The sequence below is a fragment of the Hylobates moloch genome, unplaced genomic scaffold (genome assembly GCF_009828535.3).
Source record: "Hylobates moloch isolate HMO894 unplaced genomic scaffold, HMol_V3 SCAFFOLD_11, whole genome shotgun sequence".
NCBI lineage: Eukaryota > Metazoa > Chordata > Mammalia > Primates > Hylobatidae > Hylobates > Hylobates moloch.
Window position 1 is genome coordinate 42,358,066 of NW_026652286.1, and position 144,179 is coordinate 42,502,244.

The 144,179-nt window shown below is 39.0% G+C and overlaps 10 protein-coding genes and 1 pseudogene across 11 annotated transcripts in view; 4 read left to right on the forward strand and 7 right to left on the reverse strand.

The window, feature by feature from the left end:
* Nucleotides 1-2,234: 2,234 nt before the first annotated feature.
* On the reverse strand, nt 2,235-3,299 carry LOC116477443 (olfactory receptor 52D1). Its single transcript, XM_032168128.2, has one exon. The coding sequence runs from the start codon at nt 3,275-3,277 to the stop codon at nt 2,321-2,323; it is 957 nt and encodes a 318-aa protein (XP_032024019.1). The 5' UTR covers nt 3,278-3,299; the 3' UTR covers nt 2,235-2,320.
* Nucleotides 3,300-17,790: 14,491 nt separating this feature from the next.
* LOC116476241 (olfactory receptor 51I1-like) lies at nt 17,791-18,731 on the forward strand. The gene is given in 2 exon segments (XM_032165916.1): nt 17,791-18,625; nt 18,628-18,731. Coding segments are annotated over 2 exon segments (939 nt in total).
* A 10,794-nt stretch (nt 18,732-29,525) lies between these two features.
* Nucleotides 29,526-30,473, forward strand: LOC116476148 (olfactory receptor 51I2-like). Its single transcript, XM_032165867.1, has one exon. It carries the CDS (start codon nt 29,526-29,528, stop codon nt 30,471-30,473), a length of 948 nt encoding a protein of 315 aa, XP_032021758.1.
* A 10,107-nt stretch (nt 30,474-40,580) lies between these two features.
* LOC116477342 (olfactory receptor 51I2) lies at nt 40,581-48,834 on the reverse strand. Its single transcript, XM_032168058.2, has 3 exons — nt 48,793-48,834; nt 43,683-45,269; nt 40,581-42,306 (listed from the first exon to the last, which is right to left on the reverse strand). The coding sequence occupies exon 2, from the start codon at nt 45,039-45,041 to the stop codon at nt 44,103-44,105; it is 939 nt and encodes a 312-aa protein (XP_032023949.1). The 5' UTR covers nt 45,042-45,269; nt 48,793-48,834; the 3' UTR covers nt 40,581-42,306; nt 43,683-44,102.
* Nucleotides 48,835-58,560: 9,726 nt separating this feature from the next.
* LOC116476235 (olfactory receptor 51I1) lies at nt 58,561-59,505 on the forward strand. The gene has a single exon (XM_032165912.2). It carries the CDS (start codon nt 58,561-58,563, stop codon nt 59,503-59,505), a length of 945 nt encoding a protein of 314 aa, XP_032021803.1.
* Nucleotides 59,506-68,579: 9,074 nt separating this feature from the next.
* LOC116477344 (olfactory receptor 51I2-like) lies at nt 68,580-69,530 on the forward strand. Its single transcript, XM_032168060.1, has one exon. It carries the CDS (start codon nt 68,580-68,582, stop codon nt 69,528-69,530), a length of 951 nt encoding a protein of 316 aa, XP_032023951.1.
* Nucleotides 69,531-76,992: 7,462 nt separating this feature from the next.
* On the reverse strand, nt 76,993-77,950 carry LOC116477347 (olfactory receptor 51Q1). The gene is given in 2 exon segments (XM_032168064.1): nt 76,993-77,263; nt 77,265-77,950. Coding segments are annotated over 2 exon segments (951 nt in total). The 5' UTR covers nt 77,945-77,950.
* An 18,567-nt stretch (nt 77,951-96,517) lies between these two features.
* On the reverse strand, nt 96,518-97,458 carry LOC116477345 (olfactory receptor 51J1). Its single transcript, XM_032168061.2, is given in 3 exon segments — nt 96,518-96,655; nt 96,657-96,981; nt 96,983-97,458. Coding segments are annotated over 3 exon segments (939 nt in total).
* A 12,420-nt stretch (nt 97,459-109,878) lies between these two features.
* Nucleotides 109,879-110,871, reverse strand: LOC116477343 (olfactory receptor 51M1). Its single transcript, XM_032168059.2, has one exon. The coding sequence runs from the start codon at nt 110,869-110,871 to the stop codon at nt 109,879-109,881; it is 993 nt and encodes a 330-aa protein (XP_032023950.1).
* Nucleotides 110,872-130,122: 19,251 nt separating this feature from the next.
* Nucleotides 130,123-130,664, reverse strand: LOC116477349 (transmembrane protein 258-like; annotated as a pseudogene).
* Nucleotides 130,665-141,113: 10,449 nt separating this feature from the next.
* Nucleotides 141,114-144,179, reverse strand: part of LOC116477346 (olfactory receptor 51B6) — a 7,077-nt gene continuing 4,011 nt past the window's right edge. The window contains exon 2 of one of the 2 annotated variants that reach the window (XM_032168063.1): nt 141,114-142,037. In XM_032168063.1, the coding sequence (XP_032023954.1) occupies nt 141,114-142,037 (924 nt within the window). Of the gene's footprint in view, nt 142,053-144,179 lie in introns of those variants that run through there. The other variant, XM_032168062.1, reaches the window with a different exon arrangement.

Below are 144,179 nucleotides of genomic sequence, written 5' to 3' on the forward strand. Positions count from 1 at the left end.
GGCAATTGCACTGATTTATGTGCCAAACTGTGAACTCATTTCTCAAAGTGGTCCAGGAGGACTGTTAAAGGCTCTAGCAGGATCAGGTTCATGCAGCAGTCTATATGAATTGCACATGCTCTAGGGCTGGTGACATCTGTCTATACTCAAAAGCTGAATTTCTTTTTAGTGCATAGGTAAAACCATATTTTATGCCTTTTTAGGGAAAGATGATGCTGTACACTGGGATTGGTAATCAGGGAAGTTTCACCTTGGGAAATCCTGTCTTTCCGTGTTAGTCATTTGCATTGCTTTACTTCAAACTTCAGTAACAACTGATTGAGATTGATTCATCACTATTTCAGTGGAGACTGACTTATAAAATTTGTAAGGGCTGCCCGTGTCTTCTCATCTGGGCCTGGCTTTTGAGGCCCCATCGAAATGTAATCACCCCCAGCTTCCTCAAGCTCTTTCAGTAATCCTCTTTGCTGTCTCCTTCCTGCACCATTGTCTGGTACCTCCTCCTCTTCCAATCTGTTCCACCCCTCTGATCATTCTGGGCCAAGACGTGACTCTCCCTGACCCGTGGCAGCTCCTTGTGCATGAATTTACCTCTACAGCTGAACTAGGAGCTCTCCATGGCCACAGCTGACACTTACCCTCTTGTCTTACCCATGAACTTGTGATACTTTTTCCTGTAATTGCTTTTCTAGGTAAAAATACTCTTTGTCGTGATTCTTGTGGATGTGACTATATCTGAACAGCCTCAGTGTAATATAAATAAACAAGAATCAAATTACTGGATACCTACTGTGCTAGACATACATTTTCATTACCCAACACATTAGCATAATTAAGACATTATTTATTCATTAAATCAACTAAGACTATGATACGTACCAGTATAATCTAACACTTTTCCCATAATATTTTATTGAGTGCTTATTAATTATGTGCAAGGCACAGATGAAATGCCTAGTCTGATGAAGTATTAAAATGGTTATCAATTCAAAAGCAAATAAATGAACACTGCAGATTAAGCCACGCAGCTATAAAACCTAGCATACCTTTATAAATTTAAGAATTATTAGCTGAATACTACCAACTGCCAGCAATCGGAATTGAATGCTTGCTTTGTTTCTCAGATTATAATAAACACTTTACTAATGCTGAGGGCAGTAAAGTGGGATGCCCTAATTCATGCAGCTAGTAGATAAGGAAGTCCATGCTCATCTGGACACAGATCTCATAATCTTACCGTAATAAAATACTGGACAATGTATGAGATATTGTCAATAAATGCCATAACCTTAGGCTATTAGTCTCCCTGAATGACAGGCTTTTAATTTATAATGCAAATAACAATGATCATCTCTTTGAACAGTTGGAAGGAGATGGGTGGACTTATTTATTTCAGAACTGAGATTACTAAAGCATTATTATTAAGAAAGGAACTTGGATTTGGGGCTGGCTCCCCTGAATTCTTAATAAGGGATAACTTTATGACTAAAAGGAAGGAGACCTCAAAATGGATGAGTGTGGGAGGAGTGAAAGAATATACAGTTGTATTAAGTACCAGTCATATATCTAGCACTTTAAAAATATTATAGAATTGTTATCACAATAACCCTGTGATGTGAGGTAATGTAAAAAAAGTTTTATATAAGTTAAATATCTTTACTAGTAATGTTTACAGAGGTTACATAACTTTCTCATTTTATATTCATTTATTGAGTACTTTACATGTTAGTCACTGTCTTAATTTTTCTAACTTACTTATTTCTCACTACAACATTCAAAGTTAGATGTTATTTTTATCCCCATTTAACAGTTGGCCAAACTGAGGCACAGAAACATTTCAAACATGCTCAAGGTCACAAGTAGAGGAGCCAGGATTCAAACGCAGGCACACTCTGACTTTATACTTTGTGCTTTTAACCAATACATCAATACTCAAACTGGTGGAATTCAGACTCAAATTCACTCCAAACCTTCTCTTTCTATTTCACTTGGACTCACAGGAGAATATTCCTACCCTTAAATCCAGATGCCTCTGAAGACCAGGAATTCACTTTCTCCTTAGTAAGTCACAGACACTTTTGAGACAAGTGTGAGAATATTGTCAGCTTTCTGGGGTATTCAGAGTTCCCCAAGGAGCCTCAGGAAAATAGTGTGTTCAATGTGATAATTGATAACTCTGATTCATCTGGCTATTCCTCTTCCTTCCAGAGCTTCCTGCCATGTCAAACCATTCCTTTCACATCATCAGTGTGTGTCCATGTAAATGTATCTAGACAGCTATCCTACATTTTTTTTTAAATCTCCAACTTCTGCTCAGAATTCATATTGAAGTCTTCCCCAGGTGAAGCAGTTTTAGAAGTCGACTCCGAATCTCCTTGGTTCTAGCTCCATAGATAATAGGATTGAGTACAGGAGGCACCAGCACATAGAGATTAGCCAGAAAGATGTGCACATGCTTGGGGACTTGGTGGTGACCAAAGCGGTGGGTGAGGAAGGAGAAGAAGGCAGGGATGTAGAAAACCAGGATGATGCCAATGTGGGAGCCACAGGTACTCAGAGCTTTGTGCTGGGCATCACGAGAGGGAAGATGAAAGACTGCATGGAGGATAAAGCCATAGGAAATGGCAATGAGAATGGAATCCAGTCCCATGGCCAGCAGAGCCACAGTTAGCCCATAGACAATATTGACAGTGATGTTGGCACAGGCCAGTCGGGCAATGCCCATATGCTCACAGTATGTGTGTGTCATGACACGGTGACCACAGTAGGGGAGTCGCCTCAGCAAGAAGATGAAGGGGGAGACAATAGCCACACTACGGAATAGCCCAACAAAGCCAATTCTGCCTATGACAGCATGGTTGAGAATGGTTGTGTACCTTAATGGGTTACAGATAGCCACATATCTATCAAAGGCCATGGCAAGTAGAATCGAGGACTCCAGAGCATAGATAGAATGGACACAAAACATCTGGGCCAGGCATCCACCAAAGGAAATCTCACCAGCATGGAGCCACAAAATGGCCAGCATCTTGGGCACAGTGGTAGAACTGAGAGCCAGGTCTGTGAGTGAGAGAAGGCAGAGGAAGAGGTACATAGGTGCATGAAGAGCATTGTCCATGGCAATGACCAGGATGAGGGCGGCATTTCCAGCCAGTGCTACAAGATACATGGCACAGAAAGGGATGGCAATCCAGAAGTGGGCAGCCTCCAGCCCTGGGATCCCTGTTAAGAAGAAGGTGTCTGGAAGACGGTTATCACTGAGGTTGGAATCTGACATTCTTCCTGGCAAATGAAGGGCTCTTTCTGAGTAGTAGTGTTATGCTTGCCCTGTAACATCAGAAATTTGGTTGATTTATGTAAAACAAAGATCTTTCTGTGAAATAATCTTCTTTAGCCTCAGAAAAAATTTATTGTTTTTCACTTGTACAAGCATCTGAAATGACTACCACATATAATTCATTTTAAAAGCTTCTGCTAATTTCTATATTGAACAATGATGTTTTGAGTTCTATATCCAAAGCACCAAGCTAAGTATTTATTAATCTTCTCAAACTGACCCTTCCAGACTTGTCTCCCTCCATATCCTGCACATCATTTATTGATCTCTAGTCCATCCACATCATGGGATATTTCTTACCTCTCATTCATGCCTTTTCTCTTACCTAGGGAGTCTCATTCCTTTATTTTCCTCCTCTCTATTAAGTTTTAATACAAGTTTCCCTGCTTCCCAGAGACCTTCCCTTTCTAAACCGGTCTTGGTAATCTCTAATTTTGTATTTTTCCTACATCCACTATCTTACAAAATTCTGTTGGGTTAGAACTATGTCTTTATGCAACCGTAACCTCTATGCTGCCCATGACTGTGTCTGTACCTAGACGTTTTGACAACTTCAAAAGACTAAATTCTGATCATTCTTAGTAACATCCCACTGATGTTTTAAATTAATGATATAATGATGCATTAACTTTTTTCTGCGTTTGTTATGTGCCAAATATACACCAAATCACTTTTGCATATATATATATATCATCTGAAGTGCCTATGAAGAGGCCTGGCAACCTGAATATACTTTCATATCGTGATTGACTATATACCGCAATTTGAGCATTCACATGGGTATACCAAAAGGAAGTGTGAGATAAATCAGATATGCTTGTTGAGAATACTGCACTCAACTATGGCAAAGCCAGTGTATAGTCCTCCAGTCCACCAGTATAATAGCTGGATGTGAGGTCAGATCAAGATGGCAAGTGCTATTAGAGACAGATATAAAAAGTGAGGTATTCTGGATTTGCCACCCATAAAGGGGATTCTGTTCTTGCTGTAGAGGGATAGCTAGTATTATATACATTGTCTTAGTAACATGTATCCCTGAAAGAATTCTGAGTAGAAATGCCAGGAAATCTGAATTTTAGCCCCGATTCTGTAACGTTATTGATTTGTGACTTTGAACAAATCTCTTCTCTGGGCAGTCTCAATTTAGAAAGGGCAATGAATGTAGTCATTCTCTGATTTTCTGTCTGCTCACTATGTGGCATTGAAAAAAATTCCAAAGCCTTTTTGTGCCTTAGTTTTTATCTTTAAATTGGGAATGACACCATCTGACCTAACTTCACAAAATTTTGTGGTTGACTAAAGATGACTATTCATGGAATTAAACATTTGTGTACCCAGAATAAATCCCCTATTTTTTCCTAAAAAAAAAAGATATTTATATTTTAACAACATAATACTCTGGATAAAAGAGAGTACAGTTATCATTCACATCCCTAGCCAATGAAAAGACCAATCCCAGAGAAGTGAACTGATATAATTTAGATCATGAGGCATTTTATCTGCAGAACTATGATTAGGTCTCATGTCTCCTGATTCAGTTTGGTGTTTTTGCCTCACCCTACTGTCCATTAATATGTCCAATACTTGAATTCCTATCTTTCAAACGAGGCTGATATCTTTTTTGTCTAATATCAATTCCTAGTGCTGAAGTATCTTTACTCATTATCTGAGCTCCAAAGAGGTGGAATTAGGGAGTCCCCTTTATTTGCAATGAGATTTTTTTTTTTTGTAAGAACAGGAGACATCTTATTGATTCCTACCATAACAGAGCACCTAGGACTGTAATACAAAGAAACACATGCATATTTTACTGCAGTAAAGATAAATGATGACTGATGGTGTTTAGGAAGTTATGAGAAAAAAGATACAGAGCAAACAAAAAGTCATGGGCATCAGCCAGTGCAGGGCTGTGCTAGAGGTTCCTATCTAGCCCAGACGCTCAGCTCATTTGCCTTCCTACCCTCTGCTCTGGTTTAAAATGCAGAGGAGAGAGGGAAACAATGATGAATGCAGGGGAGGGGTTGCCCATTGTGTGCTCTGTAGCCATCTTAGGCAAACTTAGAAGATAAAGAGCTGCTTGTGGCTGCTCAATCTCAGAAGTGAGTCAAGAAGTTTCCAGAGAAGCTTTCCCAAAGCAGAGTCTTAATCATTTTCATGTCAAATGCCCCCACATTTCTTCCCTCTCCTCCTCCTCTTCGGGTCTCCAGAAACCCAACAGTACTTAGTGGGCACGTACCATGGACCAGTCACTGTGTGGAACTGGGGTAACAGCAATGAATAAGCAGACAAAAATCCCAGCTATGAAAGAGCTTAGATTTTAGCAAAGGCAGATAAATAGCAAACAAAATGCAGAAGTAAAATCTATGTTAGATAATGATAAGGACTTTGAAAAAATAAAACAGAAAAAAAGAGAGGTAGTGGGAGTGGGGTAAATTCTAATTAGGGCATTGTATTAGTTTGCTAGGGCTGCCACCACAAAGCGCCACAGACTGAGAGGCTTAAACAACAGAAACGGATTCTCTCACAGTTCTGGAGGCTAGACCTCTGATATCACGATGTTGGCAGGTTTGGTTCTTTCTGAGTCCTTTCTCCTTGCCTTGTAGATGGCCCCCCGTTGTGTCTTCAGTTGGTCTTCCCTCTCTGCCTGTGCCCTCATCTCCCCTTTTTAAAAGGTCAACAGCCATATTGGATTAGGGCACATCCTAGTGACCACATTTTTTTAAAAAACTTTATCACATCTTTAAAGATCTTATCTTTAAATATAGTCACATTCTGAGATGCTAAGGGTTAATTAAGACCTTGACATATGAATTTGGGGATGTGGAGGCCAACACAATTCAGCCTGTAACAGACATCCAGGGAAGTCTTTGCTGGGAAGGTAGTATTTGAGCAAAGCCTTGAGTCAAAAGAGCTGGCCATGCAGATATCAGAAGAGGGACAGCAAGTGCAAAGGCTGTGAGACACAGGCCTGCTTCATGGGTTTGGAAGTAGCAAAGAGGCTACTGTGCTGGAGGACTAGAAGTGGGGGTGCAAGGAACATAGGCAAGATAGTCTAGACCCTTAGGCCACAGAAGGGACTTTGGCTTTCACTCTGAGTTGGAGGGGGATCCTTAAGGGAGAAATCACATTGCTGGTGATCTGCAAGTTCAGGCTCAAATTCATTGCTCAGCCCAAGCAGAATCCATCAGGTGCTTATGCTGATGGCACCAGGGATGCAAGGCTGAAGGGCTGGAGAAACAATTAACATATTTTTATGGGAAAGATACATCTATTTCTAGAGCTGTTGCTATTATAAATTCTAAACGTTGCCTCAATTCTTGATATTATTACTGTGAACCTTCTTTTTGATGCACTTAGAAAATGTGAGAGGAAGGTTATTTTTATGTCATATGTGCTTTGGTAAAATTTTGTAGGATTTGTGTACTGTGCATTCTTTTATCCTTTTGCTGGGCTAAGAGTGAAGGGGAGAACAGCAGAGATCTGCCTTCCATCGCCTTTGGTGGAGGGGGGGCTATGATGGGAAATCTGCTTCTGACTTCTTTTTTTGAAATCATAGTTAGGGTACCATATTTGCAGGTTATGTAGACGATGTACTTTTCGTTGCCAGAGAAAGAGTGGCCAATCTGTATAATGCCAGTTTGTCAAATCTGAAAATGCTAAAATCAACCAAAACCTATAAAGCTATGAAGAATATTGATACTGTATAACATGTATTGGAGCATAAAAACTTTTTTAAAAGGCAGGTTTATTCTCACATTGCCCATAATAATATTTTGAAATAATACATACGTAATGTTTGTCTATTTAGCCAGAAGCAAGATGGTACTGTGGTAACACCATCGGGTTTGTCGTTCAAAGACAAGGGCCAAGGCCCAGGTTTGCTACATCCTGGCTCTGTGTCCTCGGGCAGGTCATTTAACCTCTCCCACCGGTAAACCGAAGAAAACAAGTCCTCCTCTACTTCCGACAGAAGTATTGGGAAGATCAAGTAAACACATGTCTTCGTGAAGTACTAGATAAAATTAGATATTATCATAATGCATTGCATTGATATTTTTTAGTGATGACACGAGATGGTTTTGGGCTCAGCATTGGCACTGACCTGTGATAATAGGGGAAAGAAGCTTGGATGATAGAGTTTAGAGAGCTGGAGTCACTACCATCTTTTTTTCTCCTTTCTTCCTGGCCTATTCTTGCCGTCTAAGGAAGCTTTAAAATAACTGTTGGAAGATAACTGCTACTCTGTGATTATCTAAGGATGTGTGGACCAGAAAGATTGAGGCAGGAGCAGGTCCCATTTATTTCCCTTTAGAAAACAGTGGGAAAAGGATATTGAACTTGAGTATCATTTAGGTTCACAATACAGGCACCCTTCCTAACTTGTTGCAGGATCCTGTGTCTGGGTCCCCATCTTAGAGCTAGATGTCAATAACTTAGCTGTGAGTTCATTCACTGAACATATTGTTGAGGAATCTGATTTCAAGAACTTACCTGTGTAAGAGACATGCGTTTGCAGGTGGAGCATGCAGAAGTTGGACCTCGGTGTAAAGGTGTGTGTATAAGGGTGAAATTGTGTGGGGGAGTGAGTGTGGTGGTGCAGTGGCTTTGGCAGGAGGTGTGTATCTGGATGCAAAATTTTGTTTAGGGAAGTGAAGGCTGTGTTTCTCTGCAGGTTCAAGGGAGTGTGGTATGAGAGAGTGGAGGGTCTGAATGTGTAATTCATGTTGAAATGTCTTGTCCTTTTTCAGTTTTCTGGGCTAACTAAATGTCTTCAGTTCAGCTCTGTATTTCTGTCTCCTCTAGTCAAGGGGATTGGTAGATGGGGTTATTTATTGACTTTCTGTGATGTGCAGGTGTGAAAACCCAGGTGGCATCCCCTAAGGATTTGATCTGTGGTCAATCTATTGAGGGACAGAGAAGCAGCAGTTGATAATTGAGAAAAAAATGAGCAAGGGAAATTTTCCAGTGAGTTTTCAAGGAAATTTGAAATTAAACACTTAGCCTGTCTTTTCCTCTATTCTGATCTCTTGCTTTTTCACTTCTTTCCTTGTCTTCTTTTTACTTTTTTACTTCTTTTTACTTCTGTGAATCTCTTTAAATTTCCAGTCATTGTTTTTCCACCACAATTCTGTGCTCATGGGATGTTGGGAAAGAGTTATCTGAATGGTGCAGCAAATAATGGTATAACTATACCATTGCACTTCACTTACAAACTCATGTTCCAAGAGAAAAAGAAGAATTTTGTGACGATGATAGCAGAGTACTAAGCAAAGCTTAGGACCCTTCTGAGCATGGCCTACTGCAACTGCCCTGGTGTGTACCACTGAAGGCAGTCCTTTTAGAGAATGACATCAGTGCTCTAGCCAGATCCCCTCATATCCTATGAGTTACCTATTCATCAAGTCCTTGCACCAAGGGTCACATCCAGAAAAGTTTCCTCTCAGGATTAATTACTTCTCTTTCTTGACTTAAGAGTACTGTACTGTCTTCTCAAATTAATTTAAAACCAGCAGACTTCAAAATTTTTATGTGGAAATTCCCTAAAGAATTTTCAAAACACTACATGCTGCTTTAAAAATTTTGGGTTGGAATATAAAAATTATGGTTAAAAGTTTAAATGTAGAACAGGATGTAATTTCCAGTATATTGTAAATATTGACATTTTAAAATGAAACTCATATCTATTTTAAACGTCTCCTATAAAAACTTTCTACTCTAGCAATTTCTAACTTGCCATTGTTCATTAAAAATACATGAACAACTATTGCAAGGACAAAAAACCAAACACCGCATGTTCTCACTCATAGGTGGGAACTGAACAATGAGAACGCATGGACACAGGAAGGGGAACATCACACCGGGGCCTGTTGTGGGGTGGGGAAAGGGGGGGAGGGATAGCATTAGGAGATATACCTAATGTTAAATGACGAGTTGATGGGTGCAGCACACCAACATGGCACATGTATACATATGTAACTAACCTGCACGTTGTGCACATGTACCCTAAAACTTAAAGTATAATAAAAAAAATACATGAACAAGTTTTTCTTAACTGTCAGCAATTTAATATTATTACTTTATCTCATAGTTGGTTCATTACCCCAGATATTTCTTTTTTTTCCTTAAATATATCATTGTAGTCACTCTCTCTTACTTATAAATAATATGTATATAAATTGGGATTAGTTTTATTTCCTGTAACTATAGGCTCAAAATGTTAAAATGTTTTGTTATTGAAATTATTATGAGGATTCATTAATGAAAGCCATATTAAAAATCTTTACATTTTGTAAATTGTTAAACATAGGCCTAAGGTTTTTGGAAATACATATCTTAATGACATTGAGAGAATTTTCTGTTTTCTCCCAAATTACTTCATGTATCCATAAGACAATATTGATGGGACGAGATAGGTTTTACAATCAGTCATTCTTAATTTTACCTATAAACATTTAAACTCTGAGAACACTTATTTACGTAAATAACTTAGTTGAGAATGGGAAACTTTCATTTATGCAATGTAGGAATTAAAGCATAACTGAGAGTAACTGCTGTAATCAGCAACAGTCTTAAGAAAGGAGGTTCTGGTCATATGAAATGCAGAGAAGGATACTCCCACAGCTGGGACCCAGACCTTTGGTGAGAGGTCTTAGCCAGGTGGTGCTAGTATATGTCAGGGACATGATGAAGTTGGTTAAAAGTAGGAGAGATAGAAAATGCAAACTGGAACCAACTATTAGATCAATGGCTGTTGCTGAGGACAAAACAGGTACTTGCATGACACTAACAGAAATAAAATGTGAACAGGAAAAGCAAATCTTTTTTTTTCATAATTGAGATTTTATTGGTTGAGGATCAGTACAGACATTTCAATTTGTACACAGTTCTTAACATACGTACCGAAAATCTAAAAAGCCATGTATTGTAATTCTTTTTTTAAAGTTGTTCCAGTGACTTTCCAGCTTAAAATTTGGAAGCAAATTGTCCTTAAGAGGCTATCAAGTACTGGTATCTTCACATGTTGATAAAGCTGTTACATACGTCCCACCAATTCACAACTGAATAGCATGTATACTACATATTCAAATTTTTAATCTTTCACAGCACAGTAACCAAGTGATTAGGAAAACGGGACTACCACAACCAAAGATGTTACAGAGTACACACAATTCTGACAGGGAGAGCCATGATCAAGGAGTGGTTTTCTTTAGGAAACAATTCTACTAAAAAATAACATGGGAATAGAAGTAATTTAAAATGTTCAAGACATTAAATGCAGGACTGACTCCATATTGTCATTTAATATGCATTGTATTATAGGATATAAAAACTAACCCCCATCTATGGGGTGTTAAGCTGACACCAAAGACAGTCAAAACCTCCCGTAATTCAATAACCCACACTGTTTTCTGGTCGTACCAAAAAATAAACAACCAGCGAATGATTTCACCTCTTAAATAAAGCATTTACAATTAAAAGATGGGATGAGGTGGGATTCCCTCTTTCTTAAAAATGTTTCTAGAGCTACTAAAAAACTTGCATTTACAAAATAGTTGATAATAATATACCTCTGGATTGTACAAGAAGGGAGACAGGGACCACTGATAAGACATGGTGTGTGGTATTAATCAGACTTGACTTCTTTCTCTCCTGCTTCATCAGAGGCTGGACTCTCCTCAGTTTTCACTTCCCTGTTTTCTGCAGGTAAATGTTCTTTAGTTTCTTGGTTAGCCACTTCGGCCTGTTTTCCCTTTGCTCCCCTTTTCCCTGAATATCCTGAAGAATGTTTTCCAACTTGGTTCCATTCTCCCCGTCACTTTCAGGTATACCAATCAAACGTTAAGTTTGGTTCTTTTCACATGTCCCATATTTCTTGGTGGCTTTGCTTATGAGTTTTCATTCTTTTTACTCTAATCTTGTCTTCACCACTTTATTTCATTAAGTTGATTTTCAATCTCTGATATCCTTTCTTCTGCTTGATTGATTTGGCTGTTGATACTTGTGTATGCTTCACAAAGTTCTCGTGCTGTGTTTTTCAGCTCCATCAGGTCATTTATTTTCTTCTCTAAACTGGTTATTCTAGTTAGCAATTCCTCTAACGTTTTTTCAAGGTTCTTAGCTTCCTTACATTGGGTTAGAACATGCTCCTTTAGCTCGTAGGAGTTTGTTATTTCCCACCTTCTGAAGCCTACTTCTGTCAATTTGTCAAACTCATTCTCCGTCCAGTTTTGTTCCCTTGCTGGAGAGGAGTTGTGATCCTTTGGAGGAGAAGAGGCATTCTGGTTTTTGGAATTTGTAGCCTTTTTGTGCTGGTTTTTCCTCATCTTCATGGATTTATCTACCTTTGGTCTTTGATGTTGGTGACCTTCAAATGGGGTTACTGAATGGACGTCCTTTTTGTTGATGTTGGTGCTATTCCTTTCTGTTAGTTTTCCTTCTAACTGGCTCCTCTGCAGCAGGTCTGCTGGAGTTTGCTGGAGGTCCACTCCAGACCCTTTTTGCCTGGGTATCAGAACAGCAAAGATGGCTGCCTTTTCCTTCCTCTGGAAGCTTCGTCCCAGAGGGGCACCCTCCAGATGCCAGCTGGAGCTCTTCTGTATGTATGAGGTGTCTGTTGATCCCTGCTGGAGGTGTCTCCCAGTCAGGAGGCCTGGAGGTCAGGGACCCATGTGAGGAGGCAGCCTATCCCTTAGCAGAGCTCGAATGCTGTGCTGGGAGATTCGCTGCTCTCTTCAGAGCCGGTAGGCAGGGACGTTTAAGTCTGCTAAAGCTGTGCCCACAGGCACCCCTTCCCCCAGGTGCTCTGCCCCAGGGAGATGGGGGTTTTATCTATAAGCCCCTAACTGGGGCTGCTGGCTTTCTTTCAGAGATGCCCTGCTCAGAGAGGAGGAATCTAGAGAGGCAGTCTGGCTACAGCAGCTTTGCAGAGCTGCTGTGGGCTCCACCCAGTTCCAGTTTCCCTGCAGCTTTGTTTACACTGTGAGAGGAAAAGCCCTACTCAAGCCTCAGTAATGGCGGACACCCCTCCCCCAACCAAGCTTGAGCATCCTAGGTCAACTTCAGACTGCTGTGGTGGCAGCAAGAATTTCAATCCAGTGGATTTTAGCTTGCTGGGGTCTGTGGGGCTGGGATCCACTGAGTAGTGGCTCCCTGGCTTCAGCCCTCTTTCCAGGGGAATGAATGGTTCTGTCTCGCTGGCCTTCCAGAAGCCACGGGGGTATGAAAAAAAAAAAACTCCTGCAGCTAGCTCAGTGTCTGCCCAAACAGCCACCCAGTTTTGTGCTTGAAACCCAGGTGGCCTAGGCACCCGAGGGAATCTCAGGTCTGTGGGTTGTGAAGACAGTGGGAAAAGCATAGTATGTGGGGTGGAGTGCACCATTCTTCGGGGCATGGTCCCTCATGGCTTCCCTTGGCTAGGGGAGGGAATTCCCTGACCCCTTGTGCTTCCTAGGTGAGGCGATGCCCCACCCTGCTTTGGCTTGCCCTCTGTGGGCTGTACCCACTGTCTAACCAGTGCCAATGAGATGAGCCAGGTACCTCAGTTGGAAATGCAGAAATCACCTGCCTTCTGCACTGGTCTCACTGGGAGCTGCAGACTGCAGCTATTCCTATTTGGCCATCTTGCCAGCCACTTGCTTCCACTTTTGCAGGAGCAGGTTTAGCAGACAACCACATTGATCTACTCTTGGGCTCTTCTTGAGGCCATCTTCGGTGGAGCTGACCTTCCTTTTGGGCATCCTGGTGGCCAGGAGGGAGCGTGTTGGGTGCCTGTGGCCCAGGTGCACCAAGAGCCTTCGTGAAGTTGGGCTGCTTGGTTGCTGCCATTCCTCCTGCCACTGAGACCCACATCACGGGTGGTGGGAGAACCGGCAGGAAAAGCAAGTCTCTTATCCTTCATTCAGCTTTCCAGTCTCCCTCACTGCCTCCTACTGGCAGAGCCCAACAGGCCGACAGCCCAACTGGCAGAGAAAAAAAATGTAGTCCCAGCCGGGCGTGGTGGCTCACGCCTATAATCCCAGCACTTTGGGAGACCGAGGCAGGCAGATCACGAGGTCAGGAGATCGAGACCAGCCAGACCAACATGGTGAAACCCGGCCTTTACCAAAAATACAAAAAATTAGCTGGGCGTGGTGGCGGGCACCCATAGTCCCAGCTACTTGGGAGGCTGAGGCTGGAGAATGGCGTGAACCTGGGAGGTGGAACTTGCAGTGAGCTGAGATCACGCCACTGCACTCCAGCCTGGGCGACAGAGTGAGACTCTGTCTCAAAAAAAAAAAAAAAAAAAAAAAAAAAAAAAAAAAAAAAAAAAATACAGTCCCAGCCTAAGCATTGTAAAAGCAGCGCATAGAAGGGTGGTTTTAGAACAGAGAGGCAATAGCGTAAAATTCAGCATGTAATCCTTTGGTACATATGTATACAAGTGCGCACTATAACTTGTATCACATTATAGGATTGAGTAATATGAATTATGTATAAAAATCAGAAACCAATTCATTTTTAGACCTCACAACAAATTTTTTCTTTATTAATGTAAGAGAAAATTATATATTGCTAAGAAAATAGAAAGCATTTTTATAAGATTAAATAATATTAAAATTAACTACAATTTGAAAATATTTTATGAAAACACTTGATAGAAATAACTTTTAATTGACTAATTCATAGCTTTTCTAATGCTTATCCTCTCTAAAAAGCATACACACATGCATATGACATAAATTTTTTGTTTGTAAGAGTCATCTGGTAAATTTTGAAAAATATGATACTCTTTTGAAACATTTCAACTATATAATTACTAAATATAACCTTTCAACTGTTTGGAAGTATGTTTCTTTCTAGTAACAACCTATCCTAATGATAAATATTAAATTATAACTTCAAGAAAAACCCAAAATCTTCTTAAGCTGATAGGCAACTTCAGCAAAGTCTCAGGATACAAAATCAATGTGCAACAATCACAAGCATTCTTATACACCAATAACAGACAGCCAAATCATGAGTGAACTCCCATTCCCAACTGCCTCAAAGAGAATAAAATACCTAGGAATCCCACTTACAAGGGATGTGAAGGACCTCTTCAAGGAGAACTACAAACCACTGCTCAATGAAATAAGAGGATACAAACAAATGGAAGAACATTCCATGCTCATGGGTAGGAAGAATCAATGTTGTGAAAATGGCCATACTGCCCAAGGTAATTTATAGATTCAACGCCATCCCCATCAAGCTACCAATGACTTTCTTCACAGAATTGGAAAAAACGACTTTAAAGTTCATATGGAACCAAAAAAGAGCCTGCATTGCCAAGTCAATCCTAAGCCAAAAGAACAAAGCTGGAGGCATCACGCTACCTGACTTCAAACTATACTACAAGGCTACGGTAACCAAAACAGCATGGTACTGGTACCAAAACAGAGATATAGACCAATGGAACAGAACAGAGCCCTCAGAAATAATGCCGCATATCTACAACCATCTGATCTTTGACAAACCTGACAAAAAGAAGAAATGGGGAAAGGATTCCCTATTTAATAAATGGTGCTGGGAAAACTGGCTAGCCATATGTAGAAAGCTGAAACTGGACCCCTTCCTTACACCTTATACAAAAATTAATTCAAGATGGATTAAAGACTTAAATGTTAGACCTAAAACCATAAAAACCCTAGAAGAAAACCTAGGCAATACCATCCAGTGCTATACTTTCTATCTGTTGCTCTTGGTTTCTGAAATTCCACCATGCTTTCTGCTTCAGAAAAGATACCCTGTCAGGCTATACTTTGTACGTAGATGCTTTGGTGTGAATAAGCACCACATATATTTTTCAGAAAACTCTCATATCAAGGGGTCTATACATGCACCCATTCTGTTTTGGAAGGCACTTGGCAGGACCCTATTTAGTGTTCAAAGACTTCAAATCAGAGGTATCCTTATATTGCATACAGAGGCCAAAAAAAAAAAAAAATGTGGAAGACTTTGCAGGTAGGCCAAACAAAGAGGTCCTAAGAATCTGGAATAAAGAAAAAAATATATTCTGAGAAAGAAGGGTAGCGGAGTTCTGAGTGCAGATGGAGAAGCAAAGGCAGATAGAAGGTTGCCTTAGAATATTGCAAATTCCCCTCTTTTGTTCTCTCCTGAAAATATTTCCTGTATTTCTTAACTTTTCAGTAATTCAGCTGTTATATTTCCTTAGGAGTCTCTCAAACTAGACTATGAATTGGTATACTTACTCATTTATACAATTGTCAACCAGGAAAAGAGGGGTGTAGAGCAAGCTTTAGACCTCAGAGTTGCAAAAGCTTTTGGTCCTGAAAGATTTTATAACTGTTTAGTTTCGGCTCTTCATATTCCCATTAGGTAAATTTCTTAGCATCTCCAATTTACAGCAAAGAGTCCAAAACTCAGAAAACATAAGTGACTTACTGAGTACCTCTCCTGGACAAGCCCAGCACTAAGCATAGCACAGCAGGGACTGAATAAGAGTCACAATTGAGTTTTTGGAGCTGGCGAGACAGAAGAACATATAAGATTTATAAAGCTATAATGTAAGGTAGACAGAAAAATGGAACAAAGGAGATACAAGTCTAGATCTGTGAGCAGTATGGGGGAGGTACCTCTTTTAACAATGAGCAGTCAAACATGCATGGAGGAGGGCATTCTTGGACCTCAGTCCTGGAAGATGGATTGAATGGGTGTGTTCATACAGTCTGGGCAACCTTTGGGAGCTGGTGAGCTGCAGGTCAAACTTAGATGACAGCAAGTAGACTGATCTATGTGTCTTGAGGTATAAGAAAGATAATTTTAAGAATTGAGGCAAAAAATATTGAGAGAAATACTGACTATAGAGGGTTTTTGATTCTAGGCTAATGGGTTTGGATTTTATCATTTGATAATGAGGGATCATTTAACAATTCTAATAGGAACAGTGCATTTTCAGATTTGCCTTTAAAATATTAGTTCTACTTCAGAGATGAATAGAGAGAGGCAAGATATTTATTAGGAGGCTTTTATTAAGGTATACTCGTGATATCTTGAGTCTAAAGAGTAGAACTGCAGGTGGAGTGAAATGGAGGAAGGTGCTGACAGAGGCACTTGGAGTTTGGTCTTTTCATCAGCTCTTACTCGGTTTAACGTAGTAGGCAAAGCAAAAGAAGAAATCACAGTGATGTTTAGATTTAAAATCTCAATCTTAGGCATAATGATGATATTGTTCAAAGAGACAGCGAACACAGATGAAAAGCAATTCTGTGGCGTAGAGAAATGATTATTAATTCCATGGCATTTAGGAGCTAGAAACTATTTGGTTATAAAATAAATTATTAAAAACTTACTTTAAGCATTGGAACCAACCCAAATGTCCAACAACGATAGACTGGATTAAGAAAATATGGCACATATACACCATGGAATACTATGCAGCCATAAAAAATGATGAGTTCATATCCTTTGTAGGGACATGGATGAAACTGGAAAACATCATTCTCAGTAAACTATCGCAAGGACAAAAAACCAAACGCCGCATGTTCTGACTCATAGGTGGGAATTGAACAATGAGAACTCATAGACACAGGAAGGGGAACATCACACACTGGGGACTGTTGTGGGGTGGGGGGAGGGGGGAGGGATAGCATTAGGAGATATACCTAATGCTAAATGACGAGTTAATGGGTGCAGCAAAACAACATGGCACATGGATACATATGTAACAAACCTGCACATTGTGCACATGTACCCTAAAACCTAAAGTATAATAATAAAAAATAAAAAAAAATAAAAACTTACTTTAAGCAAATTAAATTATTCAGAGAGCAAAGTGATGCCTCAAGCTAAATGGATAAAAGAATGAAAAAGTGGATGGTAATATAAAAGTCTAACGCACCTTGACGAATGTCTGGAAGATTATCTCCATGAATGAACATCTCCCTGTCCATTTACCTTTTGCCCAGATGAATGGATAAGATAATTTAACTGAGAGACTGTATAGGAGCAGGAAAACTGAGAGTAGTGGAAGTTCAGTAACATGAAAGAATGAAAAGAGGAAATTATTATGGTTCGTGAATAAGTGGTTTCCTCAGGAACAGACCATAATTGTTGAGAAAGTAGTAATTAGAAGAGTTTTGTCTTAGGTCTTGAACAAATTGATACCCATAAATTGATGAAGAAAAGAGTTCAAAGCTTTAAATGTGAGAAAGAGCACAATAGACCCAGGTATAAAGGAGGGCAAAGGGACCTGTTTGCCAGCCAGATAAGCTGAGACAACTCAGGCCATTTGTAAAATCTTGGTAAGAAGGAGAGACAAGGATAAATAATCTGGTGAACTAATGTATTAATGCAATAAAGTATGGGACTAGATAGCATGTGGGGGTCTTAAAATGTTAGGCAGAGACCTTGGATAAAACTGTGTATTTGTCTTCTTTAGAGGATAGTGGCCCTAGAATCTAAGCAGGAGTTCCAGCATGAGAGGTAATTCCCACAACAGCTCAGGGTCGTCTCCTTGCATCTTGACAGGACTCCCAGGGCTGGAGACCTCTCAACACTGGACTTTTTTGCTCCTTGGTGCTCTCTACATTGTCTCCATTGTGGGCAATGCCCTTATCCTTTTCATTATCACGAAGGAACAGAGCTTGCACCAGCCTATGTACTACTTTCTATCCTTGCTCTCAGTTAATGATCTAGGTGTGTCTTTCTCCACACTGCCCACGGTTCTGGCCACATTTTGCTTGTCCTTAAGGGAGATCAGTTTTTATTATTGCATGGCCCAAATGTTCTTTATCCATCTCTCTTCCTTTGTGGAGTCTGGCATCCTGCTGGCCATGAGCTTTGACTGCTATGTGGCCATCTGTAACTCGCTGCGCTATGCCACAGTGCTCCCTGATGCCCGTGTGGTGCCTATGGGCGTGTCCATTATTATCCGCAGTTTCTGCATGGTTTTTCCACTGCCTTTCCTTCTGAAGAGATTACCCTTCTGCAAGGCCAATGTACTCTCCTATGCCTACTGCCTGCATCCAGATCTGATCCGCCTGCCCTGTGGCGACATCACCATCAATAATATCTATGGTCTATTCACTGTCATCTCTTCCTTTGGCCTGGATTCTGCCCTTATCCTCCTCTCCTATGTGCTCATACTCCGCTCTGTACTTGCCATTGCCTCCCGGGAGGAGCGATTAAAGACTCTTAACACCTATGTGTTACACATGTGTGCTGTGCTCATCTTTTATGTGCCCATGGTGTGTGTGTCCATGGCTGCTCGGTATGGGAGGCATGCCCCACGGTATGTACACGCAGTCATGTCCCCTATCTCTTTGTGCCTCCAATGCTCAACTCTGTCATCTATTCCATTAAAACCAAACAGATTCGTCAGAGGCTTTGCAAAATACTACTGGCAACCAGGATTTGAGCAGGAGACTTGTTGAAAAGAAGATATTCAGAGGATGTTTATCCTTATTCCGCAAATTTAAGTTTTCAAACTTGCTTCAACAGGGCATTTTAAATATCCTTTAGGGCACTGACCTTCCATTAGGATTCCTGCCATCAGTTGTTGGATCCTGGCAATAGTCAAGTCTCATGCTAACAGGTTTTGCCAAGTAAACTGGGCTATAATTTTTTTAAAAAGTATTTGCTCAATTTCCTTCTTTTTAAATCCAAGAATATGCATTCTCATAATTAATTCTTCACCTTGTCACAATATGTTGCTATTATCTTTTGTTTAATGTGAATCTTCAGAGAGGAAATTACTGATTACCCTGGATACACTGTCATGATGGGGAAGAGATTCTTTTGCCAAGCATTATGGCAAACAGATATTAGTTAAAAATCACACAAACACACACACACACACACACACACACACACACACACCCCGCAACCCAATAGCTATGCATGCAGCTATTTATTTCATATAACATGCACCATCTACTTAGTGTTTAAAAATGATATGTGTAACTGCATATAAAGTATATTAAATTATTTAAATTTAATATTAAAAACTGGTGAAGTTCATAGGGTAATTTATATCATAAGTTTGTGTGTATAGTAACAAGCAATTAAGAAAATAGTAGAGTAGGAAGACTAGTCAAACATATGAAATACATATGTATGGAAAGAGAGATGTACATACATGTATACATCTATATATATATACACACATACAGGATTAAAGTAATTACTAATTTTTAAAGAAATTCTTTAATTCAAAACATTAATGATTGAAATAGTAAAAACTCTGTGTTGGTAATAGGCTTCAGAAAAGGTGAAATGAAACAAAAAATGTGTTGTACATAAAAAAGCAATTGTTTCGGTGTATTTTCTTGTCAGAGCATATACTTTATGGTTAAAATAAAATAATTTTTTTTCTATTTTTGTAAACTATAATTATTTATCTTTACTTGAAGGAATATGTGACCAATGTAGTGAAGCTTGAGACAGAAGGAGCTGTTTTACCTTATCCTTGTATCTGTGATTGAACACTAAATCCTGACAACTCTGATTAGACTTTGACTTATCTTGTCTCTGTCTCTGTGTCTACGTCACCACTGTTGCTACCTTATTTGGGGCCTTCATTATCTCCTGTTGCTTCACATGGCATTGTCTTCCAAACTGATCTCATCATTTACCATTCCCTTTTCTCATTTTTCTGTGCCACAACTATAACAATCTTCCTAAAGAGTCTATCTGATTATAAAATGTGTCATACCCTTTAGTTTCTTATTGCATAAGAATCAAGTCCCTTAGCACATCTCTTAATATTATCATCACAGCAAGTGTCTATCTTTTATGTCTTATTATTCTTAACCATTTTTTCCGCCCCAAAATAATTTGCTCTATACTAAACGACATGTGATTTCTGAACCAACAGGCTGCTTTATGCTTCTGCAGTTTTGTTCTAATAGCCTCTAGTTAGAAATTCTTCTCCATGCTCATATTCCTGAAAACTGCACATCAGTCTATTCATCAAAACAATATTTATTAAACAGATACTGTGGGCCAGGCACTGACTCAGCTTTTGGGTTATCCACTCTATGAAGCATTTCTAGCCTTTCATTTACTACCTGCCCTCTACCTACTTGCTTCCCTCCCCTCAAAAACTAATAATTTAGATATTCTATTATTATTATGCTAATGTATTTTTAAATGTAGAATTACATCACAGCATTTAGATATCATTTTTTCTTTTCTGTTCCCTGCATATAGTTTTCTATTTGAATTATTAGTTTCTTGAGAAAATGAATTATTTTGTTAATATTAGAATAAGTGCAAATTTTTTGAAAGGTGTATCACAGCCTTGGAAAATTCCAACCTCCTGAGACTCAGTAATTTCTATGTTGATTTTTAAAATGACTAGATTGTTGATTTTTTATAAAGTCTAAATATAATGTATGGAAGATGTTTGATGTCCTGGTTAGCATTCATACGTACTTAATAAAAAAAACTCCTATAGTAACCAGATTTTTATCTTTTAGAGTTTAGCATTGTAAGATTACATATTAAATTTCAATAAATATTTATAGACTGGATAAATAAATTAATGTGACCATATTGTCATTATTCACAAATAATCTTACTTATGGATTGAGAAAACACAAAGGCTTAAAAGTAAATATTACTGAAAATTGATAAAATTTGCCAAATATTATAGAATAATATGAAACTATTAATTTCTAAAAAACTGTAAAATATTTGAATAAATGATTTAATTCTCAAAGAAATTAATTTAGCTCAGAAATATTTTAATCAGAAATTTTATGGAAGAAAATTCCAAAACATTATGCATAGATTTAAAAATAAAATTGAATGTTAAAATGTAGAGATAAAAACAAAGAAGCTGTATTAATTAAAATAGAACATGTGCTGCCAGAACAGATTTCTAGCACAGGATAGCTGAAAAGAATGTAGAAACCATGTAAAAGAATATTTTCAAATAAAGTACACATTATCAAATAGCATTATAGATGCTGACTTTTGGTAAAAACACTAACATATCATGTCATTGTTAAATATTTGTATGTTTGTCTCGAACAAGTATTTCGAGGGATTATCAGAAATTTTATTAGTACCTGGTTAGTAAGACTTGGGAAAATGCATTTTCTGCTTTTCTACAATACATATAAATTAGGTTTGTAATAAACTGAGATAGAAAGAGGACAGATTTTTGGATGAATGCAGGCAACTGAGGGTAACCTGAGAGCTTCAAGGAGGTGAGCCTCAAAGGGAGTGGTCAGATTGTGGTGCCCACTGGTTCCCCACTGAGGTGCTCTTCAAGTGCACCTCTGTGCTCATCTCAAAGGATAAGTGTTTCTCTTTCCTGTCAGAGCCATTTTCTCCAGATGTGGTTATTGGCTGCAAAGGGCACGCCATCACTACTCATGGGGCCCCCAAGAGACTCATCTATCCCGGCACTCAGGAAATTCAGTTGATGAGTTTGGAGATAAGTATACAGCCATGAAACCATCACTACAATCCCTAACATAAACATATACATCACCTCTAAAAGTTCCCTCCCAATTATTTATTTATTTATTTATTTATTTATTTATTTATTTATTTATTTATTGTGATGAGAACACTTAAGATCCACCCTCTCGGCACATTTAAAAATATACAAAATAGTATTGTTAACTATAGGCATTATTTTGTACAGTAGATCTTTAGGACTTATTCATTTTGTATAACTGAAACTTTGTACCTTTTGACCGACACCTTCCTGTTTTTTGATGGCCTGTTAAGTGCTAGGTAAACTTCAGAGGATATTTTACTTTAGCTAGCTAGCTAGCTATCTAACTCTGTAGCATATTAGCAAGCCAATGGTATAGGTAAAATATTATTCTTGTTTTACAGCTGAAGACACTGAAGTGTAAAGAACAGATTAAATAACTTCTCTAGGATAACACAACCAATAAGTCAAAGAACAGAAGGTGAAACTCACATAGTCTGAATCCCAAATCCAAGACTGATGTTATTTTGGGTTGGTGACATCACTGTGAAAAGTCTTACAGTTCTCGTCCTTCCTCTTATTGGCTTGTTCAGTGTAAATACATGAAATACTGATGGTCTTAGTTTAGGCTGGAGACCTAAGAGATACCAAGTCACAAAAGAGGCTCATTCTTTCATCCAGTGACTATCTGTTGGGCACCTAAACACGTCAGATCCCTTCAGCATGTAAGGGAATCCTTGGAGCATGATACAAACAGGCATTTACTCTCTGAGTGCCCCCTTGTGGCCACACAGCATAACAGCTAAGAGTACCTAGGTTCAAATGCTAGTATTGTCACTTGTGTGATTTGTGACTATAGATAAGTTATTTAACTCACAGTGGCTCCATTTTGATATGCAAAATGTGAATCTGTTTCATAATGTTTTCAAATTTAAACGAGTTTATAGAGTTAGTCAACACATAAAGTTCTCAATAAGTATACATAAATGTTATTACTGGGGGGAAATAGTTATAATCCACTGAGATAAGATGTCATGATTACTGTCTGTGGTATCCAAGAAAAGGATTCTCTAACACAGCCTATAGAGCTAAAGATTTCTCTACTGCACATGGACTTGGATTAATTAAGGTAGAAAGGTGAGTAAATCACTTTATGAGGATTTTATATGAGGAATGAAGAGAGGGTTTGGATTGGAATTCGGTTTCATCTAAAAAGAATCAAGACTCCAGTGCGGCCCATGCTACAAGATGGTACTGTGAGGCTGCTATGGATCTAGATACAATGGCAAAGAAACATAGGTTGAATAGGTGTATGTTAGTCACATGTACCTTACCATGTGTGTCATCCAATTTTGCAAAACTTGTGGAAGGAATGCTGATGCTGTTATGCTGATGGTTTTGGTTATGGCAAAAATATTAGTTGTATGCCTAATATTTGCTAAACATCATGCTGGGTGCCTTGAATATATTAAAGAATAGGAGAGATGGTCATGTTTCATGGAATTTACATAATAACAGAAGAAAGGCAATAAATGCATACTTTTCCATTTCTGTTAGATAATTTAATCATAACTCTGCAAGATGTTAGACAAGATCACTACAGAATGTTATGTAAGAGTAGATCCTCATTCAGGCTAAGGGGTTAGGCGGATACATAAGGCAGTAGCATTTAAATAATATTTAATTCCACCAAGAGTTGGTGGATAAATAACTAGCCCAGTGAAGGGAAAGTGCATGGGGAAAAGCTTCCAGGACATGTGAAACAGCATTTTTTAAGGCCTTAAGGTTGGAGTGATCCTTGTATCTTCGAGGAACTGAAAGGAGGTCATTTTGGTTGGAACAGAACAAGAGAACAATGATTCAATATATTCAATATAAAGTTGAAAATGAAGGTCATATTACACAGTGCTTTACAGGCAATATGAGTGTTTGGATTTTATCATGAAAATAGCATGATGAAAGTTGACTTAATATTGATGTAATATGGAAAATGAATTAGAAGAGGGCTGAATAATGTGGGGAAGTCCATTAAGATGTTATTGAAATGTTGATATTTGGGTCTAGAGAGTGCCTGTAGGACTGGTGAGAAGTCAGTGAAATAGAAAAATATTCAGGATTTCGATCCAAAAGGATATAATATTTTTGCAAGTAGAGTTCAAAAGTCAAAAACCTATTTATTGAGCTTACTCCTCCCTTTCTCTGGCCATTTCTAGTTTATCTTTCTGGTCTCAATTAAACTAATTTTCCAGATTATTTTAGTTCTTCTCCATTAAAGTGGTTCCTATTCCTACCACCCCAAACTTATTCTCTAAAGCAAATTAATGCATGTAATTATTTGTTTAGTCTGTTGTCCTGATCACTGTGAGATTTGAGAAAAGGCTTATCCTGTTCACTGTCATACCTGAGCACCTCCTTCAGCGTGGTTTTTTCTGTCAAATATGAGTTTACACTAACCAACACATTGAAATGTATGTGTGATGTTATTAATTTCCAATGAGAAGTAAAATTATTGCATCGGCACAGATTATCTTGTCAACTGGAATAGTAAACACTACCGGGGGAGAAACACATCATAATTATATTTCTGGGTAAACAACAAACAAGAGGAAAAGGCTTAACTACAAATTTCAAAAATTTCGTGTCTTAAGTTTGGATAGATAAATATCAATCTCCAAAAAAACCGATTTATTAATTGGTTAAATTATTAATTTGTTAAAAAACAGTTTATTAAATCATGGTACTCAGCAGGCTAGTTGGGTCTTCTCTATAAACCTGCTTTATTATTGTTGTCCTTCAAGTCTCTTTTGTTGTTCGCCTTTATCTCCTCTTGTAAGTGGCGATTTTATGTGTGTGTGTTGGGGGGAGTACATCTGTTTATAATAATGAATTTTAATTCTGGATTGAAATGAAATCTTTTCTCAACCAATAATTTTATGATATAGCAAGTTGTGTAATCTCTGAATCTCAGATATTTCATCTACAAAAGGTGAATAAAAATACTAACTCATAGATTCTTTGAATATTAAATAATGCATATGAAGATTGTTGTAAGTTTATGGTATGTGCTTGGTCATCAATAAATAGTAATTCTTTTCCGTGGCTTATATTTGTATTAGGTTAAATCAGTCAAATTTCAAATGTTTGGGAATCAGTATTTCCTATAAGGGTGTCTTTTTATGTCCCTTTTCTGATGTCTTGTAATGGAATTAGTGATTAATTCTAAGAAGGCAGACTTAGTTTTCTCATTTCCTAGTAACTACAGGCACTTTCTCGTGCACACTCTATCCCCATTCTCATGCACACATTTACACACACACACACTCATTTTGTAATGTAAAACAATTAAATTTTTTGTCCTGTAATTTAAAACAGTTGTAAAATTTTCAATGAAGTTGTAGTTTTTCATGAAGAAGTCTTTGATGTGTTTTAAGACATCAAATATTACACACATATATTTATAAAGAATTTGAATACTCTTCTGATGCTCTAAATGTGTATGCTTATTTTTCCTTTAAATAATTCCATATTGCTTTCAAGTATGATAAAATGTGTTCATAAGGTTTTCACTGTTAACCAAATGGCCTAACTGTATCAAAAAACCTAGCAGAATCACAGATACTTAGTAAATAAATATTAGTTGTTCTCACATTAACTCTTCAGCCATGATAAATGCAGATAATTTGGGTCTGCATCAGGATAATTATAATTATCTAACACTGTTTGAACTCTGTACAATTTCTAACTCTTTAAATAATTTGTCTGTGCATATCAGCAAGCTTCTTACCCCTTAAAGCCTCCATTTCTTCATTATGAAAGGTTGAATGTGATACAACATGGCCCCGACATTCTTTTACAAAATTTAAGACCCTTATGTTAGTTTCTTAAAAGTCAGACACCCCTCAGAATCCTCAAAAACTCCAGAGTCAACGGGCATTTGCACCCCTTATTCAAGATTTCTTTTCTGGCATATAAAAAATTGGCAAGTCCTTATGATAGTTCTTGTTTAATAAGTGTTTACAATGTGATACTGTTTCAAATATGCCAAGATGTATAGGAATTTGTGTATCATTTTACAAATAAGGAATTTGAAATATGAGCATATCAACTAATTTTCTTAATGACATTCATTTAGACAGGGAAGGAGCTGGTTTTGAATCCAGGTCTGGCAGTAGGGTGGCAAGTTGTATCAGTTTGCCAAAACTGAGGAGTTTCTCCTAATGCAGGACTTTTAGTGTTAAAACCAGTACAGGATGGGGCAAACAAGGATGGTCACCTTACTTGATGACTCTAAATAATTAGGCTTCTATGCGTTGTGCCATTCGACTTCTTGAAATCCATTTAAGTTGTGGTATGCTTACTGGAAAGAACCCTAATCTGAGAATCAGTGAGTATCAGTGGTCTAGGATTCAGTTCATCTCTGTTATTGGCTTACTGAATGGATTCTTCCTGGGCCTCAGCTGTCCTACAAAATGAGGAACTGAAAATGTTGATCACTTCAGGACAAGCCAGTCTTCGTTCTCAATTTCTTTGAAACTTGTAAGTGGGAGAAATGGCAGAGCACAGAGGAGTCCTTCACTCAAGATTTTTTACAATCCCTGCTGCCCAGCTACCTCTTGGAGCCCTTGGACTTAGCAGACCCAGGGGACTCTGAAGATGCAGCTTTATAGAGCTCAGAGCAGGGAGTGGGTACAGGCTGGCAGTGGGGCTGTATGCAGTGTGTGCAGTACTTGGTATTTCTCCCTTCAGTGGACACTTCACTAGCCTCTCTCCTCCCACCTACCAGAGCTACCCTGAGGAGGTAAGTGGGGACCTCATCTCTTCCCCCACAGAGGCCCTCAGGAACCTCCTTCACAGCTTCCAAATCCTTAAGTGATTAGGGTACAGGGATTTGAAGGAGAGGCAGTCTGTGATTTAAGGTAATTTTTATTTTCCTACACTCCATTTCTCTCCCCACATGCACATCCCCCATCTAGTTGTTGGTGCCTGAAATGTCTCTATGCTGGCTTCATGCTTGGAACTTCACTGTGTGGTTCTGAGCATGCACAGCTCTGGCTCAGAGGGGCATCTTCTGAAGCCTTTGTTTGGTGTGAATGCCTCAGTGTGATTAACTCATATGCCAATATTCTCATAGACGGTGGATAAAATGGTGAAACAAAAGAAGGGAACTTTTGATTGGGAAACTGAATGTGGGAAGACAGTTTGGAGATGGGACCAGGAACTTTCAGCCTCTCAATGTCCCTCTTTATCACAACTTTCCTAGTTGCCATTTATTCAGTACATCTTGTGCCAGGAGTCTGAATAAGCACCTTCAATGTTTACTTTGCATTACTCTTTCTATTCTAGAGATGTGAAAATAAGACGTCAGGAAGCTAAGTAAATTCACAGCTTGTATGTAGCAAAGGTGAAATAAAAACTCAGTTATTAGATGCTAGGGGAGCTATTTTTACTTACCTAAACAATTTTACAGTAAAAACATGTAGCTCTTATGTTAATACATTTTTCCTGTTAATAAAACAGTTTATTTGATCAATTTTTTTTTTCTTTTTGAGACAGAGTCTTGCTCTGTCACCCAGGCTGGAGTGCAATGGCGCGATCTCGGCTCACTGCAACCTCCACTTTCCGAGTTCAAGGGATTCTACTGCCTCAGACTCCCGAGTAACTGGGATTAGAGTCATGTGCCACCACGCCTGGGTAATTTTTATATTTTTAGTAGAGACGGGGTTTTACCATGTTGTCCAGGCTGGTCTCAAACTCCTGACCTCGTGATCTACCTGCCTCGGCCTCCCAAAGTGCTGGGATTACAGGCGTGAGCCACCGCACCTGGCCTATTTGATCCATATTTTAACCATTAAAACTAGAACTAGTAATCTCTGCATCCTAGTCTAGGGCTGTATATGCCCTATTACTTGCCTAAGCATTGAGAATAAAATGAGAAGAAACAGACAGTTACAGGGAGTTACAAATTTTTGGGGAAACAAAGATACTAATCAAATAACTAAACAAGTACATAATAAATGCACTAAAATTTAAGGTGTGATAAGAAAAGTCACAAAGAAGAATATGTGTGAGCGTGTACAGCATCCGAAATTATGAGAAGAAATGAAATGAATGGTCAGAATTATTGGAAGGTGACAAGTTCTTATGTGGTCTTGCAGTTTCTATGAGCCATGGTAAGGACTTGAATTGTTATTTAAGTTCTTATTTCATAAGGTGTAAGTGAAGCCATTGATAGGTTTCTAGTAAAAGAGTAACATCACTTTATATTAAAAACAAATAATTTGGTTGCTTTGTGTCGAATGAATTAGACAGAGGCCTGATACTAAGCTGGGTGATCCTCAGGAAGGTTCTGCAGACATTTTGGTTGAAGATGTTGAGGGATGAGTGACAGTTGGAAGTGAGATGGAGAGAGGAAACCAGCGTTTACGATGGATTAATAGACTTGTGAATAGGAGAGGGTGAGAAATATCAAGAATGACTTCCAGGGTTTTCTGGCATGACCACGTGAATAGATGGTGATTGGTAATGAGATGATAACTTTGAAGAGGATAAAACATGATAATTGACATAAAGTTGAATTTTGCACGTTATGTTTGAGATGACAATGAACTCTTACATTTGGAAGTCCAGTTGGAAATTGGCTTCATCAATACATATTGAGAAGAGAAGCCTGGGCAGCAGACATATATTTGGGATAATTGAGGCACAGAGCAGAGACAAGGAGGACATTATGGGTAGACAATAATTTCAATGGTATTTAGTTGTGAAAGTGAATGGAAAATGGGTGATTACTAGGAAGAAATGAGGGGGCAGTTAAGAGGTTTGCTGAAGTTTGTGATTGTTTGTTTCCTAGGATAGTAACTCCCAAAATTGATCCTCGGGGGAAATAAGTGATAATGGGTAGGACATATTTGAATGCTGATAGGAGTGACCTAAATTCCTGATACTCACACTTGGCTGCACATTGGAATTGCCTATGAGTTTAAACACATGCTGATTTGTGAGTTCTACCTGCACAGTGTCAAATTTAATTGGTATAGGTTTCTTCTGAGCAAAGGAATATTTTAATGCATCTTAAAATAATCTGGCATACAGCACAATTTGAGAATCTGTGGTCTAAACAGAGATTAAAACAAAATCCATCTTAAAATATAGAAAGGCAAAACCAAGAGAGTAAGGTGTGGAGGAATGTGACATTCTGGACCGTTGGTGAATAAGTGAGGGGTTCAAGCCACAAGGAAAAGGCAGAGAACTGAAATAATGCTTGAGTGTAGGCAAGAGAGGAGAGTCAGCTTAGAATATAGGCAAAAGATGTCATCACTTGCACAAGACAGAATCAATCAGTGGGTGGGAATATTAAGGAAAGACTTCATGGAGGACATGGTGCACCTCACTTCTGGAATAAACTGATGGCTGTGACCCAGTAGAGAGAAAGGGGAAACCATTTTTCACCATTAAAGATTTGAACCAACGTAAAAAAGTATATAGACACAAGAAAAATAAAGAATAATATCTAAAAATTAGTCAAAGATTTCTGTGGGGAAGAACCTGGAGCTCATGACAGATCTAAGGGTGCTGCCAGGCTGTAGAAGGTCTGAAATGTAACCTGGTTTTTTTTGAACTTTCCAAATCTTTGGCACTGGAATCTAAGCATCATTGTCTCTCGTAGTTTTAGATGTCAACCACTCCTACTCTTCACTTCTCCCACCATCTCACCTCAATTCACCTGGGTTGTGTTTCCCTAAAAGTCACTGAGAAACCCTGATGGGGGGCTTTGGGGCTAACATCTCAAGTACTACCAGCTTCACTCTAACAGGCTTCCCTGAGATGAAGGGTCTGGAGCACTGGCTGGCTGCCCTTCTGCTGCTGCTTTATGCTATTTCCTTCCTGGGCAACATCCTCATCCTGTTTATCATAAAGGAAGAGCAGAGCTTGCACCAGCCAATGTACTACTTCCTGTCTCTTTTGTCTGTTAATGACCTGGGTGTGTCCTTTTCTACATTGCCCACTGTGCTGGCTGCTGTGTGTTTTCATGCCCCAGAGACAACTTTTGATGCCTCCCTGGCCCAGATGTTCTTCATCCACTTTTCCTCCTGGACAGAGTCTGGCATCCTGCTGGCCATGAGTTTTGACCGCTATGTGGCCATCTGTAACCCGCCGCGCTATGCCACAGTGCTCACGGATGTCCGTGTGGCCCACATTGGCATATGCATTGTCATCCGCAGCTTCTGCATGGTATTCCCACTTCCCTTCCTCCTGAAGAGACTGCCTTTCTGCAAGGCCAGTGTGGTACTGACCCATTCCTACTGCCTGCATGCAGACCTGATTCGCCTGCCCTGTGGAGACACTACCATCAACAGCATGTATGGCCTGTTCATTGTCATCTCTGCCTTTGGTGTAGGTTCACTGCTCATCCTCCTCTCTTATGTGTTCTTTCTACATTCTGTGCTGGCCATCGCCTCCAGGGATGAGAGGCTTAAGACACTCAACACATGTGTGTCACATATCTGTGCAGTGCTGATCTTCTATGTGCCTATGGTTAGTGTGTCCATGGTTCATCGATTTAGGAAGCATGCTCCTGAATATGTGCACAAGTTCATGTCTCTGGTCTATCTCTTTGTACCTCCAATGCTCAACCCAATTATCTATTCCATCAAGACTAAGGAGATTCGCAGGAGACTACACAAGATGTTATTGGGAGCTAAGTTCTGATCAAAGAAAACTGTCGTGGAAAGCCTTAGAGGTTCTTTGTTGTTGCTGATGTTTGGATGTACCAGGTTAGTCCTTTGGAGCCTTTCAATCTCCCTCTAGACATACACCTATAATTGTGTACCTGCCAGAAGTTATATGGGTTAGCCAAACTACAACTCGTAACTCAAAACATCAGGCTGCCCTATGTTGTAATTAACGGTCACAGGTTGCCACAAGTGACTTCTCTCAGACCCAACAAGAAAGAGAGTCTTGAATTAAATCCTTTTTGTCCCAATGTACTAGTAACATCTATGCTTTCAAGTAATTCTCCGAAACAGACAAAAACTAATGCATACATTATTTATATAATGTTATAATGTAGATTGTTACCTGAGATCATATCAACCCAGAATATTTAAATAAATAATCATTTTGAATATCTTTAAAGTCAAAAACTAAAGATACGTAATAGCTGTGACCAAGTTTACACTTTTGAAATAAATAAGAATACTCCAGGATTCTATAAAATGGCACAAAAATAGAAACATACAATACATGGAATTCAGAAGTTTAGTACAAAGAAAAATGTTTTATAGAAAAGTCACACCCTGTCATCACTGGGCATGACTACAGAGAGGATTGAATGACTAGAGGCAGCTAATGAGCACTCCAAGTCAAAGCCTAACAGAGGTTGTTGATTGATGGGGTGGCAAGTCCACTTCAGTGGCAGTGGTTGCTTGGCCGCATAGTTGGCTGAAATATGGGCTTGTGTCCTGCAGTGAGCAACCCAAATAACAAGCTTAAGCACATGCCTGAGCAGAAGAGGGATAGCTGAAGGCTGTCAGCAAATTCACAGAGAATTAAAGCCACAAAGAAAGAAATCCTCTGAAAAACCATGCCAAGAAAACACAACCCAGGCCACACAGGCAGGTACACACTTAGCAGATTTAAAAAGAATGATATGTGGACTTTAACTGGAGAGTAAGCAGTTAGCGGACAGGCCGTGGCATAACTCAACTCCAGTGGATGATTAGGGAATGAAGACATGTAAGAAAACAATTACTTTTTAAAAAGCAATAGCTAATAATTTTTTTTCCTCATAGGATCATGAAATAACTTTTCTAAAATAAAGCCATAGGGATCAAATAACATCATTTACTAAACATAGTTGCAGTATAGACTTGAATTTCTCCCAGATACCCCCTGAATGTCTCATTAAGCAACCAGGAGAGAAAAGCAAAACAAAATTAAAACTTACAGATGACATCTTCGGCAAAATCACATGACAGAAAAATCTTGCCCCCAGTTGGAGAGTACTGTATACTAAGCAAAAATCTGGGCAGGTGGTTTTGAGATTGGTGAAACTGGGAACAATACTTGCCGGCTCTAAGTGCTCATAAACATAAGAGGATAAAGAAGTGCTGTGGTGGTCCTCAGCATTTGAAAATCTCAAAAATGTCCAGCAAATGAGCTCTTCCAAAAGGATATAGCCTCAGCCCAAAGGAAAGTACATTAAGCAAATGAAGATCCACTTGCTTAAGAGAGAAAGAAGGCTCTGATGGTAGAGGAAAGGGCTTAGAGAAAGCAGATGCAAGAAAGTGATACAACAGCTAAATACAGCTTCCCAAAACCTGTGGAGTTCTAGGGCTGGAACAGAAGGAAGCAGAATGTCCTCCCGGACCAGACTTCGCTCTAACACAGAGAAGCGGCCTCAAAGAAAGTGCTACTTTGAGCCATTTGAACAGCAACAGAGGGACCCCTAGAGCTGCAAAGCTATAAAAGCTACTCTGCTATTGCCTCTCCTTCCAGAGAATCCCACAAGTCATCCCAGAAAGCTATACTTATTTATATAGAGACAAAAAAGACGTATGTGCTAATTCTATACACAGTTATAAGCAAAAATAAAAGACATCGATGACAAAGATGAATCCGTGGCACTTAGGGCCATGCTGATGATAGGAATCTCCCTCTTTGTTTCAAGTCTTTTTTTTATTAATCCTAACATTTCTGTGTCTGCATCTAAATATCAGAAACCACATTACTGACTTCACTATTTTTTAGGCTTTTAAAAAATGCATCCTTTCATTTCCACTGTAAAATTGGGAATTCTCATAATAAGGCATATGAATGGGAGGAGTGAGTACTTCTGCAACACTAAAAAGTATTCCTATCATTTATATCAGCACACATATGTAACTATATATAGTTTTACTATTATCTAATGAGTATTGCCTAATTCCCTAATTAACAGACTTATGAAAAAAGCCTAATCTTTATGAAATTGTATTTGTTCAAACTGGTAATATAAATATTTTACAGTGTATTAATCATCTAAGTAACTGATAAATTATCAACCTTAACTTTCTAATTCTCAGATTTTTGTGTTAAAATCACCCAGTGCATTTTGTGTTCACAATACATGTGCTTTTTCAAATATGGAAAAACCCATTTGGCAAACGATTAAGTTCTATTCTGTTTAAAATTCACTGAATAATTTGTCCCAGTCAGAGACATTAGGTTTAGCTATTAAGACTAATTAAAAACTGTCAGTCATAGTTGCTTATTGTCTGTTTTTCATCGTAAAAAATCAATTTCCCCAGCTTGTAGTTCTAGGGTATTTGCCTTAAATACATAGCACTGTGGTTGGCCCTAAGCTGTTGTTCTGCCCTCATATACAGTTCACATGAACATTAACATGTCCACCAGTAACACACTGCCCTCACAGTGCAGCCAAACAAATCATGGTGAGGCTTTGTAAGAAGGAATTTAAAAGCATTTTAAAAGGAATATTTAGTTAGTAAACAAATCCCAAGGTATCTCCTATATCTCTTTAGATAGGTTTCTCCCATAAACCCTAATTACTAAATCCCATGATCACTGAGTCCTCAAATGTAACACTGGGATTGGCACATAGTAGGTTTCAATAAATACGGTTTTGTGAAAAATAAATGAATGAGCTGTTATATTCCCAATAAGCAAACAAACAACCTAAACAAAGCTGGGAGGAAAAATACATAACCACCAGAATTATATCCACTCTCCAAAATATCTTCACATTGTTTTAAAACTGGGATTGAGTAAAAGACAGTGACTAAATATCTCTGCTAGGAAGAATGAAGGCTGAGACACACTTCAGGGAGAGTATCTTGATTAACGTGGCTGGCAGTAAATGATATATCAAGGTGGTCCAATGGCCAGCACTGCTGTTTGCATTTCTATTAGTTGAGATCAGTATGTCATCTATACCTTTAATAAAGCCTATCACACGCCAATGCTTTGGAAAAGTTACACATGCCTCCAGACATTTATAGAAAGTTTTGGCTGGCAATTATACTTTACATTTGAAGAGTAGTGGAGGCTTGTGCAACTATTTATTTGTGCAAATATTTATTTGTTGTCAACTGATGCCTGAATTGTACAAATCACACAAACTAATTAAATGCCTATTCAATGGATAATTTATTCTATTTATTTTCATACACATTTTTGATGGACAAGTTTTCCACGCATAATGGAAACAAAGAAAAAATCCTTTATACTTATGAATGAAACCACACCCACCTACCCCTAATACGACAAAACAATGAGACCAAATCTTGATTTCTGACATATGTGTCAAGTTACTATTTGCTTAATAGTCCTCCTGTTCCCTGCAGAGGGTAATTTTTTGGAACAGATTCTTGATTAGTTTTTTGAGGTTAGGAAGATGAGAATTCACAAAGTAACTGATGACTTCATATGCTGTATGCTGTTTCTAGGAATCCTGAAAGCATTTATAAGCAAATGTTCTCCTCAGTTGTCTGGAGGGCATCTGGTTGCCTATGTTCAAATGTACAGGCACCTACAAGTAGATTACTTCTTATCTGAGAATGAAATTAAACAATAGAGGGTCCTGAGTCCAAAGTAGTGCATCAACCCAGGTAGAAAATGTGTCCAGTTGATAATGGAATATTGGATATCCTCCTGATGAGGAAGTGCCTTTGCTGCACATTACTCAACTCAGAGGATAAACTCTGTGCCTTGGCTGCCATTTACTGTTTTTTTAAAACACTATCTGGGTGAAGAGAACTTCTCATCCAACTGAACTATAACTGCAAGAGCAAAGAAGTTGTTGCCATAGTAGAGCCCATCAGGTCTGAAGGTGGCTTAATTGAGGTAGGTCAGGACCTCTTTGTGGTAATCAGAAAATGAGGCTGATGGTCAGCCATCCTAGGGACATACAGTCTTCTACCAAATTCTCCTTTTGCCTTTCCCCTCTTCCCTGAGTTCACACAGAAATTGATTCCATAAAACTCCGAGCAACATGGATTTGTATTTTTTTTCATTCTTCATTAGATTCTAGTTTTCTTACCTTTCTGTTGGTCTTACCCATGAAACACAGAGAGCAAGAATTTCATCCTACTATAATTCTTCTGTGTTTCTCCTCTCTTCTCACCAACCTACCCAGCACTGGCCCTGGAGGATGAGAAACATAACCATGATAGGGCAAGACAAAAACATCACTGTATTACTCGGATATTTTTTCCATACACATTAAACCTATGTTAAGTATTTGATTTTCTTGTGTTAGAGGAAGGCCTAATGAGCCTGAAAAATAGAAGTACAAATTTTCTTTGATTGGGGAGAGAGCCATGATGGTTAACCAGCCACAGCCAGGAGGAGCTTCTCCCATGTAGAGACTAGATCATCAAGAGACGAACACACTGAACAGATCTTCGGAAAGAAGGCATCCAGAGTGGATATAGGAGGATGCTGAAACAGGCAGAAGCTGGAAAGCCTGTATGGGGTTGCCGAGCACCAGGATTCCTTTCTGGCCCTGAGTGCTGGTAGGGAAGGGATGAGAAACATAGGCATGTAGTGACCCACTCTTGTCACAGACCTTCAGGATCCTACCTGCAGGAGATCCCACAATCCCCATGGGCATTTTAATTGGCAGGGAGAACTGCCCAGAGAGTTGACAGAGATAGAACTCTAGTCTGTGCAAGGCCCAAAGAGTTTGGCATGGGAAAGGCTGCAATGGAGTATGGCCGTGGATGCCCATTCCCCCAAAGCTTGCCACACTCCTCTAGGTGACTTTAGCCTTAGTTAGCAGTGGGACCTGGAGAGAGCAGAGCTCTCTTGCCCGCAGGACAGGGCAAGTCTTATCTGAATGTGCCCCTGTCTGCCAGCCTCTTCCAGGGTCTCCACGTGGCCTTAGCAGCTTGCAGTGCAGTCTCAGTTGTCCTGCCAAAATGCTTGCCAGTGGCTGCTGCCATAGCTCTTTTGCTGACAGCCCCCGCCCTCGGAGCCCTTTTGCAGATAGATCCCTTGCAGGTATGCACCTGCCTGCAGCCTTCCCTGCTGGCACGCCTTGCCTGCACCCCCTGGCCTGCAGCCTCTCAATATGAATAGGAAGACCCACCATCGCCCAAGCAGGGCACATGAGCACTGGGGACCCCAGTCATCCCATTGGTGTGTACTTGCCAGGGCCCTCACTTGCCACCCCACCAGTGGATGATCTGCTTGTGCACCCTCACCTGCAGCCCCCCAGCTGCAGCCAGCACACACTCATGTGCCCCCCTGCCACCATGCTGCAGGGCAATCTCCCCCTCAACTGCTGCCTGGCCACAGCTCTTTTGCTGGCAGTCCCGGTCAGAGTGTTGTTGCCAGTGAGCTGGGAACACCTTGGCCCCTCCAGTGCAACAGGTGCTTGGCCTCAAAAGGCCAGAAAACAAAGCCAGAGGCCTGGTCCCAGACCCCCAGGGTTAGAGCATGTAGCCCATGTAGCTCAGTGCTGAGCTGAACATTGGCCCTTTGAAAGCATCTACAAACAAAGCCAATCAACTAAACCAAACTTATATCACATTTAAATCATCAAAGGCATCAAAGAATATGAAAGCAAAAGCCCTATTCAAAGGATAGCAACTTCAAAGATTAAGGGAACGTCAGCCAACACGGAGAAAGAATTCTGGTAACTCTAAAGGCCAGAGTGTCGTCTTACCTACCAATGACTGCACCAGCTCCCCAGCAATGGTTCTTAACGTGATTGAAATGGCTAAAATGACAGATAAAGAATTCAGAATCTGATGGCAAGGAAGCTCAGTGAGATACTGAAGAAGGTTGAAACACAGTTCAAGGAAAGCAGTAAAATGATGCAAGAGTTGAAAGATGACACAGCCATTTTAAGAACGAACCAAACTGAACTTCTAGAAATAAAAAAATTCATTAGAAGAATTTCTTTTTTCAAAACTTAGGGTCAAGGGTACATGTGCAAGTTTGTTATATAGGTAAACTTGAGTCATGGGAGTTTATTCTATGGATTATTTTGTCACCAAGGTACTATGCCTAGTACCCAATAGTTAATTTTTTTTATCCTCTTCCCTCTTCACATCCTTCACCCTCTAGTAGGCCCCAGTATCTGTTGTTCCCTTCTCTGTGTCCATGTGTTTTCATCATTTAGCTCCCACTTATAGGTGAGAACATGGGGTTTTCTGTTTCTGCATTGGCTAAGAATGATGGCCTCTAGCTCCATTCATGTTTCTGCAAAGGACCTGATCTCATGATCTTATTTTTTATGGCTTTATTTTTTATGGCTGTGTAGAATTCCATGGTGTATATGTTTGACATTTTCATTATCCAGTATACCATTGATGGGCATTTGGGTTGATTCCATGTCTTTGCTATTGTGAATAGTGCTGCAGTGAACATACACACGTGTTTTTATGGTAGAACAATTTATATACCTTTGGGTATATACCCAGTAGTAGGATTAATGGGTTGAATTGTTGTTCTGTTTTTAGCTCTTTGAGGAATCAACACACTGCTTTCCACAATGGTTGAACTAATTTACACTCCCACCAACAGTGTATAAGCATTCCCTTTTCTCCACAACCTCGCCAGCATCTGTTCTTTTTTGACTTTTTAATAATAGCCATTTAGACTGATGGGAGATGGCATCCCATTGTGGTTTTGACTTGCATTTCCCTAAAGATCAGTGATATTGAGCTTTTATTTCATAGGCTTGTTGGCCACCTGTATATCTTCTTTTGAGGAGTGTCTGTTCATGTCTTTTGTCCACTTTTTAATGGTTTTTATTTTCTTTTGCCCACTTTTTAATCGTTTTTATTTTCTGGTAGATTTTTTTAGCATGGAAGAAAATATCTGCAAAGCATACATCTGACAAAAGTCATTCTATGAGGCCAGTGTCATCCTGATAACAAAACCTGGCAGAGATACAATATATTCCTGATGAAACTAGCAGGCCAATATTCCTGATAAAAATAGATGAAAAAATCCTCAACAAAATACTAGCAAACTTAATCCAGCAGCACATCAAAGAGCTAATCCCCCATAAGCAAGTTCATTTTATGTTCCTGGGATGCAAGGCTGGTTCAACATACACAAATCAATAAATGTGATTCATCTCTTAAACAAATAAAAGCAAAGACCATGTGACCATCTCAATGGAGACAGAAAAGGCTTTTATTATATAATTCAACATTCTTTTATATTAAACACACTCAATAAACTAGGCATTGAAGGATTATACCTCAAAATAATAATAACTGTCTATGAGAAACCCACAGCCAACATCATACTGAATGGCCAAAACCTAGAAGCATTCCGTTTGAGAACTGAAACAAAGCAAGGCTGTCCACTTTCACCACTTATTCTGCATAGTATTGGAAGTCCTAGCCAGGGCGTCAAGCAAGAGAAAGAAATAAACGGCATCCAAATAGGAAGAAAGGAAGTTAAACTATCCCTGTTTTCAGAGGACGTGTTTCTATACCTAGAAAATCCCATAGTCTTTGCCTATAGGTTCCTGGATCTGATAAACAATTTCAGCGAAAATTTAAGACAAATTGATGTACAAAAATCAGTAGCATTTCTACATATCAATAACATCCAAGCTGAGAGCCACATCAAGAACTCAGTCCCAATCAAAATAGTTACAAAAAGAATAAAATACCTAGGATTACAGTTAACAGTGCAGGTGAACGATCTCTACAATGAGAATTACAAAGCGCTCTGAAAGAAATCAGAGAGGACACAAACAAATGGGAAAACATTTCATGCTCGTGGATAGGAAGAATCAATTTTGTTAAAATGACCATACCACCCAAAGCAATCCAGAGATTCAACATTATTCCTATCAAACTACCAACATCTTTCTTCTCAGAATTAGAGAAACTATTCTAAAATTCATATAAAACAAAAAAGAATGTGAAGAGCCAAAGCATTCCTAAACAAAAATAACAAAACCAGAGGCATCACATCACTGATTTCAAACTATACTACAAGGCTACAGTAACCAAAGCAGCATGTTACTGGTACAAATAGACCAATGGAACGGGTTAGAGAAACCAGAAACAAAGCCACACAGCTACAACAATCTGATCTTTAACAAAGTCAACAATAACAAGGAGTGGGCAAAAGGCCTCTTATTCAATACACAGTGCTGGGCTAACTGGCTAACCATACCCAGTAGATTGAAACTGGACCTCTTCCTTTCATCATACATAAAAATCAATTCAAAATAAATTAAAAACTTAAGCATAATATTATAACTAAAATTATAAAAATCCTAGAATAAAACCTAGGAAATACCATTCTGGACATAGGCCTTGGGAAATATTTCGTGATGAAATCTCCAACAGCCGTTGCAACAAAACAAAAATATACAAGTAGAACCTAATTAAACTAAAGACCTTCGTCACAGCAAAAGAAGCTATCAATAGACTGAATAGACAACATACAGAATAGGAGTGAATACTTCCAAACTGTGGACCTGACAAATGTCTAATATCCAGAATCTATAAACAGCTTAAATCAACATGAAAAACACATAACTCCATTAAAAATGGGCAAAGGACATAAAGATATCCTTCTCAAAAGAAGACATATACGTGGCCAACAAGCATATAAAGGAATGCTCAGCATTATTAATCATTAGAGAAATCCAAATCAAAACTTCGATGAGATACCATCTCATACCAGTGAGAATGACTATTACTAAAAAGTAAAAAAATTACAGATGCTGGCGAGGTTGCAGAGAAAATGGAACACTTTGTTGATGGGAATGTAAATTAGTTCGGCCACTGTGGAAAGAAGTTTGGATATTTCTCACATAACTTAGAGCTACCCATTGACCCAAAAATCCTATTACTATATACCCAAAGGAGTATAAATCATTCTACCAAAAAGACATAAACTTGTGTGTTCATCACAGCACTATTCACAATAGCAAAGACATGAAATCAAGGTGCCCTTCAACAGTGGACTGGTTAAAGAAAATGTACATATATGCCATGGAATACTACGTAGCCATAAAAAGAACAAAATCGTGTCCTTTGCAGCTACATGGATGTGGCTTGAGGCCATTATCCTAGGTGAATTAATGCATGAACAGAAAACCAAAACCACCTCTCTTCACATATAAGTGGGAGTAAAACTTTGAATACACATGGACACAAAGGAACAGCAAACACTCAGGCCTACTTGAAGGGGCATTGTGGGAAGAGTATGGGGTTCAAAAAACTACCTTTTGGGTACTATGCTGTATTAATTCATTTTCACCTTGCTGTAAAGAAATAATGGTTCTGCAGGCTTACAGGAAGCATGATGCTGGCATCGGCTCGGCTTCTGGGAAGGCCTCAGGAAACTTACAATCATTGTGGAAGGTGAAGATGGAGCAGGCACATCTGATGTCCAGAGGAGGACTAATAGAGAGGGAAGTAGGTAGTGCCATACATTTTTAAATGACCAGACTTCATGAGAACTCACTCACTATCATGAGAACAACATCAAGAGGATGGTTCTAAACTATGCGTGAGAAATCTGTCCCCATGATCTAGTCACCTCCCACAAAGCCCCACCTTCAACAAAGCTCCACCTTCAACAATGGGGATTATATTTCAACCTGAGATTTGGGCAGGAAATATCATATGCTCACTACCTGAGTGATGAAATAATTTGTCCATCAAACCCCAGTGACATGCAATTTACTCATGTAACAAACCTGCACATGTACTGCCTGAAATTAAAAGTTGAGCAAAGAAAAAGTAACCAAAGAATTCAAAAACAAAGTTTGATTTTTACCTTTATTTTAAGCCAAAATTCAAGTATTTTTGCTGTTTCAATAGGGGAAAATGTTGAGTTCAAAAAAGATCATGTTAAATAAAAAGAAGTTAAAGAGTTTTTAACCCAAGGTCAAAAAAACAAAAACAGGGCTTAACTTAGGCCTTTTTAGGATTACAGCTGCAGGAGTGGCCCTACATTTTTCTTATGGTACCTGCCTCATGAGGGAGGGAAAAATATAAATGTGCATTTTCCACTAGAACCTGAAAATCAGTAGCTCTTTTAATTAATGCTGAAAAAAGGAAGGTGAAAATAAGGTGCAAAGGAGCCAGAGGCTTTTTGGGAGTCTCATATTTTCTTGTTCCTTGCCCCTTGCCCTTTCTATGTTATACCATTGGGTTTCTAAGAATGTATCCCTTGCTGCTTCTGAGGTAGGAATCAGAGTTTACTTTCATTTGGCAGCTTCCCCAAGCCTTGCCTTTGCATTTAGATATTTGTTGTGTATATTTGAAACTAAAATATGAAAGCATTAAAATTATTATTTCATGTTGAAATAAGAGCTTCTTATATGAATCAGAAAAGTTATTATTTAAATTGACTGAAGACTATAAACCACTAAATATTCTAATAATTTTCCATTGGAAATCATGTTAAGTTATGCTATCCAAACATTCTTCTAAAAGCAATCTATTTAGTGGGCCAGGACACATATATTATTGGTGTCTTATTGTACCTGTAGACATTTTTTAAAAAATCCGAATCCCAAGTACTTACATTATCTCCTTTTTAAAATAGCTCCCTCTTTCTGACTCTCTCTCTTCTTGGTATTTCCTCAATACAGCTTTGTACAAAGAGAAAAAAACTCTAGATAACAATATGCTTTGCTACTACGTGGTTTCTGGATGAGTTTCCATGGTGAGTTAAGTTAGACTACATAGTGCATCTCTCTCTCTCTCTCTCTTTCTCTTACTCTTTCTCTCTTTCTCTTACTCTTTCTCTCTTTCTCTTACTCTTTCTCTCTTTATCTTTCTCTCTCTCTCCCCTCTCTCTTTCTCTCCCCCCCTCCCCCTCTCTCCCCCCCCTTCTCTCTTTCTCCCCCCACCCCTCTCTCTCTTTTGATCTACAAGTAAATCTAAACTTAGTATGACAGCACCAAAATTAGCACCAAGGAATTTCTTACTATATCCCACCTCTGGTATCAAGGCAAGCATATGAAAGGGTCTGAAAGAATTATTTTCCTGTATCTAAATCATAAGTGCTCTAGTCTGTCTATCCTAGGCTTGCTTTTTTTTTTTTTTGCAACTGGAAATCCTAGAATGTCTTAATTTCTAACATCTCTTAACATGTCATTTTGTGGAAGACAGTTAAAATCTCAAGAAGCAAAGAGAAATAGAAATTGTGCCCCTAGCACAATTCCCCCTTTCCCCCAAAATTCTATGAGTCAGATATCTCAGATATTGAACATTATTTTCTGTCGGTGAGGATTGAGTGGTGGGCAGATAAAAGAAGTAAAGAGGAATCTGGAGATTTTCCTAAATGTCAATATCTATCAGTTTACCTAGATCACATTTGTTCATACATTTTATGGTGAGTTCTAATAGTTGATCCGATTTCACTTTGTGAAGTTAAAGCAATGTATGAGTGTTTAAGAATGACAGTGGTGGGGGAAGCAGAGGCAGCAATGGTAATGTTAAATGATGCCAGTTTGACCGTCAGGCCATATTGTACTGGTTGGGTGCTGCACTGACCACTAGAGATAGATTAGTGTTGAATGTCAACTGGACAACAAATTATCTATGTTAGATCAATGGAACAGAACAGAGTCCTCAGAAATGATGCCGCATATCTACAACTATCTGATCTTTGACAAACCTGACAAAAACAAGAAATGGGGAAAGGATTCCCTATTTAATAAATGGTGCTGGGAAAACTGGCTAGCCATATGTAGAAAGCTGAAACTGGATCCCTTCCTTACACCTTATACAAAAATTAATTCAAGATGGATTAAAGACTTAAATGTTAGACCTAAAACCATTAAAATCCTACAAGAAAACCTAGGCAATACCATTCAGGACATAGGCGTGGGCAAGGACTTCATGTCTAAAACACCAAAAGCAGTGGCAACAAATGCCAAAATTGACAAATGGGATCTACTTAAACTAAAGAGCTTCTGCACAGCAAAAGAAACTACCAACAGAGTGAACAGGCAACCTACAGAATGGGAGAAAATTTTTGCAACCTACTCATCTGACAAAGGGCTAATATCCAGAATCTACAATGAACTCAAACAAATTTACAAGAAAAAAACAACCCCATCAAAAAGTGGGCGAAGGACATGAACAGACACTTCTCAAAAGAAGACATTTATACAGCCAAAAAACACATGAAAAAATGCTCATCATCACTGGCCATCAGAGAAATGCAAATCAAAACCACAGTGAGATACCATCTCACAGCAGTTAGAATGGCCATCATTAAAAAGTCAGGAAACAACAGGTGCTGGAGAGGATGTGGAGAAATAGGAACACTTTTACACTGTTGGTGGGACTGTAAACTAGTTCAACCATTGTGGAAGTCAGTGTGATGATTCCTCAGGGATCTAGAACCAGAAATGCCATTTGACCCAGCCATCCCATTACTGGGTATATACCCAAAGGACTATAAATCATGCTGCTATAAAGACACATGCACATGTACGTTTATTGTGGCACTATTCACAATAGCAAAGACTTGGAACCAACCCAAATGTCCAACAATGATAGACTGGATTAAGAAAATGTGGCACATATACACCATGGAATACTATGCAGCCATAAAAAATGATGAGTTCATATCCTTTGTAGGGACATGGATGAAACTGGAAACCATCATTCTCAGTAAACTATCGCAAGGACAAAAAACCAAACACCGCATGTTCTCACTCATAGGTGGGAATTGAACAATGAGAACTCATGGACACAGGAAGGGGAACATCACACTCCGGGGACTGTTGTGGGGTGGGGCGAGGGGGAGGGACAGCATTAGGAGATATACCTAATGCTAAATAACGAGTTAATGGGTGCAGCAAACCAACATGGCGCATGGATACATATGTAACAAACCTGCACATTGTGCACATGTACCCTAAAACCTAAAGTATAATAATAAAAAAAAAACCGAAAACAAATTATCTATGTTAGGCTGAAGAATTAATTCTCTGTGTCTTAGAGGATTTGTATGACTATTAAGTGAATTAATACACACAAATAATTTATAATAGTACTTGATACATTTTAGGACTAAGTTTATTATTATATTAGTGATATTCATTATTATAGAAAATAATTCCTAGCTTAAATTAATCTTCCTCTGTAAAACTTGTCTAATTACTCAATTGCTCCCAATATTTATCTTTCTAAGAATACTGTTGGTATTTAGTGAATGTACTGTATTCATTTGGAACTCCTTGTTTTGTGTTACAAGTTTTGCATCACCATTTCCTGGCCTACTTTTCCCACAGCACACAATCTATCTTATACTTTGATGATGATGATGACCATGCTACTGATGAGAGCCTATAGCCAAAATAACAGATTCTAAAGCCAAGTGTGAAAGTCATATTTTGATGTGGTGAAACATGCGGAAAATGGCTCGGCGGATTTCCTTTGTCTTGGCGCTATAAATGAGAGGGTTGAGCACAGGAGGCACAAATAGGTACATATTTGACATGAGGACATGTATGTAGCATGGGACATGCTTCCCAAAGCGGTGCACTGTGGAGACCCCAATCATTGGCACATAAAATGCAAGTACAGCCAGGATATGTGACACACATGTGTTGAGAGCTTTGAGGCGTTCCTCACGGGAAGCAATGGCCATGACAGAATGCAGAATGAGCACATAGGAGAGGAAGATAAAAAACAGGTCCATGCCAAAGGTAGATACAAGAACAAAGAATCCATAGATGCTGTTGATAGTGATGTCAGCGCAGGCAAGCCTCATCATGTCTGGGTGCAGGCAGTAGGAGTGAGAAAGAACATTGGATTTGCAGATAGGCAGCCTCTTAATAAGAAAGGGAAGAGGGAAAAGGGTGATGAAGCTTCGAGCAGCTGCACCTAAACCCATTGCAGCAATGACTTCAGTGGTGAGCACAGTTGCATAGCGCAAGGGGTCACAAATGGCCACATCGCGGTCAAAACTCATGGCCAGCAGAATACCTGATTCCATCATGGAGAAGAAGTGAATAAGAAACATCTGAATTAGACAGGCATCAAAAGTGATGTTGCGGGCATTGAGGCAGAAGGTTCGGAGTACAGTGGGCAGTGTGGCCATGGATATGGCCACATCACTGAAGGACAACATGGACAGGAAGTAGTACATGGGCTCATGGAGGCTGGGCTCCACTCGCACAGCCTGCAGGATCACTGTATTTCCCCCAAGGGCCACAGCATACATCACACAGAGGGGCCCTGCCAGCCAGGAGTGAGAGCTCTCCAGACCAGGGATACCAGTCAGGAGGAAGAATGCAGGGTGAGTGACATTGAACAACCCCATAGCAAAACAAACTTAGGGTACTTTTCAGAGTCAGATCTTCTGACTTGGAGAATTCTAACAGTTGCACTTGCTGGAGGACAAGAAATCAGGAAATAAGAGACAAAGCGATGATGTTGACATAAATGGAAGCTGATGCATTCATGAAATCACTGCTTTTGAGATGATGCAGGCAAACTTTTTCTTCATATTTGATGATGATCAGGCTGCAGGCTGAGCTAATATTTCCCTCTGTTTTATGAAGAAGGAAGACATTGACAAATACTTCAATAATAGAAATTAGTTAAAAGGAAAATGTTTAAACTACATTTCTACAACTTTCATATATTTTGGAGGCATCATTCAATAGAAATATGCTAACTACAATTCATAGCCACAAGAGAAGAAAGTCAAGAGTTTGTGTTATCAGTAGCACTTGGAAATATTTAAATATTTTCTTGAAAATATTGCTTAATTCGTATGTGTCACTAATTAATGACTTTCCCAGAGCAAGTTTGTATCATGTTGTGTGCTTGGAAGGAGAGGGAAAAGGACAGTGGGGTGTGGAGGTAATTGACTGCCTCCAGAGGCAGTCATGAGCTTTTCGTTGGCAGAGTTACTGCAAAAAAGCAACAACAGAAACAACATATATTTGTGCAAAGGCACAAGGCTGTATCTGTTTCTGGAAAAATTATGTATTTGTCCTTAAATATTCTATAGGCACACTAGCATTTGGTGTGGGAGAGCATTGTTCCTAATACAAACTTACATACCCTCACATGTTAGATGTACTCTCAAAATACCCATTAGTCACAAGGACACATTAATGTACCTTCACAACAGGTAGTAAGAAAGCTCATTCATACTCTAACAAGATGCTCATTCACATACTCTCTCCATATCTCATAAAGTCACTCTTGTTGTGCAAATATATTCACACAGTCCCTCTTGATCTTTATACCATTTAACATGCAGATCTTGTCCTCATACTCTCAGTCTGCACTGACATATGCAGCATGTATACATGTATACACACTCATAGACACATAGATTTGTATACTCACACAACACTTTATCTACATGCTTGGGGACTGCCCACTGATATTAATGTACTAGCCCACACAAGAACTTTTTAAACCCTTAATGGCTTGTATTTATGTACCATTTTTCTTATGCTGGCGTTCACATATTATTTCCTACAGCCATTTCTCTGTCACAGTGATGGTATTGTTCTCTTTTTGACACACTTTTGTGTTCATTGCCTCATTGTGGATGAGGATACAGAAGGCTAGAAGGCTTTTCACTAAGCAGACATTTCAAGCTAATAGGGCACCCTCCTTTTAGAGAAGGACCCCAGAATTACATACCGCTGTTTTTCCTTTCTCTTTCCTCTCCAACCTCTAACAAAGCAAGGCCGGACCATGCTCTCAGAGTTCTTTCTGAAGGGAATGAAGGAGAAAGGAGACCCAGGAACATGAGGTATCTAAAAGTAACAGAGGTTGTGGAATGGAGTGCAATGAAGCGTTGTCACCCCAGGAATCATTTTTAAAATATCCTCAGCAATACATAACTCACAGGTACTATGGTTTCCGGCAAGGCAGTGGCTGTCCCTCCATGTTTATACTGAGTGTGTCCCTTCTGGTCTTAGAGCGCAGTCTGCATATGCTTGTGTCTCTTCAAGAACTCTGATTACTTGGGATCCAGGACTGATGTTTGTCTCTTATTTCTCTCATTTGACTACACTCTCATTCTTCATATAAAGTCTTGTAGAAAGTAATCACAATACATAGAAGAGAACGAAGCCAATGTAAAAGTAACAGAGAAGGGAGAAGAAAACAGGCTGAAAGCAGGATTTTGTTGAGGGCAAGGCCAAAGCCATGCTGGGTCTGGGGACTTATGCTTTAGTATTTGTAGAAGAAAGACTGCCTGACTGTTCCAGAATTATATCCCTTCCCATACCTTGGGGATCGCTAATTTTGTGGGTTGTCTGGACAGATAGGAATAAAGTAATACTGAGAAAGAAAATGAATACTTATTGAACACATGTGATATGTCAGGTACTCTGCAAAGAACTTTACATTTATTTTCTCATTTAATACTTAACAGATATGGACACTGAGACCCAGTGAGATGAGCTTTCCTCACAGTTTATGGAGACCAGGTGATAAAACATTAATTTAAAGACTTTTAAGACTCTTCTCTCTCTTTTTTTCTTTTTTTTTTTTACTTTAAGTTCTGGGATACATGTGCAGAGCATGCAGGTCTTGTCCTTTGCAGGGACATGGATGAGGCTGGAAGCCATCATCCTCAGCAAATTAACACAGGAACAGAAAACCAAACAACACATGCTCTCACTGATAAGTGGGAGTTGAACAGTGACTCTCTTCTCTCTTACCAAGGTCTTCGAAGTATCATTAAGGCATTGGAGAGGAAGTTTAAAAGGAAAATAGAGGAATGCACTTCTGAACAAAGATTTCACGGGTACCCTTAAACAAAGTGAGTGGCTAAAGGCAGATACATAGGAAAAAATTATACAAAAGTACCTGTCTCCAAGGCCGAACACAAATTCTCCTATTCCTGGAACTAGAACCTTGAGATTTCTGAAACCATATAAGAACCAGGTGGTTTAGAAGAAAGTATCCTGAGGGTGTCAGGAGTCCTGACTCTGGCTCTGGAAGGTACAGGCTATATAAGCATAGAAAAATCCATTTCTTTTTTTTAGACCTGTGTCTTATTTTCATTCATTCATTCATTCATTTTATTTATTTGAGACTGAGTCTTGCTCCATCATCCAGGGTGGAGTGCAGTGGTGCAAACTTGCCTCCCAAGTTCAGGTGATTCTCGTGCCCCAACCTCCCCAGTAGCTGGGATTACAGGCGCCTGCCACCACGCCTGGCTAATTTTTGTATTTTTAGTAGAGACAGGGTTTCACCATATTGGCTAGGCTGGTCTCGAACTCCTGACCTCAGGTGATCCACCCACCTCAGCCTCCCAAAGTGCTGGGATTACAGGCATGAGCCACCACGCCTGGTGTATGTCTTATTTTTAAGGACATTCTCTGAGATACTTTATGGCTTTGATGTTCTTTCACTTTATTTTACTTTTTAATCAAGCAAAGAATGCCTGTGAGAGTTTGCTATGGTGCTGTTATGGGGGCAGAAAGAAGGTAGAGGCTGGAGGAATGTACAGAAAGGCTGTCTAAAGACCATAGTTTTCAATCTGTATCGTGGATAATAAATAATGAAAATTATCAGCTATTCATTGTTCATCTAAAGTTTAGCTGATTTCTCCTTTTAATATCCTGGAGATTTTTACATATTTTGTTATCACTGAATACATAAGAGAAGAGCAAAATTAAACCACATGTGCTTCAGCTGTTTGTCATGGGATAGGTTGTGACCACTTCCCTTCTAGATTCCTGAACCATTCCTGTATCCTGAGTCCTGCTTCCCTCTCTGAATTTGCAGCAATGTTAATGAGCCACAGAAACTTTGACCTTTGAAGCTTGGAGTCACAGAGAAATTGACTATGGCAAGTATGGACTCAATGAATCGCTTGGGGTTACACAATCAGTACATGGCAGTGCCAGAACAAGAACCCCAAGTCCAGAGATCTTTCCTGCTCCTTTGCTCATTCTACTAAGATGCTTCTATCAGATACCTTCCACCAGTCTCTTCCACTTCTCCCCACCATACCCCTGGCCCAGTCTAATGCTTTCATGGAGCAGGCTTCAGGAGAATCAGCTGGCTTATTCCTATAGGGTTTCAGAACTCACCAGAAGACAGACTGATGAGACACCCACAGAACAAGTTCTTCCCTCTCTCTGCTGAAGTGAATTCATCCCTGCCACTTTTATGTCTCATCACAGGCCCTGTGGTAGAGGGCAGTGATGCTGACTTTGTGTCTGAAAATTCTTCAGGGAGGTTTTAGTCTCCTGAGGTCCGTAATAACTAATGAGAATAAAGCCTGTGCTCTTTTAGCTGAAAAAGAACTTAGCAATCTATCAGAGCAATTCTCTACTCCACTCAAAACATCTTCTAGTGATAGACAGGCAATCGCTATAAGAGAGGAGCTCATTACCTCCTAGGAGATTCTGGGTTTATGTGATATGATGACCAAGCCCATCAACTGAGGTGCAATCAGAAAGTGACTATTTTTACTCTTCTTGTCTCTTTAAATATGTTGAGTGGGGCTGGTTCTTCTTTTTTATTCCTGGATGAAAACTGTGTTCTTTAAATTTTCTGGTCACATTCAGATAATAAAATATCTTCTGATGAATAACTAGAAGGTTGAGTCTAGAATAATAGTCAAACTTTCCAGCATTCAGAGCTACATCCTTTCTTCTTTCATCCTTCATGTGCTAACCCTGGTTTTTGGCTTCTCCTCCCAGAAAGAGAGAGATGGGGGAATGGAAAGTTCACAATTAATTGGTGCTGCAGTTAGTTGTTATCATGTTAACTGGGTCTCTTAAGTGTATAAAGCTGACCCTTTCTTACAGTTACTTTGATAGGTTATTCTTAGAAGCTTCTTCTCATTTTTTCCTTGTTCTCCACTTAGTTTAAGCTGATATCTCTTTATTCTGTGTGGTTGCTTATAACTCCTTCCACAACCTAGATTGCCCTTGTGGAATCTTGGAGTCTTTTGGATAGGATATAAGACAACACCGTGCCATCTCTCTCTAGCTTGTACCCCATTCAAGAAATGGTCAGGCTTTTATAACAAATGCCCTACCTCAATGCAACAATAGTCTCTCCTTCAATGTTGCTATCAGAGCAGAAAAGTACGTTTATCAATGTTAATTTATTCATTTAGATTAACGTCTACTGGGTGTGGATCATATTAAGTGATTCTGTTGGGTTCACATGGATCAGTCACAATCTAACCTAGGAACAAAAATTAGGGTTCAGTTATGGTCTGGTCAGAATATAAGAAACACACCAGCTCTTTTAATTGAGAAAAATTAATGAATTGTTAACCAAATATTGGCGAACACACAAGACAAAAAGGGAATATGAAAGTATCATTGTAGGCAGCAACTTTAGGACATAGCTTCTAAGCCTAGGACTGGAGGAACAAAGGTAGGAATTTGGCACGATTAAACCTTACAAATTTGAAACAGGAGTGCTGCAAAGCTGAAACTCAGACTTTGAGGAGTGGTCACTGTTTAGGTGATTCTGGGGTCTCAAGAATTCAGAAGAGAGGTTCCCTATGACTAGGACTTACTCCTCTGAGATGGGGATTGAGGGGAGACTTATCTGGCTGATTCTGAGGTCTTTAAGAGGCCATGGTAAGGCTGGTTCTAGAAGTGTTGGAAAGCTTCAAAATATAACCAACTAAGGCCACTGGAATTGACCACTAGTACTTGGGCGAAGAAGTGCCACTGGGGAAAGAGCAACAGAAAGGAAGTAGGGTACAATTTCCTTCTTCCTGCCCCAGCTTCCTAATGCCCCATATTTGTAGATCTTGGGAGCTGGTTGGCAAAGGAGGAATGCAGTTTGCAGAGGCTCAATCCCAATATCACAAAAAATGGTATAGAAGATAGGGGATTGAGACTGAGCGGTGATAACATAATAATAAGTACAAAAAACCGAATATATTTAATCCTGGAAATTATTTATACAGATTGCAAAAGAAATGAGGAACTGACCAGCAGATAGTAACATAGTCCAGAGATTTGTAGCAGCAGGAAGCTACTACCACCTATAGACTGGAAAGCCACAGGTGGGGTTACTAGAACTACAGGCAAAGTGAGCCCAACCAGTGGAAGCTGGAACCATAGAAGAGATGCAGCTCACACTAGAGACTCTGCCTGAGGCAGGGGAGTGGAGTAAGAGATACCTTGCATCTGTCAGTGCTTCCCAACCAGCTCTATCCATCATATTCTTCAAGTAATGATTGGATAAGTGTAATATAAAGAGTCACAGAAGAGTCAGGAGTGGACTTGAGGGTAAACAGGCTTAGCCTTGGTACAGAACAGAAGCACATTTTGTTGGCCTCATTCTTATTGTATTATTATCATTGTACGATACATGATCTCCTAGGGGCTTTCATTTTCATGGTCAGCACCATGCAAAGCATCAACTCGTTGTAGTCCATGAAAGATGAAAGTAATTGACATTTTAGAGTTCTAGGGAGTAGAGATTCTGTTGTACAAAATGAATCTTCTCCCTTAAAGCCAGATGCCTAGATTTCTCTGGGAACTACTTCTGGCAGGTACACTATCAAACACGATTTAAGTCCCTATATCCCTAAAACCTTACCCACTGAAGTAGGATCAGTGCCTCTTCACAGCACTCTTCAGTTCTGCCATGAAGGCAGTGATCACACTATAGTTGGCTCTGCATGTTTCTGTGGCATCCACTGGAGAGAGAGACCTGTGGGGGAAGAAATAGATGTCCCTAGAATGGGATATAGGCATGGCAGGGAATGTTTATTTGTTGAACATAAGTAGTTAATCTTCGGCAAAATAGCTTCAACTGAAAAATTTGATTCTTTAGTCATATAAAAATATCAGTTATGTCAAATACATAAAATCCCATAACATGCTAAATACTGAGTTGATATAAAAGATGCTGGGGGTTAGTTTAAAGGACATCAATATCACTTGTATTAGTTTGAATTTTCACTGGTGTTTTGAACACGGCATAATAGACTATGTCTTACTTCATCCTTTTTTCATTAAAAATTTCCCAACATTTTATTATGAAAAATTTCAAACACAGAAAACTTGAAAGAATTTCACAGTGAATACCAGCATACTTATGACGTAAATTCTACCATGAATATTTTATTATGCTTGATTTCTTTTCTTTTTAAATTTTATTATTATTATACTTTAAGTTTTAGGGTACATGTGCACAACGTGCAGGTTTGTTACATATGTATACATGTGTCATGTTGGTGTGCTGCACCCATTAACTCGTCATTTAACATTAGGTCTATCTCCTAATGCTATCCCTCCCCCATCCCCCCGCCCCACAACAGTCCCTGGAGTGTGATGTTCCCCTTCCTGTGTCCATGTGTTCTCACTGTTCAATTCCCACCTATGAGTGAGAACATGTGGTGTTTGGTTTTTTGTCCTTGTGATAGTTTGCTGAGAATGACGGTTTCCAGTTTCATCCATGTCCCTACAAAGGACATGAACTCATCCTTTTTTATGGCTGCATAGTATTCCATGGTGTATATGTGCCACATTTTCTTAATCCAATCTATCATTGTTGGACATTTGGGTTGGTTCCAAGTCTTTGCTATTGTGAATAGTGCCGCAATAAACATACGTGTGCATGTGTCTTTAGAGCAGCATGATTTATAATCCTTTGGGTATATACCCAGTAATGGGATGGCTGGGTCAAATGGTATTTCTAGTTCTAGATCCCTGAGGAATCTCCACACTGACTTCCACAATGGTTGAACTAGTTTACAGTCCCACCAACAGTGTAAAAGTGTTCCTATTTCTCCACATCCTTCATGTCTAAAACACCAAAAGCAATGGCAACAAAAGCCAAAATTGACTAATGGGATCTAATTAAACTAAAGAGCTTCTGCACAGCAAAGGGAACTACCACCAGAGTGAACAGGCAACCTACAAAATGGGAGAAAATTTTCGCAACCTACTCATCTGACAAAGGGCTAATATCCAGAATCTACAATGAACTCCAACAAATTTACAAGAAAAAAACAACCCCATTAAAAAGTGGGCAAAGGACATGAACAGACACTTCTCAAAAGAAGACATTTATGCAGCCAAAAAACACATGAAAAAATGCTCATCATCACTGGCCAGAGAAATGCAAATCAAAACCACAGTGAGATACCATCTCACACCAGTTAGAATGGTGATCATTAAAAAGTCAAGAAACAACAGGTGCTGGAGAGGATGTGGAGATTTCTTTTTTTTGGGGGGTTACCACCTGAGAGTTATTCTACTTTCTTTTTTTAATGTATATATTTTTATTATACTTTAAATTCTAGGGTACATGTGCACAATGTGCAGGTTTGTTACATATGTTGTAACATGTAACATGACATGTTGGTGTGCTGCACCCACTAACTCGTCATTTACAGTAGGTATATCTGCTAATGCTATCCCTGCTCCCTCCCCCCACCCCACAACAGGCCCCGGTGTCTGATGTTCCCCTTCCTGTGTCCAAATATTCTCATTGTTCAATTCCTACCTATGAGTGAGAACATGCGGTGTTTGGTTTTTGGTCCTTGCGATAGTTTGCTGAGAATGATGGTTTCCAGTTTCATCCATATCCCTACAAAGGACATGAACTCATCATTTTTTATGGCTGCATTTGATTTCTTATCTATCTTCTGATGTATCCATCTTTCTACTAATTTATTAATAGAGCTCACCTTTTGGATGCGTTTCAAAGTAAGTTGTAACAACAGTACACTTCTCCATAAATAGTTCAGCAGTTATATTATTATTTGTAGTTCAATATATTGTATAGTCCTTTGATTTTCTTTTTTAAATTTTATTATTATACTTTAAGTTTTAGGGTACATGTGCACAACGTGCAGGTTTGTTACATATGTATACATGTGCCATGTTGGTGTGCTGCACTCATTAACTCGTCATTTAGCATTAGGTATATCTCCTAATGCTATCCCTCCCCCTTCCCCCCACCCCACAACAGTCCCCAGAGTGTGATGTTCCCCTTCCTGTGTCCATGTGTTCTCATTGTTCAGTTCCCACCTATGAGTGAGAACATGCAGTGTTTGGTTTTTTGTCCTTGGGATAGTTTGCTGAGAATGATGGTTTCCAGTTTTATCCATGTCCCTACAAAGGACATGAACTCATCCTTTTTATGGCTGCATAGTATTCCATGGTGTATATGTGCCACATTTTCTTAATCCAGTCTATCATTGTTGGACATTTGGGTTGGTTCCAAGTCTTTGCTATTGTGAATAGTGCCGCAATAAACATACGTGTGCATGTGTCTTTATAGCAGCATGATTTATAATCCTTTGGGTAAGTTTCTTTGATTTCTTTCAAACATATACTGCACAAGTCTTACATGCATACTAGATAAGTTTTGATAAATGCATTGGCTTTGTTGTGAAATATGTTTATAACATATTTCTAGGTAGGGCTTGGAGGTACATTTAGCCTTTTAGATGGATTCGTTTTTAAATATTTATGTTCTTTGCAAAGGTAGCTGCTGCGTCTTTATTGGTCTGTATACTATCAGTGCTGATAATAATATCTAGACTAAAATGTTGCTCAAAAATCTGTTTTTATCTGTTTGTTTGGTGGAAATAAACTGGTTATAATTTTTAGGTTCCATATAGTGATGGAATAAAAGGAGTGCTTGCATAAGAAATTTGTTATATGGATGCTAGCATGCATTTGTACAAAAAATACATAACACTTAAATTCCACATACGAATCTGAATAAATGTGGAGATCTGAATTTGTTGGATAATTTATTGACTTGTTAATGAGAATGTGAATATGTATCTGAAATATATATTTTTAGCTTTGTAAGCAGGGGAATGTATTTAAAACATTTGATCATTTCTTTAAGTATAAGTCTCTTTCACAGTGTTTTTCTAAGTTTTGTCTATAATTTACATTGGTCTATATAATCAGCGTAAGAATACATGGATTATAGTGTGTGTTTGATGTGTCAATATATACAATTAGTGACTAGAGCACTGGGCAATTGAATTGCCTGAGCATATTTGTGTTTATCTGTTTGTATGTATGTAAATTTGAATGAGGCAATGTGAATGTTAGTAAATAAATAGTTAAATAGGTCTAAGGGGGTATCTGTGAAGGTCTCGGGAGAGCTATGGATATTTATGTTTCTGTGCATACATGTATGCAGTGTGTTTACATTCCCTGATCAAAGAAGGATTACCACACTAATGATGTGGATGATTATATCAGGGATAATTGTGCCAAGAAAGATATTCTCCTGGGAGCAATTCTCTTATGGCCCAACTCACTCTTCACTGATACCACCCTCCCAATTATTTCCGTGGTCCCTCCTTCCACCACACACAAGCAAGCCTTGGCATTCTGGAGGGCTCATAAATTTATAAGTCTTAGGAGAATGAGCTGATGCCACTGCCAGCTGGACCCACAGCATAGTATATCCAGCTACAAGGAAAGCATCTTCCATCCAGTGAGTGCTCCCTGCTTCACACTGCCCACCTGACCTCTGTATCTAGATTTTATTCTAAATTTTAACACTTTTGCCAAAATTCCAGGCAGCCTTTAACCCTTATATCTCCCCTTCTAAATGTGAGCCAAATCTGACCCCTTTCAAAATCCAGGATCACAGACACCTGATGCCAGTTTTCCATCTAAAAACCATAATACCAAACCACATATCATTGAGTTAAGGCACTGCTGCATCATTTATAGGTTTTTGTCTCAAGGATATTTTATACTTCTTATTTAAAAGCCTACAATTTGAATTTTTGCCTTTGATACCTGACTTGTGTGTGTACAGCTGGAGAAAAGTTACAGAACCAAATGAACTGAAGTCATTTAACAATGTTGTTGTCAATCTTAGCTGGATTTTCAGTATTGTGTATGTCAGCATATATGTATGTATATGGGAAAATAATTGGTGGAGAGATTATTGTGGTTTTGTTAATGCTGTTGCATTTGTGACACTGTGTGTGTGTGTAAATGTTTATTCAGAGGGCTTAAAAATAAGGGAATATTTGAAATATATTGCATAATCCCAATGAGTCTTCCTAAGTTGTTGCATGACAGTATTTTGTGTGAGTAAGGGAGTGTTTGATAGTTTATGTGTATGTGTGGGTATGAGATAGTGCCTATAAATACCTGGGTGTGTAAGTATGAGTGTAAAAATTATATTTTTCGGGTACCTTTGAGTGACTGTGTGTGTGAGTGTGTGTGTGCTCATGATATTCTGTGCATTGCTTGTGTCTCTCCACCTTCTTGACCTTCCTTCCAAGATAGGTCACATTTAGGAAGTTTTCATGGACACTCCTGTGGACAAAGCAAAGAAAAAATGTTGTGGGGGTGGTGGTGGGGAATTTTCTCCATGGAGGAAAAGTTTTCAAAGTTGCTTTGTAGACTGATGGAAATCTGCAAAATAGATAAAATATTACCTTCTAGACTACCTCAATTTACATGCCAGTGGTTACAGACAGTGGGGTAAACCTATCTTGTGGATGAATTCTTAGAATTCTGAGTCTTTTTATTTCTTCATGACTCAGAGAAAATCTTGCAGCAAAGATAAAGAAAAAAAAACAGATCTGAACAGGCTAGATCTAAAAAGACCTCTTAGAGACATGGACTTTAAACATGGGTTTGGGGGAAGAGAGGTTTAGCAAGGAGAGTAACCCATAAGGAGAAAATACTACTCATTAAGTGGATGCTTTGCCTTTTCATTGGGAGGGGAGAGAAACCAAAGGAACAGATGAATCTCTTCTCACTACCTATATATATTTGGGATTATGACTGATATCTCGATATTATCCAGCACCTTGTCACCATCTAATTTCACTCTGTTTATGAGGAGTGGTAGGAATAAAATGGGAACTCTAAAATGAGAAAAATAATAAAAGAGACATTATGCTAAAATTCCAGAATGGAGGTTTAATTTTGAGATATCAAATACCATGAAAATATAGTAGAAGAGCTATTTTAAATAAAGGTTGAGATGAAGTCTCTTATGGTGTGACTTCTCAGTTTGCATCATTCTGACTATTGTTTATTTTGCCTGAAGTTAGGCTGAGGCTGCTTAAAAAAAAGACAGAAAAGATAATTCAGTAAAGAAGGCAGAGAAGGAGAAGCCAAGGAAGAAGTACAATTGTGGACAAATAGTACCCTTGAATGCAGAAGGTGGTTCTAAAAAGGTGAGTTAAAAACAGTGTTAACTGTAGCAAGAAGATCAAGTGAATTAGGAGAGAGAATGTTTTCGTTAGATTCAGAGACAAAGAGGTCACTTGGTGACCATAGAGAAATTTGTTTCAACTCAGAGGAGGGGTGAGTGTGGAAGCCACAGTATAATGAATTGAGCAGTGATAGAAGGTAACGTAAGTAAGATTGAATCCCGACATTGAAGATCTCAGAAACAAGCTGGAGAAGCAGGCAAACAACTAAAAAATAATAATGATAAAATACAAGCTCCTATCTTCAGGTACCTGGAGAGACAATTTTTCAAGAAATTTGGTTAAGAATTGGGAAAAGGTCATAGAGTGGTGGGTAGAGAAGAATGTTATTGCATCTTTATGATGGAATAGTCTTGCACACACTTATTGTCTGAAGGAAAAGAGGCAGAAAGGGAGAGAATGAATATGCACTGGATTAGTGAAAACGGCTCTGAAAGAGTGACAAGAAATGAAATCCTGAAGGTGGAGAGCCTGTCCTTGGAGAAGGAGAGAAATCTCTTTCTCAGAAAGTAGAGGTTAAGAATGAATAGGCCGGGCGCGGTGGCTCACGCTTGTATTCCCAGCACTTTGGGAGGCCGAGGCGGGCGGATAACGAGGTTAGGAGATCGAGACCACGGTGAAACCCTGTCTCTACTAAAAATACAAAAAAATTAGCCGGGCGTGGTGGTGGGCGCCTGTAGTCCCAGCTACTCGGAGAGGCTGAGGCAGGAGAATGGCGTGAACCCGGGAGGCGGAGCTTGCAGTGAGCCGAGACTGCGCCACTGCACTCCAGCCTGGGTGACAGAGCGAGACTCTGTCTCAAAAAAAAAAAAAAAAAAGAATGAATAAAAGTGTGTATAAGTTTAAAATAAAAGTGTGTATAAGTTTAAAATGGTTAATAATTCTCTCTTTTTTTATTCCCATAAAATACTTTCTTCTTTGGTTTTATCCAGCTGCATACCTGGTTTGATTGTAGAATTTATTAAACGTTGGAGTTTACTATGTGAATGTGAAAGAGAGGTAAAGAGGAGATGAAAATATCAGTTTTAGTGTGGGTGAGTAGTTCAGGAGAAAAGTGAGGAAGAAGAGTTCATAGACCAGAGGAAAATGGAATCGTGGAGACTCAAGAGCAAGTGCATGGGTATGAGAAGGTTGGAAGGTAGAAACCTATAGTAAGGATATGAAAACAGTAAATTTAGGATTTCAGATATAGAAAAGTTTTTGGCTTATGACAAGTTCAGGGGCAGCCATTGGGATTGGGAGGCTGGGGTGAAATCTGAGTACAGGTTATTGAATCTGTAAATTTATAATAGTAGATGTTCCATCTATGCTATCTACCAAAGACTTTCCAAAGCCTAGGATGCATTTCCTCTTTCTGGTCTACCAGGAACAATTGTTAATGTTGTCTCCTATTATGCCTTGCTGTGTTATGGGCACTCATTTGATCATCAAACCACAAAGTTTCTACTATGGCCTAGATAGTGAGCAGGGCCCTGGTGGTACACAAACAATTAGAACCCAATTGCTTCCTTAAAGAGATTAGTGTCTTACTGGGAAGGCAGGAATACAGGCAATCATTTTCAATCTATGACCTTTTGTTGGAGACAGGATATCTGAAAGAAAGTGAAGAAGTTTCCCAACACACCCTCTTGGGTCCATTCCCCATCTATATTCTCCCACCATGCTGGGTCTCAATGGCACCCCCTTCCAGCCAGCAACACTCCAGCTGACAGGCATTCCTGGGATACAAACAGGCCTCACCTGGGTTGCCCTGATTTTCTGCATCCTCTACATGATCTCCATTGTAGGTAACCTCAGCATTCTCACTCTGGTGTTTTGGGAGCCTGCTCTGCATCAGCCCATGTACTACTTCCTCTCTATGCTTGCTCTCAATGATCTGGGAGTGTCCCTTTCTACACTTCCCACTGTGATTTCTACTTTCTGCTTCAACTACAACCATGTTGGGTTTAATGCTTGCCTGGTCCAGATGTTCTTCATCCACACTTTCTCCTTCATGGAGTCAGGCATACTGCTGGCCATGAGCTTGGATCGCTTTGTGGCTATTTGTTATCCACTACGCTATGTCACTGTGCTCACTCACAACCATATATTGGCTATGGGTCTGGGCATCCTTACCAAGAGTTTCACCACTCTCTTCCCTTTCCCTTTTCTGGTGAAACGACTGCCCTTCTGCAAAGGCAATGTTTTGCATCACTCCTACTGTCTCCATCCAGATCTCATGAAAGTAGCATGTGGAGACATCCATGTTAACAACATTTGTGGGCTCTTTGTGATCATTTTCACCTATGGTGTGGACTCATTTTTCATCCTGCTTTCCTACGCATTAATCCTGAAAGCCGTGCTGGTCATTGTATCCCGGGAACAGCGGCTCAAGGTACTCAACACCTGCATGTCACACATCTGTGCAGTGCTGGCCTTTTATGTGCCCGTAATTGCTGTCTCCATGATTCATCGCTTCTGGAAAAGTGCTCCACCTGTTGTTCATGTCATGATGTCCAATGTCTACCTGTTCGTACCACCCATGCTCAACCCTATCATCTACAGTGTGAAAACCAAGGAGATCCGCAAAGGGATTCTCAAGTTCTTCCATAAATCCCAGGCCTGAGGAAGGCTGAAGTCCCCAAAAGCTCCTTTGGAGGAAGGATTGGGACATGTTAACAACTTAAGGAATGTTAAAGTAAGGATGAAGAGGACCCAGGATCTTGATAGTAGTGAATGTATCACTAATAAAATAATATTTGACTATAAAATGGCATACATATTTATTCAACACTTATGTGAAAATTATTGTGCTAGTTGCTACTAAGCATGTTGTAATGGTGAGTATGAAATATTGTCAAGTAACCAGATAGACATGTGAAGAGAAAATATAAAAAAGAGCCACAGGTATCCTGAAAAATGCTTGTTTGACATATATGGGAATAATGAAGTTCGGCAGGGCAAACAGAATTTAGCAAAAATAATTCTGCTTCTGCCCAGAGTGAAGGAGATAATAAATATTAAAGAGAGACAAAATATATGGAGGCTTTGTATTTAATGCAAGAGAGAAGATCTACTTTGTTTGTGGTAATAAAAACAGGCTATGTTGAGTGGTTATGAAGTAGCTTGTGAAGGATGAGAGAAGTTAGAATTCTTGATTCAGGATGGCAGGAAGAAAGAAGGGTACTGATTTTGGCAGACATAATTGCCTGAGAAGAAACACTTAGGCAGAAACGTTTAGAACAGTACTATTCCAAGTATGGTCTAATAAACAATATCATTGGCATTTCTGGTAGCTTTATAGAGAAACAGATTCTTAGACCCCACATAAGTCCTACTGAATGAGAACTGCTTTTAATAAGAATCTTGGGTGATTATAGCTTGAGAAGGACAATGTTTCTCTTTTCTAACAGCACTCAGGTATTAGACTGATGCCCATCTGCTGTGCAACAAGAGTAACAAAACTCATGTTTAACAAGAGTTTGGAAAAGTGGTTCTCGATGTATGATTTCCAGATCAATATCATCAGCTTTGCATCGAAACTTGTTAGGGATGCAAATTCTGATGACTTTCCTTAGACCATCTGAACAAAAAACTGTCAGGAGTGAGACCAAGAAGTTGTGTTTTAATACATTCTCCAAGTTATTTCCATATGTATTAAAGGTTGAGAACTTTTAACCTAGAATATTGGTTACAGATAACTGTTTAGACAAATGGGGAGTTTCCAACTGGGACACTGGGGCACAAGGTCTTGAGAGATTGCTGAAGTAAACTTGTGAATGACTTTTAAAGTGGGAAACTCAATGCATCACAATTAAGCATATGGTATTGTTGGTGAAGGGAAGTAGAGTAGATTTATAACCTTAATATCTCCATGAGACAGTGCAGGTGGAAGACAGAAATAGCTTCAGAGGCGAATTTGATAAGCAATCTCCAGCCACCCCACAGTCATAATCCTATATTGTGCTTTCCTTCTTTTCCCTCAATTCCTACCTCCTGTCATGCCAAACTACTTGACATTGAAAATTCAGGCAAACTCCAACTTTAGGGCTCCCGTTCAGGCAAATAGAACTGGGAGAGAGAGGAAGAGAGAGAGAAAGAACAATTGATTGTCATAGTGAGATGGTTAGGCAAGAGAAGTTTGTCAATGGAACTTCACTGTACAAAAGTCTCCTGATCAGGAAGTCTTTGGAGACTTTTCTGCAAATCTATTAACTCTTTTTCTTTTCTGCAGTCTATTAACTTCTTCCCTCTTTAGATGGGATATGTTTAATCTAGTTGTATTTTTGTTTACCAAGCATTTACCTGCAAATTGCGTCTATCTCTGCTTTGCTTCATTGTTAAAAGTTTAACTTCCACTCCACAGGATATATTTATTTCTCTATTTAAGCTTTGTTGTGGGGAGGAAAGCTTCAAAATTTCCCAACAAATGACGTTTAATACAATAAGCCCTTTGTCTTGAGATTTGCATGGATGTTTTGTTTAGTATTACCACTATCAGAGTGAACAAATATTTAGAGTTTCTCTTGACTTATCCCCTCATTTAATGGAGGCAGAAACTGAGTTTTGAAAAAGACGTTTTAAATATCTAAAAAAGAGCAATAGATAATGGCAGTCCAAGCAAAACTCTGCACTCAGCACAGAGTTGGTCACACCAGTACGTGTGAATTAAGGGAATAACCAAATGACTATTTAAATGAATGAAAAAACTGGATCCACACTGATGTTTGTTCCCCTTCATGCTGTCTCTAATAACATAGCTAGAGTCATTTTACATCATGACTTCTCAAAATCCTGCCTCTCCTTGCCAAAGATTTATGCCCAATATGAGGCATCATTTGTTTCCTTCTTTGTCCATGATTCTGTGACCTAACTTACAAGGTCATGATTCATGATTACTCCTGAATTTCATCTCCTGGTTCCCAACTCATTATTTTTGATCCAACCAATCCTATAACAATAATGAAAAGTAGAAGGTGTTCTTCTGCCACTGTTCCTCTGTTCCTTTGTTCCTTTGATATTTCAGTGCTCCACGTGGGGGAGAGAACATTACATCTTCTATTTCCCTCCCTGAACCATTCCACCACTTGATAGAAAAGGGAGAGAGCCTTCCTGCTGTTCCTTCTCTCAATACACCCTCACTCTAAAACTCAGATGAACAAAAAGTAAAATGGATTATTTAATGGGAAGTTCAGGTGTTGGGAAAAAGAATCTGTTTGGGGGACCTGAAATTGAAACCTGCAAGAGAACTTACGATAACTAGCATGTGTGATAAATTCAATAAAAAGAGACAAACCTATTACTTCCTTCTTCTCATTTGAATCTCAATCCCTTGTATATAGGTGCTATCCTTTTTTATAAATCAGGTTCAAAATTAAAGGAATGCTAATCTTCTAAAATCAGGTGGCAAAGCCAGGACTTAAAATTAGGTCTGTATGATTTTGAACCCATGGTCCTTCAGTATCTTGGAATGTTTCTTTTGGAGGAGACCCTGAACTTGTGGTAACTTGGCAGACCTTGGGAGTGGGAATTCAGGAAGGAAGTGTAGGACTAAGTGGATTGAGGCAGTCAGGTCATATCCTCTCTGGTTTAAATCCTGGGGTTATCTCTGGCCTTCAAGCTCCGGTCTCTGAGATCTGAGCTCTGGAATTTTCCCGCTGGAATCTAAGCTTTAGGTTTTGCCTGAGATCTGAGTTTTAAGCTCAGAATTCAGGGATCTAGACTCTGGGTTCTGAGCACAGAGTTGCAGTTTTGAGACTGGATAACTGTGGGGGTGTTGCTGTGAAGTTTGGAGAATTTGTCTCCAACTTCTTCTACATTATAAGGAAGGAGTTGAAATTTCATTTTCTCAGTGGAGAGAGGGCAGTTTCTCCAGGCAAAGTGGTTTCTTGTTTGCTTGTTTGCTTTTTCTTATCTTTTTATTCCGGAAGGTAAGATCTAACCCCGCTCCTTTCCCCAATACCAGCACAGCATCACACTCAGGCAAAGCAGGACCCCAGGGGCTCTGGCATCTGGGAACAATTCCTCAGAGGCATAAAGGCAGCCTCCTCTCTTGGCTGGTGCCCACCTGAGATCCATTCTGGAGCCATTGTGAGTTCTGGTCCTCTGCCTCTCAGTCTAACTCACACTTCACAAAGCTCCCTCAAGGTGATCAAGACACTTTGATCTGTCTGTGTCTTCGAGGTGTGTACACAATAAGTGTGTTTCTAGCTACAAGTATGCTTGTGCTTCTGTACGCTTCTCTCAGATTCTCTTATCATGCCTCTGTATCTTTGAGTGAATCTCTATCAATGCCTGTGTATGTTTGCATAGTTGTCCACAATTTAAAAATCCTCAAATCTCACTTTTACATAGGTTTTCTATAGAAAGAACAATATTCATTCAAATACCCTCGTGGTCTGCCAGCCACTTTCAGATAAGGCTGCCAGAGACTGCTTTAGCAGTGAAAGACACATGGGTGATCACACAGCAGGGGTTGAGAACTTGCCTCTGTTCTGTCCCACACAGATCCACAGACATGGGATTCTGTCGCTGAATAGGAGAGACCTTGCCAGTCTGGAATCTCAGGCCTGTGAGCAAAAAGAGAGCTGAAAGCCCATTAACCCTGATTCAGCAGATGCTGACATTCTCTTCCCAGAACTTTCATGAAGAGTTATCCAGTCTTTGCTTGAACACCTTCGCTGTCCAGAAGCTTACTATTTCATTGTGATTTTAGAAAAGTGTTTCTTACATGAACCCCAGACTGTCACCCTGTGATCTCCACCTATGGCTCAGCACCTGTCATACTGATCCCAACCTGTCTCTACTGCAGTCTCCTCTGGTCAAAATGAAGCATCACTCATTCCTTCAATGTCCTTAATGTGACTTAATTCCCTTTACTTTTTGCATGTAATGCAGTCAGTTTAAATCCTATTTAGAATATAGAACCAAGAACTGAAGGTACTTCAGTTACAGCCTAAGTAGTATATTCATCTTTTATTCATTAATGATTTTTTTTAGCATATCTTTGTGTCAGAATCATGTCATGTGTTGAGAAGGACAGGATGAACCAGGCACAAGTCTGATCCTAAAAGAGCTCAAAATCTGACAGGAAGGAGGTATAAATGTAATTTTAATAAAATAGGAAAAGTCTGTAGAAAATATTACAAAGTTACAGACAAGAAAGTTATTGTTTCTGCTAAATAGTGTTAGAAAAAACTACAGATTTGTTTTAAGCTATATATCACACTGCTAGTTCATATTACACTGGACTATCGATTGGTCACTGAGAGGACGACTTTTGTGGTGTGAAAATTAAAAGTCAGACACTTGGAGAAATAGCTAAAGGGATTTAGGACAGGTTAAGAGAAGAAGGAAAGATTACAGGATATCACCATGGAAACCTCAGATACTATTTATCTATTCAGTTATTCATCCAGTTAAAATATTTATTAAGCATCTGTTATGTATTTGACCCTGTGCTAGTATGGGTTATCTAGTGATAACAGACAAATAAACAAACAAAAACAGTCAATATCATCCATTCTTTTTAGAATTTATGATCTAGTAGGGATACAGACATTAGACAATTACACAAGTACATATATGTTTACAAATTAACATAAGTGTTCTGCAAGAAAATAACATATTCCATGAGCAATATTCAGTTAATACTTGATGAAGATTATTATGTCTCTGAGTCTGCAACATTATCTATAATGTTGAGAAAGCATGTTTAAGACCAATGTGAGAAAGCACTTCATATCCATGAGATCTGACCAGGATAGTGGTTTAGGGATGCAATAAACTCCCCATCACTGGGAATGCTGATGCTGAGCATGGGTGACGATTGTATAAAGATGGACATTCTCTCAGTGGGTACAAGATTGGACTCTTGATTCAGATTCTAGAGAGCCTATTAAGTTTATCACTGAATATATAGCCTTTTGAGATGGGGCTGTTTTTTAAAGGTGACTTAACCCCTGTTCCCTACCACCTGACCTCCAGCTTGCATAGGAGGCTAGAAAAAAAATCTGCCATTCAGTCATTTTCTCTGCCTGGAAAAATAAAGATGACCGACTTCTCCAGCATCTTCCCATTTTTCTCATTTAGATGTCTTTTGCTTCAGAAGGTTGGCTGCTGGCCTTTATAGGGAAGACCATGGGACTTGTAATTGGAAGAACTAGATTCTAGTCCCAGATCAGCCACTTACGGGTTTCAGGCAAGTCACTTGATATGGCTGTTATGAGATTCAAATAAGGCATCTTAGGAGTGAAGCAATTGCCCCTCTGGTTGTCATTTTCCATCCACAGATTGAGTTAATTTTTTGAGCTATGGTCTCCTTGACGTTGCCAGTCTTTTCACTGTCCTGCATGTTCTTCTTTTCATGGTCCTTCGAAGGCTTGATTGTTACTTCCTGCTGAAGATGATGTTTTACCAGGGACCAGCATCTTCAGATGAGGCAGGTCAGGATCTTCAGGAGAGATAATTAGATTCAAAAGAATCCCACCAAGCCTTTCTGTCCCTTAAGTGACCCTCCAGAGAGGTGCACTAGCCCCAAAACCTAGGCTACATCTGTGGGCACCACCCTGGAGTATTATAAGCAAATCCAAGTCAATTCAGAGGAGCTTCAGGATGCTGAGTGGTCTAGTAGATGATGAAACACAAATAAATGTTTAACTTGTAGGTCCAGGGTGGAGTAGGAAAATTATCTGAAAGTCATGGAGGGAGACAGGGAGAGCTTGCAAATTTCATTTTAGTCTAAAATACTGTCACTGTAAAGGGGCTGGAATGTTACAAAATGAATCTAGAGTGGTTCTCAACATTGAGTTCATCTGAGGAGCTTTAAAACATTGATAATTAGATACTACACCCTGAGATTCTACTTTAATTGGTATGGGGTGTTACCTGAGCACTGGGATTTTTAAGTTCTTCAGGTGGTTCTGATGCGTAGCAAAGGTTGAGAACTGCTGATCAATAAGGTAGACTCAAGATAAATAAATTGATAAGAGGCACAAGGAAACACTTTTCATATGTCAGGAAAGTCATTAATTTTGAGGAAGGACAGAGTTCAGCGGAGCTGGTGCATGAAGAGTGTAGAGAGTAAGAGAATGCAGGACCTAGGATCATTCTCATAATTACATTGCTCTTGTCTCCGTAGTCATAGCTCTTTTTTTTCATTTTTAGATATAAGATCTCATTCTGTTGCCTAGGCTGAAGTACAGTGGTGCAATCATAGCTCACTGCAGCCTGGAACTCCTGGACTCAAGTGATTCTTCTGCCTCAGCTTCCCAAGTAACTGGACTACAGGCAGGTGCCACCACACCCAGCTAATTTTTTAATTTTTAATTTTTTGTACAGATGGGGCCTTGCTATGTTGCCCAGGCTGGTATGACTCCTGGAGGTCATAGCTCTTTGTATTCCCTTGGCAGTACATTCTCCTGACCGTACATTTATTCCAGCAGAGCATTCTTATTAAACTTTTCAGATGTATGAACAATTTCACATCAACATTTGGTAACCACAGGATAAAGAATTGGAGCAGGATCACTGACTTATACATCAAATCTATTGAGTGAATGTGTGAACTGGTGATTGGAAGTAATTCAGTTTTTATACCAGTCATGAGTGCCCCTTCCTACTTCACTATTATTGTCTTTAAAAATTAATTTTATAAATTTCATTTATGTTATATTACATTAACTATGTTACATTATATTACATTACATTATATATTATTTCAACTTTCTGACTGGGATTAGCTATTTCTCTCTGATCTCATGGCCACTGAAGGAGTCTTGTATCTCTGTGTCTTTGTTTTCATCTTTGCATATATTCTTGGTTAAATATGGTCTTTTAGAGGCCACTACATCTTTGATAGTTTTCCTAAACTTTGTTTGTTTCTAAATCAGAGGTAACTTGTGTATTAGCATAATTTTCACCTGATGTTTATATCCTTCATCGTCCATATTCCTATTTCTCCCTTTTTCAGCTTTTTAAAACCATAGTCTCACTTTCATTCAAAACATTTTTCCCTCTCTGAGGTGGAATGGGGATGCATGGAGATGATTCTTTACTAGGAGTTCTTGCCTTCTAAGATTCATGTTGCCAAAGCTAAAACTCAGTTCTTTCTGATGACTCCAATCTAGATCAGACCACAGTTTACTCTCATCTCCATAGTGAAATTGGTAACCTTACTACAAGAGAAAATCATGAATCTAAACTGTAATCTAGGCTCTGCAGAAATTGACTCTTAAGCTGTGGCACGTTATTTGTTCTTTCTCTCTGGGTCCTAGTGTCTCTCTAAGAATAAAATATCTTATTCACTATCCCATGTAATATCTTGCTTATCCTACAAAAAATCTAAAAAGCAAGTGTATTTTTATCCTCAGTTTACAGGTAGAGATACTGAGAAAATTAATGTCACATGTTCAGTAATTTGAAGCTCTGCAAATGGATTCTGAAAGACTTTAGTTCAAAATACTGAATATGTGACGTTAATTTTCTCATTTTTTCTTACAACCAAAAAGAATAGTATTATTATATTCATGTCACAAGTTAAAAATCAAATCAAACCAAACAAAAACAAAATAAAATTTTGGATCAGAGTATAAATAAGTTGAACACATCACACATCTGGTAACTGGCTGAGTATGGATTTTGGCTCAGGTCTGATTTATTCCAAAGTTTCTGCTCTTAATTTTTAAGCTATGCTGTCTTTCACAAGATTGAGCATTCTGAAATATTGCATGTTACTGCTCAAATGTGGGAGCTAAAATAGTTGATATCATGTAGGTAGAGTGTAGAATGATAGTTACTGGAGGGTGGAAAGGCATGTGTGTTAAGGATAGGAGAGGCTGGTTAATAGCTATAAATATATAATTAGAAGGAATTAGTTCTAATGTTTGATAGCAGAGTAGGGTAACTAGAGTTAACAACAATGCATTATATCTTTCAAAGTAACTAAAAGAGAGGAATTTGACATGTTCCCAACACATAGAAGTAATAAGCACTCAAGGTGATGAATATCCTAAATACCTCGACTTGACCATTATACGTTTTATGCATGTGACACAATGTCACTTGTATCCCATAAATATGTACAAATATTATGCATCCATAAAAAGTATTTAAAACTTTTTTAAAAACTTAAAAAGATGGAGCAGTCTGAAATATCTCTTTTCCAAGTAACATTTAGGATTCTGGAACTCAGGAGAACAGCAGGAGAGAAGAGGATGTCTGTTATACTTTTATTCAGAATGACGTAGATGACTCCAACTTTCTCTCCTCCTGCCCCGTCTCCTTTCTTCAACTTTTCTTTTTTTTTTTTTTTTTTTTTTTTTGAGACGGAGTCTTGCTCTGTCGCCCAGGCTGGAGTGCGGTGGCGCAATCTCGGCTCACTGCAAGCTCCGCCTCCCGGGTTCACGCCATTCTCCTGCCTCAGCCTCTCCGAGTAGCTGGGACTACAGGCGCCCGCCACCACGCCCGGCTAATTTTTTTGTATTTTTAGTAGAGACAGGGTTTCACCGTGGTCTCGATCTCCTGACCTCGTGATCCGCCCGCCTCGGCCTCCCAAAGTGCTGGGATTACAAGCGTGAGCCACCGCGCCCGGCCATTCTTCAACTTTTCAGGTTGGCTTCTAAGGCAGAAGATCCAACAGGTGGGGACTAACTTCAGTTTTTTTCAAATGGCAGGTGAAGACTGATCTCTGCCGTTGTTGGCATGGGAGCTGAAAGCAATGAAAGTCTTGATCTCCTATCTGTCTTCCTGACTGGCATCCCAGGACTGGAGGCCCAATATGGTTGGTTCTCCATCCCTTTCTTCACCATGTACATTGTGGCCATTGTGGGAAACATCCTAATTATGGCAGCAGTGCAGGAGGACTCTGCCCTACATGAGCCCATGTACCTATTTCTCTCCATGTTGGCTGTCACTGAGGTGGGCGTCTCTGTGTCTACACTGCCTACTGTTACGGGCATTCTTTGGTTTGATGCCCACAGAATTGACTTTGATGGCTGCCTGGCCCAGATGTTCTTCATTCACACCTTCTTCTGCATGGAGTCAGGGGTCCTACTGGCCATGAGCTATGACCGCTTTGTAGCCATCTACAACCCCCTGCGCTATACAGCCATCCTGACCCTGCCCCGTATTATCTGCATGGGTCTGGGCGTTACACTGAAGAGTGTGGCACTCATGGCCCCACTTCCAATCCTTTTGAGGCAACTGCCCTATTGCCACACTAATGTCCTCTCACACTCCTACTGCCTCCACTCAGATCTGATCCAGCTGCCTTGTGCAGATACTAAACTCAACAGCATCCTGGGCTTCGCCATTGTTCTCGCAACTTTCGGGCTGGACTCATTGCTTATTGTGGTCTCTTATGTCTTGATTCTTTATACAGTGATGGGCATTGCTTCTGGAGAGGGATGGTGGAAGGCTCTCAACACATGTGTGTCACATATTTGCGCATTGCTTATATACTACGTCCCCATGATTGGGGTATCTGTGATGCATCGTGCTGCCAAACATGCTTCACCCATTGTCCACACACTTATGTCTAGCATCTGCCTTTTTGTGCCACCTATGCTTAATCCCATCATCTGTAGTGTTAAGACCTGGCCAATAAGACAGGCAATTCTTACCTTATTCTCCTGCAAGAGGGAATTGCTCTGAATCACTCAAGGAGTCAGGAACTGTCATTAAATTCATAAACTCTGATAATGTTTCTGCTATGGGCAAAGCTCTGCATTAGGCGTTTTGAGGAGGAATAGGAACAAGGAATTCAAAGTGTTGCAACAGGCTTGAATCTGAAATGCAAGAGTTATTCCTAACCCTTTCCATCTCACATTTTATTTGTATATGTGTGTCTCTGTGTGTGCACATGTACATGACTTTCTCTTCTAACCAGATATGGTGACTTTGGGGCAGAAGTAATGGATTTTCCTTTTCCTCATTTTCTCAAAACTCCAAGCAAAAAAGCCTGACAAATAGTAAGTTAACAACAAAAGCTTGAGACTTAATGAAATTTAAATTTAAATAAAGCAAAATTCTATTTTTGTGGGTTAGGTAGGGATTACCTAACCCATATCTTCCAATTAAAAAAATATTATCCTAGGAACATGTCTTTGAGTAAGGTAAGCATACTCTCTGGTTTTCTCCAGATATTCATGGTTTACATCTGTTTTCCTTAGCATTATTATTAATGTTACCTTCTTTTTACTCCCAAAAATGTTCTTGGTCAAACAATAAGTTGTTTATTTTTGTTTACATTTACCTATGAAGCAAATTCCTGTTATGTAAGAAAACAGACTCTTCCTAAAACTTGCTGTCCAGTGGTCTCACACCCAGAATTTATGACCATGACACTCTGAGAATGAACAGCTGACCGAAAGACCTCAACCGAAGCATGAAATAAAATATGAACAACCTCACAATGCCCAGGCTCCAGATTCTAAGAATCTCAGCAAAAGCAACAAATTCTTCTTTAGTGGAATCCCAGGTTCTAATTTTAGATAAACACTTCTTGGCAAATAAGTCTGATATCACTGTTTCTGGCTATGCCCTTTTTCTACTTCCTCCCTTCCTTTCATGCTTCTGTGGCTTTACAATGCATGTGGTGCTTATATTCTTATCTGTTCCCCATCCTGCCCCTTCCTCAGCCCCGTAATCATGGGTCTAGTGGGTCTGCTCCCCTCTGCATCTGCCCATGTTTGCCTAGGCTTCCTGCAAACCTTGGTCAAATGGGAACGACCATCTTCTCATCTCCTAAACACACAGGCCTTTGTATAAAGTGAATTTATGGAACTGTGCTGATTGATCAGTGATTAGTGTCACTGATCATTCGCATTCACTTTGGGGCCTCCAATTACAATGAAAATATTGTCTTCACCACATATTATTCTCCTTGACTCATCCAGCTTACAAGGGTTGTCTTTGTAAGGTTGTCTGTGACTTTTTTTGAAATACTTAGTGTGTTTGTAGTCACTGATTTGTTCTTCCAGCCCACTGCACAGACTGAGACCCTGGTATTGCGGTGAAGAATTTATTGACACTAGCCACACAGGAGATGGAGTTATTACTCAAACCAGTCTCCCCAAATGCTCAAAGGCTGGGGTTTTTCGAGGATAGTTTAGTGGGCAGGGGACTAGGGAATAGGTGCTGCTATTGGTTGGGTGGTGATGCAATAATAAGAATGTGGAAAATGGCCGTCATGTGCCGAGTCTGTCTCTGTGTGTGGTGGGTGCAGAGGACCAGCTGAGTCATGAGTTACAAGTCTGGATGGGGTCAGTCTGAAAAACATCTCAAAATACCAATCTTAAATTCTACAGTAGCGATGTTAACTATAGGACCAATTGGAGAAGTCACAAATCTTGTGACCTCTGGCCACTCACTTTGAAGCAGTAAGGGACTGTAAAAACTATACCTACATTTTAGCAGAATTCAGGCCCCTCTCTTATTTCTAATCATGTGGTCTTTCATTAGCCTTACAAAGGTAGTTTCAGCCTCTGTACAAGGAGGTGATTAGTTTGGGGGAGGGACTATGATGGTCCTTGTTTCTAAGTTAAACTATAAACTAAATTCTTCTTATGTTTAGCTTGGCTTATCCTCAGAAATGAGTGAAGACAGCTAGCCTGTGAGGCTAGAAGCAAGATGGTGTCAGTCATGTCAGATTTCTCTCACTGTCATAATCTTTGCGAAGGTGGTTTCATATTTACAACAGTAGTCATCCAGTTTTTGTTTATGTACTTTCTAATATAAAAAACTAAAACTTCTATATATAAGCATGGATCATTTTACATGCTTTACTTTACTGTGCCTCATAGATGTTGCATTTTCTACAAACTGAAGGTTTGTAATAACCCTATGTTGAGCAAATCTATCTGCACCATCTTTCCAGCAGCATATGCTCATTTTGTTAGCGTTTTTAAACAATAAAGTATTTTTAATTAATGTATGTACATTTTTAGATATCATACTATTGAACATTTAACAGACTACAGTATAGCGTAAACATAACTTTTATATGCACTGGGAAATTTTAAATATGACTTTTTTTGCAATATTAACTTTATTGTGGCTGTCTGAAACTGTACCCATATTGTCTCCAAGGTACACTTGTACCTTCTCAAGAATATTCAGATTGATATTTAAATTTTTTATGATAAATTTACTTAGCTATTGAGCATGCCTTTTGGGATATACAGTATTATAAATATATTTAAAGTAAATTGTTGTATCACATCTTTAAATATCCAAGAAAATCTAAACATGTAATGTTTTGATATCTGACATGAATTTAAGAATACATGAACATGTTCTTTAACAGTCAGATATTTTACATCAGTACCTTTTTCCTCTAACTGAAAATTTTATTTTACCTCCATCAAAAAGTTTTGACCATGCAATGTATATTTATATTTGAAACTATTTTAGTATTCACTGTACCATAATTCTTTGCATAAAAATGTACATAATTTAAATTTGATGTTTAAAAATAGTTGAAGTTGTTTTTATTTTCTAATATCATTCCTGTATGAAATATAATGCTAGAAAAACATTTTAATTACCATAAGTTTTAGGTTTATTTTTCTCAGCGAAATCCAAATTTTGAGCTTCAATATTTTCTATGCTGGTTTTATTTGTCAGATAAGTTAAAATTATTTCCAAAGATATTCAGCTTTATGTTAATTCATGTGTTTGTTCCTATTGGGTTGTCATCACTTCTAGGTGCTTCTAGCTTACAGAGCAAAAAAAAATATGTCAGCATACTAAACTGTGCATATACAAAATCTATAAATATTTCTGTGCCTATCTGCATCTATATTAGGCTAAAATGACATCATACTGATGTCTTCAACTCTAATTCATGGTTTATTCAAAGCTTTTCCCTTTGTGTCTGTAACCTTCTGCTTTAACTCTGAAAAACCTGGCTCATGCCATCTGTCATTCATTTATCTAACTGTTCAATTTCAGCACACATATGTAGGGGCAGGGAGAATGCTTCACTTTCATTCTCTGTGAAGATTCACTGGAATGACTGACAACAGACAGATTAAGAGGATAAAAGGCATATGAATTTATTAAGGTGCATATGCATGGGAGCCATATAAAATATGAGACTCAAAGATTGGATGGTTGATATATACCATCTTCATAGGGGAGAAGGAGAAGGGGAAATGTAAGCAATTGTGAGGGGTAGTAAAGAATTTCCAGGGGAAATGAATAACTCAAAAGAACAATGGACTAGGACAAAGTTCCTCTGCGCTTTGGGGGAGGTGATGGGAAGAGGTGAGTAGTGGAACTTCACTGTGAACAAAGGTTGTCTCATCATGCAGATAATGTCTCCCAGGTAATCTCTCAATGTTGTCTTCAGAAGAATAGATGGGAAGTTTATCTGGATGTGATGACAACTGACTTTAGTCTCTTTTCACCTGTGGTTAGTCTTTCCTGGTTATTTGATAGGAGTCCTAGAAAAGGAGTTTTAAGATAATTGCATTTTTTTTTTTCTGGAGGAAATTTCTTTAATCAGATGAGGGAACTTCAGATAAGAAAGGGGATGAGAAAAACAGGGAGACAGAGAGAGACCTTGGTTTTGAGGCTTATTTATAAGGACTTTCAGTTTTGTTTAAAGCACTCAACATGCCAAAAAACTATACTGTAGGGGCTTATTTTTTTGTGCCCTAACACATGTATAGTAGTTGCAGAAGTGTTAATCCACACCCCCATGAGAAACTGCTTCATTAAGTAGGGTAGAGTACATACTATACTTCCTTTTGCCTTTAGTCTAACATATTTCACCTATTTCCAAAGTTACTTAGGTCAGCAACTTTTCCCCCCCACTTATTTCAGTGTGGTTGTTTCATATATTTAACAACTATAAGAAAGATTTTTCTGGTCACATTGTGCATTTCATCCTGTAATCCTATAATGTCTTAAAAAAGTTTTAAATTTTGTTTCCATTAAACTTCATCCTGTAATGCTGTAAATTCCATAGATTTTGGTAAGTGCATAGTGTTATGTGTGCACCATAACAATATGATAGAATGATTCCACCACCCTAAAAAAAAAAATCCTCGAGCTTCACCTATTCAGCACTTCACTTTCCCCAAAACCTTGACTACCATTGATTGACATACTCGCTATAGTTTTGCCTTTTCCAGAATTCTATATAAATACAATCATGTATTTTGTTAGCCTTTTAAGACAGGCTTCTTTCGCTTAGCAATATGCATTTTGGATTCATTCGCATCTTCGTGCAGCTTGATAGTTCATTCCTCTTTAATTGCCAAATAATATTGCATTGTATGGATGTATTGCAATTTGATCATCCATTTGTTTACCGAAGGACACCTTGGCAACTTCAAATTTTCTGTCTCTTTTCTTTTTATGCTAATTATTGCAAAATGATTCTTAGGTGTTTGGTTGAAAATTTGTCCCTTCTATAGTAGCAGCCTAGGTTATCTTCTATTTGAATTAATGGATCCATTTAACATCTCAAAAAATTAATATCCAGTCTTATGTCCTCTTAAATAGCTTACTTAAAATAATTTACAGGTCAATAAGATATAAAGAATATTACATTCTTAGAATCATACTCTACATTTTATAATAAACACATTTCTATAATAAAATATGACCAGTAAAGTTATTTGCATTTTAGGTACCCAATAATTTTGCAGACACATTTCTCAATTAAAAAAATTTACAAAAATGAAATCTATTTCAAAATCTAAAAATATCATGATGTTTTAAAGTCATAAAGCCCTCCTCCCCTCTCCACACACACATGCAAGGGAAGAAGATAATAAACAGTTTATCTCAAGAAAGGAAACAGAAAAGGGAGAACAACAGATAATAAAGCAGATGACTTGATTTAATCTTCATCTGATTTCTAGTTAAGTTTTGACCTGTGAGTTTATCTCTGACCACAAAATTGAATTGATAGATATCTGTCATCAAGACATTATTTATGGTAGCGTGTGCTCCTCTTTTAAAAAAAACAACATAATCCCAAAATTTATTTGCCCCACATGCTGCTCTGGAGCATTTCCAAGCCTGTACATTGACAAAAATTTTCTTTTGACCCATATTTCTATCCATGTTCTTGACTTTTTTCAGATTTGGATTTTCTGGTCTTAAATTCTATTGTGAGAATGCACATATTCCATTTTGCAATTTATTTATGCCAGCAGACTCATGTTTCTATGAAAAGAAAAATGCTAATCTTTAGGCTCTAGCAGAGAAAAAATAATAGAAAAATAAGGAGGAAAGCGTGTAGGAAGAGAAAGAGATTCCTTTGGTATTTGCTTTCTGCCTTTTTTTTTTTTTTTTTTTTTTTGAGATGGAGTGTTGCTCTTTCGCCCAGGCTGGAGTGCAGTGGCGCAATCTCGGCTCACTCCAAGCTCCACCTTCCAGGTTCACACCATTCTCCTGCCTCAGCCTCCCGAGTAGGTGGGACTACAGGCGCCCACCACCACGCCTGGCTAATTTTTTATATTTTTAGTAGAGACGGGGTTTCACAGTGTTAGCCAGGATGGTCTTGATCTGACCTCGTGATCTGCCCGCCTTGGCCTCCCAAGGTGCTGGGATTACAGCCGTGAGCCACCGTGCCAAGACCTGCCTTTCACTTCTAATGCTACTTATAGAGACAGGAGGCAGCCAAGGGTCCCCGGTGAAACCCTGCCTTCAACCCTAAAACAGCCTGAAGGCTGAAAAACCAGACCGTTGGTCCTGGATGAAGCCTGCCTTTTCCTGACTGATTCTTTCTGAATAATGCTTACCTGTGTACTGGGAGGACAAGGTTCAGCCTCAGGAACTTCATGCCATTTGCAGGGAGGAATATCCTGGCCTCTCCTCTTCCTGTGTGGTGACCTGAGATTCAATCTGTGAGTCGGGAAACCTGGTAGCAGGACTCTCTCTCACCTTGCTGAGAGGTTTTTTTTTTTTCTTTTTCTCTTTTCCCTGAATAAATTTCATTTTCCTCACCCTTCTGTGTGTCTATGAGCCTAATCCTTCCTGGTTGTGTGACAAGAGCTCAGTTTTAGCAGAACTAAGGAGAAAGTTCTGTAACACTACCTTCCTCTGTGCTCCCACTGCCTATGTTGATTCAGATCTAAGTGGATCCCAATATTGACCACCTGCACCATGAATCCAGCAATCAGAAGCTGTGATCAAATTTATAATTGTCTCTTCAAACTGATATTTCTGGGAAAGTTTATCTTGTTTCCACAAAATATTTTTTTATGATCCTTAAGGTCATATCAGTGTACTAGAACATTTGCTCGTGAAAAATTCACGATGCCCAAGGGAATCTGCCCATAAGAAGCAGAGCTACATTAAGAACATAAAAGTACAAAAAAAGTCTGCTCTGGTCAGAAAAAAAAAATGAGTTTTTCTTCCCACAAGAAAGAAGTTTGAATTCTGAATACTGAAAAACTCTAGCAAGGTAGGAGCTGTGAAAGGTCTTAAAACCTTACACTAATGTTAGACTTCTTGCATATGTTCATTTTGTTTGCTGAGTGTGTATTAGGTAAATTAACCTAAATTACTTGGGTGTTAGTTAGGTAAATCTGAATTTACCTAATTCAGAGTAGGTAAGTGCTGGTGTTAATTAGGTAAATCTGAATGGCAGAAAAACTTGATGTGTCTATCGTCCCTCAAAATGTTTTCATTCCTTTGCAAAGGAAAGTCCGATCGCCTGTTAGAGTGATCCAGAACAAAAGATCTAAAGTTTACCAAATGCCTAAATGGAACTGCCTAAGAGAATTGGTGATGGGGCAACAACAAGATTTCCTTTAAACTTCTGGGAGTTTAAGTTTAAATAAGCCCATAGGAGAGAAAAATATCCAGAAAGAAAGACAAGCTTCGAGAGAACTTTACTCAATCGATTAAACTCCTTCCATTGGGATAGCTGTTAAGATGTGCTAGAATTTTATCAATTCAGATCCATATCTCTTTTGTATAGAATCACTGCTGCTAGCTCACCTCAGCCGAAAAGTCCATGCTGAAAGCCAGGGACATGTCATACTACCTTAATATTATGATGAAGTTTTATTTTATAGTTTCCTAATTCTGAATATATTCCCCCCTTAAGCCTATGACTCATACTTCTCAGTAATTTAAGAAATACATTCCCTCATCTTGAATGCATATTTTTGAGGGAAAGGAAATTTAACATTCCCCGTTGGATCTGCTTGTTCTTTACACTGTAAATGATGGGGTTCATCACTGGGGGTGCCAGCAGGTAGATATTGGCCATGATAACATGGACCAGTGGAGAGGCATGCTTGGCAAAGTGATGAGTCATAGATACACTAACCATGGGAATGTAGAGGACCAGGACAGCTAGAATGTGGGACAGGCAGTTATTGAGGGCACGGAGTTGCTCAGCCCAGGTGGCTGTGCCCGATATTTTTCAGAATAAGCGTATAGGAGATCACAATGAGCAGAGGATCCATGATAATAATGAGCAAGGCAAGAGCAAATCCATACCAGCTGTTGAGCAGCCTGATGTCAGCACAGACCAGGCGGATCATATCCTGGTGGAGGCAATAGGAGTGAGAGAGAAGGTGGGAGTGGCAGAAAGGCAGTCACTTGAGTAAGAAAAGGGAGGGAAGAACTGCCAGAACACAGCGGCAAATGATGGCTAACCCAATTTTACCAATGACTTCATTGGTGAGGATGAAGGCATAATGGAGGGGACAGCAGATGGCCACATAGCGGTCAAAGGACATAGCCAGGAGGACAGAAGACTCCATAAAGGAGAATCCATGAAGGAAGAACTGAGCAATACAGGCCTCAGAGCTGATTCTACGAACGTTGAACCAGAGAAGCTGTATGACTGGGAGTAGGGTGGTGAGGGTAAGACCCAGGTCTGTCAGCGCCAGCATGGAGAGAAACAGATACATGGGCTGGTGGAGAGATGGCTCTGTGCAAATGACAGTGAGGATGGTGGTATTGCCCATGATGGAGATGGTGTAGAGACAGCAGATGGGGATGGAGATCCAGATGTGGGAGGCCTCAAATCTAGGGATGCCCGTGAGGCTGAAGTAGATGCTTTCTTGTGTGGTGGTAGTCACCTGGGACATGACTGATGAATGTGTCTTCAGATTCAGGATCTTCACTCAGGGAGAAAAAGAAACATTAGAAATAGTATCTCTTTGCCCATTTAATCCAAATTCAACCCAAATACATTTTCAGAGTTGTTGAGGGTAACTAAAACAAGATTTAAGAACATTGTGATACATGATATCCTTTCCTTAGCCCAATTCTGCAGACTGCTCCCACACAGCTAATCTTCCCTTGATGACAGAATATATATTAATTCATGGGTAACTCTAATTTTTCCTGCCTCCATTTTCCCACTCCCATTCAGTTTTCAGCACATTTAAATCTGCCTTTCATACAAATCTCACTATCAATACTGTTCTCACAAAGGCTAAAAATGAACTCTATTGTATAAATGTAATGCTTAATATTCAATCTTTGTCTTTTTTTGATATAAATCCAGTGTCTTTTTCCAAATATCTCCTTTGACTTTTGTAGCAGCATTCTCACCTATTTCACTAGTTCTAAACCTATTGCTACTTTTTCTTCATCTCCTCTTTTTTTCATTCATTAAGGTTTTATTACTCTACTGCGGTCTTATTTCTACTCTGTCCTATTCTCATTAGCTAATGTCTTCTGATATTATTGATTCTATTTCTATGATATAAAAAATAACTGGAAATAAAGGGCAAGAAACATAGGAAAGAAGAGGAGAAAGAGAGGCAACAGTCAAAAGTCTGTTTAACAGCCCAGGTGAAGACAATCACATTTATTGAGTACTATCTACATTTAGGCACTGCTTTAAGTGCATGACTCGTATTAATTCTTCTTATGTTCTAACAAGTCATGTGCCCTTTTCTTTTTCCTGATGATTCACAGAGGAGTCTTACCTGTGGTTTCTCCTGCCTGGAGGTACCCTCTTCACCATCTGTGGCTTCTGTTTTCTCAGCTTAGCTGAGAGAGCAGGCGTGGTATAAGCCCCTTGCAGATCTCTAGTCTGGAGGGTGGAAGGTGTGGCAGGTCGCTTCAGGATTACATGGAGGCATCGCATCTTGAGACCTGGATCCCACAGGGAGGCCAGTAAATCAACTCTGGTGGTGAGAGCCTTTGCTGCCCCGAATCCTCACAGAGCAATAAGTTAGCCATATTGAATCACAGTTTCATTAGCTTGTTGAATGTGATTTGAAACTGCATGCTTGTGCTTGAACTGTACAATCTCTCAAAATTAGTTCTAAAAGACTTCCTTCTATAAGTACTCTGAAGCTGGGATAGAGTTTACAGGGTCAAGAGAGCTGTAGTTGACAGAAATATTGTGCATCAATTTCAAGGGGCATTCATCTTGAGCCTCTGGAAACACTAAGAAAAAGGAAATGTTTATATATATGTGCAAGAAATAAGGAAGTGAAGACAGAAATCAAAACTGAATTAGAAAAAAAATTATTCAATAGTTAGCTATTTGGTGGCTCATCTCTCAATTCCCACAAAACTAATTTCAAAATGAATTAAGTAACTAAATGAAAATCAGTGACAAAAAAGAAAATAGAGAAAATAATATAAGCATTTAAATCTTTCCTTTGTGAAGACGTTGTAAACAGCAGCAATAGACAAGAATCACAGAGAAAGACAAATAGATATAATCTTTAAAAATTAAATTTTCTCTGTAACAAAAAATGGTAAAATTTAAACATTTCAAAAATATTTATAAAAATACTCTGGAAGAGATTACTATCTTAAATATCAAAAATTAAATATCTCAATATTAAGATAAATACAATAGATTAAGAAAAACTATATGACAGTTAACAGTAAAAGAAATACAACTACAAAGAAGCATAAAACAATGTTCAACTACATCCAAAAATGCAGTAATGGAAAGTTAAATCTTATAATCGGTGTTTTAAACTTTCAAAATAACAGAGGAATTTTCATGACAACATGCTATGCAAATAAGAACATGGCAATGTAGAAACATTCATACTTTCTTGATTTAAGTATAATTTGTATGTTAATTTCTGGAAAATGATTCGATCATAGATGCCACTTTAATTCAGTAAATTTACTTCTGGTAGTAAATGATAAAATAATTTTAACTAAGGATAAAACCTTTTAATGAAAATAGCCAGACTTCTGTGTAGTAACAAAAGAGTAGAAAGAGATAAATGGTTCAAATATTAAAAGGCCTATATATCTATCACCTATCATGATAATTAAAATAATATGCAGCATTTGTTTTCAAAATATTATAATTAGAGCTTATGTTTCTATTTACATTTCAATGTGCCTAAGCACATTTAAGAACATTGTGCACATTTAAGAACAATGTGCCTAAGCACATTGAAGTGTAAATAGAAACATAAGCTCTAGTTATAATCTTTATATATGTGCTTACATTCTATTGTAATCATATTACAATAGAAATGTGCTTACCTGTGCTGGATCTATGGTAGGTGCTATAAAAATAATTTCAGTTAGTGCTAATTATGACCCTTGGAAAAAGAAGCTATTATCATGCCCATTGTATATAAACTGGGATTTAAAGAGGTTATGTCCCTTGCCAAGGTTTCAGATTTTGAAAAAGAGGCAGGAAAAGTATTTGAGGTATCATCGTTTCTCGATATCTGTGAGAGGTTGGTTCCAGGACCTCTCCTGGATAGCAACATCTGTGGATGCTCATGTTCCATACCTATAAAATGGTAGTGTTTGCATGTAGCCTATGCACATACTCCTTTATGCTTTAAATACTTTCTAAATCACTTATCATGCCTGATACAATGTAAACGCTATGTAAATAATTGGTATTCTATATTGTTTAGGGAATAACGACAGGGGAAAAAATCTGTGCATGTTCAGTGTAGATGGAAGTTTTTTTTCCAATATTTTTGACCCAAGATTGGCTGAATCCATGAATGTGGAACCCACAAATATGAAGGACCAACTGTAGTTCTGTTGAATTCCAAAGCCAAAGTACATTACCACTATGTTCTTAAAAGCACTTCTTTTCTCTAGGTATGCCTGATAACTCCTTATTACCTGAGATGCTGAAGACATTTTCATTCCTGGATATAGATATAAATTGGGCACTATGAGTAAAGCATTAGCTTGTCATCATGATCTTTGGATGTCTGTGACACACACGTGTGCCCCCAAAAGTCTCATAATGGCAAACATAGAGAAGATAAATCTTACATCATTTCAAAGATAAAGAGGGGAATATTTTAGACAATTTGAAGGAGAGTGAAGATATATCAAAAGTAAGTCCTCAGATGTCATCTTAGGATATAGAATTCATATACCTGCACATGACTCAAAAAATGAGCGCATGCCTCAAGAAATAATCAGAAACTGCCCTATTACCGATATCAAGAAACACTCACCAAAGGATACTATGGTGTCTCAGGAACTTCTACTGAGACCAGATGATGCTTTTTTTTTTTCCTTAATACTTTAAGTTCTGGGGTACATGTGTGGAACTTGCGGCTTTGTTACATAGGTATACACGTGCCATGGTGGTTTGCTGCACCTATCAACCCGTCACCTACATTAGGTATTTCTCCTAATGCTATCCCTCCCCTAATCCCCCACCCCCAGACAGGCCCGGGTGTGTGATGTTCCCCTCACTGTGTTCGTGTATTCTCATTGTTCAACTCCCAATTATGAGTGAGAACATGTGGTGTTTGGTTTTCTGTCCTTGCGATATTTTGCTGAGAATGATGGTTTCCAGCTTCATCCATGTCCCTGCAAAAGAGATGAACTCATCCTTTTTATGGTGGCATAGTATTCCATGGTGTATATGTGCCACATTTTCTTAATCCAGTCTATCATTGATGGACTGTTAATGCTTCCTGAAGCCCTGAAAAAGACCAGGCATCTAGGATTTACTCAAGAAGATAGAGTCATATTCTGGCAAATGATTTGCATATCAGAAGGACTACCATATCTGTCAAGATCCATAGAGTATAGTGTCCCTTGAGCAGAGAAGCTTGAATTTGAGGAGGAGGAGAGAAAGGTCTGTGCTGTTATATTAGTTTTCTGTGGTGACCAGAGCAAATTGCCACAAACGTAACAGCTTAAAACAACATTTTTTTTTAAATCTTAGAGTCCATAGTTCAGAAATCTGAAGTAGATCTCACTGGGCTAAAATCAAGAGATTGGCTGGACCACCTTGCTTTCTCAAGGCTTTAGGGAAAACCCATTTTCTTGCCTTTTCCAGCTTCTAGAGGCCAACCACATTCTTGGATTTTTAGTCAATTTCTCTCTGCAAAGCCAGCAACATCAGGCTGAGTCCTTCTGACACTGCCTTTTCTCTGGTACACTTCTGCCTCTTAGGACATTTCCCTTCAAAGGACACTAGTGATTATGTTGGGCTCACTTGATTACGCAGGACTTTCACCTTATTTTAAGGTTTGCTGATCAGCAACCTTAATTCCATCTGCAGCCTTAACTGCCCTTTTCCACGTAAACCGACATATTCAGAAGTTCCAGGGATTAGGATTGGGACTTTTCTTATAGGGGTGGAGACACTATTTGGTCTACCACAATTACGTTCCGTTTAATCATCCTGAATGCCCATGGATGGGGACTTATTTCATTTTCCATTCATTAATGTATTATTAGAAATACAGTCATGTGTCACTTAGCAACAGGGGTATGTCCTGAGATATGTGTTGTTAGTCAATATTGTAGTTGTGCAAACATCATACTGTACTCACACAAGCCTAGATGGTACAGCCTACTATACATTTAGGCTATATGATGTAGCCTATTGCTCCTAGGCTACAAACATGTACATGCTGCTCTACTGAATACTGTAAGCAATTGTAACACAGTGGTATTTGTGTATCTAAACATATCTAAACATAGAAAAGGTATAGTAAAAAGTGCCACAACAGATAAACAATGATACACCTGAATAGGGCATGTACCATGAATGGAGTTTGCAGGACTGAAAGTTGCTCTGAGTGAATCAGTGAGTGAGTGGTGAGTGGGTGAAAAGTCCTAGGAAATTACTGTTTGCTACTATGGACTTTATAAACACTGGACATTTAGGCTATGCTAAATTTACAAAAAATAGTATTCTTTCTTCAATAATAAATTGACCTTAGCTTACTGTATCTTTTCTACTTTATATACTTTAACTTTTTGACTGTTTTGTAATAATACAGCTAAATCCATGAATGCATTGTACAGTGATACAGAAATATTTTTTCTTTACGTCCTTATTTTACACATTTTTAAATTAAAATTTATGTATTTATTTTTACTTTTTAAACATTTTTGTTAAAAATTAAGACACGAACACACACATTAGCTTAGACCTACACAGGATCAAGATCATCAGTACATTGTCTTCCACTTCCACACATTGTTCCACTGGAGGACCTTTTGGACAATAACATACATGAAGCTGTCATCTCCTAGGATAATGATGCCTTATTCTTGAATACCTCCTGAAGGACCTACCTGAGTCTTTTTTACAGTTAACTTTTTTTTTCTAAGTAGAAGAAATACTCTTTCAAATAACAATAAAAGTAAAGTATAGTAAATAACAAGTGATAGGATTTTTCAGCTTCATTATAATCTATGGAACCACTGTCCTACATGCAATTCGTTGCTGATTGAAAAGTCATTATGTGAAACATGAGCGTATTTTACTATTCTTTTAGTGATTATCTCGTAGATAACAAATTGCGTCTTGACATCTTATAGTCTACTATAAATTACCATTTTTCAATTTTCCCAATAATGCTAGATAGATGCTCAGAACTTTAAAAACTCAAATGATATCTCTTTCTTTTTGCATTATTCCTGCCACAATTATAGTTCAAAGAATGTTTAAACCCCAATACAACATGAGTATTACTGTTTTCTTCAGTCAGTGTTTGCTTTCTTCTACATATTTACCTTTTCCAATGCTTTTAATTTCACTCCATATTTCTGTGCTTGTCTCTGGGTTCATTTTCCTTTTGACTAAAGAACTCATTTGATATAACGCAGGTTTGCTGCTAACAAATACTCTCAGTATTTGCTTATCTGAAAACTTCTTTACTTTTTCATTTTAAAAGAATATTTTCACTGTATATAGAATGGGATGTTGGTGGTTATTTTACATAGATAAATCTATTATCTTTCAGCGTCTTTAATTTCTACTGAGAAGCCAGCTGTTTGTACTATTTTTGACCATTTAAAGATAATGAGACATTTTCCTCTGACTGACTTCAGTGTCATTTCTTTTTGTTACTGGTTTCTGTTAATTTAAATATGATATGCTTATTCAGAGCTTTCATAAACTATGTGGAACTTCTTGAATATATCAATTGACGCATTTTACCAGTTTAGGGGAATTCTCAACCATTATCTCTTGAAATAGTGCTTCTGTGCCTCCTTTCCCTCTATTGTTTAAGTTTCCATGAATGTTACATTTTTAAAATATGTCCTACATGTATTTCACATGTCTTTATATTTTCAATTTTTGTGCTTTATAATTTCAATTTTTGGGCTTTCATTTGGCTACTTTTAAAAATTTTATTATTATTCATTAAGTTTTAAGGTACATGTGTACAACGCGCAGGTTTGTTACATATGTATACATGTGCCATGTTGGTGTGCTGCACCCATTAACTCGTCATTTAGCATTAGGTATATCTCCTAATGCTATCCGTCCCCCCTCCCCCCACCCACCCCACACCAGACCCCGGTGTGTAATGTTCCCCTTCCTGTGTCCATGTGTTCTCATTGTTCAATTCCCACCTATGAGTGAGAACATGTGGTGTTTGGTTTTTTGTCCTTGTGATAGTTTGCTGAGAATGATGGTTTCCAGCTTCATCCATGTCCCTACAAAGGACATGAACTCATCATTTTTAGGGCTGCATATTATTCCATGGTGTATATGTGCCACATTTTCTTAATCCAGTCTATCGTTGTTGGACATTTGGGTTGGTTCCAAGTCTTTGCTGTTGTGAGTAGTGCCGCTATAAACATACGTGTGCATGTGTCTTTATAGCAGCATGATTTATAATCCTTTGGGTATATACCCAGTAATGGGATGGCTGGGTCAAATGGTATTTCTAGTTCTAGATCTCTGAAGAATCGTCACACTGAGTTCCACAATGGTTGAACTAGTTTACAGTCCCACCAACAGTGTAAAAGTGTTCCTATTTCTCCACATCCTCTCCAGTACCTGTTGTTTCCTGACTTTTTAGTGATCGCCATTCTAACTGGTGTGAGATGGTATCTCATTATGGTTTTGATTTGCATTTCTCTGATGGCCAGTGATGATGAGCATTTTTTCATGTGTTTTTTGGCTACATAAATGTCTTCTTTTGAGAAGTGTCTGTTCATATCCTTTTCCCACTTTTTGATGGGGTTGTTTGTTTTTTTCTTGTAAATTTGTTTGAGTTCATGTAGATTCTGGATATTAGCCCTTTGTCAGATGAGTAGATTGCAAAAATTTTCTCCCATTTTGTAGGTTGCCTGTTCACTCTGATGGTAGTTTCTTTTGCTGTGCAGAAGCTCTTTAGTTTAATTAGATCCCATTTGTCAATTTTGGCTTTTGTTGCCATTGCATTTGGTGTTTTAGACATGAAGTCCTTGCCCATGCCTATGTCCTGAATGGTATTGCCTAGGTTTTCTTCTAGGGTTTTTATGGTTTTAGGTGTAACATGTAAGTCTTTAATCCATCTTGAATTAATTTTTGTATAAGGTGTAAGGAAGGGATCCAGTTGCAGCTTTCTACATATGGCTAGCCAGTTTTCCCAGCACCATTTACTAAATAGGGAATCCTTTCCCCATTGCTTGTTTTTGTCAGGTTTCTCAAAGATCAGATGGCTGTAGATATGTGGCATTATTTCTGAGGGCTCTGTTCTGTTCCATTGGTCTATATCTCTGTTTTGGTACCAGTACTATGCTGTTTTGGTTACTGTAGCCTTGTAGTATAGTTTGAAGTCAGGTAGCATGATGCCTCCAACTTTGTTCTTTTGGCTTAGGATTGACTTGGCAATGCAGGCTCTTTTTTTGTTCCATATGAACTTTAAAGTAGTTTTTTCCAATTCTGTGAAGAAAGTCATTGGTAGCTTGATGGGGATGGCATTGAATCTATAAATTACATTGGGCAGTATGGCCATTTTCACGATATTGATTCTTCCAACCCATGAGCATGGAATGTTCTTCCATTTGTTTGTATCCTCTTTTATTTCATTGAGCAGTGGTTTGTAGTTCTCCTTGAAGAAGTCCTTCACATCTGTTGTGAGTTAGATTCCTAGGTATTTTATTCTCTTTGAAGCAATTGTGAATGGGCGTTCACTCATGATTTGGCTCTCTGTCTGTTATTGGTGTATAAGAATGCTTGTGATTTTTGTACATTGATTTTGTATTCTGAGACTTTGCTGAAGTTGCTTATCAGCTTGAGGAGATTTTGGGCTGAGATGATGGGGTTTTCTAGATATACAATCTTGTCATCTGCAAACAGGGACAATTTGACTTCCTCTTTTCCTAATTGAATACCCTTTATTTCCTTCTCCTGCCTGATTGCCCTGGCCAGAACTTCCAACACTATGTTGAATAGGAGTGGTGAGAGAGGACATCCCTGTCTTGTGCCAGTTTTCAAAGGGAATGCTTCCAGTTTTTGTCCATTCAGTATGATATTGGCTGTGGGTTTTTCATAGACAGCTCTTATTATTTTGAGATACGTCCCATCAATACCTAATTTATTGAGAGATTTTAGCATGAAGCATTGTTGAATTTTGTCAAAGGCCTTTTCTGCATCTATTGAGATAATCATGTGGTTTTTGTCTTTGGTTCTGTTTATATGTTGGATTACATTTATTGATTTGCGTATGTTGAACCAGCCTTGCATCCCAGGGATGAAGCCCACTTGATCATGGTGGCTAAGCTTTTGGTTGTGCTGCTGGATTTGGTTTGCCAGTATTTTATTGAGGATTTTTGCATCGATGTTCATCAAGGATATTGGTCTAAAATTCTCTTTTTTGGTTGTGTCTCTGCCAAGCTTTGGTATCAGGATGATGCTGGCCTCATCAAATGAGGTAGGGAGGATTCCCTCTTTTTCTATTGATTGGAATAGTTTCAGAAGGAATGGTACCAGCTCCTCTTTGTACCTCTGGTAGAATTTGGCTGTGAATCCATCAGGTCCTGGACTCTTTTTGGTTGGTAAGCTATTGATTATTGCCACAATTTCACAGCCTGTTATTGGTCTATTCAGAGATTCAGCTTCTTCCTGGTTTAGTCTTGGGAGGATTTATGTGTCAAGGAATTTATCCATTTCTTCTAGATTTTCTAGTTTATTTGCATAGATGTGTTTATAGTATTCTCTGATGGTAGTTTGTATTTCTGTGGGATTGGTGGTCATATCTGCTTTATCTTTTTTTATTGCATCTATTTGATTCTTCTCTCTTTTCTTCTTTATTAGTTTTTCTAGCAGTCTATCAATTTTGTTGATCTTTTCAAAAAACCAGCTCCTGGATTCATTAATTTTTTGAAGGGTTTTTTGTGTCTCTATTTCCTTCAGTTCTGCTCTGATCTTAGTTATTTCTTGCCTTCTGCTAGCTTTTGAATGTGTTTGCTCTCGCTTTTCTAGTTCTTTTAATTGTGATGTTAGGGTGTCAATTTTAGATCTTTCCTGCTTGCTCTTGTGGGCATTTAGTGCTATAAATTTCCCTCTACACACTGCTTTGAATGTGTCCCAGGGATTCTGGTATGTTGTGTCTTTGTTCTCATTGGTCTCAAAGAACATCTTTATTTCTGCCTTCATTTCCTTATGTACCCAGTAGTCATTCAGGAGTAAGTTGTTCGGTTTCCATGTAGTTGAGCAGTTTTGAGTGAGTTTCTCAATCCTGAGTTCTAGTTTTATTGCACTGTGGTCCGAGAGACAGTTTCTTATAATTTCTGTTCTTTTACATTTGCTGAGGAGTGCTTTACTTCCAACCATGTGGTCAGTTTTGGAATAGGTGTGGTGTGGTACTGAAAAGAATGTATATTCTGTCAATTTGGGGTGGAGAGTTCTGTAGATGTCTATTAGGTCTGCTTGGTGCAGAGCTGAGTTCAATTCCCGGTATCCTTGTTAATTTTCTGTCTTGTTGATCTGTCTAACGTTGACAGTGGGGTGTTAAAGTCTCCCATTATTATTGTGTGGGAGTCTAAGTCTCTTTGGAGGTCACTCAGGACTTGCTTTATGAATCTGGGTGCTCCTGTATTGGGTGCATATATATTTAGGATAGTTAGCTCTTCTTGTTGAATGGATCCCTTTACCATTATGTAATGGCCTTCTTTGTCTCTTTTGATCTTTGTTGGTTTAAAGTCTATTTTATCAGAGACTAGGATTGCAAATTCTGCCTTTTTTGTTTTCCATTTGCTTGGCAGATCTTCCTCCATCCCTTTATTTTGAGCCTATGTGTGTCTCTGCACATGAGATGGGTTTCCTGAATATAGCACACTGATGGGTCTTGACTCTTTATCCAATTTGCCAGTCTGTGTCTTTTAATTGGGGCATTTAGCCCATTTACATTTAAAGTTAATACTGTTATGTGTGAATTTGATCCTGTCATTATGATGTTAGCTGGTTATTTTGCTTGTTAGTTGATGCCATTTCTTCCTAGCCTTGATGGTCTTTACAATTTGGCATGTTTTTACAGTGGCTGGTACCGGTTGTTCCTTTCCATGTTTAATGCTTCCTTCAGGAGCTCTTTTAGGGCAGGCCTGGTGGTCACAAAATCTCTCAGCATTTGCTTGTCTGTAAAGTATTTTATTTCTCCTTCACTTATGAAGCTTAGTTTGGCTGGATATGAAATTCTGGGTTGAAAATTCTTTTCTTTAAGGATGTTGAATATTGGTCCCTACTCTCTTCTGGCTTGTAGAGTTTCTGCCGAGAGATCAGCTATTAGTCTGATGGGCTTCCCTTTGTGGGTAACCCGACCTTTCTCTCTGGCTGCCCTTAACATTTTTTCCTTCATTTCAGCTTTGGTGAATCTGACAATTATCTGTCTTGGAGTTGCTCTTCTCAAGGAGTATCTTTGTGGCATTCTCTGTATTTCCTGAATCTGAATGTTGGCCTGCCTTGCTAGATTGGGGAAGTTCTCCTGGATAATATCCTGCATAGTGTTTTCCAACTTGGTTCCATTCTCCCCATCACTTTCAGGTACACCAATCAGATGTAGATTTGGTCTTTTCACATAGTCCCATATTTCTTGGAGGCTTTGTTCGTTTCTTTTTATTCTTTTTTCTCTAAACTTCCCTTCTCACTTCATTTCATTCATTTCACCTTCCAACACTGATACCCTTTCTTGCAGTTGATTGCATCGGCTCCTGAGGCTTCTGCATTTGTCATGTCGCTCTCGTGCCTTGGTTTTCAGCTCCATCAGGTCCTTTAAGGACTTCTCTGCATTGATTATTCTAGCTACGCATTCATCTAATTTTTTTTAAAGCTTTTAACTTCTTTGCCATTGGTTCGAATTTCCTCCTGTAGCTCGGAGTAGTTTGATCGTCTGAAGCCTTCTTCTCTCTACTCGTCAAAGTCATTCTCCATCCAGCTTTGTTCCATTGCTGGTGAGGAGCTGCATTCCTTTGGAGGAGGAGAGGTGCTCTGATTTTTAGTTTCGAGTTTTTCTGCTCTGTTTTTTTCCCATCTTTGTGGTTTTATCTACCTTTGGTCTTTGCTGATGGTGACATACAGATGGGTTTTTGGTGTGGATGTCCTTTCTGTTTGTTAGTTTTCCTTCTACCAGACAGGACCCTCAGCTGCAGGTCTGTTGGAGTTTGCTAGAGGTCCACTCCAGACCCTGTTTGCCAGGGTATTAGCAGCGGTGGCTGCAGAACAGCGGATATTGGTGAACTGCAGATGCTGCTGTCTGATAGTTCCTCTGGAAGTTTTGTCTCAGGAGTACCCGGCTGTGTGAGGTGTCAGTCCTACCCTACTGGGGGGTGCCTCCCAGTTAGGCTACTTGGGGGTCAGGGACCCACTTGAGGAGGCAGTCTGGCTGTTCTCAGATCTCAAGCTGCATGCTGGGAGAACCACTACTCACTTCGAAGCTTTCAGAGAGGGACACTTAAGTCAGCAGAGGTTCCTGCTCTCTTTTTGTTTGTCTGTGCCCTGCCCCCAGAGGTGGAGCCTACAGAGGCAGGCAGGCCTCCTTGAGCTGTGGTGGGCTCCACCCAGTTTGAGCTTCCTGGCTGCTTTGTTTACCTAATAAAACAACTAACTTGCAATGGTGGGCGCCCCTCCCCCAGCCTCACTGCCTCCTTGCAGTTTGATCTCGGACTGCTGTGCGAGCAATGAGTGAGACTCCATGGGCGTAGGACCCTCTGAGCCAGGTGCAGGATATAATCTCCTGGTGTGCTGTTCTTTAAGCCCATTGGAAAAGCGCAGTACTAGGGTGAGAGTGACCCGATTTTCCAGGTGCCGTCTGTCACCGCTTTCTTTGACTTGGAAAGGCAATTCCCTGACCCCTTGCACTTCCTGGGTGAGGCAGTGCCTCGCCCTGCTTTGGCTCATGCACGGTGCGCTGCACCCACTGTCCTGCACTCCCCAGTGAGATGAACCTGGTACCTCAGCTGGAAATGCAGACATTACCTGTCTTCTGTGTCACTCATGTTGGGAGCTGTAGACTGGAGCTGTTCCTATTCGGCCATCTTGGCTCCTCCCTCATTTGGCTGTTTCTATTGACTTGTTTTTCTTTTCTTGGAAGAGTTTTCTGTTGCCTTTAATATTCTTTTAAATGTATTTATTTTGATAGACTTTTTTTTTAGTTCTAGAATTTGCATTGAATTATTTTTTAATATATTCCAATTCTTTGGTGAATTTTCCCATTATTTCATCAGCTTTTCCCCATTTTCCTTTACTTTTTGAAAAATACTAATTGGATTTACTTTAGTTAATTCGAAGTTCTTTTCTGTTCTGCTGGTGTGTCTTTTTCCCTCTGTCTGGGCAAAGCCTATATCCTCATTCTTTTCCTCTTGCAGAGAATTGACATATGCCTCCAGGGAAAGAAAATGGCTCTAGATGTCAGTTTACCTCTCCAACATTCTCCACTCTGCAGAATCTGAGAGGGCAACCTCTTGTTGCCCTTGCTTCATAGCTTCCTAATGCCTTTAAACACACACAGACACACACAGTGATTTTAAAATATGAGTTTTCTAGTTATTTGCAGCAGGAATATTGGTTTTCCATGGACTACAACATCCTGCTTAGAAGTCAGGGCATCCCTTTTAAAAAAGGCTAATACCTCCAAGAACATACCTATAGATCAACAAGTTGGGTTTATTACTTTTAGTGATGAAGAATGCACAACATTTGGAATTAGGAGGGTGTTACAGAAATATTATTATAGGTTATGGGCTTGTTTTAGGTGATTTTGAGGAAGGCTTGAGGATTTGATGCTTTTCTATGAATTAAATGCTTTCAGGAAGTATGGGAAATTTTCCTTTGATAACTTCATAAATCTTATCTACAGAAAGTGAGATTAAAGCTGAGTTGATAATCTGGAGTCACTCTTATTAACTGAGGGGGAGTGCTTGGTATTTTGAGGCTTGGACAATGTTTATGTTTGGATTATAAAATATTCTTTTTTTTCTGGATACATTGTCATTACAGCCTGGTCTTGTATGTTATTGACATTCTGAATGGTTTATATTTAACAAAAGAACACCAAACTTTAGCTGTGAGTGCTAGACCAGTCTCTAGCAAATAGCACCAGACCACAAATTGGATGTCATGAATGATTTCTCTTGTTTTAATAAATAGATTGAGAATATAAGGAATTAGAACAGTTGCTGTGACTGCTATATTTTTTCCAAATTATATCCAAGGCCATTGCAGGAAAAAAGCAAAGGAAGAAAAGGAAGGAAGGAAAGAAGGGAGGAAGGGAGGGAGGTAGGAAGGGAGGAAGGGAAGGAAGGAAATAATTTTGACAGTGTTAAGCTAGGAGGTTTTTCCTAATACATGGGATAAAATAAGTTATCACTTAGAAAGCAATTATTGGGATAAAATTAAAGGATAAGGAGGAAGGGACTGGAGTGAGCAAGGAAGGGTAATAATCATTACAGATGGATGAAGCAGCTTGCTGTAAACAGTGAAAGCTAATTTGGAACTGCAGAAAATGAAAGATATTTGATATTGCTGTAGTTCAGAGAGAAAAAGAGTGATGTAAGATGTAGCTTCAGGGAAGGCCAGTGAAACATTGAAAAAGCCCTGTGAAAATGTTTTTGGGGAGAGAAGCCAGAATTATTTAATATAGACTGATAATGAATATTTTCAAAATATATTCTCTCAAATCTTTTGAAATTTCAAGCATGTGAATGTTTAACCTTTGTCAATAACATTTTATTAAAATGTGGATACAAAATTAATCATTATTGATAGGAAAAATGGCAGAGAAGGAAATATATGGTAATTTAAAATAAATTATTTGCTTATTTGAAGAGAATGAAGGATATTTTGAATAACATTGAAATTTATGAAGTACAGATATTAAAAGTTTACCTATGAGAATAGAAGTACAGTTTATAACTCCAGAATAAAAAGGGGGAATAATAAAAAAAAATCTGATAGAAGACAGAAAAGGAGAAAAATATGTAAATCAAAATATGTAAAGCAGGTAAATTGAACACATGTATTTATTCAGGTATTAATACAACTATTAAATCATGGTGAATAGTATAATGGGTGAGAAATCAAAAGCGGGTGAGAAATCTTCAAAAAACGAAAATGGGAAGCACATGGATGTGTGTGACAACTGATTTTGCAGAGCAAAGAGATATAGAGCCCAACTCATTACAGAGGAAGAAGTGAACAAGAAACCATGCAATTCTGCAAAGTCAGAAAGTTTCATGTATTTAAGGCAGCTGAAACTCAGGAAAAGGGGATGATATCGTGTGGAACTCAACGCAAAAGATTTTGCACAAGTCAGAGTGCAGAGATTCACTCATCACCACACAGGCAGGTGATTATTATACACTTTTTAATTGGCATATAATATTCATAGATAAAGTCTCCATCTTCTAAGTATATAGCTCAAAAATTATCACAAAATGAATACATCCTGTACCCTCAATACAGATCAAGAAATATGCCCCACAGTACTGTCAGTTTTGGCAGGCGTTCTACATGCACTTAAAAAATGGGTAGTACATAATTGTTATTTTCTTGCTTTTTAATTATTAATAAGATCAGTATTTTTAATGATGTTTTTCAAATCTTTTAAATCATTAATTTTGTGGTTTTGGGCTAGTTGTGTTATTTACTAGAAAAGGTGTAATAAAAATTTTCACTGTCATTATGCATTTGAGTACTTCTTTTTGTAGCTCTGACAGTTGTCTCCTTGTACTCCAACCCTCTGAGTTTGCTGTAAGCTCTTCTTATTTACTCATCTATTACTTTTAAATTGATACATTTAAGGGAAAAAATCTCAATAAATATCAGGCTCACTTCTTTAGGCTTCCCTTCACTTTGGAATCTTGATCTTTACATCCTCATTGCCTTGAATGCTCTCTCAAGTCATTTAAAACTATTTCTGTATCTTTTCTAATTGTTCTTGGCAGGAGAATTGGCTTGAAACAAACTCATATTCACTTGATAAATGTGAAAGTGTTTATTTAGTGTCCTAATTTTTAATTTAGCTCCATGCTTAGCTGAATATAATGACTTGTAACTTTGTCTTGTTGAGAACATAAAAGGTAGTTCCAAAGGTATAAATTTTAAGTTAGCATAAAGGTAGAAAATCCCAGAGAGCCATCAGATTCTGCTTATTACACAATTTCATAGACACCAAAATTTTCCAAGATTCTTTTCACCATGTGATTTTCTAGGATTCTTCCTGAACCTGATGTTGTCTCTGAGACTGGACTTCAGGATAAAGACTGGAAAAAATAGAATTGGAATGAGCATTACATATAAAGAAATCCATTCTAGAATGAAGCCAAAGATATTCAGTAAATTGGCTATAATCTGAGAAATATCTAAGGACAAGTTATCTTTACAGAGCTTCAGTATTTCCAATGGCCTTACATTTACTAAATATAGTAATAATGAAGGCTGAGAATTCACCGTGCAATCTCAGAGGGAAAATGGAAGTGACTTCCTAAGATTCTCATTTTATGTTAAGCCATTTAACAATCTGGTCCTGACATCTTTTCCTGTACCTCCCTAGTTGTGGGATGTCTTTTTACAGATACTCTAATGTTACTCAGATGTTCCTTCTCTTCTCATCCCAGGAAATAATCACTCTCTTATTTATCTGGCCATTGATGAAATGATTCTTCTTGTGGATTTACTTGCTTGGTTTCCATTGATAATTTGGAGGCATTGTCCTCTACGGAGTTGTGTCATCTATCAGCGGGCTATTAATTTAGGGTATGGTTATAGACAACTGCAGATCCCCAGGTCAGAATCTCTAGAAACAGGATATATGGAAACCTGGAGGCAGACTCACACTATTAACTGTGCAAGAAATTAAGACTTCTTGTAAAAGCACTCTTTGTCAATTATTGACATCTTTACAATGCAAAATGCAAGCAAACTATTTAAAATGTTTAAATTTGTATTCAGAAGCTTTATCGGTGTGTGGTTATTTGTATAAGGAGCATTATAAGGTCAATTTAAAAGTTGTTTCTAAACAACATTCCAGGAAGTGAAACGTACAGCAGAGATAGAGAATGTAGAAAAAAAAGTTCTTTCTAAGTTCTTTCAGTAGAAGAAACCTTGTATCTTTTGTCACTGCTTTATCTCTAAGGTCTGGAAGTATACTTGACCCATTGAGTATGCTCAATAAATTCTACTTGACGGACTACTAATGAGATCAAAGGCTTTATTTCTTGCTTAGTTGACATCATTTAGGCGTTAAGAGCTCAGACTCTGAAGTCTTACCCAAATACATTCCAATGCTAGGTCTTAAATGCATAGATTTGAGCAAGATGTTTACTGTATGTAAACATCAGTTTTTCATCTGAAAAGTAATAATTACATTAATCCTATTTCTTAGGGTTGCTACAGGAAATGATGAAAATAATAAAGTTCTTAGTATATATTTTATGTTAAAAATCTTAATTTCTTTCCCCCAAAATGTAAGTATAAACTCTTTACATCATTTTAAATGCCTGCAAAAGAGCATCCAACAAGGAGAAAATATGAATGTCTACAAAGAGGATGCTTGCCTCTTTAAGAGTTTCTGCAATAGTGGGTTCTTGGTCTTGGTGACTTCAAGAATGAAGCCGAGGACCCTCAAGGTGAGTGTTATCGTTCTTAAAGATGGTGTGTCCAGAGTTTGTTCCTTCTGATGTTCAGATGTGTCTGGAGTTTATTCCTTCTGGTGGGTTCCTGGTCTTGCTGACTTCAGGAGTAAAGCCGCAGACCTTTGCATTGAGTGTTACAGCTCTTAAAGGTGGTGCATCTGGAGGTGTTTGTTCTTTCCCAGTGGATTTGGGGTCTCGCTGACTTCAGGAGTGAAGCTGAAGACCTTCACAGTGTTATAGCTCATAAAGGTAGTGCGGACCCAAAGAGTTAGCAGCAACAAGATTTATTGTGAAGAGCAAAAGAACAAAGCTTCCGCAGCGTGCAAGCAGACCCCAGCTGGTTGTGCTGCTGGCTTGGGCAGCCAGCTTTTATTCCCTTATTTGGCCCCGCCCACATCCTGCTGATTGGTCCATTTTACAGAGCACTGAGTGGTCCATTTTACAGAGTGCTGATTGGTCCATTTTACAGAGTGCTGATTGGTCGGATTTTACAGAGTGCTGAATGGTGCATTTACAAACCTTTAGCTAGACACAGAGCACTAGTTGGTGCGTTTTTACAGAGTGCTGATTGGTGTATTTACAAATCTTTAGCTAGACACAGAGTGCTGATTGGTGCATTTACAATCCTTTAGCTAGACAGAAAAGTTCTCCAAGTCCCCACCCGATTAGCTAGACACAGAGTGCTGATTGGTGTGTTTACAAACCTTTAGCTAGACACAGAGCACTGATTGGTGCATTTACAATCCTTAGCTAGACAGAAAAGTTCTTCAAGTCCCTCCCCTGCCGCACCCAGAAGCCCAGCTGGCTTCACCTCTCACAACCTGGATGGGAGAATCCCAGAATTTTGCATAATAAACAAGATTTGTAGTCTTCAAGACTGCCAACTTGGGGCCTTGGTGAGGTTGGGTGAATGCCACATCATAGCCTGTAGTGGAAGTCTCCTTTGAACTAACTGGTATGTTTCTCTCCTATTGAATTCAGAGAGCAATAACTGAAGACAATGTAATACATTTCACTTCCTCTTTTCCTAGCACAGAGGGCTCAATAGATTTCCCATTATACCATCTAACTCCCAGGTGCCTTTTCCTTATTAGAGTGCTGTGTTACAATCTTTTCTGCATTCCTGCTCCAGGTATGCAAGGTAATGAAGAAAACCTCATACCCATGTTTTAAAATAGCCTCACTTTTGTGTACTGTTCTGTCACACATAATTCACCTCTACCTGCACCCTCACCTCAGTTCATGGTCAGACTATAGAGAACTTCCTGTTAGACGCCATGTTTTAAGGTGATATCAATTGCATAACATGCAATCTAGGGCCACCTGTTATTACAGAAAGCAAGCAAACAAACAAAAACATTTCTTCCTACTATGGTTTTTGGCTACACTCTGGGTCTTTTCTCTGATAGCATTCGGACAATGGCACCATGGATCTCCTTGGTCTTAATGTTGCAGACAATAGGATTGACAACAGGTGGGAAGAAGAGGTAGGCATTGGCCATCATGGCTCGCAACAGAGGGGGACACACGATGTCCAAGGTGGTGCACTATAGAAAAGCCAATCATAGGCACATAGTAAGCAAGCACAGCACAGACGTGTGAGCCACATGTGTTGAGTGCCTTCTTCCGCCCTTCTCCAGTGGCAATACCCAATACGGTGTGGAGTATGAGCCCATAGGAGATCACAATCAGCAATGAATCCAGCCCAAAAATAGAGGTAACAATGAAAATCCCATAGATATTGTTAACAGAAATGTTCCCACAAGATAGATAGATAAGATTGGGGTGCAGACAATAGAAATGTGAGAGGGCATTGTGGCCACAGAAGGGCAGACGCCGTAAGAGCCATGAGCATAATGCTTTTCAGTACGATAATAGCTCCTGTGCCAAAGACCCTGGGCAGTGTCAGGATAGCTGTATAGCGCAGTGGGCTGTAGATGGCTATAAAGCGGTCCAAAGACATGGCCAGCAGCACAGCTGACTCCGTAATGGATAAAGAATGGATGGAGAACATCTGGAAAAGACAAGCTTCAAAACTAATTTCAGTATTTCCAAAAAGGAATATGCCTAACACTGTAGGCAGGGTGGATGCAGAGACACCAACCTCAGCCAGTGCCAACATGGCAAGAAAGAGGTACATGGGTTGATGTAGGGCAACATCTGTTCTGATGACGTGAAGAATGATGCCATTCCCAAGGAAAATGATGATGTATATCAGGCAGAAGGGGACAAATATCCAGAGGTGCTCTGACCCCAGCCCTGGGATGCCAACCAAAATGAATGTCATAGGTAAAAACCCCAAAGAGTTATTAGAATTTTTCATGTTGACATATCATCCCCTGGGATCAGTGCCACCTTGAAAATTAGAAACAAATTATTGAGTTGACATCATTATGAAGAAAGATAACTGGGCACTGAGGGAAGGGAAGAAAAAAGCAAACTCACAGATTTATGTGGCCAAACTTCTTATTTCTAAAAACTGACAAAGGACCACCATCAAGAAATTTCCAGTATGGGGAGTGCTATAGCTTCTGTCATAGGCAGATAGAAAATTATGTTCTAGAAAATTATGTTATAGGCAGAAAGAAAATTATGTGTCTGATCAGGTGCAGTGGCTCATGCCTGTAATTCCAGCACTTTGGGAGGCTGATGTAGGCAGATTGCTTGAGCCCAGAAATTTGAGACCAGCTTAGGCAACATGGCGAAACTCTGTCTCTACTAAAAAAAATACAAAAATTAGCCAGGCTTGGTGGAGTGTGCCTGTAGTCCCAGCTACTTGAGAGGCCGAGGCAGGAGGATCACTTGGGCCCAGAAGGCAAAGGTTGCAGTGAGCCAGGATTGCACCCCTACACTTATGCCTGGGTAAAAGCACGAGACAAAAGAAAAGAGAAGAGAAAAGAGAAGAAAGAAAAAGAAAAGCAAGAGGGAGGGAGGGAAGGAGGAAAGAAGGAAGGAAAGAAGAGAAGAAAGAAGGAAGGAAGAGAGAAAGAAAAGGAAGGAAGGAAGAGAGAAAGGAAGGAAGGAAAAAGAAAAGAAAAGGAGGGAAGGAAGGATAAGAAAGAAAAAGAAAGAAAAGAAAGATTATGCATTTAAGGTGTAGTGCACCTTGGATCAGCTTAGAGATAAATGACTGCCTTGTGTTGGTGTGGAGATGTCTGGCCCTAAAAAGCTGCTGAGGAGACAGAGAAATGTAAGCAATCCCCAAATAAGATATGGAATAATGTCAGGAATAGGTGAAAATATTTTATTGGTAAATATATAAAGTCAAGGTCTATAGCATGGTATATAAAAAGAGCTAAAAATTACCTGATGAATGAATATAATTGTATGAATAATTAAGCAAGGCTGAGATAGTGGCAGTGGCCAGAGCCGGGAGCAAGTGGCAGAGAACTAAACTCGAAAAGCATGGAATTTGGACCCACACTGGGTTAGCTGTCCCATGTTTTGAAAATTCTGGGAGTCAACTAGAAAGATTATGTGCAAAGGCATGGAAGATTCAGGAAGGAGAAGGAACCTATGTTCGTGGATGTGTGTGCAGACTTTAAGGTTCATGAAAATATTCTGTCAATGATGACATCCACAATCTGTTGACTCAACAGTTCTCAAAGAAACTTACCTTATCCACTGGGACTTTTTCTTTCTAGCTCAGACACACTGCTGAATACATTGCAGCAACAACACTGGAAATCTAAACAGATTTACTCCTCCTGCGGAGGAGAGGAAGGCAGTAGAGGGAAAGAAAACCACCTGCCTGGATTGGGTGTGCTTTGAGATAAGCATTGTCTAGGTCAGCGGTTATAACATTAGAATTCTGGACTAGCAGGGTAGGAAGGACCTCTGAAGATTGTTTTCAACTCATTCACCCAAATGCACACAAACATACACAGACACACCTGCTTACCTATTACACACACAAACAAACATGCTTCCCACATGTGCTGAAAATCTGATTCTTGTATGAACTTTCCATTCAGCCACTGCTGAACTTACACATCAACAGGGACCTCACTATTCCATGATGGTTATTACTAAGTTCTTCTTTGCTCTGCAGATCTATAACCAGTCAGCACACTTCTATGTCAAGGACCATGCAGGACCTAGGCAACACAGAGTCCTAGACCTACTCAGAAAATCTCTGCAACTTTCAACCACAGCTCACAGAACAAATGTTCTTCCACAAATATTCAAATACAGTCATCACCTATGCTGAAGTCTTATCTCCAAGCTAGTTACAATTATATTAAGTACTACAAAGGAAATGTTCAAGATACTTTGAGAGAGTCCTAAAAGGAAAAACCCAATTTATTCTTAAAAGTCAGGAAAAGCTTTCCTTGGAAAGCAGCATTTCAGCTAAGACCTAAGAATTAGTAGAAAATTTCCAGGCTAAGTTGGATGCAATGTGGTGCAGGAAAAGAAAAAAAACGGAAATTATGGCAGTGGCAGTGGGTATATAACATGGCACTTTGACAAAAACTAAAATAAAATATGGAGAAAATAAAAACTGTATATGTAATAGGATATTAAAATAATTGATTTTTTTTCATATTTTTGCTATCATGAAAATATGGAAAGAAAAAAATCAATTGCCTGACTAAATAGACTAAATACAAGATCCCTGGACACTTATCATGCTCTGATACAATGTAACATAGTAGATTATCAGCTTAGGAAAAGCTCTGTGCTGTGGGCTATGTTAAAATGTAGGGCAGGGAAATTCAGGGACAAATTATTGACCTTGACAAATGATCACACATCAGAACATCTTATGGCTGAAAATGAGAAACATTTGTCTTCTGCATTCTTATGCCCTTATGTTCCTTCCTCACCTCCAAAAGCTCAACATAGCCTTCTTAGTTCTTTAAATAGACCAAATATTGATCTGCCTCTGGATTGAGCAGCTGTTCTTCCCGTGAGCTGCCTTACTGAATCCTTGATCCCACTGCACCCTGTATCTTGCCTGCCACACCTCAAATAACTGGATATTGGAAGAAACAAATCTTGACTGATACTTGAAACTAGAGTCTCTCCTCCTCTGCCTTCTCTGCCCATCTGTGGTCTCTTTTGTTTTCTTCCTTTTTTTTTCTTTCTTGCATTTTTTTTTTTTCATCCTTCTCAGTTTCCATCTCCAGAGTCTACCGCCAGATAAGGGTCAGATCTCCTTGAAAGAGATCTTAAAACACAGTCATTCTCCTGAGTTTAGGATTTGTTTGTCAAGAGCGTTTATAGCTTGAAAGGTTACAAAAGGGATCATGTAGTCTATAGCCCAGTATAATAGGACACAACAAATCGGCAGAAAAAAATAGAATGTGGGACAGTGATGACTATACCCCTGGAGCTGGACAGAATTGGAGGTGAATCTTACGTGCGGTATAACTTTACGTACTTTACCTTTGTGCACATTCGTATCTTTATTTTTAAAGATAAAGATGTTAATACCTCAGGGACTGGCTCTAAATATTTAATGTGAGCCTTTAGCAACCAGTGAATGTTAATATTCTCTCCACTCTATATCTCTTTCAGGAATTCTCAGAAGGAGTCAATCACAGTCAGCTTATTTCCAACTTTTTATTAACAACTGTCTTTCCTTGTTATTGGCTCACTGATACTCAGACCACATCTGTGAGGTAAACAAGGAGACAAGAATTTCCCACTTAATAGATGAGCATGTAAACCAGACATAAGCATTTCGTGAGTAACCCAAGATAATATCATGGCAAAACTATTTCAAGAATTCATGATGTGCTCTGGTGTTTTTGTTTTGTTTTCTATCTGCCACCAATTTAGGATATGATTCCTCTCATTCTGCCAGACAGGTTCAAGAAGCTAGGGAGGTGACTACTGTCTTAGGAAAAATGCTAAGGGCTTCACACAGTGACATGGAGTTGGGACTCCTGAATGCTGCTTCAGAAGGCAGGGCTTGGGGATTGTATTAGTTCATTCTCACACTGCTATAAAGATACTACCTGAGACTGGGTAATTTATAAACAAAGGAGGTTTAATTGACTCACATTTCCACATAACTGGGGAGGCCTCAGGAAACTTACAATTATGGCAGAAGGAGAAGCAGGCACATCTTACTTGGTGGCAGACGAGAGAGTGAGCAAGAAGAGGGAAAACTGCCGTATAAAACCATCAGATCTCGTGAAAAGTCACTCAGTATCACGGGAACTGCATGGGGGAAACTGCTCCCATGATCCAATAATCTCCCACCTGGTCCCTTCCCCGACATATAGGGATTATGGGGATTACAATTCAATATGAAATTTGGGTGGAGACACAGAGCCAAGCCATATCAGGGATCATGGTCTTGTGCACTCACCACAAGTGAAACTGGCCTCTGAGCCTCAGGTGGGATGGGGAAGCTCACTTCAGCAAGTCCCTACCACTGTGGCATTCATATCTTCTTAGTTCTGGGGCTGGAATGCTGCCCACTTTTTGAAAAAGCTGATCAGAGTCTCTAGGAATAGAGTAATGGGAAGAAACTTAGGTTCCCCGAGGTGCAATTACCCAGGTAATTACATCAGATATCTCAATATCTCAGTATCCAGAGAACCTAAGGGAAACAAAGATGTAGAGTCAGTATCCTTGTGAAATGAGTGTAATAGTATTTATCCAGCATATTTAAATAACTAATATATGTAAATTTCTTTTTTAAAATTTATTTATTTATTTATTTTTTTTTTTTTTTTTGAGACGGAGTCTCGCTCTTTCACCCAGGCTGGAGTGCAGTGGCGCGATCTCGGCTCACTGCAGGCTCCGCCCCCCCGGGGTTCACGCCATTCTCCTGCCTCAGCCTCCCTTGTAGCTGGGACTACAGGCGCCTGCCACCTCGCCCGGCTAATTTTTTTGTATTTTTAGTAGAGACGGGGTTTCACTGTGTTAGCCAGGATGGTCTCGATCTCCTGACCTCGTGATCCGCCCGCCTCGGCCTCCCAAATTGTACTTGAAGTTTTAGGGTACATGTGCACAAGGTGCAGGTTTGTTACATATGTATACATGTGCCATGTTGGTGTGCTGCACCCATTAACTTGTCATTTAACATTAGGTATATCTCCTAATGCTATCCCTCACCCCTCCCCCCACCCCACAACAGGCCCCAGTGTGTGATGTTCCCCTTCCTGTGTCCATGTGTTCTCACTGTTCAGTTCCCACTTATGAGTGAGAACATGTGGTGTTTGGTTTTTTGTCCTTGCGATAGTTTGCTGAGAATGATGGTTTCCAGCTTCATCCATGTCCCTACAAAGGACATGGACTCATCTTTTTTATGGCTGCATAGTATTCCATGGTGTATATGTGCCACATTTTCTTAATCCAGTCTATCATTGTTGGACATTTGGGTTGATTCCAAGTCTTTGCTATTGTGAATAGTGCCACAATAAACATACGTGTGCATGTGTCTTTATAGCAGCATGATCTATAGTCCTTTGGGTATATACCCAGTAATGGGATGGCTGGGTCAAATGGTATTTCTAGTTCTAGATCTCTGAGGAATCTCCACACTGACTTCCACAATGGTTGAACTAGTTTACCGTCCCACCAACAGTGTAAAAGTGTTCCTATTTCTCCACATCCTCTCCAGCACCTGTTGTTTCCTGACTTTTTAGTGATGGCCATTCTAACTGGTGTGAGATGGTATCTCATTATGGTTTTGATTTGCATTTCTCTGATGACCAGTGATGATGAGCATTTTTTCATGTGTCTTTTGGCTGCATAAATGTCTTCTTTTGAGAAGTGTCTGTTCATATCCTTTGCCCACTTGTTGATAGGGTTGTTTGTTTTTTTCTTATAAATTTGTTTGAGTTCATTGTAGATTCTGGATATTAGCTATTTGTCAGATGAGTAGATTGCAAGAATTTTCTCCCATTCTGTATGTTGCCTGTTCACTCTGATGGTAGTTTCTTTTGCTGTGCAGAAGCTCTTTAGTTTAATTAGATCCTATTTGTCAATTTTGGCTTTTGTTGCCATTGCTTTTGGTGTTTTAGATATGAAGTCCTTGCCCATGCCTATGTCCTGAATGGTATTGCCTAGGTTTTCTTCTAGGGTTTTTATGGTTTTAGGTGTAACATGTAAGTCTTTAATCCATCTTGAATTAATTTTTGTATAAGGTATAAGGAAGGGATCCAGTTTCAGCTTTCTACATATGGCTAGCCAGTTTTCCCAGCACCATTTATTAAATAGGGAATCCTTTCCCCATTTCTTGTTTTTGTCAGGTTTGTCAAAGATCAGATAGTTATAGATGTGTGGTATTATTTCTGAGGGCTCTGTTCTGTTCCATTGGTCTATATCTCTGTTTTGGTACCAGTACCATGCTCTTTTGGTTACTGTAGCCTTGTAGTATAGTTTGAAGTCAGGTAGCATGACGCCTCCTGCTTTGTTCTTTTGGCTTAGGATTGACTTGGTGATGTGGGCTCTTTTTTGGTTCCATATGAACTTTAAAATAGTTTTTTCCAATTCTGTGAAGAAAGTCAGTGGTAGCTTTATGGGGATGGCATTGAATCTATAAATTACATTGGGCAGTATGGCCATTTTCACGATATTGATTCTTCCTACCCATGAGCATGGAATATTCTTCCATTTGTTTGTATCCTCTTTTATTTCATTGAGCAGTGGTTTGTAATTCTCCTTGAAGAGGTCCTTCACATGCCTTGTAAGTTGGATTCCTAGGTATTTTATTCTCTTTGAAGCAATTGTGAATGGGAATTCACTCATGATTTGGCTCTCTGTTTGTCTGTGATTGGTGTTTAAGAATGCTTGTGATTTTTGCACATTGATTTTGTATCCTGAGACTTTGCTGAAGTTGCTTATCAGCTTAAGGGGATTTTGGGCTGAGACGATGGGGTATTCTAGATATACAATCATGTCATCTGCAAACAGGGACAATTTGACTTCCTCTTTTCCTAATTGAATGCTCTTTATTTCCTTCTCCTGCCTGATTGCCCTGGCCAGAACTTCCAACACTATGTTGAATAGGAGTAGTGAGAAAGGGCATCCCTGTCTTGCAGTCTAGGCACATTTTCATTAGGCAGTGCAGTGTGGTTAAGAGCAGTGTCTCTGGGACCAGATCTGTATTACAATCATAACTTCAATAGCTCTTCACTCTATGATTGTGCAAATTATCTGATTAATCTTCGTTTCTTCATCTGAAAAATTGAGACAATTCTACCTACTCCATAGAGAGCCATTCATATGCAATTTTAAATGGAGTACAGTTCAAATACTCAATAGACACATTTTATTGGTTGTACTTTCCAACATTCCAGTGAGCCATGTTGCAGTGAGCTCTAAGAAAAGATTGAAAATAATCTGACAACAATGAAGCATAAGATATTTGGAATGGGAAGCCATGAGCTCTTGAACAGGTTTTTGGACAATGCTTCCATATGGCTTTGGCAAAGTTACTGAATCTTTCTAAACCTTAGCTTTTTTACTATGTTGAAAGATTTCCACATGGGCCTTGCCTCTTTTTGAGATAAATTATTAGGTTTAATGGGGCTGTGGAAGAAAGCACTCTGAAATGTTAGAAGCCTCATCAATTGGAGCAATTGTTGAGATTATGTTTCCTTGCCTGCCACAACCCTGTATTACTCACTACAAGGCATAGTCCAGTAACAAGTCCAGGTCTGTCTTCCCCATCAAAAACATCATGGGAGATATGACAGAACAGCAGCCCTAACAACAGATTGGCCATCTTCCCGGAAGCTGCCCTGTTCCATAACCCTGCATATAGTCATGCTAGATAAGGGATATTAGAGAGGTCACTCCAGTGACTTCCTTTATCCACAAAACAAAGGACCTTCAGCAACTTACTGGTCTCTTCTTCTCTGTAGCTTCTTTCCCGTGCAGCCCTTCCACTCCGTGCCAGCATCTTCCATTTGACTCAGGATGCTGTTCTACATGGGCTGCACTGGCACTTATAAAGCTGTCTCTGTTCCTTGGGTCTTTGGCCCTCAAAGGAATCTCCCTAGATGGATACAGACTTGATAAATGTCAAAGAGAGATTAGCATCCTCCTAGACCAAAGCATTTGAGATGCCCAGTTTCTTAAATGGAAATTTAGTGAGCCATGAGTACCTCTAGGAGGTATTTCAGTGAGCCAGATAATCCTTCACTGTCTTCTCTCCCCAGCTGCCAACTTCATAAGAAAATTTATTGGGTGCTTCTCAATCCTCTTTTTTGTCTTTCTTTTCTTTTCCCAGACAAAATTCCCCTTGAGACTGTCTTTACAACCAGGTAGTTATTCACTGTCATTCACTGAGCAAATATGTAAAGATCACAAGCTTTGGGTCAGATATTTGAATGCAAGCATTAATAAGACACAAACTCTGTCTTTCAGAAAGCATTGTCTTCTGCAGGAGGTTGATGTGAAAAAAACTAACTTTCCCTGATGAAGCAAAAACAGGCTTCCCAGATGATACAAATATTTAGCAAGCTTTCCTTACTAATGTCTGCACTATCATTCAAAATAGGGAACATTTTAGATAGAGGGGAAAACATGTACAAAGGCTCAGAGTTGTCACAAAGCAAGACATAAAATTATGTGAACTTCAATTACATGAGCCATCTGTGTTTTACAAATACAGTGTCAATTTCAAAGGCTTAGAGAGGCTTGTGGATATTAAATAACAGGGGACAGTTGTAAAGATTTTTGCCTGCAGGAATATAGGCTTGTGCTGAGGAATGGGCCAGACCATTTAAAGCAGATACTGTCATTAGCAGGAATATGTACAGCTTTGGCTGATTTTATGTTTTTTTTTTGGTTTGTTGTTGTTGTTGAATCAGTGGAGCCTAGTTAAAACTAAAAGCACCACAGTCAGAACTGTCAAACTTGGTATAATAGTGGGCAAGATATTTTGTCTCTGAGCCTCAGTGTACTTATCTGTAAAATGGATAATCTAGTAGTACCCATCTCATAAGGTTATTGTCAAGATAAAGTGACTTATAGTGTATTATGCCCTTAGAATAATACCTAGGTTATAATATGTGCTTAAAGAACCATGATATGCAAAATAGAAGGTACTCAGTACCTTCTACTGAGTTTTTCTGCGAACCTATAACTCTTAAAATCAAGTCTATTAAAAAGTATTTAATACAATAATTTTATGTTACTGTTTTCTGTTGCTATCTTTTCCTGATACTAAATGGAAAAATAGATAATATATTCTAGGAAAGGGAACAAAAACGTTAGGGAGAAGCCAAGTGATGGGACTTCCTTCAGTGTAACACGGAAAACATGGCCCTGAAACGAGTGGCCCTGTTTGGAGAGGAGGTCCAGCATAATGGTTTAAGAAAATCAGACATGATTGATATTGAATTTCAGTTCTGACTTATGTTAATGATTTAACTAAGGAAAGTTCCTTTCCTCTGTGAACCTCAGTTTCCTAATTTTAAAACATTGAAAATAATAATACCTTCCTACTTCACAGGTTTGGTGGTAAAATTAAATGAAATAATGTAAAATAATGAAAATAAAAAGTACTCAGCCTTCTCTACTGTGACTTAAATGCTTAATAAATATTAGCATTTATCATGATCGTAATATCATCTTCATTGTCATCTTCAGCATAATCATATATAACCTTTTATAGTCATTGTAAAATGCTCTTTTTAGATTATAAAACTGAAATGTCTTCTTCAGAAAATTTATATACAGCAAAGATAGAGAATATATATAGAAAATAAGATTATGTATAACAGCTGTTTTTCTTTTGATACAAATATTTATAGCCTTTTACATAGTGATTTTTCTGTACATAATTTTGCTTATTGTTTTTATTTAATATTTTGCTAACACAGTTTTCTAAGCATTTAAACGTCATTTTAATAATAGTGTATCAAATGAATATGCTTTGATTTATGTAACATTTTTATTCTAGACATTTTGTGTGCTTACATTCTTAAAATTATGAACAATAACACAATTAAATTATAATATTCACTTATTAAATAGTTCAACACATATTTATTGATCACTGACCTAGGAGATGGATTTAGAACTGTGAGCAAACAGGAAAAAAATTTTGCCACAAGCAGCTTACATCCTAAATTTTTAATTTATCATTTATTTAGGACAGATTTTTAGAAGTGGCATTTCTGAGACACAGAGCATGAATATTTTCAAGTCTTTTGATGTATTTTGTTTTTATAAAAGGCAAATTAAATTATGTTTTCATTCTGGTATGTGAAAATACCTCTTTTATCACATACTTAACAGCACAGATACTGATTTTTTTTGTTTGTTTTTGTTTCTGAGAAGGAGTCTCGCCCTGTCACCCAGGCTGGAGTGCAGTGGCATGATCTTGGCTCACTGCAAGCTCCACCTCCTGGGTTCACGCCATTCTCCTGCCTCAGCCTCCCGAGTAGCTGGGACTACAGGTGCCCGCCACCACGCCCAGCTAATTTTTTGTATTTTTAGTAGAGACTGGGTTTCACTGTGTTAGCCAGGATGGTCTTGATCTCCTGACCTCGTGATCCACCTGCCTCGGCCTCCCAGAGTGCTGGGATTACAGGCGTGAGCTACCGCGCCCAGCCAGATATTGATTGTTAATTCTATTCTTCAATATTCGTTTAGTAACAAAATATGTTAATTTGCATTTTAAATTTAAGTAAGGTAGAAGTTTTCAAATATGTTATTACCTGTATGTATTTCCTAATTTGAAAAGAATGAAATTTAGATGTCAGTGGTCTATTTGTTAATAAGAGGCAAAATGGGACTTCAATGCTAATCTAAATCCAAATCCTATATTTTTTATACCCCATTCTACCAAATGAGAGCTATAGAATAGGAATTTCCTCTCAACATGGAGAAGAATATTCTAAGTCTCGGAACTGCTATTGAGTAATGTGGCCTACTAAGTGGATGTAAATTAAAGTTTAGAATGGAGCCTATGTTTAAGGAGTGCCAGCCTGTAAGGCTGGAGAAACTGCTGGGTTCCAGAGGACCTCCCAAGCCTGAGAGTCTGACAGCACCCACACATACAAACAAACATGAGATACCGCACAAACATACATACATATTTTTAGAGTTTGGTTCTTTTTTAAATTTCACTTTGTAATTTTGTTTGTTTTCCTTTTTATTTTTGAAAAGGGGTCTCACTTGGTCACCCAGGCAGTAGTGTGATTATGGCTCACTGCAGCCTCAACCTCCTGGGCTCAAGCATTCTTCCCACCTCAGCCTCCCAAGTAGCTGAGACTACAGACGTGCACCGCCACACATGGCTAATTTTAATTTTTTTTTGTAGAGATAGGATCTTGCTATGTTGTTCAGGCTGGTCTCAAACTCTGGACTCAAGTAATCTTGTTGCCTGAAGTTGGTCTCAAACTCCTGGCCTTCAGCAATCCTCCCACCTTGGTCTCTCAAAGTGCTGGGATTACAGCATAAGCCACCGTGCCTTCCCTCATGGTAATTTTAACCTGTAGGAGAATGGGTGGGAGGATCCAGAGGGCCTGAGTAAAGTAGAACTGGGACGATGAAGACACCACCTTGATGGATGCCAGCAGAAAGGTGTCTTCTTGGGCTTCTGACTGTGAAGAGGAGGAGTTCCTCGAGACAAGAAGAGAACTTCTGTTAGCTCTGGATCCCACTTTATGTACCTATATGTCCATGCATACATTTAATATTTATTGAGTATATAGCATGTGCTAGGCATTGTATTTATATACATTTACTGGCGAGCAAGACATGCATAATTCCTCCAAGGATCTTGATTTTGTCATTCTAATGGACACATGCACACACCTTCATAAACAGGACATTACTGTGTGACAAATGTTACAATAGGAAATGCAGGGCACCGTGGAAGGAAACCGATGGAGCATTTGGTGCTCCACCATTGGAAAAGGAGGAGCTCTCTGTGAAAATGTCCTTGAGGAAGCAACTTCAAAGCTGAGACTCCTGCAAGGATGGCATTTAGTCACTCGTAGGGACAGGCTGATCAGCCAATGTAAAGTTTATTTCTTCCTGAGCAATGGGATTGTGACTTCAATATGTTTGTGAGAGTTTCCTCGGCTGAAGCTTTCTCACGTTACATGTCATTGTTCAATATCACACAACTAAAACACCTACAAGTAAATACTGACTTTAGCTTAATGTCAGACTTGAGGTTGTAAGGTAAAATCAGAGATGAGAGGAGTCAAGGATAGGGTCAAAGTCTCTTCTTCTAGAGGAATATGGTCAGGAGAGAGCACAACCTCAGAAATTTGGGGGGGTGTTGCTTGAAACAGGTGTTGAGGAAGAATGCACGAGTTCTGAGGTTTCTGATGTGACTTGGGGGTCTGAAAGTTACTGCTGACCAGGATAGAAAAAGATGAGAAGAAACTTGGCCAGGTAGAGAAGATGGAACAGTCCCAAGGAACCATGGAAGGAGGTGTATTTCCAGAGGTGAGTTAGAGCAAATGGCATTTACCTGGTCTCTGCCAGGCTCTCCTCTGGGTGCGCTGGTATTTATTTTTCTTTATAGTTTTTATTTAGTTTCATTTTAGTTTTAGTTACATTGATGATGACCTTCAATAAAGTTGCCTTCTGGATAGCTTTGATGCTACCCAAAATGCCAGTTCTCAGCTGTAGGAGGAGGCATTAAAATTTAAGCAAGAGAACTTCAGTTTTTTTAAGCCACAACTCCAGAAATAAATTTGCCCATATTTTATTTAGGACAGGTGCAAAAAATCTTTAAGAGCATGCTTATATACTCAATACTCCAAATTTTCAGTCTAATCTGGGGCCTTCTTATAGGCCTCTAGGGGGAGTTTTAGCCCCAGGACTCAGAACTGGCCTTTTTAAGACCTAGGAACTTGATAATGGCACGGCGGATCTCCTTGGTCTTAATACTGTATATGACTGGGTTAAGCATGGGAGGCACAAAAAGGTAGACATTGGCCATAAGAAGATGAATAGCAGGTGGGGCATGCTTCCCAAAACGGTACACCAGGGACAGCCCCATCATGGGCACAAAGAATACTAGCACAGCACAGAGATGAGCGGTGCATGTCTGAAAGGCACGGCGCTGCTCCTCTTGGGAGGCCAGGCCTGCTACTGTGTGCAGGATGAGTCCATAGGACAGTGCGATGAGCACTAGGTCCAGCATCACAGTGAAAACTACCACCATCAGTCCATACAGATTATTGAAGGTGGTATCTGTGCAGGCCAGCTGTATCACTTCCTGGTGCAGGCAAAATGAGTGGGAGAGGACCACAGATCCACAGTAGGGAAAAGCCTTCAGGAGGAGGACAATAGGGATAGTGGCCAGAGGTCCCCGGAAGATGACAATTAGGCCTGCCCTGACCACTCGCTGGCCAGTGATAATGACTGAATACCTCAGAGGGTGGCAGATGGCCACAAAGCGGTCAAAGGACATGATGAGGAGCACTGAGGACTCCATGAAGGAAAAGGAGTGGATGCAGAACATCTGGATTTGACACGCTCCAAAGTAGATACTATGGGAGTTAAACCAGAAGATCCCCATGGTGGTGGGCAAGGTGGACACACACAGCCCCAGGTCAGTGAGGGCCAGCAAGGATAGTAGATAGTGCATGGGTGTGTGCAGACGAGGGTTGGTCTTAATAATGATCAGAATGAAACAATTGCCTGAGATGGCAACCATGTACATAAAGAAAAAGGGGATGAAAATCCAGCGTTTGAAGGCTTCCAATCCAGGAAAGCTGGTGAGATAGAATATGGGGCTAAACTGAGTAATGTTGGATAGCAGCATGAATTGAGGACTGAGCAAATATTGGGCTGACATTCCTCGGGGATTGAGCTGAAAATAAATGGATATTTCTGGTTACTAATTATTCAGCTTCACTAACATTCACATCACAAGCAGTACCATGTTCATCATCACCTTTAGTATTATCTACTCTACCCTTATGAATTCCGCCAATCTCACTACTTTACTGAACTTTCTTTGATAACATTGCCCTCACCAGTTTTCCTCTGTATTTCTATTATTTCAGTTCCTCTCTGCCTCTTTGCTGGTGTGTCTTTATTGCTCCACCCTTAAGTATAGTTCTTCCCATCCTTGGCAATTTTCTGGCCATATTCTATCATTTCTTCTTAATGTCATCCACTCCCATGATTTCATTTACCATCCATATATTGATAAATAACAAACATATAATTCCAGAACTTGTCTTTCTCTCTTTTGATTTCCAGACTCTGGCAACATCTGTACTTTTCATTATCTGAGTGGCACAAGTCAAATGTCATGTTTTATGTTAGACTTCTCCGTATCACATCTCTCTGTAGTATCTAATCAACCAATCACCAAGTCCTGGGGTTTCTGTTTACTGAATACCTCAAGTCTGTTTACTCACCGTCACCTTCATTGATGCTATTCTAATTCAGATCACTCTTTCTGGACTATTCCAGTGACTCATCTTTTGTACCACTCTATTCAGTTGACTACTATATAGCAAGAGAGACATATACATAAACAAGTTTTTAATGAAGTAAAAAAGGTTTAAAATGTCATTCAAGACCCTACCTTATTTTCTCTCTGTGTATATCCTATTTTCTTATCTATCCTAATTTTCTCTGTATATTCACGGTGTTAATGACACTAAACAATTCTTCCAGTTTATCTAGTATTCTTGCTCATAGGTAAACATTTGTATTTTCATTCTTCCTGGAATAAAAACATTTTTTCCTGAAATAGCTTTCCCTTAATCTTTGTCTAGTTAACTTCTACTAATATAACCCACCTTAGCTTAGATAAGAGGTCCTTCAGAAGGTCTTCTTAAATTCCTCAAGTTTAGTTTGAATACCCTCTCCTATGTGTTCCTGTAGTTCACTATGCGCTAATTACCATGATATTTTCCCTGCAGCATTGTCAATTTCTATATTGCCTCTATAATGTGAATTCCTTGTGGACATAAACCATGACTGTCTCTTTTTTAATTTTAATATTAGCTCTAGGCATTGACTTTTTTAGCCACCACATCATTGGAACCCTTTAAATATTATTTGAATAAATTATTAAATATGTATCATTACTATTAATCTTATTTCAATAATTATTAATTGATTCAATAAGTACATATTGAAATTTTATTACATGGCAGACATGATTCCATTAGGTTGGTGCAAAAGTAATTGTGGTTTTTACCATTACTTTCAGTGGCAAAAACCGCAATTACTTTTGCACCTAGGTACTGAAAATACAATGAACAGAAACAGAACAGAGACAAAAGTAAACACATACATACATACTACAATGCAAGGTAATGTAATGCAATAAAGAAATATGGAATAAAGGAGGAGGGTGAGAGTGATGCATTTTATATAGGGTAGTCAGAGAAGACCTCTCTGAGGAGGTAATTTTAGAGAAGCAATCAAAATCAGAGGGCAAGTGTGTGGCTATCTTAGAGAAAAACATTCAAGGAAGGAGGAAGAACAAGTGAAAGTTCCTGAAGCAGAGAGCAGCTTGACAAGTTTAAAAGACAAAAGAAGGCCAATGTATATTCAGTGGAGGAAGCAAGGTTGGGAATGGTGGCAAATGCCCTTGAAGTAGCAGCTAAGTGCTACGTCATGTATGATCTTGCAGGTCACGCAAGCTACTTTGAATTTTATTATACTTGTGAGTTTTGAGTTGAGAGCAGAGGTGCTGCATGGATATAAGGCGTACATCACTTTGGCAAGGGGTAAAACAATAGTCCACGTTTATCTTTTCCGTTTCTTCACTTCTCAATTTACTACTCAACCAACTACCCTATAATGTTTTTTTTATAACCCACTTAGCTAAAGCAATGCTCCTTAAATTCACCAGTGACTTCTAGGGGCCAAATGCAACGGAGAGTCTTAATCATACCTGTTTTTATTGATTTTTTTTGTGCAATAGTTGTGTGCTCTGATCATGCCTTCCTTTTTAGAGCTCTCTCTAGAAATTCTTAATGCCAAGATCTGCTGGTTCTCTTCTGATTTTTGTGATAGCTTCTATGCACTCTCTTATTTCCATTGCTCAAATATTTATGTTACTCAGTTTACTGTCCTTGAACACCTTGACTTCTCATTCATTATATTATCTATTATTATTATTACTTATACAGTGGTGGCTCTTAGACATTAATCTCTAGTCCAAATAACTCCGTTACATATCAGGCCTGAGTTTCTGCCTTCTCACTAGGTGTTTCCAAAAGGATACTGATGAAACTCAACACGTCTAACATTGAGCCCAGCATCCATCTCTTCACACCTGATTCTTCTCATATTTATGCATTTTTGATAATATTATTCACCATTTCCTGTCATTCAAGACAACATTTTTGAGCTAGTGCTCTACTCAACCATCTCCCTCTTTCTGTATCTAATTTTTAACTAAGTCCTTTTAATCTATCCATCTTCATCTCTGTAGCCAATGTCCTTGTTCTTAGCTTTTCCACACCTGCTTGCCTGACCTGTCATTCAACATGCAAAGACAGGCTCCTCGTTCCCTTGTTCCATCCTCTACTGCAGCCACCAAAATTATGCAGAAAGTGCTAACTCTACGAATCACTGCACTGTTTTCAGTCCTTCAGTAGCCACCCCCATCATTAGAATAAAGTTCAAACTTGTAAAAGATCTGTGGTGATAGTCCAATTTATTGAGGCCATGCATGATTTAGATGCTGTGAAAAACTTTACATAATCATGAATATTTCTTGTAACTATGAAACATTTTATCCCTACTTCACAAGGAGAAAACTACAAAAAGGTAAACAACCATCCCAAGGCCTGGTAGTGAGCGAAAATCAGGATAAGATTTGAACCTTTGTCTCAGTTACGTCTAATTACAACATAATTATAATATTCAAAGCAGAGTAGATTCAGCTTAGATCACAGGAAAAAATTCCTGAAAAGAGAGATTTTCAGTATACAATGAATAATTGGCTCTCTACCTTACCTATGTCTAAATATTCTTTTGTTTGAATTTAATATTATTTTTTAATGAACTATATTGGTGGAGGATACTGTTTCTCGTAAATTGGAGAATATGCAAAAGAAGCTGCACCTAAACACAAGGACTTGAACCAGATTATTCATTTTTGAACCCCTAGAAAACATTTCCACAGTGGTCAAACTCATCTGTAAACATGCCTGTTTTGAGTAGGGTAGAGGAGGATTTTGGAAGGGGAAGGCTATATCCTGGATATTGGGGAAGTTACAAGGTGTTGTTTGGATTAAAATAAGCAGATTGAGGATGGGATCTTTTCTATGTTAACCTGACCAGCACATAAAATGCATTTAATAATTTGTTGAATAAGTGAATGACTTTTTCTGATGAGAGAAAGGAGAGGGTGTGTATACCAGATGGCTCGGCGGGAAAGAGTATAGAGATCAGAGGGCTTCTGCCACCCTGACCTCTAGACATGATCCAGGGAGGGGCTGGCCTGGCCTTGCAGGCACTCATCAGGGGAGTGAGGCAGCCCTGCCTCCTGGCCTTCCTAACAGAATACTGCAGATGAGCTCTCCTCTTTTCCAGCAAGAGAAGGTCCTGTTTTCTCTTCCTTTCTCTGGCTCTGGTTATGTGCATAGACTCTGAGTATATCAGAAGAGATTCTGTGAGAACCCTGGTTTCTAAGACTTCATTTTCCAAGTGAAAAGTCTAAGGCCCAGCCTGCTGTACATGGTGGTTCACACTTATAATCCTGGCAACTTGGAAGAATGAGGAGGGAGGATTGCTTGAATCCAGGAGTTTGAGTTTACAGTGAGCTATGATTACACCACTGCACTCTAGCCTGGGCAACAGAGCTAGACCTCATTTCTTAAAACAACAAACAAAGAAACAACAACAAAAGAAAACAAACATCCCATTAGGCTTAGTGCAGGGAATGTGGGGCATCAATTTGGCTAAGGACATTCAAACATTTGGGGGAAAAGCCATAATTGTAACTGAGACCAAGTCTTTTTGGGCTCACTGCTTTTGTGATACCTACGCATTCCCATTTTCCCGCACTTTCTCCCTCCTCTCTCCCCCTCCTCTCTCCTATGTCCCCCTAATCACCCACTCCTGAAACACCGGCACAAGACAGTAGTGAGACTCACCAGCAGGTAATAACAAAAATGTGAAGCCAAGGAGTGGGTTCCAAAGGAAGAAAGAAGAGTATAGATAAGGATGACACAAGGGTCACGGAGAGGCACCAGCCTGTGGCTCTCACAGAAGGATTTATCCTCCGAAAGACCATGGCTCCAGCTGGGAGAACTTAATGGTAAACAAAGGGTCCCCAGGGCTGGGAATCCTATGGGCAGAAGACTTTCTTTATCTCCACCCCTCTCTCTTGAAGCTGAAGAGCCCTAACTTTTTAGCATTCAGTCCCCAGGTTTTGGCTACACAGACATCTGCTGCAACAAAAGTACTACTGCCTTATCTGTTTATTTTTAATTTCATAAATCAATTCATATCACTTATCACTTTATTTACCGTCTTCTGTTATCCACTAGTAATGTAGCTGTCGTTTTCCAGAGAGGCCAGATGTGGTATATGGAGAGGATTATCTATGTGATGTCCCCAGTGGCTTTTAAATTGCACATCTGCCTTGAAGCACCACAATCACCACTACTTCAAGATTCTCTCATTCCTGCACTCATTTTCCTGTCTATTTTTATATTTCCATTTACTGCAGATAATTAAATTGCCCTCCATCTCTGCCAGCCTCTATATCTTTGGACCTAGAAGTCAATCTTGCGTATTCAATCCTACCTCAAACAAATGTCCAGGTCAGTGTCTCAGGCTTTCCCAAAGCTCTCTACTTCATCTTTGAATGCACTGGACATTCCTTCAATGAGCCCTACAACAAGTAGCCTTTACAAAACTTTTTTCCTTCTTTACTTTTCTGGTAGCAAATGCCATCAACGTTTAGAAAAAGAAAATAAATTGTCTTGTACTTCTTCCCCAGACTATATTACAGAACCTGAGTTAATGTGATCAGGTCATGTGTATATTTCTCTTTTCTTTCAAAACTCACACACAACTTCTCCACCACCAACACACACACACTCTTGGAGACTGGCATGAAGCAAGGTATTACATCCTTTAAATAGGGCATGGTTGGTTAGAGTTGTGTGGGGATGAGCTCCAAAATGGGGCATATAGATCTAAAGTCAGGACAGAGACCCATGAAGTTTATGACATGCCATTGTGATCAGACCACACCCAGACAGAAGTGGCACCACCTTACACCAGGTAAGTAACTGGTTGTTAGGGCCAGAGTGTAGGAGGAGAGTCAGGGTGATAGGACAAGATGCAGAGAGCAGGATGTCTTACTAAATTGTAGTTATGAGGAGGGTTCTGGCTTGGGTACAATAGGAAGGAGCTGAGCATCTTCATTTAGGCTTGTAGGAGAGGGCACCACTACCAGAAAAATTTGAGAAAATCCTGCATTTATTAAGAACATGATTTTAGCCTATTTCACTGGGATCCTAGCCAAGGACAGTATAGCAGCAACAATGCTGCTATTATTACCAGCAACAGCAAATATTGCTATTATTCAGGGCCATCTATCGCATATAAGATAGGAAAACAACTATCTTAAGTGTAACGTAAGAGATGGACATAGCAATTATATTAATATTTGTGGGTAGCACCTGGCCCACAGGTGAGGGCCAGGGAAGGCCCCAACCTGAACTATGAAGACTAGGTAAGAATCAACCACAGATGGGGCTTTATACAAAGGTATTTCCAATAAGAAGGGGTAGTGTAAGCAAGGGCATGGAGGTGAGGAAAAGTTGTTTATGTGTTTTGAGAACTATAAGATTTTCTGGTGCTCAAACATAACATTTAAGAGAGTTAATACCTTGGAATAAAACAGTAGAGGTAGGCAGGGGCAAGATCCTGAATGAGTTTATATGACATGTCAAACATGGTACACATTTTGATGGTTGGGTTTAAAAAGGCAGGAGATAACAATCATATTTTCCAGAGTACATTGTTAACAATACGCAGGAAGGATTTAAAGTCTGCACTGGAAACAGATGTTATTTTGGTGTATGGAGCTAGATGAAGATATGTAATTGACAGCTTTTTACGTAGATAAACAATACTGTTTAGTGGATAACCTACCATTTAGAGATCTCTAATATTTGCTTACTTTTTTAAACTAACATCTGTATAATAGCTTTATACTCTATTTCTCTGAATTATATAATTGAAGGACCAGTGCCCAAGCAATAGATATATTTGAAAACCAAGTGAAAGAACTCAGCATTTTTGATTCTTCATTGCTCTAAATGATCTTTAGATTTGTTTTATCATATCACAAAATAGTCCTCTTTGAAGTTTGACTGAAATTACATTAAACATTCTCATCAACTTTCATTGACATGCATTAAGTGCGTCCTGTGAGAAACTCTGATCAAGAACTTGAAGATATACAGATAAACATGTCATGGTCTTGCCTTTATGAAGCTCACATTGAGTAAAGATGTTAGATTGTTCAACAAAGTTTCCAAAATAGGGTCACTAGCCCAGGCTAGGAAGGCAGAGGTAGTTTCTGAAGGCTGGAGGCCAAGAGGAGGATGATGGGGACAATGAAGGAGCAAGCCCTCGGACCTATCTCTATCACTGTAGGTAATTATGCGAATATTAGGTGAAGTGAATGTGGGTGCATGATGGTTGGGGAAGGTGAAGTATCAACACATTAGTGTGAGTCATTCAGGCCTTAACCTTTAAGGTATCAGAATTCATTATTAAAGAATCTAAATCCATTAATAAAAGTGAAAAATGTCACTGTAACAGTGTGCCTATTTGTAAATGTGCAAATGGTTTTCATTGCATGTAATATTGTTTGGGGGTGTGTGTGTGTGAGAGAGAGAGACAGCGAGCAAGCGAGAGACAGAGGTGGGGTGGGGGTATGGTGGGGTGGAAAGCCTGGCTTTCAGGGGGCCAGTATAAGTTTTATTTAAGGAACCTCTATCCCGAATTGATACCTAGCCAGCCCACTGAGCCAGGCTTGGTGAAGTAGGAGATTCCTCCAGGAGAACTGAATTCCCAAGGTCTGTACACATGCTGTGGTTTTCCAATGTAGCCACCAGGGGGAGCATTCAGCCCAAGGATAGGCTTAAATTCTGACCAGCACCAAGGCCCTGCTATCCTCAGGGCTCAAGAAAATGTGGCTTTTCTTCCAGCACCACCTTCCCGTGTCCTCAATACCCACTACACAGCTGAAAGCTGCCAACCAGTTTACTCTTCCTTTGAGGATGATCTTCCTCTCTCTCATGCACAAAATAGACATATCTACATCTTACAAACTCACATAAAAACTAAAATTGATATAGAGAGAGAGGTTTTCTCGGCTTTTTCAGACTTTTACAGATGGTAATCTCACACAAATCTATGTGTATGGCCTTTAGTCTGAATCATATTGACCAAGCCTTAAATCCCCACTCTGACCAGACACAGACCTAAATAAAATCCTTACTCACAGGGTTCTCAATGTCTCCAGACTTACAACAGACTCTTTTTAGGTGTCTCAGTCACAGAAAATGGCCACAAGGTCACCTCACTCTCAGGCCTGTTAGAACAAGTCCTTCCCAGAAGAACTGCATTTTGTGGTGTGAGATCGATGTGGGTCTTTCAGGCTGGAAACACCCACAGAAGTTGAGATTGCCAAAAGGGTCTTCTGGACTGGTCCACGGCCCTTAAGAAATTTTCATGTTGCAATTCATTTTGTTCATCCCCCTGCCTCCCTGGACACCTGCATCTGTGTGTGCACAGAGAGTCTGGAAGGTTTACAGAGAAGTCTCCACATCTTCCCATAGCAACTCTTTCAGAAACGCCTTCTTTCATAACATCCTACCTCTCCTCAGTCATTATGAAAGGGAACCGATTTTCATTTTCATTGTGGAAACTTTTCAGAGAGACCCCTTTTGGGAAACCATCTCTTCTCCCCACTCCAAGTTGGGCTAAAGTTTTAGTGTATTTTGCATATTTTGTTTTGCTATAACAGAGTACCTGAGTCTGGGTAGCTTTTTTTTTTTTTTTTAAGTTTTGTTTGGTTCATGATTCTGGTGACTTAAAAGTCCAAGATCGGGCGGTTGCATCTGATAAAGGTCTCATGCTGGTTCCAAACATGGCAGAAAGCAGACAAAGAGCAAGTGCATGCAAGGAGATCATGTGGTGGGAAAGGAAGCCAGGGAGAGAAACCCAGAAAGCCAGACTCGTGGGAAAGTATCAAGCTGTCCACCATATATGAAATTAGAATCCAAAAGGAGAGAAAAAATGGGTTAAACATTTTTTGAAGAATTATTGACTGAATGTTTCAAAATTTGGACATAAAGAAAATCTATTCATATCTTTAGCAAATCTTGAGCAATGTCAATTAATAAATAAAACATACAACTAAATGCATATCTTACAAATGGCATAAACAACAAATGTATACCAATCTTAAAAGCAGATATAGAAAAAGACACATTGCATACAAGAAAACTATTAGAAGAAACAACAGAAACCTGAAAAAAAAAACTGGAACTTTATTTGTGAAAGAAAAAATTGGTCAGTATAGATTTCCAGTGAAAATTTTCTTCAAATCAAGACAATATCCAAAAAATTGCTGAGACTGATATCAAGCAGCTATCTCTATACATGTTTTTCCAGGAGTTCTGTGATTTCAGGTCTTACATTTATGTCTTTATTATGAGTTGACTTATGGTTTAAGGTAAAGGTCCAGTTTTCTTCTTTTGCATTTGGATATCCAGTTTTCTCAACACTATTTGTTGAGGAGACTATCCTTCCCCTATTGTGTTGGTGGCCTTGTTGAGAATCACTTGACTGTATATATGTAAATTTATTTCTGGGCTCTTTATTCTGTTCAATTTGGTCTGTGTGTCTATTTATAGTACCAGAGTTTTTGATTACTATAGCTTTGTAATATAATTTGAAATCAGAAAGTATGCTGCCATCAACTTGGTTTTTCTTTCTTAGATTGTTTTGGCTATTTGGGGGTGTTCTGTGGTTTCATACAAATTTTCAAATTGTTTTCTGTAAAATGTGCCAGAGTTCAGGTAACAAAAGTAAAAATAAACAAGTGGAGCAACATCAAACTAAATGTCTTCTGCACAGCAAAGAAAACAATCATCAAAAGGAACAGTTTGGGAGAAAATATTTACAGATCATATATCTGATACAGGTCTAATACCCAAAATATATAAGGAACTCAATCAACTAAATATCAAAAAATATAATAGTAACCTAAGTAAAAATGAGCAAAGGATCTGAATATACATTTCTCTGAAGACATGCAAATGGTCAGCAGGCATGTGAAAAGGTGCACTACATCACCAATCATCAGGAAAATGCAAATCAAAACCACAAGTATCACTCACACCTGTTGAGATGGCTATTATCAAAAAAGACAGGAGATAGGGGTTGGAGAGGCTGTGGAGAAAGGAGAACTCTTGTGCATTGCTGGTGGGAATGTAAGTTAACATAGCCATTATAGAAAACAGTATGGAAGTTTCTCAAACAACTAAAAATAGAGTTATTGTATGATGGATGAAGAAATTCCTCTGCTGTATATGTATCCAAAATAAAATCAGCATTTTCTAGAGATATCTGCACTCTCATGTTAATTGCAGCATTATTCACAATAGCCAAGACATGGAAACAATCTAAGTGGTATCTATATATAGATGAACAGATAAATTGTGACAGGTCTGTATATGATATTGTGATATATATCATATGTATATATGATATAATATTATTCAGCCTTAAAAAAGGAGATATTGCCACTTGCAACATTATGTATAAACCTAGAGTACATTTTGCTAAGTGAAATTAACCAGACACAGAAACAAAGGCATGATTTTACTTATATGTGGAATCTCAAAAGAAAAATAAGGTCAAATACATAGAAACAGTGTAAAAAGGGGAAGAAAGAAAGAGAAAATAGGGAGAAGTAGGTCAAAGGTTATAAACTTGCAGCTGTGTAGGATAAATAAGTTTAAAGATCTAGTGTATGGCATGAGGACTTAATACTGTACTGTAAACTAAACATTTGTTATGACAGTAGATGTTAGATGCCCTTACACAAAGAAAAAGCAAAAGATAACTATGGAAGGTGTTGGATTGATGGATAGGTTAATTTGCTTGATTGAAGTAATCATCTCACTATGTACACATATATCCTATATTTTTTGAACAAGCTTACTTGTTTTAGATAAAATATTTTAAAAGCTTTTATCTGAAGCAAGTCAAATTTCTGTTTCCTAATTGTTTAAGGTCCATCATGTTATTTCCACTCTTAAAACTTATGTAACCCTTTGGATATAATGAGGTATATGTTATTCTCTATTTTTTAAGTCAGTACTCTTTAGATACAGCTATCACTGTCTCTCGGGGTACCTCTGCCTCTGGCCATTCTGTTCATTCTTTATGTTGACATTTTATATCTTCTGGCTACAACTCAGGGTTTTACAGTTTCATCAATTTCTCTATTAAATGTTTATGAGCCACAGAGAATGAGAATTATATATTCAATTTTTTTTGAACTTCTGTGTTTAAGTTTTTAAAAAATTAACCTAATGTGAAAGACCCTAGATCTGGGGAAAGGTGCTGTGTGGCTTAGAGTATAAACATCAGAATGTGCTGTGGACTTTCTAGAATATTTCAGTGCCCTTGTGCATACTCAGAATGTGTGGAGAGTAATTCCAAAACAAAGCCCTTACTTCAATATCCATGGTGGTCCATAGCTAGGGCTAGCAGAAGGAAGTGTTCAAAATAACTATTTTTATCACTCAAATTATCTGCTCTTGGGAAAACCAGTCCCTTTGGGTAGCCCCAATCATGTGTAAGTCTTTTTCCTGAAGTATGATCATATGGTTCTCTTCCTTCTGTCTGCTGATTGAACCAGAGCTCCAGGACCAATACCACCATGGCAATACTTTTGCCTCTACAACTCTCAGGTCACAGCTGAAATATTACCTCCTCTCAGAACCCGCATTTGTCACACTAGCTTACGTAAATTTTGTTATTCTCTATTGCATCAAATTTTTTGTTTCTTTCATAGCAGCTATATGAGGTTGTAATTATTTTTGTTACTTTTTTATTATTTCCTTTCCCTGTTAAAATACAAGCGTCATAGAAACAGAGAATATATGCACCAATATATTCTATGTATCTAGTAGTTGCTAAAATAGTCCTCTCATTAGATAAACAACTAAACAATGACTGCTTGTTAAATAAATGTATTTAGTTATTCTATTATTCATTTCTAAACACAGAAAGAAAGAGTGAGAAAGGGAGAAAGAAAGGAAGAATGAAAGAAAGAGAGTCAGATAAAGAATAGATATTTTCTGGCATTAAATTATTGCCCCCAAATTGGACAGAGACATATCAACAAATGCACCTACGAAGATTTGAATTTAATTTTCCCTGTAAATTGCTCTGACCTGACAACCCAGCTATTTTAGTTTAGTCTTTGTAGATGATATACATAAAATGCCTATCTCATTTTGCTGTAGCATTTCCAATCCTGGACAGTCAGCATAAAAGATACTATCGTCACTTATTTAATATTTCATAGCATTAAACATTCAAACCTTCAATTTTAGGATTTACTATAAAAGACTGTGACTGTTAATGATAAGAATAATAATAAATACATTGATGATTATAATCATTATTTTTAAATTACAACTTGGTAGCCTCTAGCATTTATATATCTGTATTTTCTATATGTATTTCTATAGAAGCAGCTTGCACATGCTATACAAACCATAAGATGGCGGGAGAGGTTTGTGGAACACTGCCTCACCTGGGGCCACGCAGAGGGAGGTTTGAAGATCTTGTTGATACACACTGACACAGGATACCAAAGCCTCTTTCCCCACTGCCTTTCCTTGAGTAAAAATCCTGAGAAAATGTCTTCCCTTTCTTTCTATGTTGATAGCAAAACCAATGAGGTCATCACTTTTAACAATTGTTGACTTATTTTGGATTTTAGTCTACATTCACTATAACACAAAAATGCAGACAAGCAGCACTGATTTTAGTGTGGAATCATGGAAATAACAGTGCTACACATAGCCCTTGCTACCAGCCAATAGGACTATTTGTTTGAATATGTTCATATATGTATGTATAAATGTGTAGAAAAGATGCAGAGAAAGGTATGGCAGATTATGAAGGGAAATTATCTCCAGGGAGGATAGAAAGGTAAGGATAAAAGGTCTTTACTTTATATTTAATATACATGGAGTATATATAATTTTTTAAATTTATATCATAGACATATTTAGGATATTGAATGGAAATTTTTAAAAATTCAACTACTTGTTGTATAATTTTAAAAATGTCTCAAATTATCAGATTTTATTTTTTATCCAGAAGAAATATGTAAAAAGTCTGTTTCACAGAGTTTTACTGAGGTATAATAGATGTAATTCTCCTAAAAGTGTTACATTTTGCAAATAGTGGCTGCTGAAATATTGTTAATAGTATTCCACTAACTAGTAATAATAACTTTAATTAATATTTGTTAAGCGGTGACTTTGTTTCTACTACCCCACATACGTGGGCATACATATCTTCTTCTATCATGTTGGCCTAATTCAGTACTAGAAAATCAGTAGGTACTCAGGTTATACGTGTGAATGGATGAATAAATGAATGAATGCCTATTTTTAAAGACTTCATCCTTTCTGTATGTCTAACCTTAGATCCTAGTCATGGCCATATGTCTCTAGGTGGCCCAACCACCCTATCATAGATTCTGCTTCAAAGGCACTCATCTTGATGAATGAATATCTAGTCCCAGAAGGAGGCTAAAAACTACCTTGTCCACATATAGTTGGCTGACACACATTTTAGGCTTCTTGGGTGTAATCAGATCTGTAAGCATGATCCGGAAGGAAAAAGTTTCTGAGCAGAGGCTTCCAACATCCTCAGGAGGAGACCTCTCTTAATCCACATGAGAATGGTGTAAATTCCAACATTTTGCTCCTAAGAACACTTTGCCCTGGAAAAAAAAAAAAAAAAAGCCATGATAAGCTTTCAGAAGGCCTATGCTGAGGTTTTGCTTCCTTCAGTTTTAAAGCATAATATTTTGAGTAAGTCAATGTTTAGAAACCTCAAATTTTTCTCATGACAGATAAAACTGAAACCTCTAATTTTTCTCACGACAGATTAAACTGAAACCTCTAATTTTTCTCATGACAGATTAAACTGAAACCTCTACTATGCTCTGCTTTCTCACAGGATGCATGTGAGAATAAAACACAAGTCTTTATGTTAGAATATCTTGTGTAACCTGAAGTATTATGATTGTGAGAGAGCTTTTTAAAGGTTTTTATTTTCTTTGTCAGAGCCAGACAGAGTATCTTCTCAGCCCAAAGGTCAAATGGTCTCATTTTCACAAAATTTTCAATGATGATTACAGTAATAATAGCAGCAATGATTTCTATAATACTTACAATGGACCAGGCACTACTGAACACGTTAGACATATTAATATATTTAATTATTAAAATAATTCAAGCATGTGGGTACTATTGGTATCCCCACTTAAAGATGAGTGGACCAAAACACAGAAAGATAAAGTGCTTTGCTAAAGGATCTGCAGCCAATAAGTGGAAGGTGGGATTCTAAACCAAACTGTTTAATTCCCAAAACTACTGCATAAGACTGTATGAAGAAGCATGAAACGACGGGTTTCAAGAAGTCTACAGAACACATAACTGGATTTTTCACGCTGGTTCATAGTTAAGTTATTGGCTGAAGATGCAACAAATCTGAATGGCAGAGGAAGAAACAAAGAAAGATAGTTATGAGTGAGCCGGGGTCTCCATAGGAGCAAAGAACCAAGTGAAGCTTGGGTTAGTTGTGGGGTGTAAGATATAATTAGAAGAGAAGTAGCTCTACTCTGGTAGAAGGGAAACTTTGTCTGATTCCTCACAAACTGCTGAGTAAGGATAGGAAAATGCATAGCCTTGGTCAAGATTTAAACATGAGGACATAAAAATAGACATAGGCAGAAAGCACAAGTGAAAAAAATACATTTTTGAATGCATATATTGTGCAAGTATCTCCATTCTGAGCGCTAGCATACCAGAAACAACATTTTTGTTCCTTTCGTCAGAGGCGTTTGAACCAGAGCAACTCCATCTTAAATAGGAGCTGGGTAAAATAAGGCTGAGACCTACTGGGCTATATTCCCAGAAGGTAAGGCATTCTAAGTCACAGGATGAGATAAGAGGTTGGCACAAGATACAGGTCACAAAGACCTTGCTGAAAAAACAGGTTGCAGTAAAGAAGCTGGCTGAAACCCACCAAACCAAGATTGTGATGAGAGTGACCTCTGGTCATCCTCATTGCTACTCTCCCACCAGCACTGTGATTGTTTAGAAATGCCATGGCAACATCAGGAAGTTACGCTATGTGGTCTGAAAAGGGGAGGCATGAATAATCCACCCCATGTTTGGCATATCATCAACAAATAACCATAAAAATGGGCAACCAGCAGTCCTCAGGACTGTTCTGCCTATAAGGTAGCCATTCTTTTATTCCTTTACTTTCTTAATTAACTTGCTTTCACTTTTCTGTATGGATTCGCCCCAAATTCTTTCTTGGGCACGAGATCCAAGAACCCTCTCTTAGGGTCTAGATTGTGACTCCTTTCTGGCAACACTTTTAACTTCAAAAATCTCCTTTCAAAATGATTTTATTCCAGTTCACAATGAAATAACTAAAACTCTATGTCAGTAAGTGGCTTTGCAAGGTGGCATGTGTATGTGTGGCAGAGCTTCTCTTCCTTCAGAACCACATACCTGAGACTTGAGAGACTGTCTTTGGTCACTGTTGCTAGAGAATTTTATCCTGGTTCATGGACTGCAGGGGGAGGTGGAAGCATTTTCAAACTTTGGGAGGGGAATATTAGGAGACAATCAGGCATGTGCTCAAGAGATGACACCAAGTCCAGGGAGGGAGTAAAACTTTGTGCCTGTTGTCTCATGAATCGGATAGCACCCCTGCCTAAACCTTCCCAGTCCTGCATTGCACAGAGACCCTTGCTTGGGATTGGAATCAGTCATCAATACAAACTTATTTTCCCAAATTTTAATTTTTATTCTAAAGACTTTGAATCTCAAGTGAATACTCTGATTTCCTTCCTTCCTTCCTTCTTTCCTTCCTTCCTTCCTTCCTTCCTTCCTTCTTCTTCCTCTTCCTCCTCCTTCTCCTCCGCCTCTCCTCCTCCTCTCCTCCTCCTCCCCCCCCCCCTCCTTCTCCTCCCTCCCTCCCTCTCTCTGTCTGTCTCTCTCTCTCTCGTCTTGCTTTTGCCTCCCAGGCTGCTGGAGTGCAATGGCGTGATCTTGGCTCACTGCAACCTCTGCCTCCCAGGTTCAAGCGATTCTCCTACCTTAGCCTCCCGAGTAGCTGCAATTACAGGCGCCTGCCACCAGGCCTGGCTGTTTTTTCTGTATTTTTATTAGAGACAGGGTTTCGCCATGTTGGTCAGGCTGGCCTCGAACTCTTGACCTCAGGTGATCCTCCCACCTCGGCCACTCAAAGTCCTGGGATTACAGGCATGAGTCACTGTGCCTGGCTTCCCTTTTCTTTAACATGCTACCCACAGAGGAACCTTCCCTTGAGCTCCTTTTCAGATTCTTCCTTCTGTTTCTCTGGCCCTTTCTCCTTTGTCTTCTATACTTCCCTACTGATTTTCCTTCCTGTTTCCCTGATCCATAACTTCCTACTTAAGGCTTGCTCTATCCTCTTCACCCACTGTTTCTTATTTTGCCCACTGGGTTCACCTCTAAGTCACACAGAACTGGACAAGTTAGCATATCCTTCAGGAACTCTTCTATTAACAATTAGCCCCCAAACATGCTGATTACCTGGCTGCCCCATAGGGTGGTTGGTTGGTCTTAAGTCTCCCACTAGCCAGTACCTAGTAGTGCTTCAGTTTATGTGGTTCTCAGTGCTGGTGATCATGCTGAGCCTGCCCTCTTCATGCCTCCCTGGTCACAGTCAGACCCCTCAGAACCCAAGAGGTAAGCAGAGCTCCTCTAAGAATGGTTAGGAACTTAAGCTTCATCCTGCCATCAAGCCAGCACATACTACGCATCTATAATGTGCTAGACAATGTGAGTAATAGAGGTGATGCCTGGATTATAATATCTGCCCTCAAAAGCTTGTATCTTTTTTTTTTTTATAATTACAGTATAATTTAAATGTATCAGTTTGGGTTGAATAAAATCAGGTGTGTTTCTCATTAGGGCCTCAACACATTTGGAGTGGTGTTAAGACACTAGTCAGATTCACACCAAGAGCCCTGTCATGGCACACCGATGACATGTGTATCTCGATAATGTTTTTGTGTATCAATATGCTTTGTGAAAAAACTTCAGGGTACTACAGCCATATCCTATCCTGTGCATAGATGGGAAAATGGTTGCTGACTGGCAGACCAGAATATATTGGGTTGCCCTTTCCTTTTTATCTGAATGTATCTGTTCACAGCAATTTCTACAGTATGCTTGATCTTGTCTCTCCCATATTTGGTTACTTGTTGCCATGCTGGGACCGGCCATGTATTAGTTTGCCTTTGGCATCAGTGTATGCTCTAACCCCATGTTTTCCACAGCTGGCAAATACCAATGGTATTCTAATAACACTGTTCTCACCACCAGCCCTTCTGGTTCACTAGAGGTTTCCATGGAGTCCTGATATAATAGAGAACTTATTTTAAACACAGTTGCCAGCCCTATACTCGAAATGTCTACAGAACTCACCAGAGAAGAAAAGTTATTTAGCAGCTGTGATAAGCTACCACTTGAATTCAAGGTTATTACAAGCATGATTATTGACACACTTGGTTTTATTGAGTGTCCCTTATTTGTCCAAGATTCACTGCTGTGACAACAATGACAAGAAGAAGCAATTGCTTGAGAAATCCCTTTGTAGTCTTCTGTTCTGTAATTTTTTTCCCTCTCTTTCTGCTTCTCCTTGTGTATCCACCATAGAAGCTACAATGATTAAAAATTATTTACTAAAATCATTTCATAAAACTATATAAAATGGAAATTCACCAACAGAAACTTAGGAAAGATAACAAAGTCCTGTGAGGTTGGCTTCAGCCTATCCAGAACACATGCTCAGAAAGGAAGAGGGTGGGGGAACCCTGTAAACAAGGGACTTTGATCATTCACTTTGAAGAGTCTTCTATCATATGCTGGATGGGTAAACAGCTTAGAGGGATGCCTTAGAGTGCACAAAATCAGACATATCCAGAGATGCACATGAAGATGGAGTGAGAAGAGGAATAGAGAGACACAGAAATACCACTCACGCTTAGTTTATTTTTTCAATTAATACAGAATATTTTTTAAGCTCCTACTGTCTTCAAAGCACTGTGCTTAAAGCTGGCATATAGTTGAATTTATAGTCCAGCAAGGAGACTGTCTGTTGAGAATTACAAGTATGGCAGGAATTTCTAAACAGAAAGATGTGCAGATCTCATAGCCTGTCACACAAATGACACATCACATAGTTCCTAAACTGCATCACAGCATTACCATGACCTTCTGTTTCTACATTTGGCTTGCCTCCATGTCCCCCCAAATTCCAGTGTTTTTGTGAAGTCAAGATTGGTGGTCAAGGTTGAGGGAAAGTGCACAGATTGAAAGCTCATCTATCCGTGTCAAACTTTGTCATAGCTAGATGAGCTTTTTGAACATAAAGTTTGTCAAAATTTAGGAAAATATTTTGCCCTTAGGTGGTCGCTAGTTGAGCCCTGGAAATTTTACTCTTTCTTTAGCTTTGAGATACCTCTTTCTGTATTGAATCTATAATCAACCTTATTGCAACCATGGAGAATGAGATATTACCTAGCTCAGAGGTCCACATCACATAATATGTGGGTGAATCTATCACTACCCTGTTGTGAAGCCCTGTTCTGCAGCCCAGGCATTCTTCCATTCCTAGCACAAGCTTCTCATCCTTTACAGAGATGGATCTGTGTTGTTTATTTTTACACCTCCCATGTCATGCTGAGTGGGGGCTGGGGTTTGCAGAGAGAGAAGACAGAGCTAGGGAACATAACTGCTATGGTAATTGCTTTCTATTGTACAATTAATATAGTCTGGATGTATTGCATATGGTCCCTAATTTTTAATAGAATCCTCACGAAAATGCTACTTTCCTGCTTTCCAATAACAGATTTAGAATGATGGAAAGACCTTCACAAGTCCAAACACAAGCAAATGGCTAAATGGCGGAGTTGTTCTTTTTCTGTGTCATGTAAGATTCCAGACAGTATAATCTTCTTAGTAGTATCTATGAGAAAAATCTACGTCAATATATCTTCTTTCTGCATTCACACTCAAAGACTTGGTATCTGTGCTTGGTTTAATAAAAATAGTGAGAGTATCTCATGGAGCTAGGTGGTGGTGATGTGTGTTTATGATTGTGTGTGTGTGCTTTTGTGTGAGAGAGAGAGTGTGTGTGTATGTGTGTCAAGAGGTTAAGGGCTTGAAGGAACAATTAATTGGTGATTAGGATCATGTACTCAATACCATAGCTTGAAGCAAAAAAAAACCAAAAAACCATAATTCCAAGACTGCTGCTTCATGACTTGAAAAACGATATCTGTCCACTAACCTGTGTGTGTGTGTGTCTGTGTGTGTGTGTGTGTGAGGGGTTGCATTCATTGCGGGGAAACACTTGAGATCCTGTATTAATGAAAAATGATTTCTCCAAACTAATCATTCTGTTCGTAAAACTTTGAGTTTTCAAGACACTCAGGGTCTCTTTCTTCCCTTAAGCTTTTTCTCATGGAGGAATGCCACCCAGACATCTACTTAGCACATTTTACAGCATTTACATTTCCTTGTGCTCCTTTTCCTTCTTGTTTTCAACCGTCATGCCCCAATCCCTGCCTAACTTCTATTCTTTCTTTCTTTTTTTTATGCCATACATCTGCCTTTTTTATGAGCAACGGGTGGGACACTTCCAGCAATAGTAAAAAAGGTAATTTACAAAAGCAGGGATTCAGAGAAGCTGCCTGGTTGTTACTCTTGGGCACTCACACGTAGATGCCAACCCAGAGCAGCAGGAAGAGGATTTCAAAGCCCATGAAGAGCTAGGCCATCAAGGAGATACTCTTTATAGATATCACAAGGGTAGCCGGGCGTGGTGGCTCACGCTTGTAATCCCAGCACTTTGGGAGGCCGAGGCGGGCGGATCACGAGGTCAGGAGATCGAGACCACGGTGAAACCCCGTCTCTACTAAAAACACACAAAAAAATTAGCCGGGCGTGGTGGCGGGCGCCTGTAGTCCCAGCTACTCAGAGAGGCTGAGGCAGGAGAATGGCGTGAACCCGGGAAGCGGAGCTTGCAGTGAGCCGAGATTGTGCCACTGCACTCCAGTCAGGGTGACAGAGCGAGACTCCGTCTCAAAAAAAAAAAAAAAAAAAAGATATCACAAGGGTACTTGGTAGAGGTGACCTCGTAAACAAAGAACCAGGTGGTGAAGAACATGCCGATGGCTAAAAGCACTACAATCAGATGGGGGAAGACAGCCGGGTTCACTGGGCTGTTGTACCTGCTCATGGCCTTGAGCTCCATTTTGCCCCAACAGGCTAAGCCGCCACTCTGCTACCAGAAGACTTCTGTTATTTCTTATCTTTTGCTTTCCTGACTTCATCTCTGCTCTCTGACTAGGTAATTATATCTAACAGTGTTATCTATTCTGATTGATAGTATCCAGTAGACCTGATTTAATCATCACATTCTCATTATAAGGCTCAACCACTAATATTCACAATTTTCCAAAGCCACAGACTGATCATCTGACCTACAAATACACTAAATTCCTGACCATCTTCGTAGTCAATTATGGCTCTGAATGCTTTTTGCCCAAAGCATCCAGCACCATTTTCATCTGGGTAGTTTCCCCTGCTGGTAAAAATAGTAAACACTTTCCCTTATCCACCCCCATCCCCCGACAGAGACACCGGATCCACTATCACTCTCTGTCTGGGTGTGGTTGAGAGCTTCAAAATCTGCAGTGCTGATAGCTCAGCATGGAATGAAGTGAACCAACAACCTCTCTCTGACTTGGTTTATAAGGATTTGCATATATTTTCTGATGGATACTAGGCTCATTTCTGGGAATATGCAGCAATTTAAAGCATTGTGCCTCATGTCAAAGTTTGCTTTACTCAATCTGAGACTAATCTATTTGGTAAGTTTTTCTTTCTGTTAGTCTATACCTTTGTCATTACAGTGCCCCCCATCTTCACTCTAATTTCATCTTTTTTGGGAGTAAGTACTTGGTAGAACACATAGAGGCAAAGAGGAAACTGGTTTATGCAGCCTGAAGAGAGCAACAAAGGAAACAGATAATCCAAACCAGAGTCTGGAACTACACCAGAGATAACATTCTCTATTCCCATGGATTTTCAACTTGATTTTTTCCTAACTAGATCTCTCTGCTAGGGAATGAAAAAGGAGATCTAGGATTTTCCCTCTTTTAGGAATTTGCAAAAGACATTATTCAAAAGCCAAGTTCTAAAGATTTTAGGGAGTCTTTGGGATGATACATTCTTATACCCCATCACATCTTGACTGATATATTACTGCATTTCCCTCTCTGCAATCTCTAATAAGCCAACTGTCTACTGCCCATTCTTCCATGCCATGCCCCCTATTCCCTATGCTGAGCCTCTAGGCCAAGACACACTGGAGTCCTTTACCGACCTGTTCATAAGTCTGTTCATTGTTGCCATAGATGTTACTATGAACCCCTAAGCCCGGTCAAGATATTGGATCCAACACCACCTTTTTAGATTATACTCAGAAGCCAAGCTGCAAAGAACATTAGTTTCAGAAACTCCTCCATTAGGCCCACTCCTCTCTCCTCCCTCCTTCTTTATTCTCCCGGCCTGAGGGATTTGGAACATTGGAACAGGAGTCCCTAAGGTTTGTTTCTTCCTGCATCTAGGTTTGGGAATTAGCTTCATCTCCAGAAATAAGATTTATTTTAAGCATCACATAGGAGTAGAGAAGAAAATGTAAGGAAGATGTCCTTTTTGCAGCAGATTTATTTATTTTTTATTTTTTTTATTATTATACTTTAAGTTTTAGGGTACATGTGCACAACGTGCAGGTTAGTTACATATGTATACATGTGCCATGTTGGTGTGCTGCACCCATTAACTCGTCATTTAACATTAGGTATATCTCCTAATGCTATCCCTTCCCTCTCCCCTGACCCCACAACAGGCCCCAGTGTGTGATGTTCCCCTTCCTGTGTCCATGTGTTCTCATTCTACAATTCCCACCTATGAGTGAGAACATGTGGTGTTTGGTTTTTTGTCCTTGGGATAGTTTGCTGAGAATGATGGTTTCCAACTTCATCCATGTCCCTACAAAGGACATGAACTCATCATTTTTTATGGCTGCATAGTATTCCATGGTGTATATGTGCCACATTTTCTTAATCCAGTCTATCGTTGTTGGACATTTGGCTTGGTTCCAAGTCTTTGCTATTGTGAATAGTGCCGCAGTGAACATACGTGTGCATGTGTCTTTATAGCAGCATGATTTACAATCCTTTGGGTATATACCCAGTAATGGGATGGCTAGGTCCAATGGTATTTCTAGTTTTAGATCCCTGAGGAATCGCCACACTGACTTCCACAATGGTTGAACAGTTTACAGTCTCACCAACAGTGTAAAAGTGTTCCTACTTCTCCACATCCTCTCCAGCACCTGTTGTTTCCTGACTTCTTAATGATTGCCATTCTAACTGGTTTGAGATGGTATCTCATTGTGGTTTTGATTTGCATTTCTCTGATGGCCAGTGATGATGAGCATTTTTTCATGTGTCTTTTGGCTGCATAAATGTCTTTTGAGAAGTGTCTGTTCATATCCTTTGCACACTTTTTGATGGGGTTGTTTTTTTCTTGTAAATTTGTTTGAGTTCATTGTAGATTCTGGATATTAGCCCTTTGTCAGATGAGTAGGTTGCAAAAATTTTCTCCCATTCTGTAGGTTGCCTGTTCACTCTGATGGTAGTTTCTTTTGCTGTGCAGAAGCTCTTTAGTTTAATTAGATCCCATTTGTCAATTTTGGCTTTTGTTGCCATTGCTTTTGGTGTTTTAGACATGAAGTCCTTGCCCATGCCTATGTCCTGAATGGTATTGCCTAGGTTTTCTTCCAGGGTTTTTATGGTTTTAGGTGTAACATGTAAGTCTTTAATCCATCTTGAATTAATTTTTGTATAAGGTGTAAGGAAGGGATCCAGTTTCAGCTTTCTACATATGGCTAGCCAGTTTTCCCAGCACCATTTATTAAATAGGGAATCCTTTCCCCATTTCTTTTTTTTTTTTTTTATTATACTTTTTAGGTTTTAGGGTACATGTGCACAATGTGCAGGTTTGTTACATATGTATCCATGTGCCATGTTGATTTCCTGCACCCATTAGCTCGTCATTTAGCATTAGGTATATCTCCTAATGCTGTCCCCGCCCCCCCACCCCCCACCCCACAACAGTACCCGGAATGTGATGTTCCCCTTCCTGTGTCCATGAGTTCTCATTGTTCAATTCCCACCTATGAGTGAGAACATGCAGTGTTTGGTTTTTTGTCCTTGCGATAGTTGTTTTTGTCAGGTTTGTCAAAGATCAGATGGCTGTAGATATGCGGCATTATTTCTGAGGGCTCTGTTCTGTTCCATTGGTCTATATCTCTGTTTTGGTACCAGTACCATGCTGTTTTGGTTACTGTAGCCTTGTAGTATAGTTTGAAGTCAGGTAGCATGATGCCTCCAGCTTTGTTCTTTTGGCTTAGGATTGACTTGGCAATGCAGGCTCTTTTTTTGTTCCATATGAACTTTAAAGTAGTTTTTTCCAATTCTGTGAAGAAAGTCATTGGTAGCTTGATGGGAATGGCATTGAATCTATAAATTACCTTTGGGCAGTATGGCCATTTTCATGATATTGAGTCTTCCTACTCATGAGCATGGAATGTTCTTCCATTTGTTTGTATCCTCTTTTATTTCATTGAGCAGTGGTTTGTAGTTCTCCTTGAAGAGGTCCTTCCCATCCCTTGTAAGTTGGATTCCTAGGTATTTTATTCCCTTTGAAGCAATTGTGAATGGGAGTTCACTCATGATTTGGCTCTCTGTTTGTCTGTTATTGGTGTATGAGAATGCTTGTGATTTTTGCACATTGATTTTGTATCCTGAGACTTTAATGAAGTTGCTTATCAGTTTAAGGAGATTTTGGGCTGACATGATGGGGTTTTCTAGATATACAATCATGTCATCTGCAAACAGGCACAATTTGACTTCCTCTTTTCCTAATTGAATGCCCTTTATTTCTTTCTCCTGCCTGATTGCCCTGGCCAGAACTTCCAACACTATGTTGAATAGGAGTGGTGAGAGAGGGCATCCCTGTCTTGTGCCAGTTTTCAAAGGGAATGCTTCCAGTTTTGGTCCATTCAGTATGATATTGGCTGTGGGTTTGTCGTAGATAGCTCTTATTATTTTGAGATACGTCCCATCAACACCTAATTTATTGAGAGTTTTTAGCATGAAGGGTTGTTGAATTTTGTCAAAGGCCTTTTCTGCATCTATTGAGATAATCATGTGGTTTTTGTCTTTGGTTCTGTTTATATGCTGGATTACGTTTATTGATTTGCATATGTTGAACCAGCCTTGCATCCCAGGGATGAAGCCCACTTGATGAAGCTTTTTGATGTGCTGCTGGATTTGGTTTGCCAGTATTTTATTGAGAATTTTTGCATCAATGTTCATCAGGGATATTGGTCTAAAATTCTCTTTTTTTGTTGTATCTCTGCCAGGCTGTGGTATCAGGATGATGCTGGCCTGATAAAATGAGTTAGGGAGGATTCCCTCTTTTTATATTGATTGGAATAGTTTCAGAAGGAATGGTACCAGCTCCTCCTTGTACCTCTGGTAGAATTCGGCTGTGACTCCATCTGGTCCTGGACTGTTTTTGGTTGGTAAGCTATTAATTATTGCCTCAATTTCAGAGCCTGTTATTGGTTTATTCAGATATTCAACTTCTTCCTGGTTTCATCTTGGGAAGGTGTATGTGTCGAGGAATTTATCCATTTCTTCTAGATTTTCTAGTTTATTTGCGTAGAGGTGTTTATAGTATTCTCTGATGGTAGTTTGTATTTCTGTGAGATCGATGGTGATACCCCTTTGTCATTTTTTATGGCGTCTATTTGATTCTTCTCTCTTTTCTTCTTTATTAGTCTTGCTAGTGGTCTATCAATTTTGTTGATCTTTTCAAAAAACCAGCTTCTGGATTCACTGATTTTTTTTTTAGGGTTTTTTGTGTCTCTATTTCCTTCAGTTCTGCTCTGATCTTAGTTACTTCTTGCCTTCTGCTAGCTTTTGAATGTGTTTGCTCTTGCTTCTCTAGTTCTTTTAATTGTGATGTTAGGGTGTCAGTTTTAGATCTTTCCTGCTTTCTCTTGTGGGCATTTAGTGCTATAAATTTCCCTCTACACACTGCTTTGAATGTGTCCCAGAGATTCTGGTATGTTGTGTCTTTGTTCTCGTTGGTTTCAAAGAACATCTTTATTTCTGCCTTCATTTTTTTATGTACCCAGTAGTCATTCAGGAGCAGGTTGTTCAGTTTCCATGTAGTTGAGCGGTTTTGAGTGTTTTTTAATCCTGGGTTCTAGTTTGATTGCACTGTGATCTGAGAGACAGTTTGTTCTAATTTCTGTTATTTTACATTTGCTGAGGAGAGCTTTACTTCCAATTAGGTGGTCAATTTTGGAATAGGTGTGGTGTGGTGCTGAAAAGAATTTATATTCTGTTGATTTGAGGTGGAGAGTTCTGTAGATGTCTATTAGGTCTGCTTGGTGCAGAGCTGAGTTCAATTCCTGGATATCCTTGTTAACTTTCTGTCTTGTTGATCTGTCTAATGTTGACAGTGGGGTGTTAAAGTCTCCCACTATTATTGTGTGGGAGTCTAAGTCTCTTTGTAGGTCTCTAAGGACTTGCTTTATGAATCTGGGTGCTCCTGTATTGTGTGCATATATATATTTAGGATAGTTAGCTCTTCTTGTTGAATTGATCCCTTTACCATTATGTAATGGCCTTCTTTGTCTCTTTTGATCTTTGTTGGTTTAAAGTCTATTTTATCAGAGACTAGGATTGCAACCCCTGCCTTTTTTTGTTTTCCATTTGCTTGATAGATCTTCCTCCATCCCTTTATTTTGAGTCTATGTGTGTCTCTGCACATGAGATGGGTTTCCTGAATATAGCACACTGATGGGTCTTGACTCTTTATCCAATTGGCCAGTCTGTGTCTTTTAATTGGAGCATTTAGCCCATTTACATTTAAGGTTAATATTGTTATATGTGAATTTGATCCTGTCATTGTGATGTTAGCTGGTTATTTTGCTTGTTAGTTGATCCAGTTTCTTCCTAGCATAGATAGTCTTTACAATTTGGCATGTTTTTGCAGTGGCTGGTACTGGTTGTTCCTTTCCATGTTTAGTGCTTCCTTCAGGAGCTCTTTTAGCGCAGGCCTGGTGGTGACAAAATCTCTCAGCATTTGCTTGTCTGTAAAGTATTTTATTTCTCCTTCACTTATGAAGCTTAGTTTGGCTGGATATGAAATTCTGGATTGAAAATTCTTTTCTTTAAGAATGTTGAATATTGGTCCCCACTCTCTTCTGGCTTGTAGAGTTTCTCCCAAGGGATCAGCTGTTAGTCTGATGGACTTCCCTTGGTGGGTAACCCGACCTTTCTCTCTGGCTGCCCTTAACATTTTTTCCTTCATTTCAACTTTGGTAGATCTGACAATTAAGTGTCTTGGAGTTGCTCTTCTCGAGGAGTATCTTTGTGGCAGTCTCTGTATTTCCTAAATTTAAATGTTGGCCTGCCTTGCTAGATTGGGGAAGTTCTCCTGGATAATATCCTGCAGAGTGTTTTCCAACTTGGTTCCATTCTCCCCGTCACTTTCAGGTACACCAATCAGATGTAGATTTGGTCTTTTCACATAGTCCCATATTTCTTGGAGGCTTTGTTCATTTGTTTTTTATTCTTTTTTCTCTAAACTTCCCTTCTCGCTTCATTTCATTCATTTGATCTTCCATCACTGGTACCCTTTCTCACAGTTGATCGCATCGGCTACTGAGGCTTGTGCATTTGTCATGTAGTTCTCGTGCCTTGGCTTTCAGCTCCATCAGGTCCTTTGAGGACTTGTCTGCATTGGTTATTCTAGTTAGCCATTTGTCTAATTTTTTTCAAGGTTTTTAACTTTTTTGTCATGGGTTCGAACTTCCTCCTTTAGCTCGGAGTAGTTTGATCATCTGAAGCCTTCTTCTCTGAACTTGTCCAAGTCATTCTCCATCCAGCTTTGTTCCGTTGCTGGTGAGGAGCTGCGTTCCTTTGGAGGAGGAGATGCACTCTGATTATTAGGGTTTCCAGTTTTTTTGCTCTGTTTTTTCCCCCATCTTTGTGGTTTTATCTACATTTGGTCTTTGATGATGGTGACATACAGATGGGGTTTTGCTGTGGATGTCCTTTCTGTTTGTTAGTTTTCCTTCTAACAGTCAGGACCCTCAGCTTGCAGCAGATTTTTAAAAGAGCTTCCAGGACCTTGTCTCTATATTGAAGCATATGTCACTACGGGAATCAGAGCAGGGCATTACAATGATCTTTTAAGAAAATTTTGCTACCCTATAGCCCTTGACCCTACTCTTTTTTTTGTTTAGTTTTTTAAGGTCATTGTTAGATATTTCCCAAGGTTTATTTGAAATGACACACCACTGAAAAAAAAACTGTTACAGATGATTTGTGGATACAGTATATATCACCTATCTTACTTTAGGACAGTCTGTGAAGATTATATTTTTCCTGCTGCAGTTCCTTTGTCAAGTGACTTTAGACAGAGATGGGACTGCAAGGGTGACTCAGGTCATGCTGGCATAGGAGAAGCAGGTGCTGGTGTTTCATTTGAACTAGTTGTTGGGCTGGGGTGGAATGAAAGCTCCCTAGGCCATGAGGACATCTTTGCAGTGTAGAGAGGACCCAAATCAGTGGGTGTTGCTCTTTGAATGTTGAAGGCCTTGTACCAAAGCACCACAGTTTCCTTATGAAACTTGGCTTCAAGGCTGGAAATGTTTTTGAAAGTATTAACATGAAATCCAATTAGTCTTGACTATAATAATGGTAACTTTTCTTGTAAGTCAACATTAAACTCTTCAAACCTTCTCTATGCTTTCTGAAATTCTACTTCTGCCTTAGACAGAGGCTCTCATCCTTTCTCCTGAAGCTCTGCTGAGCCTGATGGAGGCGGGCAGGCACTGTCATAGTCCACCAGCTTCCTGCTGCACTTGGTGATGCGATTCTTCAAGTCAGGAAATTGGTCCAGGTAGTTTTCCATGTTAGCAAGGATGCATCCACGAGTTTTTCGTGGATATCCTCCCAGAGCACATCACCTTTCTCACCAACCATTTTCACACCTTCCTGCCCAGACCAATCCAGTGCACAGACTTCACACAGTGACTCGGCTTCATCAGTGTCTCTTGAATGCCTCTGATTGCTTCTAAACATCCTCAGAGTTCTCTCAGGTCTGGTACCCTCTGCTTCTTGTGGCTTGAAGTTCTGGACATATTCTTCAAACTGTTTTTCTTTTGTCTCACCAGCTTTCCCTGGCTTCTGGAGGACCTTTTCCTGTGAGTGGCTGAATCTTTTCCAGGCATTCTTGGCAAAGATGCCCTCTTGATGTTGGCCAGGGCTGCAGGTCCAGGACCTGGGAGGAGCTGAGCGCTCAGTGTGGCTGGTGGCACGGAGGGGTGGGAGGGAGAGGGGGGAGGATCATGAGGAGGGGTGAGGTCTTTGACCCTACTGTTGATATGTTCTTCTGGGACCATCAGGAGCCCAGAGCTCTGCTCTGTTTCACAGGACTCCACAAAGAGAAACTGCAAGTCCCAGTCTTTCACCTGTCTTGGACTTTTTATCTTGTCTCTTCATCACATCTCATCAGTATAAGGAAGAACAGAAAGGGAGGAGAGAAACTCAGGGTTGTCAGTCAAATGTGTCTATTTACAGAATTTATAAAATGTATTGTTATCCTAGTTATCTTTATACTAGCCTGCTATGGCAGGTTTCAGGATCACTGGACCTAGAGGGTGAGTGAAGAAAGATTTTCTTTGAGGTGGCTTAGATCCCCCTGAATTCATTCCCAAAAGCCCAAGGGAAGAAAGAACAGGATTAAGTATACATTGCCCATATCTTGGAAGACAATACAGAGAACAATAACAAACAGACAGAAGAACTAACAGACACACAAAAATACATGGGTCACTTTTGATTTTATTTATTCATTTTAATGAAAAATTATATTTTGTTAAAATGGTCTATGTGAGAGCTTCTGTAATACAGTAGGGAATAAGAACTATGTTGTATTTACTATCCTGGAGCACACAGTCAAGAAGCTACAAAAGAGAAAGGCAAATTTTACACATACTACAGACAGACACACAGCCAAGTTGAATAAAACAAACAAAATCTTTTGGCCTAATCAGATAAAGATCATTTACTAGCTGGAAACTATTGTAAAGATATTATTTTATTTTTATTTTTTCCATGTTATTTATACATCCCAAGAATTCTAAAAAATCCCCACCTTTCTGTGATGAAGAGTAGGTGGGCGGCCATAGATCACTGAGTGTCAGTATGACAGAGGCCAGAGATGAGGGACATCCAGCTGACTGGTCACTGGGTGGCCCCTTGTGTAGTCCAAGCACATCATACCCTGTATTTTGGTCAAAAGAATATCTTTTAAAATTAATTTAAAGCTTATCATTTGAGTCATGGATACTGGCTCTTCACCTGACCATAGGACCACAAACCCCTTCTTCTCATGCCTAGACTCTGAACAGAATCAACTTCGAAAAGTATTTGGAGCCAGAAAAGGCCATTTTATCTTCTAGTTATGAGAATTGCCTCTGTCCTCTCCCTTCCTCCCCACCTTCCACATATGACCAACTGTTTGTTTTTCAACTCTGCTATTTTGCACATGCCAGACACCCCATCTAGTCTTATCTCTGATGTACCCCTAAACCAGACCTCTCATACCACTTTATGAAAATGCATCTCTCTGTTCAGTAGTAACTGGAATTAACTATGAAGACAATGGTCATCTGAATTAGAAATTATATCTCTGTTTTCAAATTATTTTCAATATTACTTGATAAATGTTAATCAAAGTTTTAACTGAACACATTTCTCATAGAGATACTTTCCCTAGACTCATCATTTTGAATTGAGGGAAATGGTTTACTCGCATTGAAGAAAGTAATTGAGGGAAATGGCTTACTCTCATTGAAGAAAGTCTCATTTCTTCACGTGCAATTTTCTAGAAACAGCAGCCAGCTCCATATGAGCAAGAAAACTGGATGTATGTCTGAGGTCAACAATGCCTTATTCCTATGTATAAGAGGGCTAATACATGCAGGCCATATGGAGAGCAATGGGCATTGACTGAAATACGGGTGACCCAAATCATAGACCCAAGAATTATATATATAATTGGTATATATATATATATATATATATATATATATATATATATACACACACACACACATGCACAGATACACTATTATATATTAAATATTAAATATATATAATAGTGTATATTATATTAAATATATATAATTGTGTGTATGTGTGTGTGTGTATATGTGTGTATGTGTGTAAGTATGCATGTATGTATATGGTGCCAGCCATAGGCTAATCAAACAATATGAGTTAAATTACCTGGGAAAACAATATCAGTTGAGCACTGAGATATGTGGTTAGTGTTGTACATATATTATATCATATACAAATCAGCAATAGACAGGCAGGGTAAAATGATGTTCTAAGTAGCAGAGGAATTGGTTGATTTCCACTGAAATGCTGAGGGATTGATTAGTTCTCATTGAAATGACTTTCCCTAGTTACTTATGCCAGCAACGTTGTCACCCTGTCCAGGTTCCCTGAATTATTCCTCAGAGACCAGTGAAACAATGTCATGCTCTAGAGTGAGGCAGAGAGAATAAGCGAAGTATGCCACTCTGAATCTGCTTAGTTTTAATGCTATAGATAAATGGGTTCATAACAGGTGGGAAAAGGAAGTAGATGTAGCTCATTGTGATGTGAACGACATGAGGAACATGCTTTCCAAACCTATGAATAAATGTCAGACAAACTACAGTGACATAGAAGACCAGGATGCAGCAGATATGAGAGACACATGTGTTGAGGGCCTTGGCCCTTTCTTCTCCAGAACCAATGCCCATGACAGTCTTGAGAATCAAAATGTAGGAGAAAAAGATGATGAGAAAGTCCAACAAGACCATTGCAAATAAACCTACAACTGGATAGAGATGGTTGAAGGTGATGTCAGCACAGGCTAGCTTGATGACATCTTGGTGTAGACAGAAAGCATGGGAGAGTACATGGGATCGACAATAGGGAAACCAGTGTAGGCGAACAACTATTGGCATAGTGGATAGACTGGCCCTTGTCAATACCCCCACACCAATCTTCATTACCTGGGTGTTGGTCAGGATAGAGGTATATCTTAAGGGGTTGCGGATGGCAATGAAACGGTCATAAGCCATGGCAAGCAAGACACCTGACTCCATGACAGAAAGAGTATGGATAAAATAGGCCTGAGAGAAGCAGGCTCCACGGCCAATCTCCCTGTGATTTAACCACAGAACACCTAGCACTGTGGGCATTGTGGTCAATGTCACTCTGAGGTCTGTAGCTGCCAACATAGCTAAGAAATAGTACATGGGCTCATGGAGGTTATGATCATTCCTGATGAGAAAGAGAAGAGTGCCATTGCCAAGAAGTATGGAGATGTAGGCTACCAATAATGGGATGAATATCCAGTGATGTGCTTTCCCCATGCCTGGGAAGCCAGTAAGCTGGAAGGTGGAAGCAGACTTATTGAGCCCCATTGCCAGCTTTGCAAAGAGGAAAATATTTACTCCAGGTAAAGCAATAGTAATCAGTTGTATAAAAGTTGCTCCTTGAGAATTCTACCTGCTCATAAGATGTTCACCAGTCCTGACTTTCAGTGACAGCAAGGATGATGATTTAGTCATTCCTGGGAGATCCTAGGTATGGGAAAATAGAATGTATAAAGAAGATATTATTTAGGGTTTACTCTATGTAAGATTATTGGATAATACGTTGGAGATACAGCTATTCATGCAGAATAAACGTTGTTGAATTCATTGTAAATCATATAACCCAGAAAATAAAAACAAAATGAAAGAAGAAATCACTATATTTGAATAGTGCTGTAATGGGCTGAAACTTACAGGTGACTTTTCATGGTGCTCTTCATCCTGACTCGTGGTATTATAGGGTGGATGTAAAGGTTTCCCAGACTATGTGAGACCTAAAAGATCAGTAGAAAAATGGTTCTAAGCACTATTGGAAAAGCAGATATAAACATTATGTGGAAAAACAAATACACAAGAAAGAAATATATGAAAAAATACAATAAAATAGTAAATTTCAGAGATTGACTTTTCTTCAGTGTGCCTGGAGGGAAAATTGAATTGATGAAGCTCCAGAGACTTTTGGGTAGTTAGAAAATGACATAAGAGTGACTTATCTGTGTGTGTTTCCAAAGCACATAGAACTCTACGTTGCCCAGCTTTATAACCCTAGTTATTGATATGCTGCTTCAAAGAATTCAAATTTTCATAATAAAATTGAAGAATAAGCAGTAAAATGTGGATTTGATGATAAGTATTTGAAGGCACTAATTGATAATAGCACCAAACTACTGTTGCATATCACCTACTTGGTGATGCAAAAATAAAAATTGGTAATTTAGGCAAGATCAAGGAGAATTTTTTTTTAAAACTATGGAATCTGATGGCATTTGACAAAAGTGAGAAGGCTCTGTGACTCATTAGAATTCTAAGATTTCAGCTGGTGCAGGCAGCCAACCTCTGAGAATACATAAATTGTGTGTTGGTGGCATGAGCCAGAGAAAATAGGCCCACCTTCTCTTATGGTTGGTTTGGACTGTACATCTCATATACTATTGAAAGAACATATTGACATAAATTTATGCATGACTTACAAGACCTCTTTCTGTCCATGAAAAAAATGCATCCAAGATTACTGGACTTTCATCTTCAGAAGAATTTGTTGAAGTTTGAGCTCTGCTCTTTCTAACAATAATGATCTTGGGAAAGTCATTTAATCTTGAGATTTGGTTACATAACCTGTAAACACTACTAGTGATTTCTGTCTTCTCAGTCATTCTCTTGACACAAAGTACGGGGAAATGTTTTGTAAAGAGTGGATAATATTTTTTATTTTTGTGTTTTTGTTATTGTTTCAGAGAAGCACCTCCTTTCTCTTTCTCTAGTGAGTACGTGTCAGGATTATTCACCCAGAGGTGTGTCAAATGATTTCATTTTTGTTTTATGGAAGCTTTGGGAACAGATATAAGATGATGATGGGGTTTTTAGGAGCCTGTGTTTGACTTTAAATAAAAATATTAAACTATAGTTTCTCTAATCAGCAGATAAAAGGTGATATGTCTGGGCGGGAAAGGGAAAGGAGAAAAGATTGATGAGCCAGTGTGGGAACTTCTGACATAGCTAAAGTAACATTGAGCCTGGGGCATTGGGACTGAGGGAAGTAGAGGGGAAAGCAACTCTGTCCTCAAAAAGTGAGAAAAGGAGGTATTATTGCTCAATCATCTGCCTGCCAGTGAAAGGTTCAGACAATACTCAGCTTATGCAGGATTAAAGAAGCAGGTATGGCAAATAAAAATTGTACATAAGGTATATAACTTACTGTTTTATTATAGGTATTCATTGTTAAATGATTACCATAATCAAACTAATTAATATATCTATCACCTCACATAATAACTTTAATTTTTTTGGTAGTAAAAATATGTGAGGTCTGCTTTCTTAGCAAATTTTAAATATACCTAAATAAAGCTGGGAGGGAAAAGATAATACAGAACGTTAATCTAGTTAATTGTGTTATATTACTACTAAATAAACATATAATGGATAAATAAATTTAAAAAAAGGAGTAGGAATACCAGA

Excerpts from the sequence above, each read along its gene's own strand:
- LOC116477343 (XM_032168059.2), bottom strand. The coding sequence starts at position 110,871 with ATGTCAGCCCAATATTTGCTCAGTCCTCAATTCATGCTGCTATCCAAC.
- LOC116477342 (XM_032168058.2), bottom strand. The coding sequence starts at position 45,041 with ATGGGGTTGTTCAATGTCACTCACCCTGCATTCTTCCTCCTGACTGGT.
- LOC116477344 (XM_032168060.1), top strand. The coding sequence starts at position 68,580 with ATGGGAGCTGAAAGCAATGAAAGTCTTGATCTCCTATCTGTCTTCCTG.
- LOC116476148 (XM_032165867.1), top strand. The coding sequence starts at position 29,526 with ATGGGGGGCTTTGGGGCTAACATCTCAAGTACTACCAGCTTCACTCTA.
- LOC116476235 (XM_032165912.2), top strand. The coding sequence starts at position 58,561 with ATGCTGGGTCTCAATGGCACCCCCTTCCAGCCAGCAACACTCCAGCTG.
- LOC116477443 (XM_032168128.2), bottom strand. The coding sequence starts at position 3,277 with ATGTCAGATTCCAACCTCAGTGATAACCGTCTTCCAGACACCTTCTTC.